The sequence below is a fragment of the Amblyomma mixtum genome, chromosome 4, assembly GCF_055824585.1.
Source record: "Amblyomma mixtum isolate Tamu chromosome 4, ASM5582458v1, whole genome shotgun sequence".
In the NCBI taxonomy this organism is placed as follows: domain Eukaryota; kingdom Metazoa; phylum Arthropoda; class Arachnida; order Ixodida; family Ixodidae; genus Amblyomma; species Amblyomma mixtum.
The window spans coordinates 159,745,220-159,887,889 of NC_143015.1; the positions used below are offsets into that span (position 1 = coordinate 159,745,220).

The following is a 142,670-nucleotide window of genomic DNA, read 5'->3' on the forward strand; positions in this document are numbered from 1 at the left end:
CGATCCATGTATCCCTTGCGCCCGCTAGGGTTGAAATGCGTACCACATATTTTGTGGTGTTTCGAAGGCTTCCACAGGCTAAATCGCCCTTGCGAACCTTGCCGATTTATCCTGCGCACCCATTCTAGCTTCAGCTTCTTGTCCTTGGGGAATACGTGGTATGAAATTTGATGTCCTTTCTCGTGTTGTTACTACAGCCGGGCACGCAGCACCTTTGACCGCCACCGCGATTCTAATCTGCAAACATGTCGAATGTCTAAAAAAATCCCCACATAATTGCAGAAAGACTAAGAGATAACCACCACAGCAGTGCGCTGCAACATTTACAACGCGCACGAGAAGACGCACAACGCCTGAACACGGCGGCACAACACAGCAACACGCTTGACAGCAGACGACGCGGGCGGCGACCGCTCCTTTCTCCCATCATGCTTTGCGCGGATCCGCTAGGGGATGGCGCGGCGCTGCAATTTGTGGAAATGGATGGATGGATGGATGGATGGATGGATGGATGGATGGATGGATGGATGGATGGATGGATGGATGGATGGATGGATGGATGGATGGATGGATGGATGGATGGATGGATGGATGGATGGATGGATGGATGGATGGATGGATGGATGGATGGATGGATGGATGGATGGATGGATGGATGGATGGATGGATGGATGGATGGATGGATGGATAGATAGGAGCGCCCCCTTTGAAACGGGGTGGTGGCAATTGCCATCATGCTCAGCTTTTCTTTATTTATTTTTTTTTGTTTACTGTGTTGGCAATTCTCATTAAGATTCTCCATCAACTTTGCCTACGGTTTCCTACTATTCTAACCTTATGCCACATCTCTGCTTTTCAGCCACCAATCCTCCAATCGCTTTTTGCTGACTTCCACTGCAGATTTATTTACATGACCATTGTTATCTTTAAAGGTCTATAGGTGCGGCGCCATCTAGTGGTGGATAACCGAATGTCCGCAGAGCGTAGGCGCCTTGCACACGTGACTCGCTACTGTATTCGTCGAAACTGCCTAGACACGCAAGCTGATCACGGCACCTGCGCTCTCCCGTGGGCTTCTTTTATGTGTCCCGTCCTTCGTGTAGTTTTTGTTAAGAAAAAGCTGAGCTCGTGAATCTCTATTTCCGTATCGCCGTATTTCACGCACATAGCCTTCTATTTTGAATAGCACCGTAGCAAGTTGCGCCGGCAGACCGAAAGGAAAGCATATGCGTCAGCAATGTGTCAGCTTTGTTAGCGGCAATCAAGCCGTGTTCATGTTCAGGATATCCTAAACCGTCTGTGTCCGTTCTCTTCTGTTGCCCTCTTTAGCATATTTGTGCGCTGACTTCCGGTTTCACTCTTGATATGAAATATGAACGCTCTTTCTTTACTTTTTACTACAGAACATTTCGAACGGCCAGGCTGCCCTTGTCGTCGGAGGACAGCTGAGTGAAAACCTTAGAAGCGACAGTGATCTTAGAGAACAGCAAGATATTTCTAGAAATTAAAACCGAAGGCGAAAAACACAAATGTCAAGAGTCTCAGCAATATATTGCCACGTATCATTGTAACGTCCGTTCGTTCGCGCAAGGCCGCACGAAAGGGGTGTTATCATTTTTGTTCGTGGCGCGAGAAGCGACCAGTCTAATCTCGATTGATCGCAGCCATGAAAGGCTGCATCTAGGTTTTTCCAGATTACTGTAGATGATCTTGTCCTGCTATCTGGAAGTTTCTTTGCCGGCTTTAAATTGAGCGATGCCGCGAGCGGCGGGCATTCGTAGTTCGACGATTGACGAGCACGCTTGTTACTTACGCCGCTACCGAGTGATTCAGTTGTTTTGCGGGCGCAAGTCAGCCCAAATAAAGAGCTTCGTTTGCAAGTCTTTCTGGTGTCTTCCTGACCGCTGGACTGCCGTTACTACAACGTGACATCTGGTGGAGGTGCTGGGTAGCCTTCCAGGTACCGGACAACCCCTGCAAGTCGTGGCGCCAGCCCTTTGAGTTATTCACCGGAAGACCTGACTCCAGTCTACCACGCAGCCTCTGGGGCCTCCAGCCATGACTTACGCCGCAGCAGTGCGCCGTCCTGTACCTCGCCGACGGGACCCAAGCCCCTATCGCCCTTAGCCAGCTGCGCTGGAGCGCCGCCCTCTCGCCCCAACTCGCCCGTCCTACGAGCGTCGTACACGGCCGAGGAAATGCGTCGAGTGGAGAACACCCGACCAGCGCCGCCCACAATGCTTCCACTGCGGAGAAGCCGGTCACATTCTCCGGTACTGCCCATACAGGAGAATGGGCATCCGAGGGTTCCCTTACGACGCCCCACGACCCCGACCTGGCCAGCGACCAGCCGAAAACGAGGATTTTTTGCGTCGGGAAGGATACTCATCGCCGAGCCGCCTATCGCGTTCTCCGTCGCCATCGTCACCGCGCTAAGTATCTCCTAGCCGAGGCTACGCAGTGCGTGGACGCTTCCCCAGCCCCCGAAGGTTAAACGGAATAACGCAGCCTCTGGAGGTGAGGTTGCTTCTGAGCGCAAGAACTAAGATCCTCCATCGACGAAAACAGAAGACCATGCCCCCTACGACGACGACGAACCCTACGAAGACGACGACCCCTACGAAGACGACGACCCCTACGAAGACGACGACCCCTACGAAGACGACGACCGTTACGAAGACGACGACCCCCACACGGCCAACAATGTCCGACGGACGTCCGGCTAAGATCCGTACGTCCGAATCCGGATCCGGACATCCGAAGGAAGATCGAAGCGCGTCCGAGAACGGACACCCGATTTAGGACATCCGTAGGACTTACTACGGCCTTCCTGGTTCGGATCAATTTTCAGATCCGTACAAAATTGAAAATTAACTTTTCCCGGCATTAAAAAGCGCTACAGTTTGTAAGTGGCCGCCGGAGAAGGTTACTGTGAGATAACAGCTTCACAGCGGGAACAAATGTTATCAGGGAGCGAATGAGTTCTGCGAACTCATTTGTATTGATATCATATCGCATGACGAAAACCAGTGCACGATTGAATAAAGAACATTATTCTACCGCCTATGTTTTGCAATAGTCAAAGCTCAGTTGTGAAACTGAACTACTGCGATCTCGATCAGCATCACGTACAGCTTTTGTCAAAAGTAACCAGGCTGCACGGTTTACTTCTCAGTCGTATAGTAAAGCTATTATGCCAGCCCTCGAGCTCCAAATCTCTGTATGGTGAGTAGAACCCCTGCCCCCACCTTCAAAGAAGTTTTTGATCTTTAGAGAAGACGCGAGGGGTCTATTATACGAATGAGAAGCAAACCATGCAGCCTGGTTACTTTTGACAAAGACTGTACATGGCCAGCTGTGGCCGGCTGACGTACGTGATGCCTATATGGGATTCTTCCTCAGAGGTGTTTGGGCACAGTTATTGAGTACATTTTTATATAATCGGTGTGTTCGCGAAGCAATTGTTGGTCAAGCAGATTCCTTCTGTTCCTGTAGCGAACACCCAACGCATCAACGCCACCGGCTCTGTCTCTGCCATGTTTGTTTTCATTTATCAGCCAGCCTTGCTTGGCTTGAATCTTGTCTTGACTAACAACAAAGCAAGACAAGCAATAAACAGCATAAAAATAAAAGATTTAGATAAAAAAATGTTGTCAAGAATTTAAAACGCAATATTACAATTTTGTAAACTTCAAGTGCTAAACAAATAATGACGACAACAAAAAGCCATACATTTAGCCACTATCTAGCCATAGCCGTAGCTTATGGCGCCTGGCCTGGCGGGTGACTCGAGTCTGGACCGTCCTTTGCCCACTTGCTTTGCTGACTGCTGACCGAAGCGATTGAATTTTTTGGCTGATTGAATTCTTTGGCTACCTTCTCAATCCAAAGCATCCAACGGCGTGGCAGTGAGTTGTGTGTTTTTTTAGTTATTCTCTGATACTATGAGGGTTGTCTTGTAATTTGCAGCCGCTGATTTTTCGTTAGTCTTTTGTGTGCAGTTTGTATGGTTCTTGCGCCAGTACACAAAGGAAACAGTAATTAGATAGGCTGGTTGTATTTATCCAACATGGCCAGCGATCGAAAGCGTTTGCATATTTTGGAAACGGCAACGAGACAAACGAAAGAGATTATGAACCTCCTTGGAGAACAAGAAGGCAGCTTGGCTAGCGTCGAAAATGTGGCACCAATGTCAGACGTCGTTGACAGCTCCTCTCACAAACGGCAGTGCAAATCCACATGTGCAGACGAGTTTCCCGTGGTGACGGAAGTGCGTGCTGATGCAAGTTTTATACTCGGCGAGAGTTTGACTGACACGTGGCGGACAGTGCCGAACCTGGCGGAGGACGTTCGCGGCAGTTCGCCAGTGACTGAACCGGCTTCTGACATCATCTGTTCTGCTGAGCCGATAGCGTGGTCGCAAGAGGACTTTTCACAACAGCTGCGAACCTGGGCAGTGACCCACAGGATTCATAGGGAGGCCTTGGGCGATCTGCTGAAGATTTTGAGGCAGCATGCTTGCTATTCTTCCCTCCCAGCCGATGCGCGCACGCTTCTGAAAACTCGATCCGAAGGACTGTGTTCGGAAATATCGGTTACAGATCTTTCGCCTGGTCAGTTTTGCCACTTTGGTCTTGAGAGGAATCTGTTGCATGCAGTCGGTTGCCTTCGTGAGTTGCCAGAAGCGTTGGTTCTGTCATTCAACATTGATGGATTGCCATTAACAAAAAGTTCTAATCTCCAGCTTTGGCTACTGCAGTGCATGATTGCAAATTGTGGCAAGCAGCTGCCATTTGTTGTGAGTGGTTTTTCTGGCCCCAGCAAGCCAGAATCTGCGAATGAATTTCTGGAGCCATTTGTTACAGAGCTGAAGGGGCTTCTTGAAAGTGGTCTCTGTATCAAAGGCCACAATGTTTCTGTTTGTCTGAAGGCTATCATTTGTAATGCACCAGCCCGTTCATTTATTTTGTACTCCAAAGGGCACAGTGGGTACAGTTGTTGTCCAAAATGTACTTGTGAGGGTTCATACAGAGCAGGGAAGGTAGTCCTATTGGATGGAAATTGTGCAGCACGAACAGACACCAGTTTTCGTGCACAAGAGGACTTCGATCACCACAGGGGCACATCTGTCCTCACTGAGCTCCCAATTGACATGGTGGGCGACTTCCCACTCGACTACATGCACGTTGTGCTTCTTGGGGTTGTTAAGAAGTTGCTGTTGCTCTGGGTTTCAGGGCCTCTAGAGGTTCGTGCTGGTCCACAAGAACGGAGGCTGATTAATGAAGCTAGCGAAGGGTTAAAAGACCACATTCCCCGAGAGTTTGCCAGGTCACCACGGTCACTGAGTGAAATTCACCGGTGGAAGGCAGCCGAGTTTCGCTTGTTTTTGTTTTATACTGGGCAACTTGTGTTGCGTGATGCTTTGAAACCCAAGCTCTACCAACACTTCCTAACCTTGCATGCTGGACTTTCTATACTGGCAAATAGTGAACTGTGTGGCCCACATGTTCAATATGCTGACGCCCTCCTCAGGAACTTTGTGTCTACTTTTGTAAAGCTGTATGGAGAAACTGAAATGTCCTTCAATGTGCATTGCCTCATCCATATGGCAGCAGACGTGAAAGCACATGGGGCAGTTGATGCATTCAGCGCGTTTGCATTCGAGAACAACATGCGCCATATCAAAAAAGACATTAGAAAGCATGAGAGGCCACTTCAGCAGTTGCGAAACAGGTTTGTTGAAAGGATACAGCTGCCAAAATGCATTCAAGAAGAGCCAAAAGTAATTGAGCTCACACAAGCACAAAATTCTGGGTTGTTGCCAGCACAGTGCAGACTGCCTGGGTATTGCATGGCAAAATGCAAGGATTTCATTCTTGCAACATCAACAGGTGACAACTGCATTATGGTGAATGGTCACATTGTTGTTGCACAGGCCTTTGCCCATCTCAAGGCATCCAGCGAAGTCTGTGTCGTAGGGCGAGAATTTCAGCATAAGGAAGATTTCTACACCGTTCCTTTTGAGTCATCAAGGATTGGGATATTTGTTGTCTCAGGACTTTCAAGAACGAGTCTGTGGACCCTGCAGAACCCCCGCAAGATGGTAATGCTTCCTCATGCTGGAAAATTTCTGGTTCTTCCAGAAATTCACACGTCCTAAACCACTTTTGTGCAGGCGTGGCTCCTTGCAAAGGGGTGAATTGGAAGGCACTGTAGTAGATTGCCGGTGTTCCTTAACATGCGCTGATATCAGTCACCATATGGGAGTTTTTACGCTAGCACTTTAGTGGCCATACCCAGCATTTAGTCATTGTGTGTTTATCTGAGGTCTGTTTTGTGGCATACTGCTCTTGTTCACCGGGTGGTGGGCAACCAGCCTAGGAGTATATATATGGTTTGGTTTGGTTTATTGGGGTTTAATGTTCCAAAGCGACTCAGGCTATGAGAGACGCCGTAGTGGAGGGCTCCGAAAATTTCGACCACCTGGGATTCTTTAGCGTGCACTGACATCGCACAGCATACGAGCCTCTGAATTTCGCCTCCATCAAAATTCCACCGCCGCGGCCGGGATCGAACCCGAGTCTTTCGAGTCAGCAGCCAAGTGCCATAACCACTGCGGCACCACGGCGGCTAAGATGTATATATATATGTATATATAGCTATAGCAACCTGCCCACCGTGTAAGGTGGCAGCTCAATTAATTGCAAGAGTCTACTTGTGAAAGGCAACCTGGGTCGCAACCCAACTGAAGCAAACCAAGTCCTACCGATAGCATCACCTGCCGCTGAAGGACATCGCTTCACTGCGACACCACTGCGCCAGGAGTGGCATGAAGACTGCCGGAGATCTATGAATGTAGAGAAGAAAATCTCCAATGTGGACATTAATCCATTGTTGCTATCTGAACAGCTGCTATTAGTGAACACTGGATCTGAACACCAGAACCTAAGTGAAAACCAAAGTGCTAGCGCACCTAACTCGCATTTGGCCTAACTGCGCAAATCAACCATCATTTCTGTATTCTGCCTTCTTCGAAATATGGTCGCTGTGGCCAGGACTGAATCCATGACCTCGGGATCAACAGCCGCATGCCAAAGCTACTGAGCCACTGCGGCGGGTACACAAGTGGCCCCTGTAGTCCTTTCAGTGCTCCATGAAGTTTGTGCTCTCAGAAAACTGCTCAAGTTCTGTGTTCTATACAACTAATTATATTTTGTAAACATTGATAAAAGACCATTTCAATTGTTCGCAGATGTATGCAATTGTCGGATTCCAGGGGTCAGCTCATCGAGGATTTTATTCTTTCAAATAGCATATGTTTAATGAACACAGGAAAAGCAACGTACTGCTGCCCCAGCTCTGGAAAAATGACCTGCCTAGATTTAGCGTTTGCATCACCATCGGTTTTTAATGATTTTATTTGGGATGTTTTAGACGACCCTCGGGGAAGTGATCACTTACCTACTGTTTTAAAGCTAACATCAGCTACATCCATCCTCCCTACGAAGCCACGGCGATGGAAAATTCACCTCGCCGATTGGGCACTTTTCAGAACGAAGGCCACACTAGAAAAAGAATATGCCGAAACCCTTACGATAGAAGAAATAAATGAAAACTTTTTGACATGCTTAACATCTGCAGCAATAGAAGCCATCCCACAAACGTCTGAAATTGCACGAAAAACACATAAAGTTTGGTGGTCAACTGAATGCTCATTGGCTAAAAAGCAGCAAAACAAGGCTTGGGGCAACCTTCGCAGATATCCCACTGCAGGAAACTTGCTCACCTTCAAAAGGGCTAGAGCCAAAGCACGATACATTAGACGGAACACAGAAAGGGCATCATGGCAACAGTACATATCCTCCATAAACAGCTCAATAACATCCAAGAAAATGTGGGAGCAGGTGCGGAAATTCACTGGAAATTTTACTCCATTCACATTTCCAATGCTAACAACACCCGGTACTCAAACAACATTAGAAGAACAGGCCAACATATTGGGTGAGCATTTTTTCACAGTTTCAAGCTCATCCAACTATACACAAACATTTCAAAAGCACAAAACAATAGTAGAAAAACAAAAACTTCCCTTTGGAACATGCATACACGAAAACTACAATCAGGTTATTACAATGCAGGAACTAAACGCAGTACTAACATCCGGTAAAATGACAGCACCAGGCCCAGACAATATACATTACGCCATGCTTGCTCACCTCTCTGAGACTGCCATAGAGGCTCTCCTAAAATTTTTCAATAAAATATGGATCAGTGGAGAAATTCCCCATGCATGGAAAGAAGCCATCATAGTACCCTTCCTAAAACCTGGCAAACCACCAACTAGTCCCACCAGTTACAGGCCAATAGCACTCACTAGCTGCATAGCAAAATCATTCGAAAGCATTCTAAACATCAGACTAACCTTCATCCTTCAGTCTCGGCAACTTTTAGATATACATCAATGCGGGTTTAAAAAGACATGTTCCACAACCGATCACCTTGTCCGCTTTGAGAACACAGTTCGGGAAGCGTTCATCCACAACCAACACTGTATCGGGGTCTTCTTCGACCTGGAGAAGGCTTACGATACCACGTGGAGGTTCGGTATCCTCCGTGACCTAGCGGACCTAGGTATCCGCGGCAGGATGCTGAGCTGTTTGAGCAACTTCCTGACCAATCGTACGTTCAGAGTCCGCCTAGGCGCAACCTTCTCCAAGACTTTTTACCAAGAAACTGGTGTACCCCAAGGGTGCATCCTCAGCACGACCTTATTTGTCATCAAAATGAACTCCATAGGAAAAGTAATCCCAAAATCCATCATGTACTCAGTTTACGTAGACGACCTCCAAATAGCATGCACGTCTTCCAGCATACCTACCTGTGAGCGGCAAATACAAATAACAATAAATAAACTGGCTACCTGGGCAGATAAAAACGGATTTAGATTTTCCCCTCAGAAAACAGTAGCGGTTCTGTTCTCTTTGAGACGAGGCCTACAGGCCGACCCCACACTATATTTAAACCAAACCCCATTACCGTTCAAACAAGAGCACAAATTTCTAGGGATAACTTTCGATAAAAAACTCACTTTCTTGCCACATATAAACAGCTTAAAGAAAAAAGCTTCCCAGGCCCTAAATGTGCTGAAAATACTATCAAGAAAATGCTGGGGGTCTGATAGAGCTTCCCTGTTACATATATATCGTTCTCTGGTTCGCTCTAAGTTAGACTATGGGTCCATAGTATATGGCTCAGCAAGACCGTCCTACATAAAACGACTCGATCCTGTCCACAATCTTGGTTTAAGGCTGTCTTCCGGTGCTTACAGAACTTCCCCGATAACAAGTCTGTATGTGGAAACTAATGAACCTTCCTTAGAAGATCGAAGAACTGCACTAACCTGTACATACATCCTCAAAATCCTTTCACAGCCCAAACATCTCTGTTACCCAATTGTCACGAAATGCCCATCCCGAATGCTCTTCAACAACAAGCCCCATGCGATTAAGCCGTTGCTCTTGCGCTTCGAAGAAAAATGTCAAACTCTGAACATACTAAATGAAATCAAAAATATTGCCCCAAGACACGAAGCACTACCACCGTGGTACACTCTCCCCACAGTGTGTGACGTCACACTAACACACCTCAGTAAAACCTGTACGCCACACGACTATATAATACAAGAATATTTAGCACTACAAGAAAAATACAGAAATTACGCGTCATTTTATACTGACGGGTCAAAAACTCATGCTCATGTAGGAAGCGCAGTAATACAAGGAAAAAATGAAAATGCAGTACGACTGCCCTCATGTGCTACAGTTTTCACCGCGGAGTGTTATGCCATTTGTGTTGCGGTACAGAAAATAGCAAATGAAAACATCAAAAAGAGCATCATTTATACAGATTCACTGAGCGTCCTTACAGCATTAAACTCCAAAAATGCCACGGAGCCACTGATTGGAAGCATCATACACAATATAGTAAAGGTCACAGCACAAAAACATGTTATAAAATTTTGCTGGGTTCCCAGTCACGTTGGCATTAGGGATAATGAGAGAGCCGACACGTGTGCTGCACAAGCCAGAGCCATGGAGGTGAAACATGTGGGTTTGCCTCCGAGGGATTACATGAAGTTAGTGCATAACAAACTAAGAGCCAAATGGCAAGCTTCTTGGGAGAATGAAAGAAACAACAAGCTGCATACTGTAAAGCCTATTTTGAAAGAATGGAAATCATGCCGTCATAAAGAACGTTTTATCGAAGTAATTTTATGTCGTTTACGCATAGGCCACACACACATGACCCATAACTTCTTATTAACAAAAAAAGACAGACCTGTGTGTGAAATGTGTGGAGAGGAGCTCACAGTGAATCACATTTTAATCTCTTGTTCACATCTCGAAGAACTTCGAAAAAAGTTTTTTACGGTATTTTACAATGAACACATTCCATTTCATCCCGCATTGCTTTTAGGCGAGCAAACACTCGTCGAGTTTTCACTTGTTTTTAAGTTTCTAAAGAAAGCCAATGTTTTAAGTTTAATATAATGTAACTTCTATACACTTAACATAACATCATCTAACCTTGTGTTTGGCGCATGATAGCCATAGTTGCTTATGCGCCATAAAACCCCATATAACATAACATAACATAACGTATGCAATTGTCGAATTTACGAGCTCCAATGAGATAGAGGTCGTATTAGCCTCATGGGTGAGAGGAAGCATATGTATGTGGCCAAAAGTTCCGGCACAAAAGGTGAAAGCCATGCTTTTGAAGAAGACACCATGCTTGTCTTCGCCACCATGGGAGCAATATGAAGTGGAAGTAAAAGGACTCTTCGGTGAGTATCTACTGTATCATCCATTTTGTGTAGTTCTCTGTCCTGGGTACTATTGTGGCGTATTAACTTGCAAGCTTTTTGTTATTTTTGTAGTGCTTGGTGTAATAAGCTGGACTTCGATCCTCCTAGGAGCAGTAACTCATTTTTCCTGTGTGTATAGATTCGTACGCCGAAGCAAGAAAAAAACTGAACAGGTGTCAGTACACATCAGATCTGGCAAGCGAGGCAGAGCCCTCCCAAAAGAGGAAGAGGGTGCCAACGGCCAGGTGGGTCGGCAGCAGCTCAGAAGACAGTTCTGATGCTTGCTTTCCCGACGTGCCACCGGACTTTCCTCAGGGTAAGGCTGCAAGTAGAACTTGGTTTTGTTACACATTAATCAGATGAATAAAAATTAGGCCTATATATTTTCATGTAAACTAATTTAAACCATAGTGCTAGTTTATACAGAAAGCCTTGCTTTTGGTCTCTACTGATGTGCAGCTCTTGCTACTCCTGGTGGAACTGCTCAAGAAAAGTTGGCTGGAAGCCAGTCTAGTGAATTTAGCTATTTTGGACAAATTAGAGCTCATATATATTTACTAAGTTTACTTGCTAACATGCAAATTTTAAATGGCACTCCAAATGCATGCCCGAGTTCAGTGCACCTAATGTTGTGAAATGCAGGTTTTCTTTGCTCTCATAATGGCTAATTGACAGGAGAAAAGAGCACAGTAAATGTATTCAACCATATGAGTACCTGCAGCATAGCAGTGTAAAGACCAAGTTTCCTTAGCAATGCCCTTTCTAATCAGTTAATTCAAAGAGCTCAAATATGCATCATATCATGTCTGTTCTAAGCAGCGGAACATCGGCCGAGGAAGAAAAGCAGGCAGGTATTTGACGAAAACTGTACCAGGCAAAACTCCCATGATGAGGACCGTCTCAGTAGGCCCACACAAGATGGTGGCATTGCTACAGGTGAGGTTCTGACAACTTTTTTCAGAATTTTAGCTTGCAGTATGCTATCTTATATAATGCAGGGCAGCCATCGAGTTCACTGTCTCCATGGGGGGAGAGACCTGTGCAGCACTCAGGTAATTGTCATTCTTGATGTTCTCGCAACTTTCGCATGTATGTGCAAGTAACTGTTGTGTTGTTGGCTAATGAATTTTTCTATGACTTCTGCAGCTCTTGCACAGCTCCATCCGCTGCAGGACAAACACCTCTTCCATTGGTCTCCACTTTGCCTTCTCCTGTGACAGTTGCTTTCACTCTTTTCCTGTGAATTTCTTATTGTAATGTGCACACCTCACCTTGTTCAACACTGCTATGGAGAAAAGGGTTGAAATCTTTGAAACCTACCCTAGCTAGGGGACTGTCAATTATCTGATTTCTGCATTACATGTCCTGGCCAAGTTCACTCTCTTGATTTCTGCTAAGTTACTTTTGTAACATGTGTTTAATACTGTAAAAACTTTTGCAGGCAATGCAGGGCAGCCAGCAGATAGGCTACGGCCATATCAAAGCGTGCCAGAGGAACACTCAGGTAATTGTCAGCCTTTCCTGTGTCCTAACTTTTGCATGTGCTGAAGAAACTGTTTCAGACATGTAAAAATTCAGGATTATTGTGTTGTTTACTAATAATCACATGTCATGTCAAGCAGGTCAGCCACATCATACTCCCCCGCCTGCATGGGAAGATAATCCAACGGAACACCCTGGTAATTACCTGCTCTCTTCCCTCTTTCGCATATATACAAGGTACTGCTGCTCAGGGCTTGCACTGAGTTACAGAAAAGAAAATGGTGTTACTTCGTAAATGTTAAGCTGCATATTGATTTCAGCAATTGATATTTCAGCACCAAGTCGCCCCAGTCGTCCTGTTTTGCAAGACAGTGGTAAGCTGAATGCTTTCGTTCATGTAAAATGGCTCCACAGGTAAACTAAATTAATAGTACAGGTAATAGTGCAGCCTTACCACTGTTTTGTGCTGTTTTTTTAGGCAGTGTTTCTGACGTAGTCTTAAGCATCAGTTGAATTTTTGCTCATCTCACAAAGAACACCAGCAGAAGCTTATTTTAAAGAAAGCATAAATTAGCAGTTGGTATGTGTGAGGAAGGTGAGGTATATAAACAAATGACATGGGTCATTTGTGTACAATATGATTCACACGGCCTATGAGTGGATAGGGGTTGCTGCAGCCAGCCTTCATCTTTTCTTTCTGTTCTGTTATAAATCTAGGGCAGTTGCCAGTTTTGGTAAGTAGGTATTACTCTGTGTTTTTGCCGTGATGCAATAGAGCATAAACATGGTTCTACAGTTGATGAGATGCCACCATCTTTGGGCTGCTGTTTGGGCTTACAAAGTGCAGAATGGCAGAGGAGCATAGCCAGGCTGTGTGCTTGGAATATAGAGATAAATAACATCATTCTTAATGTGTTTGTGGAATTTTGATTCAGAATTTCAGGCTCAGGTGCTGAGACTGCTGAATGTTATACGGCTGGGGGTACAGCATCTTGTGACAGCAATAGATGCCTTGGTGGCCTCCCGTGAGCCTGTTCGTGCCGTGGCAGCTCCAGTTCTGCAACAGCCGCTGGACACTGTGGTTGCACTTAACCACTTTGAAGATTCGCTGACTGCATCCAGTGCAGACGCTTTGGTGTGTCGTCTTCGTGAAGCTTTTTGGTGTTTACAGCTGTGCACAATGTTTAAAAAGCAGATAGATTTTCAGGCAGCTTTTAAATATGCTAGTTTATAAAGTTGGCTGGCATTACAGTCTTCGGGTTAGATATTGCAGGGGATATTAATGCTAAAGTTTTATTTTTGCATTTCCTGTTGCAGTTTTTATTTTAATACTGCCACCCTGGAAGTGAGCACGATCGCTTGATATGCAGTACCTGGCCCTATTGGCCTTTGAGGATCTGTTATCGTAATCAGTATAACCCATACCGTGTCATGAATAAACGAACTAATTTCCCCTCCCAGCTGATAATAAATTGATCTGCCTTCATACAGAGCATGTAGTTCGCATGGACGTTTAGGGCAGCCTGTTCTTTTTGTTGGTATAAATATACAAAATTTCTATCACTGTGCAACTTGGCTGCAGCACATTGTGTGCTGCAACTCATTAAGCGTGATATTATCTAAGCTTTCGGTGCTGTTGTGCTTGCCTTGCAACTTTGTGCTTTATATATGTCTCCTGTAATAACGAATGCAATGATGTGGTATACTGCAGGTTGCAGAACTGGGGCAGCTTGGAGGGAGGGATCCAGGCACCGCCACGAAGCGTATGCTAGCAAACCTTATGACGGACACGCTAGCATCCGAATACTCGTGGTTGGGAATGAAGGGGAAAAGAAAGTTTAGTGACCTACGGATCTGCGAGCTGATGTGCAGTGAGTTTGCATTATGATACACAGATTGTGCAGTTTCTAATTTTGCAATGTGTATTCAGTTTGCATTATTGTAGATAATCATGCACTTTTGAGTTCAGTCCAATGTTTCTAAGATCTTTACTTTTAGATGGCAGTGTTGCATCACATTCATTCTATATTGCAAAATACTCTTAATCCCATTCGTCATGATATTGGTTAAAAATGGACGGCTACTGCTGTCGCCCAGTAACTGTAACATATGTTACAGTTGATGGGAACTACTTTGTAATGCACAGGCAGCATATATAGTGTTCATTTAGCAAAATACCTTTTGATAGGCATTCAGACACGTGACAAAATACTTCATTTCTTTAGTGTGGTTAATGCCATCCTCTGCACTTTTTCTTTTCTTTCAGCTGCCGTAAGGAGGCGCTTCCCGGATTCGAGGGACGCTGTTGAGGCAGCAGCAAAATCCTGGCTAAGGCATGCTCCCGAGAGGACAACAAAGAGTGCATGTGCACGAATTGAATAAATGGTTTCATTTCACTTCCTGTCATTGCTTGATAAAAAACAGTGGCCTGCCGAGGCCCTGCGGTGAAAAGCATGCAAAAACCGCGCGGATTGGCCAGGTATGCATGCTGCTGTGAAATGTCCGAGAACTGTCCGTATATCCGTTCTCGGACGTCCGCCGGGTGAACTGTGGATGTTCTGCGGTCTTGCATCGGATGGTCCGTCGGACGTCCGAGGGGCGACTTCGGGCTAAAAACCGGATGACCGGCGGAGGTCCGAACGTCCGAATCAGGCGGACCGACGGACAACCGTCGGATGTCAAATGCCGTGTGGGCCGTTACGAAGACGACGACCCTTACGAAGACGACGACCCTTACGAAGACGACGACCCTTACGAAGACGACGACCGTTACGAAGACGACGACCCCTACGACGACGACGACCCCTACGACGACGACGACCCCTACGACGACGACGACCCCTACGACGACGACGACCCCTACGACGACGACGACCCCTACGACGACGACGACCCCTACGACGACGACGACCCCTACGACGACGACGACCCCTACGACGACGACGACCCCTACGACGACGAAGACCCATACGACGACAACAAATACGACGACAAAAACTACGACAAAAACTACGACGACACCGACGACGACGACACGGCCTGACTTGAAGCTTTTACCGCTGCCCTTACACCTTATTAGGAACGCTAAAGGACTCTAAGTTCTCGAAGCATTCTCCGTGTTTAATTTAATTTTAAAGCATCGAGACGATGCTTCTTTGGGAGGGGGGTAATGCCACGTATCATTGTAACGTCCGTTCGTTCGCGCAAGGCCGCACGAAAGGGGTGTTATCATTTTTGTTCGTGGCGCGAGAAGCGACCAGTCTAATCTCGATTGATCGCAGCCATGAAAGGCTGCATCTAGGTTTTTCCAGATTACTGTAGATGATCTTGTCCTGCTATCTGGAAGTTTCTTTGCCGGCTTTAAATTGAGCGATGCCGCGAGCGGCGGGCATTCGTAGTTCGACGATTGACGAGCACGCTTGTTACTTACGCCGCTACCGAGTGATTCAGTTGTTTTGCGGGCGCAAGTCAGCCCAAATAAAGAGCTTCGTTTGCAAGTCTTTCTGGTGTCTTCCTGACCGCTGGACTGCCGTTACTACAACGTGACAATATCATTTAAGGCAGGAAGCTAGGCTATAGTTGGTATGAAGTTCTCTCTCACCATTAAAGTCTGGATTGAGCCCCGGCCTCCTCGACAACGGAGCCTTTGTGCTGGTAGTCCCATGCGCCCCTGCAAAGATATCGAATTCGTTATGCAAGTGATTCGCAGAATCAATCATTCTATCTATCAATCAGTCAATCTGATTAGCTGTTGCCTCAAGTTACCAAACTCATTCGGTAACGGGGTATCCCTACCTATTCGCAACTTGTTTCGTTTCGGTCTCGCTCACTGACTAGGATGAAATGTGACGCGATTGTACGATACTTACACACGATGTGACGGCACATAAGGCTAGAAATGTGAGAGCCTCACTACGCAGCTTCGACAGTAAAGTGCAAAGTGAAATCATCGCTCAAGCTTTGTGTGCTGCCGCGACCATCGGTATCCCGGCCGACGGACAGACATACTGCGGAGGAAGACTTCTTCTGTAGTGCGCTTTTGACTGCAGGCAATAAATGTCATTTCTCTTTCTCTCCCTTCCACTGGTTCAAGAAGTTCACACTAAATGCTTCCTTATTTGAGATGGTCTGAACGCAGCAACACATGGAAGTACGAGCGAGTAGTGGCTCACACATTCCGATGGCCAAGTAGGCGACCAGGACGACCAGGAGGAATACCGTGAGGCAGACGCCGAAGACAGTCTGCAGCGGGAACGGGGTGGGCGGTTCCTCCTTCTCCTGGATGCGCTTGCTGCGCGAGAAAAAGAAGCCGTTGGCGGAGGTTGCCCCAAGTGCAGCTCTCCGGTCGAACCAATGAGATAGCGTGCTCACTAAAGGCCTAGACCCGATGTAAAAAAATTCAGGGGGCACTTTGACTGTTTAAAGTGCGTAGAGGCGAAAGCCTTTGGGGGCACCCGGCTGGCGCGACGGCAAAGGAGGCGACTGGCGTGCCCGCTTAAATTCAGTGGCGCGTTATGGTGGCGGTACCTACCGGCAAACGCATGCGCAGTAGGGAGACGCGACTCAATGACGTCATTAGCGGCACTGGCAACGTCCCCACAGGATGACGTCACACCCAATCTATAACTAATTAGTAGTCATTAATCAATAACTAATTAGACTAACTACTAATCCTTACTAATTAATTACTGACTGCTAATTAATTATTAATGACTACGCAATGCACTTAATGACCGAGACATGTGTATTCATGGTTACGATACAACACTGATGACGTCATCAGCTTTATTGATACCTATAGTCTGACAGAATTTTGGCCGACAGTATGAGCCATTAAAGGCTTTTGCCATAAAAAAAAATATTGAAGCAAGACTGACGTTCCCGTGTAGGCAGTTCCATTTCAGACGAGCTGATGAGCAGTGCGCTTCACAGACGTCTATTCAAATACGCACTGGATTATACTGTGCGAGTTATTCAGATCTCTGTTGGGCGCTTCAATATTACTCTACAATTCACGGTAAACTGTGCCAGGATTGCACGCGTCACGATATGGTTTCTTGCTTGAATCAGTGAATGGGGATGACATATAGGGAAGCCTATTAAGTCGGTTTTTTGGGTACCGAATATTTACTAGCTTCAGCATGTCTTAAACACTTCGTAGTTGAGGCAGTGTGAGCATTGGATGAAAAAAAACATGGCTTGTAGTGTGTAGTTTTAGTGAACCTAGAGTCAGGGTATAATACTGCTGGTTCCGAATTGAGCGTGTAATTCAGGGAAAATAATCATTCAGCTACGGATCGCTGTCTTCTGCTGTCCATACCCTTAAATGATTACTGAGAAGTGAGGCATTACCCCGTCTCTCCTTTCCTGGTTTGCTTTATGGGGGTTTAACGTCCCAAAGCGACTCAGGCTATGAGGGACACCGTAGTGCAGGGCTCCGGAAATTTCGACCACCTGGGGTTCTTTAACCTGCACTGACATTGCAGAGTACACGGGCCTCCTAATCTAGTATTTATACTTCAATCCTGGCTCCGAAGCTGCATTTCTAGCGTTTGCGTTCAGAGTGTATTCCGACTCCGGGACACTCACCGTATGACCATGAGGGAGTCCACCCTCGTCGCTCTCGGCCGGGCCACAAAAGCGAGCTGCGTGAAAGGATCGAGTTACAGGTCTCTCTTCTTAACAGTCCGTGTCTTTAAAGCGTTACAGGCTTCGTCAAATCGAATACGTTGAGAAGGAAGGCGCCGATCCGACGCTGCACAGCATGGTGCCGCGATCAGACTGCGCAGGATGGGGGGTATTCTGTAGCGGCGCGGTCCATTCGTGTCGCGACGTTTATAATGCTCATACGTGGCCTCCGTGATTCGGCTACCTGTCAGGATTTAGGCTGGTTTGGCAGACCTCACCATGATGCCCGATCTCGGAGGCCATGGCTTACACTCAACAGGCGCTGAAACTCCCATGAACCTTCTGTGCATGGTAGGGACGTCCATGGGAATTTCAATGCCCATTGGGTAGCGCCCGCACCTCTCATCTACTGAAGTCTGCACCGGTTTTTCGCTGTCGCATTAGTAGCAAAAGGTAATTTTCCCATGCTCAGGACACGACAGTCGAAGATCTGACGTACAGATTTCGTGCTATGTGCCTTCTGATGGGGATTAGTGTCGCGTCTTTTTACATGTATAATTCAATTAGTTGCAGTTCTGTACCGCTTCACCATTTCGCATGAATATTCGTTTTGTAGCGCACACAAATAAAAGGATTCCAAGATTCCAAGTGGATTCCAAGAGAAGGCAAGCGCAGCAGGGGGCGGCAGAAAATTAGGCGGCCGGATGAGATTAAGAAGTTTGCGGGGATACGGTGGCCGAAACTGGCAAAGGACAGGATTAATGCGAGAGACATGGGAGAGCCCTTTGCCCTGCAGTGGGCGTAGTCAGGCTGATGATGATGATGATGACTAGAGGGTAGCTTGCTCCTTTTTTACTCCCGTATAGGCGTATTCGTGTTTAGATCGCCGGGATAAGAGTGTATGCGCATACCGGGTTGAAGTCGAGCAGCGTGGCGACGATGCCCTTGCCCGCCGGTGCCCCCTTCTTCTTCCCGCCAGGCTCCTCGGCGGCGACCTGGCTCTGCTCGGCCGTCAGGCAGAAGGAGGCAGTCTTGGTCAGCTTCTCGCTCGCGTCCCGCTGCTGCGGCTTCTTCTTGCTGCCTTCCACCGCCATGCCCTGTTTGGTAATGCCGACAGTGCTGCGCGCAAAGCAGACAGACATCGCGATCATCCATCCGGTTATAACGCGCTGGATCGACGGACGTGTACTACACATCTTTCCAATAGACGTTCCCTGGGCGTCGCCACACTGCTTACTGGACCTATGTCTGAACCTGGTACTAGCGTAAGTGGCAGCGGGCGATCGTGCTTCGAAAAGTCCGGAGAGGTAGAGTTTGGACACCTGCCTCAAACCGACGTACAGTCTTTGTCATAAGTAACCAGGCTGCATGGTTTGCTTCTCCTTTGTATAGTAGAGCCCTCACGGCTTCCCTAACGATGAAAAAGTTCTTCGAAGGTGAGGACAGCGGTTCTCCTTACCATACAGAGATTTAGAGCTTGAGGGCTCTCATAATAGTTTATATATACGACTGAGATGCAAAACCATGCAGCCTGGTTACTTTTGACAAAGACTGTACATAAGACGCAATCCAACCAATGGCATCGCCTTGTTGTGCCGTTGAAGCCAGCCGTCCTGCATCAGCTTGAAGCCGTGGCAGGTCCAAGGGGACTGATCGCGACCTGCCCCTTTATGCCCCATGAGAGCAACCATCCAAGATCCGCTTGTGCCGACCTTCCCAGGTCACGTGACGACGCATGACGCATCGTGAAGGGCGTGTACTCGCGACAGAGTACGATAATTCTAATTTTTGCACCATGCGAAAAGTGGGAGTTTCGTAGTAAGACATACTACACCTAGGCTGACGCAAGGTTCCGATTAGAACATATTCGTACAGCTATCGGGGCAAAAGAGGTGACGTATCTCACCCCTGAGCCGCCTTGGGTGCACCAGTACCTGGGGAAGGAGGGCTAGCAGCGCTGGGCTGTTGGTGTTGCGCTGCGTCGGGCTTTATTGCAAGTCGCTGGACACGGGAGAACAGGGCCTGGCACCTGCGACGTCGGAGACCTGGGGCAGCGGCTGCTTGACAGAATGCGCAGGGCACCCCCAAGGACGTGCGCAGACGAGCTGATGATGATTATGATGATGTCCTCGGGCGCTCTGTGTCAGGTGCGCACGTTCGGCTCGGTCCCTCGTCTTCTTCAAGGCGCTACCTATCTGGTTTGGTTTATGGTGGTTTGTCCCTAAGCTACTCAGGCTATGTGGGACGCCGTAGTGAAGGGCGTCGGAAATTTCGACCACCTGGGGTTCTTTAACGTGCACTGACATCGCACAGTACACGGCCCGGGCCTCTAGAATTTCGCCTCCATCGAAATTCGGCCGCCGCGGCCGTGATCGAACCCCGGCCGGGAGCGGCCGGGAATAATTTCGACCTCCAGTATGGCACCTCTTTCTCTCTTTCTTCTTGCACTCCCACCACTCCCTTCGGCGCGGTTCAGGTGTCCGCCGAGATATGTGAGACAGATACTGTGCCATATTTCCTTTACTCAAAAAACAATTTACCAATTGTACTGCGCGACGTCAGAGCACGTTAAAGAACCCTAGGCGCCCTAGGTGGTCTAAATTTCCGGAGCCCTTCACTACGGCGTCCCTCATAGCAGGAGGAGTTGCTTTGGGCCTCCCCCCCTTTTTCAACTTATGCCTCATGGCAGACTTCTCGAATAAAAAAAAACCATAAATCAAACCAAACCAAACCTATTCTTCTCCGTCTTCGCTCTGCGTTTTTTTTTTTGTTTTTCACTCCAACTGTCATTTCCTACTTTAGGCAATGGCCAAACACAGCGCTCGGTTCATAAACGCGGCTGGCCACGCTGACAGAGCCCGTCCCCCTTCCCATAGTTCCGCTGTAGATCGGGTAAATGTGTAGAAGCAAACTTGTACTTCGTGGCGACTATAGTGGCGACGTTTGCGTCCCAATGTAGACCAGTGGGCTGTCCGAAACTCGTCTCCTTCGTTCCGCGAGGCATTCCAGCACCCCTGTGGGCCACACGGTCGTTTCTGAGCGATGCTGTGCTGACCGCAAAGGTGATTCACGTTCCCTATGTTGACGTCGCTGTAATGGCCTCTGTGCTCGTAGTCGTGTTTATCTTGTGGCACGAGCGTTGTTTTGACATTTCAAGTTGCCAAAATCTACGTAATGTCACGAAAGGTGTTTGGCGATCCACCTTGTTGCGTTCAAATGAACGTGATCGCTGGAATGCGTTGTCTGTGACCTAAACAAGGTTTACAACCCACAGGGGGGTTGTTTCGTGTTGCCCCTGCGTAAACCAGCGCTGACTTGATGCAAACACCTTCTCTGGGTCACTTATGGGTGTTATCCGTTACTGTGTCGAGAGCCTGCAAGATCCCAATATTTTTTGTATTTTCTTGCCGTTATACGACCTGCTAGCTTCCCATAATAAGACGCATTGAAATCAGTACGCGAGATCGCGGGATGCCAAGTTGCAAACATGTCGTGCGCTCATGTCGCGAAAGTGCCGCACACCGATCTTTCCGCCTTGAATATTAAACACTACTTTTGTAAGACGTCGGGAAAGATGCATTCCTAGCTGTCTTGAAAGTTTGGTATCATATGGCGTAACAAGCTATGCAGTAAGTTAGTAAATGCGCCTTGAAGGTGACGTTTCCTTGCGTCATATGCAGGATCTCCTGTGCCGATTGCATTCACATCTGTACCGGTGAAATCGGCCAAATTTCATGGCCGAAAGAACGTAAGTGCGGGGTCGCTGGAAGTAATCGTATTGCCAGTGCCGTGACGGATTACGTCTACTAGCGTAATCACCGCATCAAGCCAGACAATGCCGCCGCGAAGTGAAAGACCTTTATGGCGTAGATGTTGCTCGGATTGTTGCTATTCTAAACAGTGCTTAACTCTATCTACAAGACAGATGGAAATACACACCATGCATACTCGTAAGTATTGCTTCACATCCTGCATATTTAAAGCGACAAGAGACCGCCTCCATTTCGTTGTCAGCAGGGGGCCCGACCTGTTTGGGCCCTAAAACATCAATGTTGCTGTCGTGACAAGGCCAGCAACCATATTTCATTCCCTCTTCACTATGACAGATCAAGTTCACACTTGAGCAGCGGCCAGGCTATAATAATCTACCTAACTGGTTACATCATTCTTTGTGACGCTCATCATCGTGTTTCACTCTTTTTGTGCTAGTATTTGTGAGACTGTCAAATAATTATCCGTTAAAGAGACGCCTGTGTGCTATGTCAGCGTACTTCGAGAACAAAACACATAAAGAAACCCATTGCATGTGCTTAATATCTAGTACAAACAAAGCACAGGACCTGGGCTATCAAGATGCTCTGTACAGAATTTTGGGAGTCTAGACCTGTCATCGTGGCTCGGTGGTCAGGGTGTTCAAGCCAGGGGACCCAGGTTCGATGCTGACCTCAGCGGCCATGTTTCAGTGGAGGTGAAATGCAAAAGCACCTTTTTTTCTGTGCAATGTCAACACACATTAAAAGTACCCAGGTGATCTACATTAATCTGGAGTCCTACACTATAGTGTCTGTCATAGCCCATGTGCCACTTCGGGACATTAAACCTGACAATTCACAGTTTACTTCATTGAGAGTAACTGTGTGGAGAACAAACTGTTAATTCACTTGCCAGTTCTGATATAGCACTTCAAGCTGTTTCACGGGCGTTTTAGCCATTCTCGACCTTTTTGTGCCCTGTATGTTCTTGCAAGCCGTGAAAATTTAGCAAAAGTATGTTGATGGTTTTCTGTCACAGTGCCGTTTAACCCCTTCACCGTTTTGTTATGTCAACGAATTTCTTAACAAAACTGATTATTTTTTTTATTCCTGATTTCGATTAATATTGCAATAAAAACCATGCATTCGATCTTTAAAAAAATATTTGAAGCAAACATGAAGTCAAATTAGCATATTGAAGTTTATTATTCCTCGCAATACAGAAAACCAACTTCCTGCAGGTAATAAGCGATAAATATATTCAAGCAAGTCATCAGGTGAGCTTATAGTGGTCTAACCGGGAGCTGCGAAAAAAGGAAACCGAGGGGGTCGCGTAGGGATGTTGCTGACGTCGATCTACATCCACTGTCGTGCGCTCGCGATGTTGCATCAGAGCTGTCCTCTTCTTCATCGGAAGAGCTGATCAGTACAGCGTCATCACTATCGTCCTCGCTCCCTGAAACAATGTACACTTCAGTGTCTGAATCACCATCGTTTGAAGAAGGTGACGAGGAAGAAAAGCGTCTTTTCCGAGAAGACGGCTCAACAAAACACGCATCGCCTCCGCCGGATGCCATTTTTAAAACCCAGGTTGCCATACGAAAAAAATGTTTATGTGGTAGAAGAAAACGAAATTATCAGGTCAGTGCTGCCATCTGTCGACTAAAATGCCATCTAAGCCCCACACGAGCGCTGCTCGTCCGAAACGCTGAAAGGAAGAACCTATTCGGCGAGGACGAGCTACAGTCGTCCAAAACGGTTTGGGGACGGCTTGGCAAGGACGAGCGCAGCTCGTCCAAAACGGTCCAAAACGTGAAACTGGTTAAACTGGACCAGTGAACAGAGTTTCTCAGCCAGAATTGCTGTTTTGCCATTACAGTGCTCCCATGAGTTGGTTTGACACGGTGGGCATAGCCAACCTCGCCAAGTCTGCCCTCAACTCGGCCCAGAAACGGATTGACCGAGCGCTTGACATCCAGTCTGACGAGGCAGCTGGCTTCAGCCTGCCTAATGGTATGTTACCACAATGAATAGATCATAGTGACCACAGTTTCTAGTCTTTTAGCAAGCGTATTTGGTGCTATTTGACATAGTGGGTGTCACATGATCTCTGCCTTTATCTCCATACATGCATGTGAAAATAAAAGACAAAACAGAAAGGAGGTGAGGTTGCCAAACACTCCATAGTATATGCACCAAGGACACTAGTAAAGGCAATAATGCATCTAGCCTTGCCACTTGAGGGGAGGTTGTCAAGCACTTAATGACAGTGATAAGCGGCTGAAGATGGCATGCCTTTTCGACTTCACTGGAAGCATGTAGATGCGCATCCGGCATACCAGAAGCAGAGCCTGTTTTGTGTCATCTCATGTTATGAGGGTGGGACACCATCAGCATGCCATTTTATCTCTTTATGACCCACGATGCATTTGTTAAGAGGTAGCTTATTGTGGGAAGCTGTCATGGGTAGTTCTGTCTGGCAGTCCTCGATCTGTTTCCTGGGTTTCCACAAGGGTTCTGACAGATAATTTATATTCGGGGGGAGGGCATAATTATCACCTAGCCTTTAAACCTTGGTGTGTTTTCTTTTTCTTACAACTTACTGTGACTATTTCCTTCTTCTCCATCCATTTTGAGTTAACCTCCACTTGGTTTGCACTTTCTGAAAATTGATCACCACATGACTTTTTAAACACCAGAGCATCTTGGATCTCTGTGGTATCATCATGTACCTGGGTACATGAGAATGCTTCGCTAGGTGAGAGCATGCCTTATCGCTTCCCTGTCTTACATGCTGCAACTGCAGATATGATCTTTGTCACCGGTCGGGCAAAGTTCCAAACTACTTGCCTCTTTGCTATTACCTCTCAGATTTTCCTGGTGTTCATCCTTTTTAACACTAACCCTGCCATTCCCAAATGTTGAGGCCAAACCTTCTGCTTTGCCCGCACAGACACCGACTCCTTCTTCCTGTCGTTTGGCCTCGGCGATGAGCTGTCGAAATCCAAGACGCCGACATCCACCCAGCCAACACCGTCTCGCCGCCATGATGTGCAACCCGAGAGCCGGCCAGATGGTGCTGACACAGAGTCTTCTAAGCTGGCCTCAGGCTGGGAGTCATTCCTGGAAGCCACGTCTTCGGCTGTGGTCAAGCCTTTCACAGATGCCTCGGCCGTCCTCCTACAGCCGACCAAGGTCCCGCCACCGGCAAGTAGCGCAGGTCAGTCTAATAGAATCTATATTTTTTGCCGCAGCACTTACCTAGTGGTTTAAAGAGAGAAAAAAATTTTGGGTCACATGTTTTCTTATTTGCAATGGTGTGCAAGACATTTATTGGTATACATAGTTAACCTCATGATATTTGCCCATGACGGCTATATGATTTATAACTTACTTTCTTCTCATACAAAGAATTGAAAAGCTTTGTCACCTCACCATCGTGTCATGGCTCAGCATCTGTGATGTTTGGCTATTGAGCTTACTGTTGCAGCTGTGATGGCTACATTATAGTTGGAGGCAAAATGCAAACCACTCATATGGTGAGATTTTGGTGCGTGTTAAAGAACCCTAGGTAGTGGAAATTAATCCGGAGCCCCTCACTATTGTGCGCCTTATAGCCCGCAAACTTGCCCTGGCACAAGAAAGCCATCAGTCAAATCAACATAGCCTGATTATATTCGGTATCCCAGATATCTTGCAGCTTTTTCTATGTACATTGGTGCCCTACGCAAGAGAAGCATGATCCGATAACTGTCATATTGGTGTACAGGTGCCGTCAGAAGGAAATGGAAGGAAATATTAACGAAACAATTTAATCATTGCTCCCCCAATTCATGCATCCTTTAATGCACATGTGCAGCCTAATTGAGTCTGTGCTAATCGCACTGTGAGCCAACTAACATGGACCATTATGCTTTAGATTTAAAGAAATTAAATTTTTTGACAAAGTCGCCTTGCATTTACTTTTGACAGCGAGTGTACAAGGTCACTGAGCCACCTTAGGAAATAATGAGCATATTTAAAATTTATGAGCTGAATGGCGCATAACTAACGTGTGCTTTTTACGGATTTTTCTGTACAGTACATGTAAAGTGGGATGGGATGCTATAGATGGCGGTAATAGCACATTATTTCACCTTCATAATCATTTCATGCATGTTGCCAAATGGTGTCATCCCAAATGTGCACAGGAGGTTGAACAGGTTTTGCCATCTAGACAACATATACAGAACTAATTTGTACTAGTAGCGCCATCTGTAGCATTATGTCTCAGTAATTAACATGGAAACCCGAGTATGCGTGCATTTTTTTCATGGTGCTTTTTGCATGCTTGTCGTACAATGGTGAATGTGTTGTGGCTGCTCCCTGCAGGACTGTCACCGACCGGTGCTTCTGAAACGCCGGCGATAGCAGGGAGCGGAGGCAGGGACAGTCCACTGAGCATTGACTTGCCGATCTATCCACCTCTGGAGCAGTCCGCGGAGTCAGACGGGTCGACGGAAACGCTGCTCGGATCATCGTTTCCTGGGAGTTCATCTCCGCTGAGCCAGAGTCGAGAGTCGTTCTCCGACTGGCAGGGCACTGCCAAGGAACCAAAGGACGGAGGCGGTGTGATCATCCGCGAGCCGGAACACGCTTCCAGCTCGGGGTACCCCGCCGTGTCGCCTGCTCACGAGTCCAGCAGTCTTCTTCCAGAAATCAGCAGCTCTGCACCCAGTCGGGAGTCGTCTTCATCAGCAGTGGCTAGCAGGTCTTCATCTAGAGACGAGTTGACAGCAGATAAAAATGGTTCCGATGTCTCAGTTCTACACAAAGTGGAATTGTCGGACAGCTTTGTGGGGCAGGAATGTGAGGTGGTGCCCGACGCAAGCGACGAAACGGCACAGGCGTGCGAATCCGACTCGGGGCCAGACGGATTTCTCTCCCAAGACCTGTGGGTCGCTGTCGACGCTGCACTAGACACCGTTGAAAAGAAGGAAGATGATGCTGATGCTCAGGGCGCTGGTGGTGACTCCATAGCCGCCCCTGCGATGCTGATAGAGGGACCCAGTGAAGTCGCTGGTCTCACTGAAGTGAACCGGTTGGAGAGTGAGCCCAGTGATCGAGCAGACGGCGACGGTTCACCGGTGAAAGTGGAAGACCCCGCTGCCGCCACTGCCGCTGCAGTCAAGGAGGAGTGTGAAACGCAGTCAGTTGCCGGAAGTGCGCACTCGGCGGAGACGAGTTCGTCGGCTTCGTTTGTGCGGATATCGACGGAGGAGACGGAAGACTCACGCAAGTCCAGCAGTCCATCAGGTGACGAGGAAGGGGAGACGGTGTCCTCGTCGGACATCGAGATCATCTCATCGGTCAACGGTGGGTCCAGCATCGACCAGTTCAGTGCAGTGTCACCAGCGAGGCACCTGTGGACTATACAGTCGGACGCGCACGACGAGAAGCGCTCGGAGAGTCCGGAAGCGGCTGGAGAGACTGAGGATTCGCTAGGCCTCCCTCTCGGTGAGCCTCTTCTTGGTAAAAATTTATCACCAGGTCTGATTGGCTGTTCAGTTCATTCTGTCTCGCTTGCTTTGAGGTTTGTACAGTAGTTCTCGACTTTTCGTGTCTCTCGGTTGTGTAGTTGGGCGAGAGCAATACAGTCTTCAACCAGCTTTGACACTTATCATTGACTCCCGTGGAGTTCTATATGCCTTACACACAGACTTCTTTGTCAAAGAATGTTACACTTTGAAGCCTTCCAAGCAGAAAATGTAGTGCCAGACACAGTGAACTCTTGCTTGAATAAAGCTCAGCTTGAAAAATATTTCAGAATAATGAACTTTTCAACAATTCCTGTCAGTTTTATTTCAGTCTGGGATGCAGGTTTTGTTGTGTTGGATTTTGGGGCGCATAAGCATCTAAGGCTGTCATGCGCCAAGCTGTCTCATCAGCTGGATGCAGAAAGCAACATTTTGGTTTTGGGACGGCACAGTTTTGTGGCATTAACTCGATGACCTGTGCTCATCTAACAGGCCAAGCACTATTGTTCAGTACTCATACAGAATAACCAGTTTTTAGGGGAGAGTTCAGTAGAGCAGAACAACTGAAACGTGTGCTGTCAGTGTTCTAGGCGCTGGGCGGCCAATTCTTCACTAAGGCGCTCCTGGGCTCGTTTTTGCCAATACTTCATTTTGTTCTCAAAGGAGGTATGGGTGGGTAAATTAACAAAGAGATTTTGAGTAAGTAGGGAGAAACCTTGCCCATAAGAGCGCCACTTTCACCGGAGGTATGTCATGCATCCTGCAATAACTAGCACTTATATTTTTGACACTTTGTTTACACACATGCGCACGAACGTGCGCCACACACACACACACACACACACACACGCACACACACATCACAGGGGATCTTAATTTATTTATTTTCTGGCATTGATCAATTTAGAGTATTACTGAATATGTTATCGCTTAAAGCTAATTGATTAGGAAAGCAGAAGAAAACACAACCACATGCCGCCAGTGGGAACCGAACCCACGATCTCCGAATTACGCGTCCGGTGCTCTACCAACTGAGCTACGGCGGCAGCTGTTGAATCTTCTGCTTTCGGGGGTATTTATGCTTACAAGTGACCTAACCTTGAGAATGTTCATCAGCGCCACCCACGTTCATAAGCGGCGGACAAAGTACGTTCTGAGTTACCACTTATGTGACGTGGAATGTCATTGAACGACGAGGGTGAAAGCTGTGTGAGAACCGTCTATGCTTCCTATGGCCTCAGTTCTGGCAGCCTTGACATCATAGGAATCAAAAGAGGGTTCTCACACAGCTTCCACCCTCGTCATTTGATGACGTTCCACATGACACCAGCAGTAACCCAGGACATACTACGTCGGCCGCTTATGAACGTGGGTGGCGCTGATGAACACTCTCAAGGTTAGGTCACTTGTAAACATAAATACCCCCGAAAGCAGATTTGACAGCTGCCGCCGTAGCTCAGTTGGTAGAGCACCGGACGCGTAATTCAGAGGTCGAGGGTTCGGTTCCCACCGGTGCCATGTGGTTGTTTTTTCTTCTGCTTTTCTAATCAATTAGCTTTAAGCGATAACATATTCAGTAATATTCTAAATTGATCAACACCACAAAATAAATAAATTAATTAAAATCCCCTGTGTCCCTTGGTTTCTGTGGCTGTTGGCTTCTCCCATACTTATAATGAGCCCCTCATTCACCTTTCTTTATATATATATATGCACAACAAAGGCCCTGTGGCAATCTGAAAGCACCTCGCTGTTTCTTGTCTTATGCAGAGGGCGCCACCGGAGGTCTAGGAGATATGTCAGAAGTGGAGGACCTAAGAGCAGTGAGTGTGACCTTCACTGTGACTCGTTTGTTTTTGTTTTCTGTTGCAGCATTGCATCGCAAACATGCGCCCTGAAAGCCCATGCTATGGCATCATGCGTAGGTTGTGTTAAGTCATTCGCTGCCTTCATGGTTTCACTGGTCATGTACATTCTGGCAATATTCTGGTATATAATCTTCTCTCCTGATGAGTGGATTGCAACTTTTTTTTTTTCTGCGTTTGTAGGTGAACACCAATGTCAGAAGGAGAAATATGGAGTTGCCTCTGCTTTATTTTCTTTTTTCAGTTGTACAGATGAAGATTGGCTTGTGCTGCTACCTTTTGTAGCATTTGAGATCACCTTGTTGCCTCTGCATAGATTGCTACTCATGTTTTTGTTTTACATATGTATGCATGCATGCATACGTACAAACAAAAACATGAGTAGAAATCTATACTTCAGCCGCCGCGGTGGCTCAGTGGTAATGGTGCTTGGCTGCTGACCCGAAAGACGCGGGTTCAATCCCGGCCGCGGCGGCTGAATTTCTTTGGAGGAGAAATTCTAGAGGCCCGTGTACTGTGCGGTGTCAGTGCACGTTAAAGAACCCCAGGTGGTCGAAATTTCCAGAGCCCTCCACTACGGCGTCCCTCATAGCCTGAGTCGCTTTGGGACGTTAAACCCCATAAACCAAACCAGAAATCTATACTTCAATCAGTACTACTTCAGCAGTCAATACTTCTTCAGCAATCAATACTTCTCACACTGTTTGCACTACTCTCCCAGCATGCACCAGCCAACCTCCTCAGTCAGCTCTCTCCCCTCTCTCTTTTTCCCAGCGGCTGAACAAGCTGCAGAGTGTGCTGGACGCCCGGGAGCGTAAGGTCTTCCTCCTCAGCAAGGAGATGGCTGAGATGGCCGACAGCAACGCTGCCCTCCAGAGGTAGGGGACTCTCCGGCTCCCCAGTCTTTTCAGGGATTCTGTTGCCATTCTGTTGTCCCTTTCTCTCTTTCCCATTCATTCATTCATTCATTCATTCATTCATTCATTCATTCATTCATTCATTCATTCACTCATTCATAGTATCCTTATGTCCACCCAGGCTGAAACTATTAGTGTATATAAATAAGGGTATTCCGAATAATACTACAGTTGAGCCCACTTATGACGAACACTCAGTTATTACAAACAAAAGACGTCACGTGACCGTCACAGTTGACATCTGGGCTATGGCACTGAATCTCAGCCAGAACAAACATCCTTGGACATAAAATTTTGTTAAAGCGAACACACGGGCACCAGGAACTCAGATGATGTGGCACACTAAGAGGTCTTTGTCTTTCATCGTCATTGATACCGCTTTCACTTTTTGCGGGGAGACCGTTTCTTCTATCGGTTACACGAGAAAAGAGAGGAAAAAAAGTCCACAGCTGATTTTCAAAGTCACCTCGGTTTCTGTGGCCTTCTTGCCCCGATTTGCGAAACCGCCTCTTCCTTTCTCAGATAGTCTTCCTTTTCAAATGTGGCATCCTATGAACCTTTTCATGGCGGGTCATAAAAGAGAACTCATGCCTGAAAAAAACTGTGGCAAGAGACACTATCTCATCCTGTGCTGGAGCACATTCGCCGTTGTCGCGCAGTTTGCGTCCTAAAGGGGATGACCATTGCCCAGGTTTTCACTGAACAAATTTTGCTTTCAAGTGAATGGTTCTTGGGGGGGGGGGGCTTGATAATGTGACACTGGATATGTCTGATGTTTGTTTCCTTCCTTTGCAGTTTGAATTAACCAAGTCTTACTGTATTGCAGTGCGTTGCAGAAGTCTGAGCAGCAGAGGGTCAAGGACAATCAGGACACGTCTCGGCTGACGCAGGAGTTCACCCACCGCTTGGCCCGCCTCGAGACCAAGCTCATGGACACGGCCAGGGTGAGGGCTCATGCCATGGCCTCTTGACAAAGTGGGGACATTCAGGAAAGTAAGGAGTAGCTGGGACCATTCTTTGGCCAGAGATTGGTTCTCTGGAGGGAAGAGGTGTGTCATATCTACTACACGTGAAGCAATAACGTGTGCTGGACATCACTTTTTGATTGCTGTTCACACATGTTGAAAGCTGCGCCTATTGCTAACCTAAAAGGGAGTTTTGCAGCGGTCAGTACCTGTTACACTTATTGCACACACAAATCTTCGTTGAGCAAGTTTAATGCAACTGGCCATAAAATTCTGGAGAAACTCCCCCACCCCCCCCCCCCCCCCCCCCCCACCCCGCCCCCCCCCACCCTTGCACTTCAAGCAGCATTTGTGCTGTTTTGTAGAAACCGGTTACACCGGATCCTCTACTGGATAACTAGCATTACAGTCATAGTAGGGTAATAATTGAAAACCTCTTCATTCACCTGCTGACCAAAATGAATATATCATCCATGAGGGACATATGAGCCAGAGTGTGGGTGCTTTCAAGAATGTTTAGTGTGACACAATTTGAAGATGATCACTTTAGACTTAACCTACTTGATTTAAAGTGCTCTAATACAGTTTATTTTTGCAAGGAGGCTGAACAAAGTACACGAGCTTAGCTAGCCGCAAAGCTTCTCTATCTTTCACTGTCATTTTTGTTGGAACATAGGTGATCATCGCACCAGGGGAAGTTTATTGGTAAACGAAAGCAGAGGTTCTTCAGATCTCTTTAGGCTGTTGTCTTGGTAAGTTAGGGCAACAGCATTCGTCAAAATGGGGTCAAGATATTTTGAAATTGGTCTTTGTCAGTCTTAGGGCTGTTTTTGCTGTGGTTATGGGCCTGGCAGCTACCACACTTAGAAGGGATGATGGTTGTGGCAGCACAATTATTGCTGTGATTTCTCCACATCCTGAGGGAAAAGATTCAGAAATTCCGGAGCTTCTCCTGAGAGCAGAGTGAGCATGTATATTACCGCTCTTTTCTGGCAGGGGCTACCTTACAGGTACACCTCACTTTCTTTCCATAACCATTACAGAAGTGAAAACTAATATTTTACTAAGTATTTCTTGTTTGTGTTGTGCAAAGATTGATGGGCATTGCGAAGATTGATTCTTCTGGCAGGTAATGAAAATTACCTAGTCATCAAGACCTGCTACTGGTTCGACTGATTTATCTGTTATGAAAATGTTCATGCTTTATTTCTCTTCTTTTTCCATTTAGGAAAGGGATTCACTGAAGGGAAAACTGGAGGCTTTTCAACAAGATGCTGTGTCCAAGTGAGTGAATCCAGCTGTCAACACTCTCTCAACTTTTTTGCGGCAGGTCTGAGTTTTCTCACCACCATCTTCTAGCAGGGAAGGGAAACTAAAATGAAAGGCACCGATCACTCCGTGAGACATACAAACAATGAAAAGCAGGTTAGGGCCACTGTGCTCTATCACGTCGACTTATGGTAATTGAATCTGGTAATTCGAACTTTCGGTTAATTTAAACAAATCTCAAAATTTGGGTTGGCTGGCTGTATTTCCGATGCATTTTAAAGCTGCTTAATTCATACTGGCGGATTCTCGCTTAATTGAAAGCTTTTTGGGTTGCTGCAGCACTCTCGACATGCAAAAGAGTGGCGGCTGAGGTTGGATACATCAGGTTTGCGGTTCCGCACGAGCTGAACATTCAGTCCCTCCAATCGGTTAGTTCGGGCGCAGTCGAAAGTGGTGACATTTGTCGATCAGAGTCGCCTGTCGCTGCATAGCTTCGCTTTGCGAGCTTCGCTACCAGACCGTTACAACATCAGCTATCAGCTGCTCATAAAGGAGCCTAGGCCAGCGGCGCGCTGGTATGGATGCAGATTGGCGGGTCACTTGCATTTTTTCTTTTTTTTTCTTTTTAGGCGTCGCATTGTTCCAGTGCAAATACATGTTCCACTTGCTTCCCTGCATGTTGTCTTGTGGGCCGAAAATGCGCGATCGTCACGAGCTGCTAGTTGTGTGGAGGCTCAACGCTAGTGCACCGCATCTATGACGGAGGCCTCGGAAGGTGTTACTATATTCGAGCATCTCTGCTTTGATATACCTGACAATGGGCATGCAGTACACCATGACAAAATACCAGAAAACTGTTGTTGCTCAGTTTTCACTAAAAAAGCAGACGAAGATTGCTTTTTGCATCCGTTAAATTTTGTGCGGTGCAAAATTGTTTTTTGAAACATTTTTGTAGACATTTTATTATTAGAACTTTATATAATTCGGACATTTTTTCTAGTGCCTTCAGGTCCCAATTAATATGGTTTTATTCTATTAGGAGATCAACGCATTATTGCTAACTTTTTTTTAGACCATACAACCACTTTGAGAATGCTGGTTGAGTAAAGACTTCACTGTTTTTCACCCATATTTTATGTTATGCTAAAGCATTTAGCTACGTTTGCATAGTGAAATAGTTCTGAAATACTTTCTGTATGCACAGACATTTAGTCTTGGAGCATATTAAGGTGCACTTCTGATAATTCAACCAAAAATGTCTCGTCCCTTGAAGTTTGAATTAATGAGAGCCTGCTGTAGTGTGCTTGCAAGGATGGGGAGAAAAAGGCAGAAAAGGGCATGGTTTGCGATGTCATTCCCTCATGCACTGTACTGTTCAGTTAACCAGCATGGGAGGGTTTTCTCATGGCCGCTGTGTCTAGCACATATACTTGTGCTTTAAACCACTCCTATATTTCTGCCTAAAAAAAAAATTACAAGCGCTGTGCGACTGTATGGCTGATCTGGACACAAAATTATGATCAGTGCCTAGTATGTAGTATACTGGATCAGCAGCATCAGAAGTCAGCAGACAAAGATGAGAGATGCATGGACATTGGGTGACAAAGACGCAGCAAAATAAACTAGCGCGTGAAACTCGATCGCTGGAAAAGAAGGATGACAGATGAGCAGTGGTCCTGCTGTTGTCTTTTGTGCGTCTTTTCCTTTTGTCATGTTTTTTTGTGCCAGTTTCTTTTGGTTTGAAGTACCAGCTCAGCCATTCATTTGGGACAAAGACATGTTGTCTTGTATGCCTTGTTCTGATGTCCTACATCACTGCGTCATGCAGTCATTATTGAAATGTGGATGAAATGTGGAACTGGCCATAAGAGGGATTATGCTTGCAAATTAATGTAGGTGAGGAAAGGGTGGTTCTTGAAACTCTTTGCATTGGCTGTACTCATGTGTCTTTTTAAACATTTTTTTTTCTTTTTTCTCAGAGTCAGCATCTCCCAGATGGACGTCCTGCTCAAAGAAAAGGACGAGCAGATTGCTGAGCTCATGTCGGAAGGTGATTTTTCTGCTTGCATCATTCAGGCCAGTGTCAACAGGTTCACCAAGCACACCACTCGAAGATTTTGGACATTTCACCTTGTAGTTTAGAAATGTATGCCATGTTAAAAACTTAATATAAGCTTATTCCTAATTGTAAGTCCACGCGTCTTTTATCCTGGTTATTAGCTATTCCTGCAGTTCCTGCATTGTTCGAGCATCTCCCCGTTATGCACAGCCGCCACAGTTCACGAAACAATTTTTTCTGTTACAAGAGAGATGGTTACAAGAGACACTTGGTCATAAGAGACATTTGAAAGTGGTTTGGTTGGTTTTCCTATATTTGCCATGTTAACAACATCACATACAAGAGACAGGGTTGCAAGAGACGCTTGGTTACTAAGGGCAAATTTTTTTGGGTCCCTAAAGTAAATTCATCACTATTTAGAAGAGGCACAACCCAGGTATGCTCACGGAACGCGGCTGACATTGTACCAACTCGTATGCGCTGCACTTTTCATTCCTTTGCCTCAATTCGTGTCACACATCACATTGCTGCACCAAAATTGCCATATCGCAGACTGTGTGCCCTCTTAGAGAGATCGTGAACTTCCTCTTCAGCTGCTTCACGGTTACAGCCCTGACGATGTATTCAATGCGGATGAACTTATCTAATCCGACTCCTCAGTGTTTTTAGAATTTTTGGTTACAAGAGACCTTGGTTGTAAGAGACATCTTTCTCGGGTCCCTTGAGTGCCTCTTGTAACGAGGTTTTACTGTAGTTCCCGGTTGATTTCAGCAGTAAAACTTTGGGGTTGCGTAAAAAGATTAGGCATATAAGCAGATAGAGCAGTTATCAAAAGGAAAATTTTTGTGTCATTTTTGGAGAGATTTCAAAGCTGTGTTGTCTCCCCTGCAACCAAGAAAATGTCGTTGTTGGAAGCATTTCTCTGCTCTTGTAATCATTCGTGTTCATGTGTGCCTAGAAAGAGCAAATTAATTGAATTGAATGATCAGGTGCTGACCTGTTGCTGTGCATGTGTGCTCCTCGACCCCTGCAGGGGAGAAGCTCTCCAAGCAGCACCTGCAGCAGTCGACCATCATCAAGAAGCTGCGCGCCAAGGAGCGGGAGATGGAGAACCTCATCAAGACACACAAGTGGGCTTTCTCCTCTTGCCGTCTCCTCTCCTTCGAACTTTAATCTTTCAGGTTTCCTCTAGGCTTGTTGCCAAGGGTCCTCATGTACAGTGGTGAGCAGCCTTGTCTAGAGTGCTTGAGCAGTGCGCACTTGTTAACAAAAACCGAAATTAGAGAGCAGCCCCTCATTACAGGGCAAAGTTTTCGTGCCTGCTTTCTTTAAGAGGCTATCTGGCGTTACTTCCGTGCAAGCGTTGCAGCTGGACCCTAGAGGCTGCCACAAAATCTGGATTTGTTTGCAAGGAAGTGCACCGCCCGAGCGCTCTAGACAAGGCTGCTCACCACTGTACCTTGCTTACACTGGAACTCCCTTTGTTTAGAGGGGACGGTGAAAAATAGATGTGATTGTGTTCCAATTCACACTGGGAGAGCTGCCGCCGTGGTGGCTCAGTGGTTATGGCGCTCGGCTGCTGGTCCGAAAGACGCGGGTTTGATCCCGGCTGCGGCGGTCGAATTTCCATGGAGGCGAAATTTTATAGAGGCCCGTGTACTGTGCGATGTCAGTGCACGTTAAAGAACCCCCAGGTGGTCGAAATTTCCGGAGCCCTCCACTACGGCATCCCTCGTAGCCTTAGTTGCTTTGGGACATCGAACACTCATAAACTGTAAACCATAAATCATAAACTTTGGGACAGTTGGGGCATGGAGAGAGGTAGCTACAAGACATTATTTTGGACTTTTCAAGAGAATTAGGTCTTTATTGTTCAATAGCTCTCATTTATCCCACTCCTCCTGTGGGTTCTTAACCCCTTAGTGGAATTGGACGAGCCAGCTGTCGTTTCTGGCTTCTGCCGAGTTCAGCTCATCATGTGTTTTATGGGACTCTGTGTCTGGTTTAAGGGGAGTAGGGCTCATCAAAAGCATTTTTTTTTTTTTGGTTTGCCGACAGATGGCTGCACAGGTACTAAACAGTCAGTTTGGTACCGTTTGCGAAAAAAAGAAGTGTCCATTTTAGGGGACTAAGGAGGACCTTTATCCTTTATTTCAGATGCACATTATTTTAGGCAGACAGGGATGGGGAGAGCTGGTTTCGCCGATTAGCCTTTGATTCACGGAAAGCTCATTGAAGAGAGGCTGTAATGACACTTAGAAGCAGAAGCAGAGTTCAAGAAGCATTTATTCTGAGATTGTTGGAAAGTTGCGGCATTTTAAGGTGTCTTAACTTCACTTTTGCTACTCTGTGGTCTTGTTGTGAGAACAGATATTGAAATTCTTACAAGCTACTTTTGCCAGAGCATTTAAGGAGGCGAAATCAAGTTTTGCTGAATGCTGTGTTTTGCCATCAATGCATGCTTTAGACTTCTTTGAAAACAAAACTCACATAACAGTTCAACGGCTTTATGCACTGCGTAATTTAGGACATCAGCATCATCTGTTTAAACATCCTAGTCATCCAATTACCATCCTTATTGTTATAGATTTTTCACTCACTGTCTGAGCTGCAAAGCTCCAGAATTGTGAAAAAGGAAGTTATAGTATCTTTAACTCTGTCACTTGAGGCTTTTGCTTACTGACTGAGGGTTTGTCTGAGATAAATCTTGGCTTCCATCAGTTCTGTCATTTAGCTATGAAACCAAACCCGGATCTTGTAAACACATGTTGATAACAAGCTTTCCTTTTAATAGAAGCAGGATGAGATGGAAAAGGCCTTTTATCGCTTTCTTTGTTTACTGTCTGCAAGGAATGTTGCATAGTGCTTCTTGTATGGGTTCCTAATGCCTTCAGTGGTGATGCCTGTCTTGTTCACCTATTTCGTACCTGCCCATCAGGGAGCGCCTGGAAGAACAAAGCAAGGAGCTTGACCGGCTTCGGCGTTCCCTCAGCGCCAAGGATGAACAGGAGAAGAAACACATTGGTGAGCTTCGTTTTGCTTATTTATGCCATTCCACGTGAGATGTTGAAGCTAGCACTTCCGTTTTCACCGGCTTTATTCATGCCTGCAAAATATTGTGTAGGCTGTCCAAAGCGAAAGACTTGAAAAGTCTGCCAATCATACAGAGCGTAATTTGCCAACGTTGTGAGCTTTACAAATCAAGTGTCTGCAGCTGCAACTGTGTGAAAGCACCAGTGATTACAGTGTGTATCATTTATTGCGGTGTGTATCATGTATCATCAGCAGTTTGGCTTGAATGTTGGCTTCCATTGTTCATTCAGTGTTCTGACTCGTACCAGCTCATGTCAAAGCCAGGCACCTTTGACGAGCATAGTCAAGTTTAATTTTTTTTATCCTCCTTCATTGTGGGTTGCCATAGTGTGCCTGATTTTGCTGCCCAGAAAGTCTCAACAACCGCCTACTATAATCCACATGTGCTCATCATATTGTCGTCATTTCACTTGGAAGGAAGAAGAAGTAAGTCTTGGCTGCATGCTTGTGTGTTGCTTTTTCAGACACCATCAGGCACTTGACGTCATCAACGCAGAAGTTGGAGAGGGAGGCGACAACACTCCAGGTGAGGCTGTGCTTATCAGCTGTTTTTTCCCTCTCTCTCTCTGTGTTTTCACTGGTTAGCCTAACATATTGTGCACCTTTATCATTGGTGACTGAAAGTGAAGCTTCCTTGTTTATTTATTTATTTATTTCTTGCCTTCATCATGTTATTCATTTATGACCTTCTCACATCTGGAAGAGCACAAGTCCCTTACGAGCATGCAAGTTATTGCAAATTTGTGTGTGCATATGAAACTGGTGCTCGCTAAAAATACCGTGGTTAGGTGCGTCAGAATACTGAGCTTGTGTTGTAGGGGCATTAGAAATGAATCACCGAGAGCAAATGTTTGTGCGAAGAATTGTACGCTGCGACAACTTTCCCTGACAATGTAACCAAACGGAGCAGAAACACACCCTCTCTTCCTATGCGGCTGAATATAGTCCCCGTTTGGTGTTAAATAGTTTCCTCTTTTACCCCTGTCACACGGCATTCCTCAGAGGCCTTTCCAGAAAAGGCACCTCTTTTTCACCAAAGGAGAGAAAGCTCTAAGAAGCAGCCCAAAGGTCAAACAGTCATTGAGGCTTAGCATCCGCTTCTGTGCATGAGGTGGCTGAAGTAAGACTTAAAATTAAAGTAGTATATTCTTTTCGCTCGTTGAGCTCAGACATTTTTTTATTCTTTTATTTCTTCTTTAAAAGAAGTGCAGCAGCTGCTCTCACCAGTAGCAACAGGTTTTATGTGTTGCCTAGGCCACTAAAGCCACTTGATGTTGTTTCAACAGTTATACTGTCTTGAAATCTGGGCATAAGATATATAAACACCCATGCAAAAAGCAAAACCTGACAAACCTTCCATATTTTTTACAGATTTTTTGAAATATTGTTTTGACATTGGACAATAGTGCAATCGCAGGTTCTCGAAGGCCTTTGGGCTTCCAAAGGTCTTGGGACGGGCGCCTTTGCCTCCAAGGCCCTTAGCGGCACGGTGCAACTTTTCTGCTGTGTAGTTGCACTCCTTACGCCTTTGAACATAAGGATCTGACTTTCAAATTCCTTTGCGGTGTCCATGTGACAGGGGTACTAAACCATAGCAGATTGGCAATACTCATTATTGAGGGCATATTTTTATCATAACTTCACATGTTCAATGTTAGAAAGTCATGGCAAAAACAGTTTCATTGATTACAACAAATTGTTCAAGCACGTCCGGTGACAAAAAGCTTTCATAGATGGCACCACCTACACCAGCGACAGAGTGCGGAAACTGCGCAGCAGGCAATGAGCCAGGCACCTGTCCTGCATTGAACTATTTTAATTGTTTTGTCCCTGTAGCTTTCTCTCCATTGCCCAAACAAATTGTCGCCGAGTGCCATCAGAAATGACATTTGTGTCGTTTTCCTGTCACACTTCTGTCTGCATAGTTTTTAAAGACGTGCATAGATTTTTCAACTGCGCTTTTTTTAATGATGTTTAAAAACTAAATTTACTGTTTAAAAAAATTATTCTTTATTGCCATTACTGACTGGCAAAGGCAGACTGTGTGCTGCGAAAGGCCTCTGTTTTCTCTTCAACCTATTCTCCCTCTCATCACATTGTCTCAGTTGAGACTTAGTTCTTTCTCTCGCTATGAGCAGCTAGTCTACGCCTTTTCATGCAGGCCACAAAAAACATGCCAGCTATCCTATAAATTCCTCTGTACTCGGTATCGCTGTGCCTTGAGTTTTTTTTGTCTGGCATCCTCCTCCTGACTGTGTACTCTTGTTCTCTGTGCACTAGGAGTCCCTCAATGAAGTAAGCAGCAGACTGGCAGACACCACGGGCAAGCTTGATGCTGCCTACAGGTAGTGTACTTTACCCTGTTATGTTGTGTGGTGTCGTCTTGTGCTGTGTGGTACATGTTACTGCTCGTGAATACAGTACAGTGTCGTCAGTGCATTCCCCCCAGGCTGCATACATTACAAGCACACGTTTGTGCGGTGATTTTGACTAAATTGACATCTGGGCATCGATGAAATGAAAGATGAACTTTGCCTTCCTTCTTTTTTTTGTTGTATGTTGCTGGGACATTTTATGTAGAAACTTAGCACACCGTTTTGAAGAAGTGTTACGGATTTTACCGAGACAGCGTGCATAAAAAGTTGTGCTGAGTGGATGAGTAAGTTTCTGCACCTTATGCCCTTGAGTGTGGTCAAGCAGAACGGTTGTGCTACCTATATAGTATCATACCCGACACTTATGACACACTGTCCTTCACACCAAGTCTGGACCAGTGGTCGAAAACTGAAAATTGGCTTTTGAGGAAAGGAGATGGCGCATTAATTGTCTTACATCTCTGTCTTAAAACCACATCTGTCTTAAAACATAACGGCTGCCTTGTTTCTTAGTGTAAATGTGCATTGAAAGTGCCTGAGATGCCTCTATATTGAATCAAAGCCTGCTTGGCAGTACCATACACAGTAGGTGGCATTTGTTCATTATGTATGTGGTAAAATAAGTCTGACCTATGCATGCATTGTGTTGTACTTGGCTGCAGCTTAGCTTATCATGGAGATGGAGCCACATAAACAAATCTCTTGTGTTAAGTGCTCACTTATGAACATGGCCATTTTAAACACTATCTCAGCTTCATGAAGCTTAAAGAGCAACTTCAATATTTCTTCTGCCTACTCTGATTTTACTGAAAATTTCACCGTATTTTATCTAAAGTTTTCTGGTCCCTTGTGCGAAATTTCACAGCAGGCGATGTTTTATCGCTGAACGAATGAATTTTAAGATTTCTCATTTTTTTGGCCTCAATCGGGAGATTTCAATGGGCAGCCTTGTTTGGTTACATCACTCGATGTGCATGGCTGTTGATATTCACTCTGTGTTTGCTGAGAAACAGATTTTCGATAGTGGTATTGGTCATTACAGACAAATCATGACCGAAGCTCTTAGTTACAGTTGCCAGTTTGGCCAATCAACACACACGATAGGTTTTCTGAGAGTATCTATGACGTCAGTACATTGTTGCTTAGTTCAGACCAAATTTCGTTTTCGGTTTCCTGGCTTTTGCTCTTTTTAATTGCTTCTAGTTAGCATTCTGAAAAACAGCTTGTGCTGGAGCGATGGGATTGTAAGGAGTGAGATTTGATTATCAACTCAAAATGTTCAAAAAACCGCAGGAGTTGGCATTTAAACAATGAAAAACCGGGAAAATTTAGTCCCAAAAATGTGCTTATTTTGTGTTACTAGGAGGTATTTCATTCTTTTGCGCATGCTGTGCTGGGCTGGTCTGTTGAACACCTTTCGCATTGTGCGTGTCAGCTGCGTTGAGCTCGTTACAAGAAGGTCCCAGAAGTCATTTTTTTTATTTTACTTCTTTTTCTGTATTCACCACAGTCTTATATATATAGTGCAGTCCTTGTACACAACCTCTTAAATCGTGAATTTGCGTACCTTGTTTTTGTTGTTTTTTTTTTTACTCCTTTTGTGCTGCCTTGTTCCTCGTATGCATCTTTAGTGATGGTGAACAGAGGCAGTTGACAGTCAGCTTTTGTGCATGTGTCTCTTTTAGTCTCTTCGTCTCCTCATGACGCTGTTTCACTCATTATGTTCCACGTTCACATTTTGCAGCGAGATGGCGCTGTTGCAGCAAGCCAACGCAGAGTTTGAAAGGCAGGCTGAAGAAGCATCCTTGAGCGCAAAGATGGCTGCTGGCGAAGAGATCCGCAGGTGACCGCAATTTCTCACAGAGATACACTGTATGGTATATTTGTTCGTTCTTGTGGATGTTGGAGGGGATGGTCAAAGGGGAGCAGATTGATGGAGCCAGATTAACCTTTAAAGACCGTAATCAGTTTAAACCAATATAAGCCCCAAAGTCATGACATATACTAGTTGTAAGCACTTCAGTGATTTGCAGTCATGTTCCCATGACAATGTTTATTGTGTCATCTGTCAAGCTTTCACCACCTGCTGTGAACCTGCAGCAGTGCCTTTTCTTGCATGCATTTCAGGTCAGGGGCCTGTGTTTAAACTCTTTTTGTTTTGTGTGTTTTTGTGTTTTCTCTCTTTAGTACAGTCGACTCTCGATAAGGCCAACTTGAAAGGGCGACTGAAAATTTGTCCTGATCATGTGCAGTTCAAATTATTGCGAGCTTTTTTTTTACTACCCTTCATGTTCGTGATACAGATGCATGGACTGAAATAAACTGGAGGTTCGAATTAAGCAAGTTTTAATGAACGAGGGATTACACTGTGTGCTATAGTTATTCTTGCGGCAAGGTATTACGCATGGTAAACGATGATGCACCATGGCACTGATTGCCAACTCAGAACAAAGGTCCACACCTTGGCCATCTGTGAAATGAGGCCATGTTTGTAAACACAACAGCGAGATGTATTATGTCTAGAAGGCTGGTGTATGAGAGTTTGAGGAACTGGGGGGGGATGTGGAATCGCGTGGATGGCTGTGCAGGGCCATGGACCAGGCACGCTCGGAGGCGCTTGCGGAGAAGACGTCGCTGCTCCAGCGCATCGAGGAGCTGCAGCTTGCACTGGCCATGGCCGACCAGCGGAGCGAACGCCGCGAGGAGCTTCTCCATGCCAGCATCCGGGAACTGCAGCAGGTGAACGCTACTTCGTGGCCTTTTCTTGGTTCAAAGTGAATTCGAATCGAGTAGTAATTTTCTTCTAATAATTTCGAAGCAAATGTTTCGAATAGGTCTAACGCACAAATAGGTTGAACGGCACAGTAGGCATTTTAAAGTCACGTATTTTTCAAACACATAAGGCCATAACACTAAAAAAAAAAAAAAGAGAGAGAATGCATTGCATTTTATCACGCTCATTGAAGCTGCGTCGACATCCTGCAAAAGTGGCCATCAGAAATTGGGGAGTTGGCTTACATGTGGAGCCGACATATTTGTGGGATATGAGACCTATCAGTGACAACCCCGAGTGCTGGTCTTAATTGCAATTGGCTACAGCACCTGCAGACTGCCCGAACTCATTACATGTTAGCCGTCATTTGGCTTATGAAGCCGAAACTGAAATGATGCAAGAAAATATTCAGCTTTAAATTGTTTAACTGGTGTACGTAAATTTCATGTTGTGTGTCTCATGTATACCGTGGTCTATTGCGTCAGTCCAAAGAGAAAACATGCGTGCAAAATTTAGTGTCTGTACTCCTTAAACTTCATTCACGTTCATGTCTACTGTCTGCTTTGTGCTTGTCATTATGTGCAAAGCTGCAGCCCTGTTTTTTTTGCCTCCTGTTTCAGCAACTTCAAGAGGCAGAGGCACGGAACCAGGAGATCACACAGAACCTGTCCTCGGGTGAGTTGTCGACGGAGGACTTCTTTCTGCCTGTTCGTGTGTTTTCTTGAATAAAATATGTGATGTTGGACTTCTGTGCTGAACACGTTTGGAAGGGTGGGCCTAAGTGTAAGATCAACTGCCACTGGATTTCTTGACATGGGGCCTAGCTCCTCTGAGTCACTGGATCTGAAAAAAGCGCTAGGCTTTTTTCAAAAGAGAGAAGCATAGTAAAAGCTCTTACTTCTTAATGCCTACCTCTTTCAGCTTGGCAGAGGTTTATGTGCTTGTTCAAGTTACACAAATTCACTAATTCTTGTTCGGAGATCTCCGTAGTATTTCATTGTGTATTAATAAAATACAGTGGGATAGGTTGTTTGTTGTGTTTTGTTGCACATTATGGAACATAATGAGGCAACTGAGGCCATCAGGCGCCAAACGTACGGTTAATATGTCTGCATTGTGGAAAGAACTGGGATGTTTTTTAATGTATCACAGTTTGTTCAGATGTTTTGCTTCTTTTAAAAAGTTTTAAAGAACATGGAAATGGCAACTCTGGAAGGGCTCCGGAATAATTTCGACCACCTGGGGTTCTTACATGTGCACTGACGCCGCACAGTGCACGGGCTTATAAAATTTCGCCTCCATTGAAATTCGACCGTCGTGGTTCAAGCTACAAATATAGCACGAAATATATAATTTTTTTTTCCTATTCTTTGAGATTCCTAAAGCTCACTCATCCGCTAGGTTGGGAGAACAGTGTGAAGACGCCAACCACTCGATGACTTTGGGTCATTGAAGCAAGGTGCATGGCTCACACTAGCAAGAAAGAGTTGCTACTATGCGCAAAGAACGTGGCACAGGCCTTTGAAACTGAAGAGAAAGCAGCGGAAGAGGAGCTGTGAAAAGCAGGCAAGGGAAAAAGGGCGAACGGGCACAGAACTGTACAGGACTAAACACAAAGCATCGAGTCAAGAAATGGCAACACAGAAGCCTCTGCTGTGCGAAAGGGTTCCTGCGGAATGTTGCAGATTCTTTGTTCTCGGTTCGCAGAATTGAAAATTTTGTGGAGAATTAGAGGGGGGGGGGGGGGGGGGGTGCCTCAGTTGCAGATAAGGTAATGGTTAGAATTCTCTTGTTCCTCGCCTCCATGTGGTGAATGTCCTCCGTCATTGTTGCAGCAACGAGACCACTCCTCCGTCAAATCGAGAATCTCCAGTCAACGTTCAGCGTGCAGTCTGCCTCCTGGGAAAGGGTGGAGCGGAGTCTCACCGACCGACTCAGTAAGCTCTTTCCCTCCCTCCTGTTTTTGTTTTATGCCTTCCGAAACAATCACAATTGACTAGTGTGTGTCTAGAGTGATGAGGCACTGCATTGGCTTTGAGGGACACTGGGGACAGATTGAAGTTAGCCTGGATTGATCGCTTACCACTTTAATAAGGACGGAAAACTGGGCGAGTTGGCGGGGACTCATACTTTCAACTGCGCGAAAAAAGCACGGGCACGAGGTAGAAGGCACGACACGAGCGCAGACTATCAACTGAATTTTTATTTCGGGAATGAGGTGCTTATAAACGCTCAAAAAACCCAGGGCTCAGACGCATAGAAACAAACGCAACACATTCACGAACTTTGGCACATGCACTGTCAATTCATTCAACAAAACCACTTTCCTTTGTACAAAAACCAGCGCTTACGAACACGGACAGAGGACAAGGGAAACAGACTGACGGCGCGGAACTTACAACTGAATTTTTATTCATACGTACGCAGTCAATTTATGCATTTACACAGACATGCGCAAAGACATCTTGTCAAACCCGGATAGTGCACTGTTGCCACTCACAAGCGTAAAAATAGAGAAAACAAAAAACAGCAATCATCCATTCAAGGCACGTGTGTCATTACCTCACCCTCCCTACCCAGAATGAAGCAGGCTCATTTCCTTCCCTGACACGCTAATCGAGGATTTGCTTACGCATCCCTCGCCCTTCCTGTCAGGGAAGGAAATGAGCCTGCTTCATTCTGGGTAGGGAGGGTGAGGTAATGACACACGTGCCTTGAATGGATGATTGCTGTTTTTTGTTTTCTCTATTTTTACGCTTGTGAGTGGCAACAGTGTATCCGGGTTTGACAAGATGTCGTTGCGCATGTCTGTGTAAATGTATAAATTGACTGCGTACGTGTGAATAAAATTAAGTTGTAAGTTCAGCGCCGTCAGTCTGTTTCCCTTGTCCTCTGTCCGTGTTCGTAAGCACTGGTTTTTGTACGATGGATCACCACCAACTCGCCCAATCCTCAGTTCTTCCACTTTCCTTGTCTTTTTTTGTCATGCCCTAACGGAGTTGTCCTTTCAGCCTGACTAATTTTTTACCCGTCTTCTTTGTGGCAGATGAGTCACAGACGCATGCGACGCTGCTGGCTGAGCGGGAGCGGGCCCTCAGCGACAAGTGCGCCGACCTCCAGCTGCGGTTAACCACGCTCGAAACGCAGAACGCAGCGTTGCGTCGAGAGAAGCAAGAGCTGGCCTCCGAGTGCGAGACACTCCGGGACAAGCAGGGCAGCCTGGACGAGTTTGAACGCAGGTCAGAATCTGGCATGTTTCTTATTTATTTATTTATTTATTTATTTATTTATTTCATTACCCTGAGGGCCAGAGGGCATTACAGAGGGGAGTGGATTACACACGAAAGTGAAACAAAAAATACAGCTGTAAATACACTTAACGGTGCACGGAAGAGGATTCTGAACTTGTCTTTTTGCCGCGGGAACTCGATCTACACGTTCCTAGTATTCTTAGAAACTGCAACTTATTGCCCTGTGTGGCCGATTTCCCTAATTAAATCGAATTGACGTCCGGCTCCCGCCCTTTTTTTTTAATTCTGCCTCGTACGGTGGGCGGAGTCGACCAACGCGTGAAGTTCCTTTCAGCCAGCTCCGTGGAGGCTTTGCTTTCGCTTTATTTTTTTTTAGGTTTCCATGAATAAATACTGTCATTCGCAGATAATATAGCCGCAAAATAAGCCCGCAGAAATAAAAATACGCGCGGACTATTTGCTACTACGGACTACTATGTATTACTCCGCCGATGGCAGAGCGGCAAGCCGCCACGGGACTGGGTGAAAGGCACTCCACGCGTTCGTCGACTCCGCCCACCGTACGAGGCAGAACAGAATTTAAAAAAAAGGGCGGGAGCCGGCCGTTAATTCGATTTAATTTGGGAAATCGGCCACACAGGGCAATAAGTCGCAGTTTCTAAGAATGCTAGGAACGTGTAGATCGAGTTCCCGCGGCAAAAAGACAAGTTCAGATTCCTCTTCAGTGCACCTTTAATAATTAGACATAAATGAAGCTCACAGGAAAAAAAAAACGAATAAACAGGTTACGTCAAAACAAGTAAAAAGTTAGCAGCGCATATCGCAGAATGAAAACAACAAAAAAAAGCAACAGCATACAATAAAAACAAACGACAAGAGAAATCACGTTCAAAAGGCAGTAACATGCGCGCATATAAAACAAGTGGAACTACTGTAAAAAGAAAAAAAAAAAGATGACAGTGTTAAGCATTCTCGAGTTTATGACAGCAACAGGTTGGTTAAAGCAGATTTGAACATAGAATTATCAGAAATTTCGACGATAGATCTGGGAAGGTGATTCCAGCTTACTGACGTACTTGGGATGAATGAATTCTTATCTTGCTTCGAAAGACTGCATAATAACTTCTAGGCCTCCTCCTTTTCGTATTTGCAGTTTTTCACCAGCGGCACTCTAAATTTTATTTTTTCTAGTTTAAACTTTGAAAGGTGCGTAGCTCTCGTTACTGCTGGAATTTCGTTTTCAGGCTTGTGCGCTAATTTGTGCGGAGATTTTCATCAAAACCTGGGTCCAAGCCTCCTCAGAAATGGATCCACTTACACCGCACATACACACACATCGGCACAGTTTTATGGAATTTGAATTGTCGAATTGCCTGATTTCGTTTATTCGCCATTTAGTTTTTGCCTGCTTGGTTTCTTGGCTGTTGATAGTATGTGCATTTGTAACGTTGAATACCTTGTGACAATGGCATTGCGAGCTTCGTGCTTATGTTGTCAGGTTACATTGTGATGGAGTGAGAGATGTGTGAGACATCGAAACCACTACGCTGCTGCAGTGGAAGTGAAACTAAGACGACACACCTAAAAGCATGGCTATACTTTGTTTCAATGTGGGTCTAACTAGAGGGAGTCATCCGTTTTTGCAGAGTTCTAGTTTGACCCGAACTTTGTGACAGTGTTCAGTTTTTGTGGCTTGCAGGGAGAGCAGCCTGATGGCGACCAAGGCGAGACTCGAGCAGACCCTGAAGGCCCTCAGAGCTGACAAGGTGAGCTTGAAAAAATAAAAAAACTGTAAAGACGAAGACAAAACCACCTTTGCTTACCTTTGCTTGGTAAGTTGCTGAACTCAGCGAGCACTGCTGGGATGCGGGCTGAGCCTGCTAATCAACCGTCGGTCATGTTTATACTACTAGCAACATGCGAAAACAACTGCATATTGGTTGAACCCCCTAGCAGACTTAGATAAGCCAGGCTTGTTGTAAGTCAGCTGACATTTCTGACTCATGCCGAGCCTAGCTTGTTGCATGTTTTTTGACATTCTCTGTCTGGTTTATTACATACATTTTCATTTTCCTCATGTGTAGTGGAAAAACCTGCCTAACTAAGCAATGGCCCTAAACGCGTGGTGATAGCCAATGACCAGGCAGCCCTATGCTTTCTGGCGCATGTCGAGACGATGCTTAATTTAGTCATACCATTGTCTATTCGCACCTTCTGTCTTCGATGCACTCTAAATTTTCTTCTGTGACTAAGCATACTCTGACTGAACAGGCTGCGAGCTGTGGTTTGCATGTCACTAGCTGCTAAAACTGAATTTCAAAAAAATGAGTACAGCATACTTTTATCGTTTTTTTTTTGGGGGGGGGGGGGGGGGGGCTGAAACTGAAAACTCCAGTCTCTTGCAGGTGTGTAATGCAAACAGATTTCTCTCTGCCATGTTTGCTAGTTTCGTTAGAATTGTTACCACACCAATTAGCTCCAATCTAGGCTATCATCGGAGCTTGTGTGACAGTGATAACGGTTTGCATGCTTGCTTGGGCATTTTCGTGTTGATTAATGTGTGTCGTTTTCTTCCCAACGCCCTACCAGGACTCCTTGTCTGCGCAGCTAAGCTCTGTTCAGGAAGAGCTGTCCAGCGAGCAGCACAAGAGTGCTCTGCTCCAAGAACAGCTCCGAGCTGAGGTGAGGAACGGAAGGTTTCCTAAACGTTTGGTTCGCTCTAAAGTAAGCACCTGTGTGGAACAGTTTAGTGCAGTACAGTCAAGCCCACTTATAACAATATTCAAGTGCCATGGAAATACCATTGTTATATCCAATAATTGTTATAACAGGGTTGTGCTGTAAAAAAGAAAAGATGACAAACTTCACCGCATTTATTGGCAGTAAATACCCGGAGGGGTTTGATTGTTCTAATGCCTGTAAAAGCTCGTTAATTTGAACTTCAGGGAACCGGAACAATGTTCACCGTTCACCGATGACCAAAGCACCGCCATCACTGCACCACTGGGAGCTTTGCGCACCTCCACGTCAGAGGAATCAAGCCGTCTTTCCAGAAGATATTCTTATGGGAAATTCAAGAAGCATGCAGAGCTAAGGGTGCGGTGACAGCTGACATGAGAAAAACCACGCTGGCTGCATGCGCGCGCACTGCACTGACTGATTGGGGGTACGCACGGTGCGCGTAGCCAATGCAGCAATGCAGCAGCTCTCCTGACACAATGACGCCTGCCTCTTTTGCTTTCGTGGCGTTGCTGCGCCAGCTTAGTCCATTGGTCGGCCCCCCACGTGCGCGCTTTTGTGTTGTAAGCATGGTTTTGCTGGTGTGGTTGTAGCATTTCCTTCTTTTTTCTTTTCTATAATGGTTGACACTCAATTACCAGATTTAATTGTTATAACCAATAATGTGCCTTGACAGCATTGCTATAAGCAGTTTATTTTACTATAGAACACGTGGCAAAGCTGATGGTGCCATGACTGACCATTGTTATATCCAATATATTGTTATAACCAGTATTGTTATAAGTGGGCTTGACTGTATAACGATTTTTAACAGGCTATGTCTGCGTCATTTTGTTCTTGGTTGCATATTTTTTTGCCCTCTCTGGCTTGTACCTTTTAATGTTTTTATATACACTGAATAAGGCTTGAAAGGCAATTGAACTGTCTTGTGCAATGTTAAAGAAGTTTGCAGATCTCAATGTTTTGCATGCTCAATTATAAGCTACTTTGAAGAAGCTTGCTGTGCTTTACAGGTCTGGAAACACAATCATTATGTGTTACGTAGTTCTAGGCATCTAAGCACCCTTGGCACTTTTAAGTGAAACAACGAGTTGAGCGAGTTGGGACATACTTGAAGAAAACAGCGTAGCAACAGGGACGAGAGAGCCTGTCCCGTCTTCTCTCTTGTCCCTGTTGCTACGCTGTTTTCTTCAAGTACCTTTAACCCTTTGAGGGTCGAATTATTTTGAAGAAAACTTTCCCAGGTGGTCAAATTACTTTATTGCGGATCTTGAATCTACAAAATGTATATAATCGAGAACAAATAGTAGAAAAAAATTAGGAACAGTACTTTGGTGACAGCATCACTCACAACTGGAAAATGTTCAATAGAATAGAATAGCAACGGTGATAAGCAAGCTAAGAGCAGCACCAATAAAGATAGAAATCAACTTTCGCCGCCTCTGCAAAACAGTGCCCACAAAGAGAAAACACGTTTCGCGCGACTGCGATCCCGCGGTGGAATCGAAACCGCGTAGGCGCGTTGCCACAGAGGGCGAGAATACCTCGCGAGCAACGGTGATAAGCAAGCTAAGAGCAGCGCCAATAAAGATAGAAATCAACTTCGGCAGCCCCTGCAAGATAGTGCTGACAAAAAGAAAACTCAAATTTCGCGCGACTCCGTTGCGATCACGCGGTGAAACCAAAACTAAAAAAGGGGTGTTGCCGCAGTCTGTGCCGCCGCGCTAAAGCTAGACATAAGTTCTGCTTATCTCCGTAAGAAGGCAGCACAAAACTCAAACACTTCTTGTAAGTCCCAAGAGGTGGCAGCACCCCCCAGTGAGCTCGCATTGTTCTTTTGGCGCAAAATTTCAAACGGAAGATCGAAACCGTGCCCGTACGGCAAAGACCTTGTGGGACAGAAAACCGCCGCCGTACATATACAGCAAAAACCTTCAAAGGGTTAAATGACCTAATCTGCAGAGCCCAGCTATGTCATGTCAAGCCTGCTTTCAGGATTTGATTTGTAGCTTTGTGCTCAGTGAATCCTGTTGTAAGTGTAGCTCTTAATTATTTTGGAAAAACTTGTGTTTGAGTGAGTTTCACCCCCCTGTGGTGGGAACCCTCTGTGCCTTTTTTCCAGTGCTGTGCTCTAGATGTCTTTCTTACCTTTTGTTGATACATGCCCTGATTTGAAGCATGAAACTGTCTCGGTGTCCACACTGAGCTTCTCGAGGTTTCACACACCGATTAAATGCTCATTGCGTAGATGGCGTATAAAAAGGGGGGGCTGAATGAAAGGCATTGTCGCCAGATTAGTGGAACAACTTGCGTAAATGCCTAACACTGCCTGCTTTTTTTTCTCTTGCTCTTGTATCGCGTCTTCTAGCGAGAGAAGAGGCTAGAGAATTCAACCACGCCGTCACCGACTGCATCGCACTACAGTTCTGTCAGCGACACCTTCAACTGCAACCCAGTGAGTTGGATTCCTGCTTTGGTGAAAGTTCGCATGTGCAAACTGATCAACAGCTTTAAGTGATAGTGTTCTTATCGCTGTGCATATTGGTGGGAAATTTACCAGTGCAGTTAGGATCTGCCTTGGCAGGTCATCATTATTTTATTTATTGATACTGCGATCTTTTACTAGACCTTCGCAGGGTGGGAACACAATACAGAAATTCTGGAAACAACAAAACGACCTCAGGAACAAGCAAACAATACAAGAACAATTGATCTACAATTTAAGATCAAGAACACAATTGCAAAAAGTACAAACGAAACACAGAAATGTAGCGGTACAACATTATAAAAAAGTGAAAGGTGGCTTTCAAACCTTTTTAGTGAAGTTTGGGTTACTGCATCATTAGTTAGATTATTCCAGTCTGTAATCGTTCTGGGGAAAAAGGAGTACTTGAAGGTGTTAATTCATGCGTTTAATGATGTTACTGTAAAATCATGGCGTTGTCTTGTGTTGTACCACAAGACAACTAAAATCTGTGTATGGATGAATTTCTTGTGGAGTGCCTGGCTTTCAGCAAAAATTTTTCTATTTCTTGATGTATGTGCATAAAATTTTTTGAGCATATTAGAAATAATTGTATGACTACTCTCGCAAAATTTCACTTATATCTTCAAAAAATAGTTTCTTAATACTACAAATACATATTTTTCCTCGAACTATTGAGAGAAGGCTGCAGAGTGAAGAAAATAAGGCAGAAGGCTGGTTCAACATTCATTGCATTCCTACTGGAGTGCTACAGGTCAAGACACTCTTAAAATTCTTTTTTTTTTCACAAAGCACAAGTTATTAGTTTTGAATGTTTGCGATGCAGTGTCTGTTGACATATCTAGAGCAAGAAGAAAATTTCATACAAAAAATTATTTGAAATTCACAAGTTTAGAAAAAAAAAGAACAATATCTTGATCTGCACCGTGGTCCTAGGAATTCAACAAAACAAACGGGGGAAAAAATAAATAAAACAGTCGGCAAGAAACCTGCGCTGAAATGCGAGTATCTAGTAGAAAACTAATGAAGAAAAACGGCCATTGTTCAAGCATTTCTCTGCAGTGCAAAGCCGTTGTGGTTCACGAACCAATTTTTTAGAGAACTCAACATTGATGCTGAACTCAACATTGATGAATTCAACATTGATGCTTCGGGACAGCATGAGAAACGAGGTGTACAAATGGACACGACAATTATCAAGAAATAAATTATTAATAAGGGAGTAATTACTCATTGGCATCCACCCGAGCGCAGCCTTACGGCTACAAAGGAAAGCTATACAGCTTTCTCAGAAACTTCGTAGTTAAAGAAAAATTCGTCCTGGTCCGGGGTTCGAACCCAGGACCACCGCTACACCGGAGCAGTCGCTCTACCAATTGAGCTAACCAGGACGGCAAGCTTATGGTAGGGCGAGATCGAATTGATGAATAACTCGAAGTGGGAACAGTGTTGGTCAAATGTTTAGGGGAATCCCCCAAGGTGGTGTAGATTTGTAATAAGGGAGTTATTACTCAGGAGTTATTACAAATCTACTCCACCTTGGGGGATTCCCCTCAACATTTGACCAAATAAATTATTGGCCATTTTTTGGATTTCGGTTGGGATTTCAAAGCCACGTTTGCTGTGCCTTCTTTGCTGATTCGAGACTGTATGCGTTCACGCAGCTGCCAGACGACTTGAGCGTGGCGAACAGCGCATTCAGCGTTGCTGCAGCCAGCCGCCACACATCGCTGTACGAGAGCCTCCGTGGCATCGGCGGCAGCTCTCTCATCGAGTCACTCCAGGCACAGCTCAAGATGCGCGAAGGCGAAGTGGGTCAGTTGCAGGTGGGGAACGTGGCGCCATCTGCGGGCCGATTTCGGAGGCAGCAGTGTTTTCTTTTTTTGCTTGCCAGAGTGCTTGCTAGAATGTTTAGGGTTGAAAGAGCAGAGACAATTTGAGCTGCATAGTTATGCCTGGTGTAGAATACTATCAGAAGAGTGTAATGTGCGATAGTTCTGCTTTCTTTGGTTCCATTAAGAGGGTACAGACTGCCTTGTTTTGCAGTTAAGCAACATCACATCTGTGCAAGCTGGCCGTAAAATGTTCATCATGGTTCATAGCATCCATAACTCTGCGATTACCATAGCTGTGACCTATAGCTGAATGTTGTTCAAACATTGAAATGGGTCTGAATGACAATTTAGCTGTCAATTTGTTGCAGTTCAGCGTGATTATTTGATTTGCAAACCTCTTCATGCTTTTAGAGCATCCACAGCTCTCAAGCAAGTTAGCAGCAAGTCAGCTAGTTAGGTGGGCGGATGAGATTAAGAAGTTTGCTGGGATACGTGGTGGCCACAGCTGGCAAAGGACAGGGTTAACTGGAGAGACATGGGAGAGGCCTTTGCCCTGCAGTGGGCGTAGTCGGGCTGATGGTGATGATGATGATGATGATGGAGGTACCTCTTCGGGTCTTTTTTCTTGTCTGTGCATGCTGACTATTTTTGCTGCTGTTCTGGGATGTGGCAGCCTTCTTGGTGGGAGTATTACTGTGCTGTAGGCAAGAACAAAGCAGCTTGCCAGATCAGATCAGTTGAATTACTTGTATCTTCGAAATGGCAGTGTTCTCTGCAGTACATACGTCAACTGCCTCAGGAATTTTGCATTTTTTTTACCTTGCTTAGTGAAATGCTGCAGGAACAGTTTTGTCGGGTTCAGAGTTTAGCAGGTGCATGAGGTCTCACTACTCTCTAAAGTGGGTGGGGGCTGTGGCCAAAGGAACAGCTGTAAGTGCTCGGCTTGGAATTCGCGGACTTAGAAGATCCCAACGTCTGGGTTTCTTAGAGGACTTTCTGGGTTCCCCGAACTCCTAAGTCCTGGCATGCCTCACTCTTCACCTTTTGTGTGGTTAATTAATTTCTGGACTGCCCATACTGTAATGGCTTATAGCAGACCGCTTCAATACACGGCCTGTCATTATTAATTAAATTTGGATGTTTTTTCTTAAAGGGACAGTGAGGAGAGCTCTGTCAATATTTTTTTTTAAGCAAAATCCGATAGTTTGGCATTTCATGGCTTTGTTGCCACTTGGCCGGCAGCGAAAGATGCATTTATTTCTAAGACATTTGGATTCGAAGTTGAAAAAGTTTTCCCGCCGCTCTGATTCAAACTTAGGATTCTCCTATGACGATACAGGACTAAGTGACGTGCACATGACGTAACGCAGACTCCGTGATTTCTGGCGGCCAGCAGTGCGGCCTAGCAGCAGCCGAAAAGAAAGCTACCGCAGGCCGCACGCTGAAGGCATCTGTCGGCTATTGCGGCCGTCGCTACCGTCGCTTCGTTTACGTTTGCACCGGCGTTTTGCCAGCGTTACGATGGATCCCATTCTCGAAGTCGTCAACGAAGTTCTAGCAAACAGACACCTTTAGCATACCGTGTACCTTGTTTGCGCTAGCTGAATACCGGGAGCCCGCCTACTGCCGGGGAGCAGGTGCTGATTGGTCCCGATGCTTCAGGAGCGCGCGTAGCTGCCGGGCACGTGGCGCCATCTGGCGACGTCAAGGAGATTTGCGCATGCATTGTCTGCGCCTCAGTTATTCATGGCTTCTCGTGTTCTAGTGTTTCTAGAACCATTGGTTCCAGCAACACTGTTTTGTCCTATGATGTCACCACGCTTGTACTTGTGAGTTTGGCCTGTGGCGGCGATACCTGTATTTTGGTTCTTGATCTTTTCTACGTTACAAGAGCTTTGTTGTCAGTATGAGTGGCGTTTTTGTAATCGGGAGCTGGTATTCTGTCGATACAAACCAGCTTCAATTTCTCCTCAGTGTCCCTTTAATGGCTCTGGGCCTGCGTGCTTCTTGCATACATCCTAGGCAGAAAGGAAGGGAAGTCGAGGCATGCTGGGTACCTCAGCACCTTGTGGAAACCACTGTGGTTCCTCAAGGCTGCAGTATATTCAAGAACCTCTTCTCTTAGTGGGTGCCTGTGTGTTGTGTTCGGGTTTCTCTGGCAGGCCCAGATTGGCCAGCTGGAACGTTGCCGGGAGTCCCTGTCCCGTGAGTTGACGTCACTGTCGGCCAAGCAGGAACTGTGGGACCAGGAACACGAAGAGCTGCGCGACCTGAGGGTTCGCTTCGAGGCAAGTCAAGCCCACGGCACAGTTCGCGGGCTGGCGCACGCTAACACGCGCACCCTCAGAAAGCTGCTTCATTGCACTTATGTTTTAAGCATAGTATGGTGCTTGGATGCGGTCACGGGTTTGGGACAGGATCAACAAGGTAAAGCACGCCTGAAGCTCAAGACCTGTTGACTGTTGAAAGTATTTCACCAGGGTGTAACTGCTGTCTATCAAGTTCTTGTGATCAGTTGCTGAAAACCAGTCTCAGAACACAGTCTATTTGAGGCGTACTAACTCGCACAAGAATCTCCAATGTAGCAGATGCATCTATGGCAGGAATAATGGTTGTGCACCACGGCAAGTGTTTCAGGTTTTCTCGATCTTGCATGCCTTTTCTGTCACCTAGTTGAATTGTGTCTCAGGTGTTGTTAGTACACTCTTATGTCATCGCTGGGACAGTGTACAGGTTCTAGCAGCTCACATAGAGGGGGGACAGTTTCCTGGAGCAGCGTACCTTGCTTGCAGGACGTGAACCAGAAGTACAACACACTGCTCCAAATGTACGGTGAGAAGGTTGAGGAAGCGGAGGAGCTGCGCCTTGACCTGGAAGATGTCAAGTCCATGTACAAGGCTCAGGTAAGGCGTCGGCTGAGGCTGACAGCCGTGCTTCGCTTCCCTTCGTGGCAGTTTGGAGTGCCTTGTTGCATGCAATGTGGTGTAGCAGTAAGATGAGGTGTAAAAATTTAGCCTTCACTTTTTCAGACAGGGGTTAACTCCAGTGTTGGGGCTCTTTATTCATTTTTTTTTTTTTGTATAATAGCGAAGAAAATGCGGCAGCGGGGAAGTTGGGTGCTCATATGCAGTTTTGATAACTTAATCTAACCTAGAAATAGTTCTCAGAGGTCTGTGTTAAGCCTTAAGGGGGGACACTGGTCTTGAAAAGAAAATTTTATTAATTTAGTTATAGTTATTAAATTTTCAAGGCACATGTATTGTGCGCTGATTCTAGATATGTCATTTAATTTCGTGTAAAACAATTCTTTGAGAACTTGTGCACTTTTTATGCAAGTATTTTGCGAAGAGCTTTGAAGAAAATTTGCAGCAGGAAACTCGCTGAAATGCATGCCATTGGGTTCTCTTGACACCAAGGAATACAATAAGGGTAAAATTATCATCCTGGCTCACATAGAACTTGAGTAATAGGGTACTGAAGCTGCCACTTCAGAAACATTTTCCTTCACATTTCTGAAGCGACAACTTCCTAACTCTATAACTTAAGTTCTATGATAGGCAGGAAGACAATTTCACCCTTATTGTATTCCTTGGCATCAAGAGAACCCAATGGCACACATTTCAGCGAGTTTCCCGCAGCAAATTTCCATCAAAACTCTCCGCAAAATACTAGCATAAAAAGTGCATAACTGCTCAAAGAATTGTTTTACATGAAATTAAATGACATATTTAGAATCAGCACACAAAAATACATATTCCCTGAAGATTTCGTAACTGACTTCATTAATAAAAATTTTTTTTTCAAGGCCAGTGTCCCCCCTTAAAGGGACTGTCGACTGACTTATATTCATGATGAAGTTAGCGCCAAAAACGAGGACCAAAGTAGGAGAAAAGACAACACGAGCGCTTTTTCGCAACTAAAACTTTAATGGAAGAACACATGATATATACCCATCTCGTGAAGTAAATCAAAAGAAAACATATTGATAAACATCAAGAAAAACCTTAGAGGGCGATACATCTGAAGAGTGCTGGGTAACATAAATGGTGTAAAAACAGGAAACTTCATGGTTACAATCATGAAGAGTGAAACCCAAAAAACACAAAAGAAACAAAAAGGAGGGAAGGAATGGATATTAATTCCACGTGTGGTCCAGGTATGCTAGTTCCTTTCCTGTTAAAAGAAATTGACGGTGCGCTTTAGTTTTAGTTGCGAAGAAGCGTTTGTGTTGCGTCTTTTCTCCTACTTTGGTCCTCGTTTTTGGCGCTAACTTCGTCATCAATAAGATTCAACTTGCCCAACTTTCCACCTTACTACTGACTTATATTGACCATATTTTCTTTTGCACCAGTCAAAAGATCCTTCCCAAATAAATGAATAACTGGCTGTGGCACTAAGAAACATGGCCAGACAAATGTAAAACCTAATTTTTTCATATGATAGTCTCATTTGCTCATGGTATTCGGCACCTGCAAACCCCGATGTCATGGACACGACATATAGTTAGTATTGTAACTGTGTGCAACTCTTTGGACACTTTGACTGCTGTGCCACCTAGGCATTGTGTGGTGGCAATGAGTGTGGCGTTAAATGGGTTGCTTAGGTTTGCTTAAACCTACTGTTGTGAGCACTATGGTGGTTTTAAAAACGCAATCACTAGAATAAAACATCATATCAATCACATAAAATAGCAGCCTCTATTGCCGGCAGCGTAGTGGCAGTCTTCCTTTCTGCGAACAAGAGAGAGGATGAGAAAGCATTGTTAAATCATTCAAGAAGCAGGGACCAATTGCTAAAAAGAAGGAGAAAAACTGTCTAAAATTTCTTCCAGCAAAAGTAGCAAAAACGACGCTGATTGGAAGTTCGGTAAAAGTACTGCTGTATTTTTGCATGGGATCTTCAAGTGGTTATCCAGAATTGACTGTAAGGTGGTTTTGAAATTATTCACGAAAATGAATACGAAAGTCTGCGAACATGTATGTTCATTCTCGACCTAGTCAGCATGGTTGATGTGTCCAAACGATGAGGTACCAGTATGATTCAGAAGATGTGCAGGCGGTTGTAGGTTTTTTAGGCCACCTGAAAATCTTTCCAAAGGTTGAGCTGGAAAAAGTAATTTTATTACAGTTTATGATTCATAGTTGCAGAAAGCATCACTCTCAGCTCAGTTCCAGCCACCCTTAAGTAATTTAATTAATTTAGCTCTATCCTCTGTTTCAGATAAACGAGCTCATCAATGCCAAACAATAAGCTTTGCATCGTTGCCACCAGGGGCGCTACCGGACACTCACCATCGCAGGCGAAGGCGGTCGGTGTCTGCACGCATTCTGTCGTCCACTGGAGTGTATTAAAGTAGGAAAGCAAAAGCTGGGTGCAGGGCATGTACATAAACAAGGTGTGCATACAGCTATTGTGATTGTATAGAGCTGTGAAAGAGAATGTATAGCGCTATGAAAGGGAGGGAAGGTAATTTAGTTAACTCAGTAAATCCTGATCTTTCTGCAAATAAAGATGTTTTACCAGTGGTTGTTACAAACTGTTGTGTGGTGCTTGTGTGTGTTGAACCTGGGAAGGATGCCTGGAAATAAGTAGAAGTAGCTGTTTGGTGTTGCTTGTTGTAAAGGAAAAAATTATGTTTGCACAAAAGGTTTAGTCTTGCTCCTTTATGCATATGTAAAGTTATGTTGATCTCGGCGAAAACGTAGTCAGATTTAATGAGTTGTTTAGGGAAATGGTGTGGCCGCTATCATGCTAGAGGAATATCCCGGATTACATACTCGCAAAATGTTCCCAATTATTAGCTGATCTCATTGGAGTTATCAAAGTTTTCAAAACTCTCTGCATGATGGCTGAAGGCATTATTGTGGTTTAACACTTAGGTCTCATGGAGAACGCAGTCGCATGAAATGCAGGCTAGCGCTTTCACAACAGTGTTGTCTCATCACCAACGTTACTAGATTACTTGGTAACGGTGTCTCATGTGCAGGGTAGCCAACCGGAATCCTTTCTGGTTAACATCCCTGCCTTTTCCTCTCTCTGTATCCATCTATCTATCTATCGTTACCGCATTATTTTTTCTAAAAAAGCGCTCCTCTGGTATCGCTAACGACGACAGCGCTCCACACGCGCGTAGCGGCCAGCTTGCAGAATGCTGCCGTTTTCCTTTTGGCGCTCGAATACTTCAACTATCTCTACGCGCAGCGTCTAACGGACCATCTATTTCCAAAACTTGTAAGTTTTGGCATTGACAATCGGATGCCGGCGGAGCACGAACTCTTCGCGAAGCGAAAGCAACGACCGTCGCTGGACGATTGCCGAGGAGCAAGCGGTTGTTGTGCGTGCGTTCAAAGCACAACCCCGAGTTCAAAGCATGCCCACCGCTGCAAAACAACTTTGCCCGCGCTGTCCTCGCGGCCGTTGTTGAAGGGGCTGGCGAGGAGGGACGTCCGAGTGAGAGAACGCGCGCCGCCCTCGCCCTCATGGCGTATAAAAGGGGCCCAGGCGCCCTTTGAACACCGATAAGACCGGTTTGAGGCCGTCGAAGAGGTTCGTCGCGTGAAAGTTTCGCGGGGCCCGTAAGGTCTACGGAGAGGAGCTCACGCAGACGTTTTCTTCTGCGGTGCCAGTAGTCGATCGCTCTTACTTTGTTTTCTGCTGCGCCTATCGGTCGGTTGTCCAGAAGTTTCGTCCCGACCGTTCACGATGGCGTTGCGTGCCGTGTTCTGCCCCTTGTTGTGCCTGGTGGTGGTGGTCACGATTTCGCCGTGCCTCGGACTACACAACGGAGTGACCCGCTATCTACACTTCGAAGGTGAGCGCGCGCAGTGCTTGTATAATCGCCCCACCGGCCTGCTATCTCATGTCAGTGTGTGCCGGACTAATGCGGTATCTGATCGCTGCATCTGCGTGTGGTTTGGGAGGAATTGCTTCCTCATCGTAACACAGTGGGATTTTTTTTTTTTTTTTGGACGTGGCCTGCGAGCCTTCGCAGGAATTGCTGTCGCCAAATTTGTCGCTTTTCTTTTGTAGTATAGTTGGGAGGTCACTGCGCAGAGGTTTTCGATAAACGTAGACGGTTTGATGACTGACACTTCACATCCCTACAGATTTCGGCCTAGTGAAGGCTTGTTATTACTAGCGTTGAAAATTCATTCGTACATGTGAAAGCTCTATTTGACACACTCGGGATTCTTTCTTTCTTTTTTTTTTTTTCATTCTGATGAACAGGTGTGATTACAAAACACACATTATATCTGGCTTTGCTTTTGCAACATGAAAACGTGACAACAAAAGCAAGTGAAGTTCTGCAGTTTGTTCGTTTCGGTGTTAGTGCGATCTGGTTTTGTGCAGCCGGAGTACTTCTTTTTTTTATTTGAAACCAGCGATGAAGCTTCTCGCATGCGACTAAAACTGTTGTGCAAACGTACAACACCGCTGAAAAGTTTTCGGTGAAACTTTCCATCACTAAATACACCCAAGCAGGAGAAATCCGCGAATGCAGACGACGCCCTCCCGCGCGCTTGGCGGTTCGGTCCCATAGCAACAGCGCGGTGCCCGCCAGAAACGAAATCCGAAAACGAAACTTGCGCGTCAGCCTTACCGCTACTTCCTTGCATTGAATTAGGAATAAGCACGGACAAAGCGTTGGGCCCGAGTCAATGAGGCGTGCAAATCGTGACGCGATTTCGCACTTGAGAGCCCCCCCTTCCTCCCTGCAGTAAACCGCGCCGGCCGTTTGTGACACCCCCCCCCCCCCCTACTTTTCTCGGCCCAGTTTCGTAGTTGGCCAATTTCCTCTCCACAAGATGATCGAGTGCCGCCGAACTTTCTCACGGTGCATTTTGCTGCCTTCCACAGCGGAACAGGAAAAAGTAAAGTTTAGTGAGAGGAAGTTGTTTTGTGCTGACTCTGCGGTTCCTGTCGGAAGTGTTACTTCCGCTCTGCTATGCAGGAGAGGGGCTGATCTGTTCGATGCATCGGTGTTGGTGTTCAGGTCGCTGTCACTGAGAGACTTGCGCGCATATATTAAGGCCAAAACCTTCAATGGCTCATACTGTCGTCCGTTAACAAAGCGTGTCACACGCGTGTTAACTCGGGAAATAATTAAGAAAACCAATGGTTGCTTCACGTAGAGGATGAAAAAATGAACCTAGAAGCCAAGTTTGGTGACTGCAGATTAATTAATTAATTATAGGCAAAAATGTCGGAATACCGCGGACGACGATATAGCCACGGGAACGGTGTGACGTCACATCTACCGGAAGTCGTCATGGCATAGTGCCGTCGGCTTTCGCCTCTCAACACTTCAGTTGCCAAAGTGTCCTCGCCATTTTTACCCGTGTGCTCTTTCACTTTGCTGCCTTTTTTTTTTCTGTGCTCGGTGTTTGTACGTTTGGGTAGCCTCTACAGCGTTCATATTCTTTAGGTGGAAAACCGTGAACGAGCGCCCCTGTTTGTTTGTTTTGAGTTTGTTTACGTACGCAAGACTTTGCAGGTTCAGATTTCTTGCCCCTCGTAGCTTTTAACGTCTGATAAGATCAACACCGGGACCTATAATCCGCCTTCAAGTCCTTACACATCCAGTGTACAGCGTACAGAACTTTTGAGGAATTGAAAACAGTTACCGAGTCGTGTTGCACTGCTGAACCTGAAAGGAAGGGCGCAGAGGCTTATTGGTTGCCCCGGCAACTTCCTGAAGCGCTGCTGTTATCGGATGTTGCCTTGGAAAAGCTTTCATAGTGACTGAAGAAAGGACGCTATTCCTCTTTATACAGCGAGCCAAAGAATTCAGGGGGCCCTTTGACGATCTAAAGTAGAGCTGTGCACGGGCCGCAAATTTCAGCCCGCGCCCGGCCCGAGCCCTACATTACTGACGGAGGCTCGGCCCGGCACTGAAGAAACCTAAGCCCTCCCGGGCCTGGCCCGAGTTAAGGCCCGGCCCTACCTGCAAAACTGAAATTGAAGCGACGATGAAACAGAAAGAGATAATTTAAGGAAAATCAGTTTATTTCAATGTTTTTAAAATGCTCGGCTCTCATGGTCTAGATGAAAATTGGTGAGTATATGCAAACACGGCGCATGTAGAGAGTTATCACTCCAAGGTATTCTGTAAAAACAACAAATCGTCCATTGATGACGGCTTGAGGCAAGTGCGGCGCTCCTGCAGATTAGTTTCGAACCTTGCAACAGTAGGGCGGCTGGAGCCACGCAGGAGCAATCGCGATCGCGAAGCCCGGCCGGCCCATTCGAGACAAAAATACCGTGGCCCGTGCCCGGCCCGGGCCCGGGTGAATAGACTTCCGCAAGGCCCGGGCCCGGCCCGCGGGCCGGGTACGGGCTTTCGGGCCGGCCCGAGCCCGTGCACAGCTCTAATCTAAAGTGCACGAGGCGAAAGCCTTTCCACCAACGAGACGACGCCCGTAGGCACACACGAGGCGACTTGGATTGGTTAATCATGACTAAGTAGTCATTACTAGTTAGTCGTTATTGGTTAATGACTAACTAGTCTTGATAGTCATCGACTAGTTAGTCGACTAGTCATGTTTGATTAATGACTAACTAGTAATGATTTGGTAAATAAATGATTAACTAGTCATGACTGGTTAATGACTAGTTAGTCATGACTTGTGACTAGTAATGACTAGTTACAGCTTTCACTTCAGATGTAACAGATGGACGGACAGCGTCGTGGCCGCGAGTGTGAGCGCCTAAAGGCTTTCCCTTAAAATGATGGCTTGGCGTTGCTTTCTGAGCACGGATGTCAACTGTTGTTAGCAGCCAGTCTTTACCGAGTACCGCTCATGTCGAAACACTTAAACCTGCCAGGCTTCGGCGACAGTGTGCTTTCGGACGTTGCCTTTCGCGTGCTTGCGACAAAAACCTGCATGATGAAAGAACTTGCGCGGTACGAATTGCAACCTTTTGCACTACCCCTTCCAAGGTTCAACAAAATCATTTTCGAGCGGGAGACCTTTTATGCACGCAATTTTTTTCATATACTGTAAGATTTCACCATACCAGTCAAAATATCCTCAGATCACCCAACAGCAGTCTTGATTTTTTTTTTTCTATTAAGGTTCTTGCTATCGTCAAAACCGTTCCCCATTGGTTTTCTATGGGAGTATTTACTGATCGATGAAAACACTTTGAAAGCAAGATTTTACTACATATCTGAAGAATGGACGATTGTCTTCAATATTTCCGTAGAAGTATCTAACAATTCTAAAATTTTTTACCGAAATTGCTGGACATGAAGGCGTCATGCGTCTTCATGTCATGGCGAGAAAAGTGCAGTAAAATGGGGTTACAGTGATGTGGCGCTCTCAGCGTTATTAAAAATTTAGATATTTGTATGTATACATGCATCTCTCTACATACGCTTACAGTTTTGTATGTGTCTATAGCATAGTTTCGGTTTTGGGAGAAGGAGGTATAAGAGATCCCAAAGGTCAATTGTCAGCAATAGAAATTGGCACAAAGCGGGTGACGTCCTATCACGCATTAATCCGGTGCGGCGTGTCTACAAGTAATGTACGTTTCGCTGGACGCCGTTGAGTACTCGTTTGCGTTAAGAAATAGAGTTCAGTAAAGACAGGAGCGCTCTTGTCCTGTCCGTTCTTCCTGTGTTCTGCGTGTTTTTCTGTGCGCCGTTTTTAGATGCGTTAAGAAAATCGCAAACTGTAAGGTTTCACGTTGCAAAGACTACGAGAGGCGCCGGGCGTAGTGGAAGACTCCGGATTAATTTCAACTAGCTGGCGGATCTAGTTTTGACGTGCGTTGACAGCGCACGGGTGTCTTTTCCGTTTCTCCTCTATCGACACTCGGCTGGGATCGAACCCAGGTCCTTCGGCTCAGTAACCGAGCACCGTGATCACTGAGCCACCGCGGCGGGTTTGGATGAATCGAAGTTCCGCCACTCAGGGTAACCACCATTTTTCGATCGGGAAACGCTACATTTGGGTACAAAGATTGCATAGACCTTCGCTATGGACATGAAGCTTATAATTTCTACCTTTGTGTAGCAGTTCGGTATCTTGCAGCAGTTCGCTGATCGAATTGTTGGCCTATGAGGGCTGGAAATGCTGTCTCCAAGAAATAGTCTATTGCATCGGCGCAACACTAGATGGCGTGTCACAGCGCATGCGCAGAATAATAACATACCTGGGGTTATCGTTCTGCGCATGCTCATTGGCTATCCGCGTTTTCCTAATCTCTCTAACCCAGGGGTTCTCAAACTGGGTTCCAAGGAACACAGGGGTTCCGCGGGCTGTCTTCCTGTGTTCCGCGAGAACCCTCGCTTGCCCTGACCCGGCAGCTGATATGGGACTGGCTCTGAGTGCTACTGAGCCGCGCTTTGACTTGCTCTCAAAAGGGAAGCAGTACCACCCATCACATTAGTATTTGTATTAATCGGTGCAATAAACATTTAACTTTTGCAACTCTCTCTTTGCAAAAATGCACTCGACAACATTGCTGGTAAGTGAAAGCGGGGGGGGGGGGGGGGGGGGGGGGGGGGGGGTTCCCTGGAACTTATTGAAGGCTTTTGGGTTCCTCCAAGCAAAAAAAGTTTGAGAACCCCTGCTCTAACCGATAGGGTCCCCCTATTCCGAAGCTCTACATTGAGTCTCTGACACATAATTGCGTTTTGGTGTCTCCGCCTGACCAACAGGCGTTTCGGGCGACCTCTGCAAAACGCATTAGGCGAATGAGCGCGGTGAATGTTCCAACCCGCCGCCGACACGAACCCCTTATCGGGGCAACGGCCGGGCGGACCGAACTACCTTGAGAGCGCTTTGCTGGACCTCTCGAGCGCCGTCTGGCGGCCGGGAGGTGGTCTGTTTTCCAAGAACCAGACCCGGCCGCGCGCTGCGCTGAGATTTACAGCACCAACAAGAACAAGAAGGCCCCGAAAAAGACCATACGCGTACAGACAGACAGGTCGACTTTGGTCGTCTGCTTCTTCGGCTTTATTGCGCCGTGTTTTTGTTTTTTTGCCCGCAAAGCAGAAGGAGCGCGCGGCTCCTTCTTTTCTGTTTGTTTTCAAATTTACGCGACGCATATATGTTCTGCCGCTGTACTTGTTTAGACTCGCCAATCGGCAGCGAGGCCTTGCCGGCTTTACGAGACGGCAGTGATATCGAGAGTGCTTGGGTTCACGTCGCCGTAAAAGGCTGCACTTATCCCGTTTATCTCCCGAGGCTTGTGTCGGGGGTCTGTTCAGCCGACTGTGCTGGGCAGTTAATTTATTCGTGGGCAGACCTCCGCCTACGTGCCGCTGAAAAACCGTGCACGTTTGTGGCTGGTGATATGAGAAAATGCTTTGGTATTGGCTGGAGCTTCGACTGCATTCTAGACACGAATAAGCCAGTGTGGGAGTAAGGTCCCGCCGCTGAGGCTCAGTGGTTACGGCGTTCGGCTGCTGCCCCGAAAGACGCGCGTCCGGGGCTGCCGAATTTCGATGGAGGCGAAATTCTAGACGCCCGTGTTACTGTCCGATAAGAGTGCACGTTAAAGAACCCCAGGTGGTCGAAATTTCCGGAGCCCTTCACTACGGCGTCCCTCATAGCCTGAGTCGCTTTGGGACGTTAAACACCAGTAAACCGATTGATCCCCCTGTGCCAAAAATAACCGATCAACGGGGTTTACTTCATAGCCTCTTTGTGGAGCCCCCATACGGCGCTCCTACTGGCCAAACTATCCCGAAAGGTGGGGATAAGGGTTCTCCTTACCTTGAGAATAACGGCCTGAGGGGCGAGTCGGTGCATGATGAAATGAACGCTGGCGCAACAAGGACACTTAACAAGAAAGGGACGCCACATGCGCACACTACCAACTGTTTATTACACGTAAAGGTGGCGTATTTAAATATACAGCTCAAGCGTGAGACTCGTTGCATTATCGCTCCGAACCCAACACGTGTCCTTGTTGCGCTGGCGCGTTCATTTCTCCATACCTTACACACATTTAGAGCTTAAGGGCTTCCATAAATCTCCCCTGACCGATTTTGAAAGAAACCCCGTAGATTGATTACTTTCGATACAAAACGCAGTACGTGTGTCGTTCCAGTACAGAAGGAGAAAGCTTAGGAAGATTGATTAGGGGAGCAGGAATCTCTGCATTAGGCCTTCATGGTTGTTATCTGTTATCTGCATAGCTGGGCTGTTGTTGCGATGGATGACGCGTTCTTTCCAGCGACAGCAGCAGCCGGCGTGGCCACCGAAGTGTGGGTTTTTTTGTAATCGTTACTTGAAGTGTGCGTGTGGCGATAAGCTGGCGATAAGTGGCGCCGAGAAGAGCGTCCATTACGAGAATGCGCGCACCGTTCCTTGCTACAGCGTTGGCCCTGCAACGAATTATGCTGACGTTCTGGTGAAGCCCGGTGTGAGCGAGCTATAGGTTATCGAGCGTGGCCTTTTCCGCGTCGCCCAGATAAGATTCCCCTCCTCCGGAGCTCGTTTCCAGGGGGAACCGCGTGGATGGCACTCAAAAGGAGGGACGCGCGCGCTATCTGCTGTGCCGATATCGTCACTCCTGCTCGTCACGCGTTTGCTGGGACCACAAAACGCTCGGGGGCTGTGTGCCGTGCTCGGGGTGGCTTTCCTCAAGAAGGCCGGCCCTTCTATCGACCAAGCTGGGGCTTTGTCGCTCCGGCTTTGCTCTCCGCATTTTTTATAAGGCGAAAGAAGCCTCACAGAAGGTTGTCAGCAGAGGTGTCACGCTTTTCTAGTCAGACCAGAAAAAATGCTGAGGCTAAACTTGGTTAAGCCTGGAGAATGCGAAGCATCATCGTGTCGCGTAATTTGGAGGCGCACAACCACAGCGACGGCGCGAGGTGGGCCCCCGTTTCTCCACTGCCGTGACGTCATCGTGTCACGTGGTGTGACGTCATGTATCGCGTTATTTGGAGGCGCACAACCACAGCGACGGCGCGAGGTGGGCCCCCGTTTCTCCACTGTCGTGACGTCATCGTGTCACGTGGTGTGACGTCATGTATCACGTGATTTGGAGGCGCACAACCACGGTGAAGGGCTGAAGTGGTAGCTAAAGTAGTATGCTTCGCATAAAAAAAAAAACCTTTGTGCACGATGGGATGCGAACCACCATCCTTCCGTTCAGCAGCCGAGCGTGCTAATGGCTACGCTACTTCCTGCCAACGCTTACGTAGTTCTCCTTGGCTTGGACGCTGGAGAGTGTTTGCAGAAAGGCGTCGAATCAGACGGATGCCTCCCGCCCGAACGCCCTCCAGTGTCTCCAGCATTTAAGATTCACAAGCAGTTGCGTACTTAACATCATAACCACACATCAGTGACGCAAGCAGCAACACCGCGCTAAAGGCTTTCGCCTCACCGCACTTTAGGTCAACAAAAATTAGCTTTGGTGTCGCACAGTTCGGTAACTCCCGTATGCCAGGCGGGGGCACGGATCGAGTTTCATGCGTGAAAGCCTCTGGCTTGGTGGTTGTGCTATACTGCCGGGTCGCGTCATGCGGCGAAATCGGTGAAGGCTCCAGCGCTGACGTCCTTGCTCGGGTGCGATACACAAAGGTTCGCGGTCGACTTTGGTGGAGAGGGCAACGGGGCCGGCGAAGGTGATGACCGCAGCGATGGCAAGACGAAGTCTTCCAAGAATTGGGGAAGCTTCTTCTACGTTCCAGCAGATAGAAAGGATCTATGGAGAATTATAACTGGTGTCCTGCCCGGTTTCCCCATTGCTGCGAGAGGGAACGCTGTCCCTCGCCAGAGGCTTGCTGTCATATGGGCGAGGGGTAAAAAGCAGTTTATCTATGGCTGCTCTGAACACCCCCATCGTGACCCCCGCGCTTCGTGTGGTTGCACAAAAGAAGCGGTGGGCACCGGTCTGTAAGGGGCGGCTTTTCACGCTTGGGTCCGTTTGCGGGCACTCCGGCCATTTCTCGAGGCGGCCGCCGGTATGCATAGAGCACTATGACAGGTGGTGTTTGGGGTGGCGACGTTTATTCGAAGGGAAGAAAAGAAAGTTAGAAGAGGTGCTGGCCTCCGTAACAGCCTTGCTCGGAGTTGGCTCCTTGGTGGTGGTGGTGAAAAGCATTTATAATGCAATAAATATTATATTTACAGAGAGGTGATTGGGGTAGGCCCTATTGGCCCTTTCCCCTAACAATACTAGGTGGAGTCCCTATTCCGGGGCCCCATTGGCAAGCAACGCCGCCCGCGTCCGGTGAACCAAGGCCTTTTGGGTCTTTAGGTCCTGGCTCCTTGGCAGCGGTCGGCCGGGAGTAGGGCGAACGAATAGTAGATAAGTGCGTGCGTGCGTGCGTGCGTGTGTGTGTGTGTGTGTGTGTGTGTGTGTGTGTGTGTGTGTGTGTGTGTGTGTGTGTGTGTGTGTGTGTGTGTGTGTGTGTGTGTGTGTGTGTGTGTGTGTGTGTGTGTGTGTGTGTGTGAGAGAGAGAGAGAGATGAATACGGAGTGGGAACGGTGTAGTTTTCTGGATACCAGGTCATCTTTGCTTCGCAGCCCTAGAATTTATTGATGTCTGCCGGTGTGGAATAGCGCAGGCAAAGCGACGACGTGGAGCTGGATACATCAGAAATGGCGCCGTGTTGTGGTTAGCGCCTAGCTTTACGCTCCACGCACTGCAAAGACTACATGCTGTTATGTCAATCATATGAGTACGATTTGTGTAAGCAGGCAACGGAAAAAAAAAAAATGTGTGCTTAATAAACGGCTTCCTTCGTCCGTGCACGACCTCTCGCATTCAACGCAAGCCTGAATATGCTAAGATTCCTCTAAGGACATTCTAAGGACACTCTTTGGAGATTCTAAGGACACTCTTTGCTGGAGATTCTAAGGACACTCTTTGCTGGTGTCTCCTCACAGATTTTTTTTATAATTACTATTGTGACTTGACTCTGACGACGCGGGCAGCGCGGCTTCCGCCGACGCCTGCGCGCACTCCGTGGTGATCCTCGTCGCGCCCTGGATCTCCGAGCCCTCGCAAGTGGGCAATTTCCACCGCTGGCGACCGGGAATTCGCCCCGAAGGTTGCGCTCCTCCGGTATCTGGTGCGTGCGTGGTGACGCCCATGTGTTTCTCGTCAGCGCCCGCGGCAGCTCGCTCCTCGTATATCTTGCCGCATTTGAGCGAACTTAATCGCGTGCCCCCTCCCCCTTGTAAATACCTTCTTTTTATGTATATGCTTACCGTCTATTGGGCTGTCACTAAGCACTCTCCTTAAGAATGTCCGCCCGCCGCGGTGGCGCAGTGGTTAGGGCGCTCGGCTACTGAGCCGGAGTGCCCGGGTGCGAACCCGACCGCGGCGGCCCCGTTTCGAGGGAGGTGGAACGCAAAAAGGCGCCCGTGGGCTGTACGATGGCAGTGCACCTTAAAGATCCCCAGGTGGTCGAAATTATTCCGGAGCCCTCCACTAAGGCGCCTCTTTCTCTCTTTCAATTCCACCTTCCTCCCTTCCCTCACGGCGCAGTTGAGGTGTCCACCGAGAAGTGAGACAGTTACCACGCCCTTCAATCCCTGATAACCAATCATTTTTTTTGCGCTTCGCCTCCATCGATGCGCGGCCTCCGCGACCGGGATTTAACCGAGTCCATCGGCTCATGCCCCGCCGCGGTGGCTCAGTGGTTACGGCGCTCGGCTGCTGACCCGAAAGACGCGGGTTCGATCCCGGCCGCGGCGGCTGAATTTCTTGAAGGCGAAATTCTAGAGGCCCGTGTGCTGTGCGATGTCAGTGCACGTTAAAGAACCCCAGGTGGTCGAAATTTCCGGAGCCCTTCACTACGGCGTCCCTCATAGCCTGAGTCGCTTTGGGACGTTAAACCCCAATAAACCAAACCAAACCAAACCATCATGCATGAGTGCCTGTCGAGTCTTATTATTGGAGAGAAAAAGCGGGTTTTGTTTGTTTATACTATCAGCTCATGAAATGGGCGTTACAGGAGTGGATTACCGCTTTAAGCAAAACGCAGCACACACAAACACACAAAGAGCAAAGCGCTGAGGCAGCGCAAGAGTACCGAGCGTTAGCAATATCGAACGAATGTTGCGTCATTAGCCATCTGCGCTATATCCGGTACAAATTTTTCGTTATATCCGGATATGTGCTTTTTGATTCCAACGTATACAGCGCAAGAAGACAAATTGTTTGACACCACTTCGAACGTCCTACGTCAGTTAGTTTGGCCGCAATGGACGTGTGAAGTTTAAAAAAGTCACGGTTTGGGGAACCGAAAGTCGTGGGTGCGAATCCCTGTGATATGCTACGCTTTGATTCGAGTAATCTTATGCTCCGTAACGCGCTGAATCAGTTGGTGCAACTCTGAACATTCTACGCCAATTATGTGGTCCGCAATCTGTGTACCAATAATACCACCCAGTGGTCCCATTTCAATGGCCTTGTGTTTTGTACTAACGCGACCTTGAGTATGTGAGAATTCGAACTACCGCTCGTGGCACGGCGATACAGCACGATGGTGGTGTCGTCTCTAGTGGCGCCAGTCCGCTAGAGCAACAGTCTACACGTGTAGCTCATTCCCACGCCTCCGGCGCCCGTGCTGCGTACGATGTTGAACTTGGACCTTGCGATGTTTGCGTGAGACAATCCAGACAACCCCTCGTGTGTTCACGCGGCAGGCGAATTCTTTCCATCTCCTCCTCTTCCCTTTTCACCCTCGCGCGCTGGCGGGCCGCAGCAGCTCACTTTACACACAGGGAACAAGCAGTCATACCGCAGGGATGTCTCGTTTCGGGCTTCCATTGCAAGGGCCTGAAACATCCATTCAAAAGTGGCGTACATGCGGTGAACGAAGACAAAAAGTTTTATACTACTACCTACCCGGATTTATTTATTTATCTGATGTGACTAGAAAGGTTAATTAGGCTAATTGGTTAGGTAAGCAATTAACTAAACTCAGTCGCACTTACTTGGAGCATCACTCTACGATCTCTTTAATTGGTTGCATGGTTACTAGCCAAAGTACAATTGGCCCCGTTTGAAATTCGCGCACTGTGACGTCACGACCATTTCGAGCAATTGAAAAGCGTGTCATTTCTGTCGACAACTCCTGCTTACAGCGATGAGGCATTAAAGGCTTCCGCCTTAAAATACACTCATTTCTTGCATCGATTCACAGAGAGAGAGAGAAATCAGGTAAATTGACTTTACCAGCCGTTCAGAGCTACTGACTTAATTTAACGGATTAAATTTTTTTTTTCACCAAAGCTTTTGGAAGGAAGGCGGGTCTGGTCCTCTACTCTCTTCCTCGGTGTTTAAAAAACACATTTTCCTCCAAAAAGGGGACTCAACTCCGCTTTTGTCGAGTTCGCGTAAACTTCCGCAGTGTCTGCGTTCGTCGAAAGCCGGAATCTTTCTTGGAACTGGGTTATGCTCCAAAAAGAGATTGCGTCACTGAAACTACCTCCATGTTTGTCTTATGCCCGCAGTAAGGTGGCTAGAATGGTCCTATAATGCACGAAACTTGGCTAGTTAGTGACTGGTTAGCGTACGTTGCGTCTTTCTGCCTCTTGTCCCTTGTCCGTTATGAGCCCTAGAGAAAACGCATTTCGGGAACGGTCCTGCCTGCGGCGTCGCTTTGCCGCTGGAGGTCGCTGCTGGCGGTGGTGATAATGGAGAAAAACTTATTTTTATGAAGTGTGGCTGTGGGACTGGTTCTCGGGGCAGGGTGCTTGTGTCGCTTCCAGAGAGCCTTCACGTGTTTTTTTATTATTTTTTAGTGCGAAAGCTCTACTTCTCTATCAAGGTTGAAAAATCCGAGGTATGTGTGAAGCCTCACCCTTTGACGGAGCGCCAGCGGCGGAGGCAAGCTTGCGCAGCTGTTTTGTCAATACGCGAAAAATTTTCAATCCCCCCAACACCTCCCTGGCGGCTGGTCTGAAACAAACATGACGTGTGGGGCCGGCACAGGTAAACGCGGCTCGCTATAGCATTGCTTTAACTCGATGGCTAGGACGTGTTCGAGCTCGACGGCACACCGCTACCGCTAAGCACAAACCGCGGCTTTCAATTTTTGATAGGCTTAAAAATGGATGTGTGTTGCGAGGAAAAGAATGGCGGCAGTAACTGTCGGATTGGGGTGAGGGAGGAGGGTGTGAGCGAAGGGAGAGAGACAGTGGTGCCGTAGTGGAGGGCATCGGACGAATTTCAACAGCCTGGTGGTGTCGGTAACGTTCGCTGGCATCACACAGCACACGGGCGACTATATTAAGGCGAAAGCCTTTAATGCCCAATCGTTGTCGACAGAAGGTTGTCAGCAGAGGTGCCACGCTTTTCGGTTGGTCGAAATGGTTATGCCGTCAGAGTGCGCGGATTCGCAGTAATGAGGTGACCCACGGAAATGCAAAAAAATTAAGAAACATAAAAAGATAAAAAGTAAAAAAGTATATAAACAAAAATTGAAAAAAAATATATAGAGAGAGGGAAAATAAATATAAACAAAAATAAGAAGTAGAAAAATAAAAAATAAAAATAATTTTTTTAATGAAAAAAACAAAGAAAACAATGATGTCGAACAGTGCGCCAGTAAAAGCTTTTGCCTTGCAGCGCTTTAGAGAGCCAAAGGGCCCCCTGAGTTTTTTCGCGTTTCGACTTCAACGAGATGCTGCCGCCGTGGTCGTGGTATTCGAACCCACGACCTCAGGCTCAGCAATCGCTAGTAAATGTGTCGGTACAGTTCAAACGAGGAAGTGTCAGCGCCTCCTTTCCACGCGTGTTCTCAGCAGAGCAATAAGCAGGCGTTTTGACTTCTGCGTTGCCAGGGCCAGCGCCTGCGTGTGAATAAGCCCCTGAGCGTGGAGTTATCTGCTCATAACCGGGGTAACGGGCTTCTGAGGGACGCGTACGTCGTGGATGTTATCGCTCCTTGAGCCGTCTTCTGCATTCATGCGATGCGTTCTGCTTGCTACAACTCGAGAGAGCAAAATAAAACACCAATCTCGCGTATATCGCGTGTAGGTTACCACATGCGTACAAACACTCGCCGAGGTTTGCGTTGTGAAACGCCTCGCGTGTTATCTTCCGCTGTCCATGAGGCCACTTGAACGGCCGGTCAGGGCGCTCACGTGACGCGAGCAGCGAATCGATCACGTGCTTCACAGAAAGGGCGTCCTCGTTTGCTTGTGACGTCACAGAAACTGTGCTGACGCGTACGCAAGTTTTATGCCGGCTACGTTCGAAACTCCTCGTCCCCTGTTCCTGGAGTACGCGTCGAAACTCGGAAGCCTAGTGCAGGGAAGTGCGAGTTAGGAACTGGAACTTGCACACCTTGTGATAGAGAGAGCGTTTCATTTTTAGTCACAGAAATGAAGTACAAAGTAATAGTGTAAGCTATAAACTATCATTTAATATTCAGAAATACGCTTGAACGAGGTACCCGCCTTGGTAGGAAACAGCCTCAAAAGCGGTGCTCTTTAGCCTACATGGCATCGTCATTACATCCTAGTCGAAATTAAGAGGAAGAAATTGGCTTGGGCATGGCGTGTAATGCGGAGGCAAGGTAACCGCTGGTCCGTAAGGGTAACGGAGTGGATTCCAAGATAGGGCAAGCGTAGCAGAGGCCGGCAGAGAGGATGAGGTTAAGAAGTTTGCAGGGATACGTTGGCCGCAGCTGGCAAAGGACAGGGTTAACTAGAGAGACATGGGAGAGGCCTTTGCCCTGCATTAGGCGCAGTTAGGCTGATGATGATTTGAATTTGTTACCCTTTTGTTAGTCTTATCTGACTTTTTGTATGCTTAATTATTTGCTCTTTCATTTAAAAAAGATGCATGACTGCTGAACACCCCCCCCCCCTTATGTAATGCCCCTAACGGGACATTTAAGGCTAGTAAATGATGATGATTAAAATACAGTGTCGAATAAAACGAGACACCCGCCCCGCCGCGGTGGCTCAGTGGTTACGGCGCTTGGCTGCTGACCCGAAAGACGCGGGTTCGATCCCGGCCGCGGCGGCCGAATTTCGATGAAGGCGAAATTCTAGAGGCCCGTGTGCTGTGCGGTGTCAGTGCACGTTGAAGAACCCCAGGTGGTCGAAATTTCCGGAGCCCTTCACTACGGCGTCCCTCATAGCCTGAGCTGCTTCGGGACGTTAAACCTTAATAAACCAAACCAAACGAAATGAGACACCCTGTACGTAAGATTCCGCGTGGCAGCATCAATAAGTGACTGATGCAACTACGTTAACTGGATGCCGATGTATGCCGGAGCACGGTGTCGTAACTACCGTGTTGCTCAGTTCACTTGACTCTTCAATGGACCCCATGACCCTCGTCCGGTGCTGTTTTCTTAGCGCAGGGCACTCGCACGTGTTTCTCAACCGCCCTCTTCCACGCTGTCACGCGACCCTGGTTACGCAAAACCTGCGCATCTCCCTTGACCGCTCTGGTGAGTCGGGTGGCGCGAGAACGCGTGTAGCAGCCCGTATGCTGAACGCAGGTGGCGCGGTCCTGTGGCGCCACGTTCCTCTCTCCACCTCCTCTCCAGTTCTCTCTCCGCCACCCGTTCGAGCAACAACTTTGGTTTCGCTCGTCGCCAGGTGTATACGTCATGCTGACTCGAAGTTGCGCGCATCGCTAGGCAAGCAGAGGTTCGCCGAGACCGCGTTCCGTGCTGCCAGCGACCTCTGTGCTTTCTTTTAAGGAGGGGGAGAGGAGAGAGGGGGGAGGCAAGCGGTACTGTAAACTGACCCCACCCCCCTGCCTTCCGTTCCGGAGTCCCTGACCCGAGCTGGAGAGCTGTGTTTCGAAAACAAGTGTTGCAATCCGTCTAAAGTGAACCGACATGCATCGCGATGTCGATTGGCACTCCAGTACCAGTGGATTAGGTAGTCAATGGCGAACACCCAAGTGCAGCCATACGGCTGCGAAGGAATGCTGCTGGGACATTGCTTTCGAACTGCGCAGCCGCGCTCTTTTTGTTAACTTTTAAAATAAGGCGCTACATTGGCACACACAAAAAGGAAGACAAGCACAGGCGCGCGCGCGCGCGTGTGTGTGCGTGTGCGTGTGCGTGTGCGTGTGCGTGTGTGTGTGTGTGTGTGTGTGTGTGTGTGTGTGTGTGTGTGTGTGTGTGTGTGTGTGTGTGTGTGTGTGTCAATGGAGCTGCTCTCAGGTGACTACTGTTCCGTGAAACACACTCCGCCTTGGAATGAATGAATGAATGAATGAATGAATGAATGAATGAATGAATGAATGAATGAATGAATGAATGAATGAATGTTTACAACATTCGTATACAGTGCGATCAGTGCTTTCTCAGTAAAAACTTTTTGCTTTGTAGAGGGCTTGACGAGCTAGGTGGGAAGAAACCCTAGTCCGGGGTCCCTGCGTCTGCTGCGGTGATACAGACCCGGTTGATCAGTCTACGTTTATCTTCCAGGTGATCGCTAGACAGTACAGCCCGCCACTACTCCGTTGTGAAGTTTGGTATGTGAGTGACTGCCGTTATATGTTGCCAGTCTCATGTTTTATGATCAAGGCTTGGTCGATACTGGCACCAAGGGTAGGTGTTCCGGTACTGGGACTTGTACTAACTTCTTTTTTGTGTAGACGTAACAATCTCGCTAGAAACTGTGCGTGGTTAGTGCGCTGCCTGAGCGTTTTTGCGTGAGTACTGATGTGATTTTTTCATTGTTCCAAGATCTTTCTTCAGGAAAAGTTTTCACAGTGGCTCATCATTCGGTTCGTTCCTTTGCTTAACTTTTTTTTTTCTATTTCCTGTTTTCGCGCAAACGGAAGTCAAGACTGAACAGAAAAACGCGCGGGAACCAAAAAAAAAAAAATTACGTTCACAAGAGGCTCGCGCGTCTGGACCTAAATTGATGCAGAGGGTACTGGTAGCGTGTCATTGATTTCAATTACTGTACCACACGATTATTATTAATGAAAATCATAAGTGGGATATAAAGCAGTGGTCTTGGCTAAATATTTATTATGCTAAAAAAAAAGGTTCGAATGATGTTCAAATCAAGACCTTTCCGCAAAGCGGAAGAGTGCGCCATTTGCCGAGGCCAGCGAAATAAATTTATTTTGATGAGCGCGGCGCAGCTATCAGTCAGAACGTGTAACCGGTGCTCGACTTTTCTGCGCATGCGCATATAGCATCGGGCAAGCGCTGCAGACCTAAACAATGGGCGAACTTTCTATTTAGCATTCTTGATTAAGACACACTGCAGTATCCCGGCAGCTGTGGGGATTGAGAATCCCAGGTAGTCGAAGTTAATCCTCAGCCCGCCAGTGCGGTCGATTGAATGCTTAACTATTAGTGCTCTAAGGGACGGAGGAGACAGCACAGTTGCAAATGACAGACATTATTCCCATACTAACAATTACACCACGCCGTGCCGCATGGCCCATAGTATTGCTTTTACGCGTAACAACTTGTTAAACGACATTAAACAATTAAATTTGAAAGGAGTGGGCAGTCGTTCAGGCTTCACTGCACTGCACTCAAACAGCGAGGTGAAGCACGGTTTGCACGGCTTCCGAGGCAGTTCCCCCCCCCCCCCCCCCCCCCCCCCCCCCCCCCCCCCCCCCACCTGTCCTACGTGCTCTTAAGGCCGATTCACACGACGGACCGTTCGTCCGCGGCCCGCGCACTACGTGTGCATACGTCAGCACTTTGAGGGGCGCGCTGTCGGCCGCCATCCATCCATGCATCTAGCGCGCCTCTCAAAGTGCTGACGTATGCACACGTACTGCGCGGGCCGCGGACGAACGGTCCGTCGTGTGAATCGGCCTTTATGCACCCGCCGTGCTACGGTACGGTTCCCCGGGGGGTTCAGGGTGACCGGGCAACGCGCGCGCACTCGTTAACAGTTGTGAACTCGCCCCGGCAGAGATTATCCAATCAAATCCCCCCCACATCTTACCCTGCTCTGTGCTACCTCGCTTGCACTTGGCTCTGCGTGCGTACGCCGCTGTTTTCACGTCCACGGCGCGGTGTGACGTAATAATTGACTTCCAGGGAGCTCCCCTCAATGCCCGAGGCGGCCGGTGGTTTCTCGCCCTCTCGGAGAGTGGTACGAGAGTTCGGGGCGATTAAGCTCCGTCGATGCCTCCTCCTATAAAACGATGCAGCGTATGTAGACTTGTAGGCTCTGGGGTTGACGGCGCGGTGTCCTTGCATAATGTATGCATCCGAGCGTATCTTGTGGTTTCGGGTACAAAACTGGGCTTGACACGCTTTGGGCGTGTAATGCTTCGTGCTCTGCTGCGTGTGCCGTCTTGCCCGTTATATGTCCGCTCGTCTGCTCACTACTGGAAGCAGACGATTGCGCGAAAGAACAGTCGTCTGCTTGCGTTGCTGGTTCCTTTTGGGCTCGGGTAAACTCTTGATTGAAGATTACAATGCAATGACGAAAGGAACGAATTGGACGAGACGCAGCATCGTTCCTTTCGTCTGTATTATTTAGCTGTAGCCTTTAAATGAACATGCACCGATTCAGTAACATGTCAAAAGGTTCAAACAAAACTTTATGTACAGTTCCTTCGGTGCGGAAGGGGACAAAGTTTGAGCATTCAGTTAATGATTACTCCATAATTACGCGTAACAAGCGCACATATTTTGGTGCGATAGCACTTATAGTGGCAATTCGCTCAGGGAGAGCTGTCGAAAGAGTACTGTGGTACAACATACGTAGAATAGGGGACTGCGGTCAACCTTCTGTAGCGCTGCAGCAGAGGTTGGGCAAGAAATGGAAGGAAATGGGCCTTTGTTACCATGCCAGCAAATACAGGGTGCTTAAAATTTTCTGCTGCGTAAATTAGACTGAACCCGCACCGACTCTCAAATTCCTCCCTTCACCCCTCCGCACCCCTAGCCCGAAGAACGAACAGCCACTCACCATGGAACGGCGACAAAGGCCGCTCTCCCCCCCCCCCCCCCCCCCCTTTTCATGCCTATCCCCCGCTGCATGTAGCACGCGACCATCCAAAGTTTTCATTCCCACGAAGAATGTGACAGTGTCGTCTGCGTTCGAGACCTTTTGGTTGGAAAACAAGCCTTGCGGAGAAGCTGACTTGCAGATTTCCGCAAATGGTCAACTGGGGGACTTGTACTTGCATAGCTACCGTGACAAAGCACGCCTGTGGCGCAGTGCTAGACCAGCAGGTCGCAATAGCAAAAGAAGTGTCCGATTTTTCCTTCGCATTGGCGAAGACCATCAGGAAACAAGAACAAAAACACCCTACACGCTCCTGCTGCTGTCTTACGATCGTCTGCTGTAGCGGGTGCCTGCAGCCCCTGCGAGCAGTTCTCTCATGTTCACTTCGCGCAGTCGTCTGCTTCTGTTGCTAATGTCTGCTGCCGGTTTCTTGTGTTCTTGTGTAGTTGCAACCTCCCCAGAGCTGCACCGTTCTAGTGGCTCCAGGGAGGTCCCAGCGAGTCGGCCTGTCGCCGCGCAGCCTCGCTATCGCGAGCTTGGATCTGCTCCGGCAATAAGCGCTGCGCCCAACGGCCGCTTTGGGGCCCTCACTGTTATACTATAACAAGTCTGTTGGCGCAATGGCACCGACTCGGCAGTAATCGTTTTCAGGAACTTCCTGAGTGGGCTGGCTCTCTGCTCCTGCTTGGTAATCGCGTTACTTTCAGTTATTGCCCCCCGTGTCCGGGCCGACCTGTTCGGCTTGTGCTGTCAGGAGTCAGTAGATCGCCGCGGTTCATCGAACCCGTTCAACGACTCGGTCGCCGCCGCCGCCGACCAGAGTCGTATTATCGCTTGGCTATCTTGTATATTTGAAACATTGCGTTGTCTCTTCGCCTCTATTTTTCTTCTCTAGTCCCGTATCGTCACGTATGATGATGTGTATTTGTTGCTGGGCTCCATAATGGATGTGCGCGGAGCTGAAAAAAAAAATAAAATGCAAAATGGCTTGAGTCCTGTGGGTACGGTACGGTGCGACACAGTACGGAAAGGTGCGGCACGGTACAGCACGATATGGCATGGCACGGTACGGCACAGTACGGAAAGGTACGGCACGATATGGCATGACACGGTACGGCACAGTACGTAAAGGTGCGGCACGATGTGGCATGGAACGGTACGGAAATGCGCGGCACGGTACAGCACGATATGGCATGGCACAGTATGTAAAGGTGCGGCACGGTACAGCACGATATGGCACAGTACGGCACAGTATGTAAAGGTGCGGCACGGTACAGCACGATATGGCATGGCACAGTACGGAAATGCGGCACGGTACAGCACGATATGGCATGTCACAGTACGTAAAGGCGCGGCACGGTACAGCACGATATGGCATGGCACGGTACGGCACAGTACGGAAATGCGCGGCACGGTACAGCACGATATGGCATGGCACGGTACGGCACAGTACGTAAAGGTGCGGCACGGTACAGCACGATATGGCATGGCACAGTACGGAAATGCGGCACGGTACAGCACGATATGGCATGGCACAGTACGTAAAGGTGCGGCACGGTACAGCACGATATGGCATGGCACGATACGGTACAGTACGGAAATGCGCGGCACGGTACAGCACGATATGGCATGGCACGGTACGGCACAGTACGTAAAGGTGCGGCATGGTACAGCACGATATGGCATGGCACAGTACGGAAATGCGGCACGGTCCAGCACGATATGGCATGGCACAGTACGTAAAGGTGCGGCACGGTACAGCACGATATGGCATGGCACGATACGGCACAGTACGGAAATGCGCGGCACGGTACAGCACGATATGGCATGGCACGGTACGGCACAGTACGTAAAGGTGCGGCACGGTACAGCACGATATGGCATGGCACAGTACGGAAATGCGGCACGGTCCAGCACGATATGGCATGGCACAGTACGTAAAGGTGCGGCACGGTACAGCACGATATGGCATGGCACGATACGGCACAGTACGGAAATGCGCGGCACGGTACAGCACGATATGGCATGGCACGGTACGGCACAGTACGTAAAGGTGCGGCATGGTACAGCACGATATGGCATGACATGGTACGGCACAGTACGTAAAGGTGCGGCACGGTAGAGCACGATATGGCATGGCACGGTACGTCACAGTACGGAAAGGTGCGGCACGGTACAGCACGATATTGCATGTTACGGTATGGCATGGCATGGTATGGTATAGAGCGGTATGGCAGGTATGGTATGGTGCGCGCGCTTTAATGTCCCGAGGATGCATGGGCCTTGAACGACGCCGTATTGGAGGCCTCCGTATTTATTTCGACTACCTGAGACTTTCTAATGCACACTGCCATCGCAGAGTACGCAGCCATTTTGCATCTCACGACCATCGAAATGCGCGGCCTCAGTGGCCGGGTCTCGTTCCCGCGACCTTGGGATCAGCAGCCGAACGCCACAGCCTCTGAGGCACCACGGCAGGTTGTCGCTCGCCTTTATCCTGGTGCCATTCGCTTAGCATATGATGCAATGCAGTCTCCTATACTTATTAGGTCAGGTAGATTACTACACTAGCCTATCCAGTATTCTTTCTCCTCCTCCGTCAAGTTATGAGGAAAGTTAAACTTGAACAACCGCTGGCGCGCTGTTCCGGAGCTTGCAACCGCCCCCGAGACAGCTGCCATCTTCTAACGACCCTCTTGATTTCAAGGTTAACCAATACGGTTCATGTGCTTTGCACAGGTGGTGTCTCGTGTAGGTCCCCGTCGCAGCTATACCTAAACCGCTACTACAGAGTCTGAACGGCCGCGCATGCTGAATAACGATTGTTTTGTTAGTTTATTATCGTATAAAAATGGTCTATATACAGTATATAGACATCTTATAGACTCTGTTGCCTTCCTATAGGTATTTATTTTTGTCTATTCATAGTCTATAGACTATCTGTAGAAAATAGTCTGCTAAAAGTGTATGGCCATAAATGTATAGATTGTCTATAGGATTTGTATTGCCTAGACTACTCCTTATGATTTGTCAATAGAGAGTCGATAGACTTTATGGATAGAAGTCTATAGACAGTCTACAAACTGTCTAAAATTTTTTGTAAGGGTTGTATTCTAAATTCGTTTCAAATGTGAATTCGCACTGCAATTTATACTGTGACCACGGCTGCCTAGCACGCGCTCCCAGGCACTTTTCAAGCTGTCATAAAACAGCGTTTTCGCGTGGCGGTCTTCAACCTCGAGCTGAAAAAAAGATAACAATAATTTGTTTTTTTTTGTTAATGGTTTTGAGGAAATTAAATGCGCGGCTACTCCGGCTGAACTGCCGCGTGTACAGTGACAGTAGAGAGGCTGAAAAAAGCTTACTTGTGTGTATTGAAATCTGTGGATTAAGCATCGGAGTTATCCCATTATCACCTCAATCACTTAAATATCCCAGCGTTACATAATTGCAGATATCAGCGGCATGGATATCGTGGTGAACGCACGTGTGCATTTGTTTTGGATTTTGGAATGCCTACTAGTGCGACCTCAAAGGCAATGTTACGCACGATTGCTATTAAACAAACGCAAAAATGTTTGTTCGGAAGTTTGCGCAAGAATCTTTTCAAATACTGTTTTCGAACGAGACACATTCTAAATTGTCTATTTCTGAAGAAGCGCGAGCTGAACGTCTACATGGCGAATGACATCGATTTCATCATTATCTTGACTACGCTTGTACTGCAGGGCAAAGGCCTCTCCCATATATCTCCAATTAACCCTGTCCTTGGCCAGCTGCGGCCCCCTGTCCCCGCACACCTCTTAATCTCATCCGCCTACCTAACTTTCTGCCGTCCCCTGCTACGTTTCCCTTCTCTTGGAATCCACTCCGTTACCCTTAAATGACCAGCGGTTATCTTGCCTTCGCATTACATGCCCTGCACAAGCCCATTTCTTCCTCTTGATTTCTACCAGGATGTCATTAACCCGCGTTTGTTCCCTCACCCACTCCGCCCTCTTCATGTCTCTTCCTGGTGCCATTAGCTTACCATATGGCGCAATACAGCCTCCTATATATTCGGTTCCAGAGGGCGGGACTGTGCCTGCGTTGAATTAGGTTAGTGAGAAGTCAGCGCCGTGTCCTCTTTCATTTCTTTCTCGCAGCGTCTTTATGCGTCCCGATTCCCAAAGTGGCCGAGCTCATCGGGCACCATAGTAGAAGAGGCAGCTGTTCAGTGACGTCAGTAACGGATTCCGCTGACTAGCAATGTGCGAGAGCGTCGAGTGCCTGCAGGGAGAAGTGCGGGGCGATAATGGTTTTTTTTTTCTTTTTTTGCCGGAGTGCTTATCTGGGTATCGGGACACGTGAGGAGTCAGCTCGACCAGCACGCTTGCTTATTCGAGGTCGCTTGAATGAAATGCGGAAAGTTCTACCTGCTCAAAGATTCTGGCTTGTGGAGCATAGTAAATTTTATAGATGGTTCTTTCCTTTCGTCGGAGGGGCTCATGCAGGCCTCTCTCCAAACGTGGTCATTCGGCCGTGATGGAAGTGGAGACGATCGATGAATGGAAAAGATGATGAAAACGAGACGAGGAAATGTATCTGCAGAAATATACGAGGGCAAAGTTACATAGGCAAAGTAACACAGATGAATTGAGCACACTGTAAATTAAAAGAAGAATTCTCACACAGGGAAAACACTCTACGTGACCTTACTTACCGACCGAAGGTCTCGGTTAAAGCCTAGGTACTTGTAGAAGTACGCGCCAAGCAGTGAAGCTCGCCCACATTCACCCTCCGCGCTCAGAATTCCTCGACGACGAAAACTTATCACAAGAAAGAAATTATGAGCTCTAGAATTTCGGTACGTGGATTGTTTGATGCAGTCAAACATTAAAAAGCTGATTTCGTTTACTGTTGCGATTAGGCAGCGGAGCGATAATGTTTCAAGGCCCGCCCTAGACTTCGCTATCCGATGAAATTTTAATATACAGTAGCCACAGCCCTGGAAGGCTGGGCACAACCTCGAGCCCCGGGCTTCGTAAAAAAAAAAAGAAACATAGAAATAAAGCGTTCAGGACACCCTTTCCACGTGAACTCCTCGCCCTCTCTGCGCGATCTCTCCCCTTTCGCCGCCGCACCCGCGTGTCGCTTCTCCAAGGATGACGAGTTCTATGTAAACGACGGGGCGAGTTATTCGCTGACTCATCGCGGAAGTGTCGAATGGCAGAGGCCGTAAACGAGCCCCGCGACGCTTCGGTGCAGGCGTGAATGCCAGCAAACGAAAGGGCCCTTCGCGAAACTCGAGGCGGCCTCGCATATTTCCGCGAAAGAGGTATACGCTGGCCGCTGGCATGCTTTGTCGGTGTCCCGTCGGACGTCCGCGGTCAGCAGTGCTATTAGGAGTCGGCCCTCATAGCGACGCTGCTAGGCGGGCAGTGACTTCCAGGCTTTTGTGTATTACACGTTTACAAGGTGCCTGCGCATTTCTTGCTGGCCCAAAAGACGCGGGTTCGATCCTGGCCGTGGCGCCGAATTTCGATGGCGGCGAAATTCTAGAGGCCCGTGTACTGCGCGATGTCAGTGCACGTTGGAGAACCCCAGGAGGTCTAAATTTCCGGAGCCCTTCACTAAGGCGTCCCTCATAGCCTCAGTCGCTTTGCGACATTAAACTCCGTAAACCAAACCAAACCAAACCGAAGGCGCGCAGTAACCTCACGTTACTGCAATTAAAATAAACTAATGCGGCCATAATGAAGTGTGCCCTTACTAGCAGGTTCTTTCAGGTGAAACAGGTTCTAGCGGAGTGGAGCAAGTTCTACCTGCTACACTCTTTTCAGGTGCGCCTGGGAAAAGCGTTGCCGCTGAGCTCGCCTCTAGATCCGGAAAATTAAAGCAAAAAATCTAAATCATGGCTGCTTGTTTATTTCTAATAGTGTAAATAATAACTCTACTGGCCTTCAGGGTACAGGTGCGGACGTAAGTAAACGGAACGCGCTATTCTAAGTGCAGCCATATGTCTTCCCTAACAGAAATGAAGAGTTAGTGTTTGGTGTTATTGTTTTATGGGGTTTTAACGCCCCAAAGCGACTGAGGCCATTATGAGGGACGCCGTAGTGAAGGGTTCCGGAAATTTCGACCACCTGGGGTTATTTGACGTGCACTGACATCGCACAGTACGGGGGCCTCTAGAATTTCGCCTTCATCGAAATGCTACCGTCGCGGCCGGGATCGAACCCGCGTCTTTCGGGTCAGCAGTCGATCCACTGAGCCTGCGTGGCGGCGCAGCTCGTATGAGGAACATTTCACGAGAATGATACTCTAGGGTCGTTACGCAATCAAACGTTCATTCCTGCCCTCACTTATTTCATCCTCTTCTGACGCTGGTGACAGAGCAGAGTATTCCTCCTTGCGCCCCCTGACATTTCACGCAGATGATGGATGAGGCGCCGTTACTGATCTTCCGCGTGTCCCTGGCTTCTCCGCGGGACATATTTCATCCCCTGTAGAGATAGCGAAATCACCGGAGAGCACGCAGAGACAGAGGCGTAGATGGGCCCACCTTATCGGCCTCCTTATCCGTAGTGACAACCACACGAGCAGCTCTGCCAGCTCGAGTTCGCCACTCCGGGTGCATACTACTCGAACACAAGTTGGGGCCCGTTGCTTCAGGCATCGCGCAGTTTTTAGAAGCAGGAAATACTCGGGTTCAACCCCAGAAATTGCGAGAGCTTCGAGTGATGGATTATCTCAACCCGAAACCATTGTTTCATTACCTGAACTGCAGCTGATGATGAATGCAGTTCAGCCTCGTTATAACGAAGTTGAAGGGGCTCGGCGATTGCTTCGTTATATCCGTAGCTTCGTTATAGCTCTTGTTGGCCGAGCTTCCAAGGGGAACAGTCATTACTACGTTATATCCATTATTTCGTTATATACAGTTTGCTTATAACGAAGCAGAATAGTCATTCCTTCGTTATATCCATTATTTCGTTATATACAGTTTAGTTATAACGAGGTTATAACGTTATAACGAAGGGGAAAAGTCATTGCTTCGTTAAATCTATTATTTCGTTATACACAGTTTCGTTATAACGAGGTTAGACTGCATATTATAATGGTAACGGCGTGTGGTGGTTACTAGTGCTAGGGTCTCTTTCTGAACGTGAACCGTTATTCCCGAGTACACAAAAGCCGGTCTGAAATCTCACGGTTATCTAGAATTGTATGCAGTTTCGAACATCGATTACCTGCTTGAAACACGCATTTATGTCTCTACAGCAGCGGCCATTATAATACGGGGCACACTTCGCCGCTCAAACTTTCTACCACGTCATATGTGGCGGCAATTTTTCACCTACGCCTTGCGCATGCAATGGCCTCTGTGCGTTTGCGTACAACGGGAGAAAACTTTCGCCTATTCTATGCCGCGGAATGTGCGAGGAATTAAAGTTCAAACGCCGAGGAGTGATCCGTATCATTCTGGCCGCACCTATACACTATGTGTCATGCTTAGAGGGAACACGACACCGCGTGGCCGTCGCGGTTCGCGAAGAGCAGCCGCCGACAATCGGCGGCAGAGGCGCATGCGCAATAAGTACCGCCGGCTTGGCATGCTTTACCTACAGGCCCGTCCTACATTCAAATCCTCCAGTCTGATCGAAACCTCAAAAGGAAAAAAAAAAACGTCTCAGGTCCCCTTTCACATTTCTATGGTCAAAGTGCTGCACAGGTAACGTATTCAGTTTCATTTTGCTATTGATTTTTTTTTCTTGATATTTGTGTTTTTGAAGATTTTTTTCGCTGTTGGCCTCACAAAATAATAATACAATTCGCTGGTCCTAATTATGCTGAAAGTGCATTACATTTTTCTTAAAATATCGAACTGTTCCTGCAATGTAGGCAGCACTGGTGAAGAAATACTGGAAATTTGTAACATTTATCGCGTGTTGTAGTTTCTTGAGCATATACCTAGTGAAAGGTACGCTCGGTAATGTGTACACATGTCCTATGCCACAGCCGCCGCGGTGGCTCAGTGGTTATGGTGCTCGGCTGCTGACCCGAAAGACGCGGGTTCGATCCCGGTCGCGGCGGCTAGAATTTCTTTGGAGGAGAAATTCTAGAGGCCCGTGTACTGTGCGATGTCAGTGCACGTTAAAGAACCCCAGGTGGTCGAAATTTCCGGAGCCCTCCACTACGGCGTCTCTCATAGCCTTAGTCGCTTTGGGACGTTAAACCCCATAAACCAACCTAAATCAACATGTCCTATGCCGAGATAAAATTGAAAACTGGTTTTTGAAGAAAAGAAAACGGCGCATTATCTGTTTCACATATATCTCGGTGGACACCCGAACCGCACAGCAAGATGAGTGAAAGAAGAAAGAGGTGCTGTAGTGGAGGGCTCCGGAATAATTTCGGTTGGTTGGTTCATAGTTGATTCATGGGGTTTAACGTCCCAAAGCGACTAAGGCTATGAGAGACGCCGTAGTGGAGGGCTCCAGAAATTTCGACCACCTGGGCTTCTTTTACGCGCACTGACATCGCACAGTACACGGGCCTCTAGAATTTCTCCTCCAAAGAAATTCAACCGCCACAGCCGGGATCGAACCCGCGTCTTTCGGGTCAGCAGCCGAGCACCATAACCACTCAGCCACCGCGGCGGCGGAATAATTTCGGCCACCTGGGGATTTTTAACGTGCACTGACATCGCACAGCACACGGGCACCTCTTGCGCTTCGCCTCCATCGAAACGCGGCCACCGCGGCCGGGTTGATCTATCATCGCCCTTCCTTCGCGGTGTTTTAACGGGATTCATTTGTTTTTACCGTCTACTTCCTTGTCCTATTGTCGCGTTGTTTCGATATCCTATAGACGTCATGCCATCCGGCCCAACTTGGCGCGCATTCGAAGGGCGGCAACAGGGCTTTGATGGCGGCCGTACACGGAAAACGGATCCTGATCTGTTGCTTCCCCTTGCAAGAAATGGCGCGACCACAGTGCAAGGATATCGGCAGAGGCGGACTTCCGTCGTACGAGGACCCTGCACGGCCGTTGCGGAAGCCGTCTGAAGGATCTGAATGCTAGATGCTCCCCGACGCATATTTTAGCTTCGATCGCTCAGACAGCAATTTTCTGCGCCGCTCATGCATTGAGCAGAAACGCTTCGAGAAGCGTTCGTGAAAGCTTGGTTTGTTGGGGTTTAACATCCCAAAGCGACTGATGCTATGAGAGACGCCGTAGTGGAGGGCTCCGGAAATTTCGACCACCTGGGGTTCTTTAACGTGCACTGACATCGCACAGCACACGGGCCTCTAGAATTTCGCCTTCATCGAAATTCAGCCGCCGCAGCCGGGATCGAACCCGCGTCTTTCGGGTCAGTAGCCGAGCGCCGTAACCACTGAGCCACCGCGGCGGGGCCGTTCGTGAAAGCGTGTTGCGTTCGAAATATGCGCGACAGAAGCTAGTTTTATTAGGGCTGGCTGGTTTTACAGCACGCCGTTCTTTTTTCTTTTACGCCAAAAAAAAAAAAAAGATGCCGCCACCATCTGGAAGGCGTTTAAGTAACGAGGGTTAGCTGTTTGCTTTACTAGAATTGATATGGTTGTTTCTACAATGCTATTGTAGATGGCGCTACAAGTCTCAGTGCGAGATGTGCTGTTTTCTAGTTGCTGCCACAGGTGGCGCTGTGATCTCAGGGTGGTAGCAGACCCCACGAAATCTCCAAACGTGATGAGTAGTTGCTGCCACAGATGACACTGTGATCTTAGGGTGGTAGCAGACCACACGAAACCACGAAACGTGATGAGTGAGAGCTAACACTCTGTGAGGGAGGATGTCCTGGCGCTGACTGGGGCACATGGTCTTCGATACGCAGCGCAGCCTATAGTGCCACGGCTGACGCTCATTATCCTCACCTTAGTGCCTCCAGCTTTCGAAAGGCCTTGTATTGCAACGGAATACTACATAGCATTGAAAGGAATTGTAGTGAAAAATGTAACGCCTTACGTTGTATTACAGTGCAACATATTGAAAGGTATTGAAGCAAACATCCACGATATGAAGACAACGCATGGGGTAGGAAGGCTGACAGCATTGGTTTCTGTGTGCACATATTCTCTCATCATTTTTATTGCCGCCGTGCTATGCCATCAGTCTTGATCACGCTCTGTAGCACAGCCTTTTACTAAAGGGAGCACACTTTTTCAACTGAAAAGTTTACGTCTCAGCTCGAACCCTCATGCGTTACAAGCACGTACAAGCGTTTAGTAAATGGTTTCGGCTGGCATCGTTGCCATTTCATATTTCATTGTGCTGAGTGATTACGGATCACAAAACTGCCCGGACGAAATTCTGCGGTCGCATCTCATAACCTTGCAGTGCGATTCAATATAGTATTGTCACGTAAGCGCGACACATCGCCGTTTGAGTTTGCTATCTGTTTGGATGGGCAGCCTGAGCATTGGGATCCACACTTCGAGAAAGAGGACACATAGCTGTCCTGCCGGTACCAACTGCCAGTACCGGCAAACACGCCATTGTGCACTATTTTTCTTGCAGCGAAGTGTCTTGTCTTTCTGTACGTCCGGGTCCCAATGTTCAAGCTGGCCCACCCAAACGAAATCGCACCAGCTTTCCCGGAAACGGGATTCTGCTGGTATTCAGGTGACGTCACGGCCGCCATTTTGTGCGTAGCTTCAGCAGCGCTAGCTGGAGGAGGTAACGATAAGCCGTTTAGATATGCCTGCAGCCTTTCGCCGTGGTTCGTGCTCCACAACTGTGACCTCGGTGCATTCTGACTGTACGATGAACTTATCAATTAGCCCAGATCTTCATACCACTGCGTAACAACGCTTCAGTAAAAATCTCCGTGGTTCCGAGGGCCGCGAATCGCTTCACCGCCCGTCGAGCCAGACGTTGTGTTGTCGCAGAGAGACATCGCCAAGTGACGTGTTTTGAACGCGGCTCTGATGCCAAACCTCCTGGCACTTCGCTATCGCCGGACCTTGGCCGTCTGGCGTGGTTCCTTTTCGTGCAGCATAACACCGGCTAAATATAGCGGGCGCTTCTTCGTCGGCCGATCGGGCGGACGGTGACCGGCCAGCGCGATAATCCACGCTGTATTAAGGCGAAATCCTGTAATGCCTCATCGTTGTCGACAGACGGTTGTCAGCAGAGGTGTCACGCTTTTCGGTTGGTCGAAGTGGTTATGACTTCAGAGTGCGCGGATTCGCAGTAATGAGGTCACCCATGGATGCCTGACGCCCCCTTTTGGAGCAGACGACAACTAGTAAAATAGTTGTCGTCCGCTCCGACAGGGGGCGACAGGCATCCGTGGGTGACCACATTACATACCTCATTACTGCGAACAGAGCCATGGATACAACCGAACTCATAGAAGCAGAGAGCGCAAGAGGGAGAGTCGTGCTAAAGGAGCATAGTCGGCAGTCAAAGTGAGTAGTTGTAATGTGTATTCAAAGTGTGTAGTCAAATAAAACACTAGTACAGCACAAGCAGCCTCGCAGTCAATGCCAAACAGTGCGCCAGGAAACGCTTTCGCCTTGCAGCACTTTAGAGAGCCCAAGTGCCCCCTGAATTTTTTCAACGCATATGTGTGTTGGTATTCCTTCATCATCATCATTTATTTTACCCTTAAAGGCCTTTGTTGAGGCATTACATAAGGGGAGGGGGGGACAAAGCAAATGCAACTGAGAATAATACGTTAATACAACAAAACATAATGAAATACAATAAAATGAAAAACGATACATCACAATACAACGTTGGTCAATAATGAAGGGCGCAAGACTAAATTAGGCGGTAACAACAACAACAACAACAAGAAAAAGAATAAGTGTAACTGGGTGAAGTTTGAGAAGTATCTTTTATTCAGTACAGTGATTAATTGATACCTCTCGAAATTTAGTAGCGTCGCGCTCGTTAACAATGTAGTCGGGTAGCATGGTTCCAATTTTCTATTGCAGTTGGAAGAAAAGATTTATTAAATGCTAAGGTCGATCCATGTATACGTTGAATGCTGAGGAGGTTAAACAGCCGGCGCGATGTTCTGATGGGAGCTAGTAATAATGTGTCACGAAGATCAGGAAAATTGTAATATAACTTATGAAAGAGGCAGAGTCGTGCGATTTTCCGTCGGAGCTCTAGTGGCGGGATGTTAAGTGAAGATTTAATACTGGTGATACTGCTGTGTCTATTGTAATTTGAGGATATAAAACGGGCTGCTCGGTTTTGAACGGCTTCTAAGGTGTTAATTAAGTATGCTTGGTGAGGATTCCATATATCCGCTGCATAATCAAGTATGGTACGGGTGAATGTTTCGTATGCTAATTTTCGAACAGAAGGAGGGGCTAGGTACAGGGATCTTCGGATGAGGCCAAGTGATTTTGATGCTCTAGATGCTAGATATAAGATGTGTTCCGACCAGGTTAATTTGCTAGAGATAGTGATTCCAAGGTACCGATAAGATTGGACTTGGGTTACCGTGTTTGACAGGAGTGAATATGCAGATCTTATGTTGGAACGTTTTCGCGATACTTGCATGAATTGGCACTTTGAGACATTCAGCGGCATAAGCCAGTCGGAACACCACCGTTCTATTATGTGTAAGTCATTCTGAAGCGATAGTTGATCCCTGTTAGTGACAATGCGACGATAAAGGATGCAATCATCCGCAAAAAGCCGAATAGTGGATGAAACACCGGAAGGAAGGTCATTAATGAAGATTAGAAAAAGAAGTGGGCCAAGAACGGAATCTTGGGGAACGCCAGAGATAACGTTAGTAGTGCCTGAAGGATGATTGTCGATTACTGTGTATTGGGAGCGACCTGCTAAAAAGCAATGTATCCATGATAAAACGAGAGGATCAATGGACAGTCCGGAGAGTTTAGACATGAGGCGAAGATGGGGCCCGCGATCGAAGGCTTTAGAAAAATCTAAAAAGATAATGTCAGTTTGGAATGAAGAGTCCATATTTAAGTGGAGGTCAGTGGTAAATTCAAATAGCTGAGTTTCACACGAAAGACCGGAACGAAAACCATGCTGCTTAGTAAAAAAGAAATTGTGCTGATCGAGGTGTGATGCGATATGTGAATATATGACGTGCTCTAGAAGCTTACAGGCAATGCATGTAAGAGAGATTGGGCGATAACTGGAGGGATCTGATCTGTTACCTGCTTTAAACACCGGCACAACTTTGCTTATTTTCCAATCTTTCGGAAGCAAACCCGTAGACAATGACTGCTCGAAAATGATGTGCGGTGAAGAGGAAGGTGCTGTTAGCTGCGGTAACACGAGTTCTGTACGGCGGATCGTCAGCAGTGCGACTCGAGGAATTTACTGCAGTCAAAGCCACGTTATTAATACCTCGACGCAGTTTGCATAAATTTGGCCGTAAAGAACTGTCGCTTTTCCGCAGAACTGCAACTTTGGGGAAATTCGTACAATGGAAGGCAGCTTGCGTATGCGGGCATGACTTGAAAGGCTGGGGCTGTCATAAAATAGTTCTGAAAACGCATCCTCAAAGATGTGTCATAGAAGGAAGGAAGGGAAAACTTTATTTTACTCTAGTCCATTTTCCTGCGGTTTGATGTGTCATAGATACGGCATGCCAAGGCTAAGCCATGCAGATCGCGGCATTAACAGTGGGGTGTTGCAAATTGTAGCGCCATCTCTTGTATTTTTACCACACTTATCAAACGACCCTCGTATAGCATCTGTTCTTTGAAGCATGTTCAACGCACATGACAGGGCGGCTTCTCGGGCTGAGGGAGGAGGAGGGAAGGGGGCAAGCAATTTGTATGTCTGTTTTTGTGCATTTATTGCCTGCTTACACCTGTCGTGTTCGCTTTTGCAGATTACCTTCGGCATATGGACTCTGATCAGCAGGCCATAATCACGGAGGATGCGCCCTCTGACGGCAACAGTGGCAGTCCTACGGAGCGAAGCATTACGACGACTCCCTCCACGACTACCAGTAAGTGCACATGCAGACTGCACAGCTTATACTTTCTGTCGTCTGCAATTTTCGAAAGCTATGTTGGGCACCGAATAACTTTGCGCAGGGTAACTTGAAAATCTTGCCAAACCGCCGCGGTTAGGAGGACGCGGGACCGAATCCTGGTGGCAGGCCGCATTTCGGTGGAGGCCGTTATTCGCCGCGGTGACTCAGTGGTTTGGGCGCTCGGAAACTGAGCCGGAGTTCCCGGGTTTGAACCCGACCGCGGCAGCCGCGTTTCGATGGAGGCGAAACGCAAACGTGGGCTGCGCGATGTCAGTGCACGTTAAGGATCCCCAGGTGGTTGAAATTATTCCGGAGACCTCCTCTACGGCACCTCTTTCTTCTTTCACTCCTTCGTCCTTCCCTTAGGACGCGGTTCCGGCGTCCGCCGGCATGCGAGACAATCACTGCGTCATTTCCTTTTCTCAAAAACCAATTTCCCATTCCCATACGCTAGCAGTCTTAAGCCCTACCCCAATGGACACTTTCGAGGCGTACGGGCGGAGCGCCTACGCGCACGGGCGTACGCTGGAGCCTGTCTGCGCATGCGCGAGGCGCGACGCCCGAGCAGGCGCGAGCGGGGCGCAGATATCTGTGCATGTCAGATATCGGCGCCTGCGTACGGGCGCTAACGCGCGCGTCGGAAGCGGGGTCCGGTTGACAACAATCGGAGGACCGCGGGGCTCTCGAGGACTCATTCTTCATAGCTTCGTGTCCCCCGAACTTTTCTTCGCGGTTTAATTCGTCCTTTCAGCGCCCCCCAACCATGTTTTGTTCACGGCTTGACATTCTTTCAGTCGGTTCGGGAGGGGGAGCGAGCCAGCACCAGGAGCATGGAGGTGAATGCCACTTTTCGACGCCCGTCGCGGCGCGTGCTGGGCGCGCAGGCGCTTCGCGTGTACGCCTGGGAAGTGTCCATCGAGGTGGGGCTTTATGCGTCGCTGCCGAATTTGTTTTTCACTTCGCGCATGCATGCAAACCTGTCGCCAGTTGCATTTAATCCGTAGCTATTTCCTCGCCCTGCCATCTGCGTTCGCGAGCTTTCTCAGCAGACACGTGACTTTCGTTGACATATCCCGTGAGATCCCGCCTTTGTTCTCTCCCTGTCGTCTTGAGGTCGTTGTCATCGCTCTTGTAGTCAACATTTCGTTTCTTACCTACAATTTTTCGCTCCCCGTTCGGAAGACTTATTGTTGCGACAAACTCTTGACGGCTTTGTTTACGAAGACTGATCGTTGAACGTTCTTGCTCGCAGTTTGTTTCTTCACACCCGTACAATCATTTCTGCGGTTCACGCTTGAACTGTCTATGCGGGCGGCCTTCATTAGCATTTTCTTTTTTTCTCACGCACCGCCCTGACGTGTTTGAAAACAGAGGTACTTCGCCCCCCCCCCCCCTCACCCCTCACTGTTTTTTTCCGGTTTGTGGGACTTAGCACTGGTAATCGCGCTTCGCTGACATCCTTCGTCGGCGTTTTGAAACCTCAGCCGCCTGTCACTCGTCTTGGCATCCATCTTTCAACCGTCTTCCGAGACGAGGGTCGTCGGCGAGGTTTGAAGGCAACTGACCCAGCCAAGGACCGATAACGAACCTTGCACTTGATGTATACGCCTGTCACTCGTGGGGTGGTAGGATCCGCAAGCAGACGACACAAACGGAAGCAGGAGACACAAAACAGCCCTCGACCGGAAGTGACGAAGTGAACCGTATGGGGGTCTATTCTTGTAGTAACGCTCAAAGGGCTAGAAGCAGTTGTCGCTCTCTAGCACCAGCGTGCCAGCCCTAGCAGTCAGAGCTGTGACCCCCAACCCGCGGTGCGGTAGGTCGCAACCACGGCGGGTTCGGGCCAGAGGGGACAAACACGAGTATGCTACTCGGAGGAGCGTTTATTGCTCCCGAGCAATACAGTGCAGCAGCAACAATACAACCGCCGTAACGAGCGAGGATGTTCCGCTCGCGTACGGGGGTGGAAAACACAAAGGGCAGAACGCACGCAAAAATGTGGGGGAAGTAGGTTCCGCTCACCTCGCGTGGTTCCTCGCTCACGGCCCGCGGCGGTCAAGTCACACACGGTGGCCGGGCGATAAGGGCAGCGGTCTCCGTGGCAGATCTCTGATCCGTGCGTGTGCACGGCTCCCGCCAGAAGACGAGCGAGCCTCGGGAGAATCGCGCCTTCTTCCCGGGCTGTGGAGAGGAGGTCTCTCCGTTGTGAAAGGGGAAAGAGGGAAAGTCCCTGCAGCGGCGTCGCGGCGGGGCGAGAAAGGAAGCGGGGGCGGCGTGAGTGCCCTCCCTCGCAAACCTTCCGAACGGCGCGCGCATAGCATCGCGTGATAGTTACGCGCGGCCGTTACAATGGGGCAGGGGATTCATGTGTATCCCCACATCCCCCCCTCCTTAAAACTGCCCTACGGCCAAGAAGAGACCGCGTTCACAAAAAGGGTATACCGAGTGGGGCCGGCGAAACGCCGTTTAACTTTAAAACCAATTAAGAAAAGATTCAGCTCACAGCCAGCAGTGCCGTCGTCGAAGGCCGTGGACGCCAGGGCAGGAAGGTAGTGTAGACGACCGCTATGGACGACTGTGGAGCCCAGGGTTTAAGGGGGTCGATGACCGCAGGTCCCGTGAGTCGGCCAGGGCAGCTTTGCCGGGACGCGCGGGCGGCAGGCAGGCTCAGGGCAATTACGCACCGTGTCGTAGCGTACGGCAGGCCCCCGCTCAGCTGGATGAACCGCTTGCTCTTGGCTCGCCCTCTTTTCCTCTCGTTGGGGGTGGTGACAAAGGCGCGCCGACCCATTTTCCCTCTGCCGCAGAGGACTTGCGAGGCGGGCCCAGCGGGGCACCAAGCTTCTCTTGCGGGCGAAGCCCGCTGCCGCGGGGACGCGGGGAACTCCAAGGCGGCTTCTCTGCTGCAGGTTTCGCCATGGTAGACACAGGCCCCGGTTTCCCCGAATTCCCGCTCGCTCGTCCCGCGGCCGACCGGAAGCTGTTCTTCTTCTGTGCAACTCGGTGGTGACAGCGGGCTCTTAACTCCGGAATGCGGCCGCCTTCCAAACGGCCTGGCTCTTGGTGCTCGAAGCCGCAACGGTCGTTGCGGCGTCCGCTGGCTCTCCTCCGGGCACGCTGTGAAGGCTGGCCTGCGGCTGCAAGGCTATCTTTTCTTTCTAGTTACATTACCAATTTACACATTTTTTTTTTTTTTTGAGCTAGTCTAACCCCGCTCGGTCTTTTCCGACGAGAAAGCGTGTGCTTGCTCCGGAAGCCGTGGTGCGAAATATGGAAGGGGTGTTCCGTCCATATTAAGCAGGAGAAATTACTCCCTGCGCGTTGGTCAGAGTTGTTTCTGCCGTGGGCGCAAGTTGTAACGAGGCGCCGGGCTCTGTTGTCGAGCCTTGCGTCTCGGTGCGGCTGCCTGCTGGCGGGGGAGGGTGTTCTCCACAAGCCACTCGTTCCCTTTGGCACACGTCGCACGAGCGGGCGTAGCGTATCGCATCCCGCTTCATGCCAGGCCAGGTAGCGAGGCGGCACAACTTGAGGTAAGTCTTAGGGCCACTCGCATGCCCAGCGATGCACGTGTCATGAAAGTAGCGTAAAAGTGCTCCTCTGAACGTGCGTGGAATCACCACCTTGAAGGACTCGTGTGTATCCTTCTTGGAGGGGATATATCTCAGCAGGATGCCATCGGAGTCGAGCAGATAGGAATCCATCGCGCTCACAGCATTACCAGCTGTGTTCGAGCGCCCCGCACGGACAACAATACCAGTTGCCTCCATGTGCGCCGCGGCCGCGCCGCCCGGCTCCCTGAGCCCGTCGAACACTTTTCGACAAAATGGATCCTCCCGCTGTGCCTCCAACAGCTCCCTTCTGCTGAAAACGCTCACCACTGAACTGACGCCTTCCAAGTGGTTCACGCTTTCGCCCTGGGAAGGCGGGGTGTCCCTTCCTCTGGGGCGTTGTGTGAGCTGCGCGGCAGTCGCGCTGCTCTGGCTGTCGGGCGCGGCGGAGTGGGCAGTGTTGTTACTTCCCAAGCCGTCAACGGGCGCGCGCGAAAGTGCGTCCGCCACCACGTTGTTCTTGCCCCTCCTGTAGCGCACGGTAAAGTCGTAACGCTGGAGGAGTAGCGCCCATCGCGCTAGGCGTCCGGACGGCTCGCCTAGGCGTCTCAGCCAAGTGAGTGCCGTGACCAGGATGTTGCTGCTGAGAAGCCGTATTGGACAACCACAGCAGGGACTGGATGTCAATCCCGCTCGCCGCCATGGCTAGTCTGTGTGTCGGCAGTCGCTCACACAGACACTCGGTTTTTCACACCTCTGGCCCCACGTTGGGCGCCAAGAATATGGGGGTCTATTCTTGTAGTAACGCTCAAAGGGCTAGAAGCAGTTGTCGCTCTCTAGCACCAGCGTGCCAGCCCTAGCAGTCAGAGCTGTGACCCCCAACCCGCGGTGCGGTAGGTCGCAACCACGGCGGGTTCGGGCCAGAGGGGACAAACACGAGTATGCTACTCGGAGGAGCGTTTATTGCTCCCGAGCAATACAGTGCAGCAGCAACAATACAACCGCCGTAACGAGCGAGGATGTTCCGCTCGCGTACGGGGGTGGAAAACACAAAGGGCAGAACGCACGCAAAAAATGTGGGGGAAGTAGGTTCCGCTCACCTCGCGTGGTTCCTCGCTCACGGCCCGCGGCGGTCAAGTCACACACGGTGGCCGGGCGATAAGGGCAGCGGTCTCCGTGGCAGATCTCCGATCCGTGCGTGTGCACGGCTCCCGCCAGAAGACAAGCGAGCCTCGGGAGAAACGCGTCTCCTTCCCTGGCTGTGGAGAGGAGGTCTCTCCGTTGTGAAAGGGGAAAGAGGGAAAGTCCCTGCAGCGACGTCGCGGCGGGGCGAGAAAGGAAGCGGGGGCGGCGTGAGTGCCCTCCCTCGCAAACCTTCCGAACGGCGCGCGCATAGCATCGCGTGATAGTTACGCGCGGCCGTTACAATGGGGCAGGGGATTCATGTGTATCCCCACAACCGTGACGACTTGTCCTTGCGTCCGTCGCTTGACGCAGGCGCTGAGGCGGGGAGGGGGTGGGGGGACTGGATAAACTTGTCCAATGAATGTTCTACCACCACCTTGTGTGCGGTAGGCGCAAGCAAAAACCATTGACCGTCACGTAATCGGCGTGTTCGAGTGCAGTAGGGCATCTGGTTATTAATGCGTGAGCATTATATTGCTCTGTGGCGTCAGCAAAAGTGTCCGCAATTTTGTCCGCACCATTACGTCGTTCTCTGAAGGCAAATGTGTGAAAGTATGACTGTGACAGATAGTGTGTGGTAAAATGCTGCCGTGGGAAAAATTTTTGTTGATTAGGCATAATTGGTTAATTAATTAAACGCGAAAAACTGGAGAAATACACTTAGACGTCAAAATAGCAATGGGCGTCAGAACAGCCACTGCCGTCGATATAGTATCTGGACTTTTTGCTTTCGCATTGCTCGGGTCGCCGCAGTGATCTCAGTTTTATGCGAAGCATACTACTTTAGCTACCACTTCAGCCCTTCACCGTGGTTATGCGCCTCCAAATCACGTGATACATGACGTCACACCACGTGACACGATGACGTCACGACAGTAGATAAACGGGTGCCCACCTCGCGCCGTCGCTGTGGTTGTGCGCCTCCAAATCACGTGATACATGACGTCGCACCACGTGACACGATGACGTCACGACAGTGGAGAAACGGGCGCCCACCTGGCGCCGTCGCTGTGGTTGTACGCCTCCAAATCACGTGACACGATGATGCCACACCACGTGACACGATGACGTCACGGCAGTGGAGAAACGGGGGCCCACCTCGCGCCGTCGCTGTGGTTGCGCGCCTCCAAATCACGTGATACATGACGTCACACCACGTGACACGATGACGTCACGACAGTGGAGAAACGGGGGCCCACCTCGCGCCGTCGCTGTGGTTGTGCGCCTCCAAATCACGTGACACGATGACGTCACGACAGTGGAGAAACGGGGGCCCACCTCGCGCCGTCGCTGTGGTTGTGCGCCTCCAAATTACGCGACACGATGATGCTTCGCATTCTCCAGGCTTAACCAAGTTAAGCCTCAGCCAGTTTTTTTAAAGGTTCCCTGCAATGCCTTTTGAGCGCAGTGAATAAACTCGCCTAATCGCTAGACAGTGTTCTCATGAACATCCGAGCCAAATAATACATTGTACCACGCAGTAGAGAACCCGCATTTGCGCTCGAAAGTTTGCGAGCCCTGTCGGGCGACTCTTTCAAACTCGAACCCTCCTCCGTGTCCCATTCCCATACGCAGGCAGTCTTAAGAAACGGCCGGGTAAGAAATGGATATTGGTTAGTTTCGCTCAGAGGTAACTCAACTACCATGGCCGACCTTTGAGCATGCAAAAATTAACGAGAAGGGACAGAAGGTAAAGAGGCGCGAAGGCTCTGAAATTCAGATTTTGACTTCAGGTGGCTTAGCTTCTACTAAACGCATGTAAAAAAATCCCTGCTGGAGGATATTTGTGTAGCGGCGTTCTTTAACATTCCAAGCGTGCCTCAACTTTCAAAGCGGTAGCTTTAGGGCTGCCATTTAGCAGAAAAGGCAGCGTCGGCGTTGTTTCGAGAAGCCTGCGTCATATCCATAGGCAGTCTGTACCCGCCAGGAGAAATCTTGAAATTATGAAACAGAAGTTGGAGGAAGCATAAGCTTAGTTTTTAAGAGTGGAACGCTACAGCGTGTTGCAGCGCTGCCAGGGAGTCCAGGGAACGCCATCGCCCGTTTGGCGCGACGCCTTGCCCGTTGGAAACAGCTTCGAACGCGACGCATTTTTTAGAAAGGAAATGTCGCAGTAATTGTCGCACATCTCGGTGGGCACCCGAACCGCACCGTAAGGGTAGCGATACAGGAGGGGGTGAAAGAGAGAAAGAGGTTCCGTAATTAGGGAAATGAAAATTGCTTTTTTTTAGGAAATGACGCAGTAATTGTCTCGCATATCGGTGGGCCAGCGCAGCCCCCGATTATACGTTGCCGGTTCGAATTCCTGCCGCAAGCTAGGCTCTAACCTTAGTAAGTTTATGTTGCACGAAACGCTGACTCGTACGACACCATCCGGAACATTCTGCGGCAAACGGTTGACTTGATACGACTTTTGCCGACGCGCGGTCTCGACAACGACTACTACTATACTACTGCACCGAACCGACGGCTTTTCGACCGAATGAGCCGTATACGCTGTCGCTTCAAAGTTGAGTTTATTTCCAAGTTCCCGAAGGCGGAAGAACACAAGGTACAAAATGGCACAAGCATGAGATCAACAAACGAAAAAAGGAATACATGCAGAGTGCACACGCACCAGACAGTAGCGTTCAGGGTATACGAAGGCCGCAGTCACCACATGAACTTGGAGCCAGTCCGTCGCAGTTCTTCTCTCTGCATTTCCCAGTAGACTCCGAGGGGGCGGTGGAAACTGTGCCTTATCCTTCGGCGGTGAGATTTCGGTCAAGCTGATCTACTTGCGTGGACCTCCGGACGGCTCCGCTATATCGATATCCTCGGCGAATCCATCTGGTCGAGGGGGAATGCCGCCTTCCACCATGGTAGAGTTCAATGGCCCAACCGGCACCGCGACAGGTTCGCCCTCTTTTCCAGCAGCGGTTCCTTCGTCGAAGGATAGCTCCAGCGGAGATGGGCACATTCCTGTGGTTTCCAACAGTCCAGGAGCTTCCGAGGAACGCAGGCTGCACCGAAGGTCCTCTATCTCTGTATCCCTGCCGCCCCCCAACCTCCAGGCAGAGAAAACGGAGATGGCTCGCAGAACGTGGCATAGGATTCTCCGCCAGCATGGATTTGGACGTGCTGGGCGAAATCAACGATGGAAGCTGAGCAACGGTCGTCGGACGAGGCGCTGCAGGGCACATTGCCGGATGGAGGCGCCCTTGCCTATCTCTTGTCGCGGGTCTGCGCTTCGTGGCAGGGTCCTCCAAATCTGGTCCAGGACGGAAGCTGTTTGGATCCGCGTTCTCTGCCGAGAAGGCCACGAGCAAACGGGTGGCGTGACCGCGATCTTTGTCGTCGTGTTCGCCCACCAGAGGCGCATCGGCATGTACTACCTTGCTGCCCTCTGGCGGCGAACAGCGAGTCCCTTGGCGATGGGGTACAATGAGTGAATCGTCGTGGCTTGGCGTCTGTAACGACGACTGCGTTCCGGACACTGGACAGGCAGCGCGCCCACCCTGCCACCCTGGCAGGTGGCAGTTAATGGTTGATCGCGAGATTTCGCTCACCCAATGAACGCTGCGGCCTGTTGTTGCAAGGCCGCGTGTCTGCCAAAACGTGGTCAGAGCGCTAACGCATACAGCCCACATCCCTCTCCCACCACCCCACGTACCTCAAAGCGCGATTCAGGCGTCCACTGACTAAGGGAGCCAGTTATGAGCCCTTACTTTCCTTAAAATAATCGGAGTCTAAAACGTTGTCAACGCCAACGCCAATGAACACAATGAACGCCGATGCCGCGTTTCTGCCGCAACGTTGTCAATGCCAACGCATGCAGCGCGTATCTGTCACTACCGCCACATAGCTTAAAGCACGACTGAGGTGTCCGTTGTTCCAACGGGGCCAGTGATGCGCCTTTTTTGGTTTGCTTTATCTAAAGGTCAGGGGTTCTTTAACGTGCACTGACATCGCACAGCACACGGGACTCTAGAATTTCGCCTTCATCGAAATTTGGCCACCGCGGCCGGGATCGAAGCATTTCTGGGCGTCTTACGGCGTCGGGTCCTACTCAATGTCGTCGAAGGTGGCACCTCTATGCTAGCACGTTCGGCGAGATTCGACCTGCGTATACAAGGGGCGACGCCTGCAGCTTTTTGAAGCTTTTATGCGAAGCATACTAGCCGCACAACCGAGCTCTTCCTTGCTGCGACGCGCGCGGCCGCGTAGCTACCACTTGACCTACATCGGCGCACCACGTGATATGACGTCACAACAGCTGTGAAAGCTGAGGCTCAACTCGTGCTTAGGCTTAGAAAAACTTTATTATATCAGATAATCAGGACGGCGGCCTCGCCATCCCGTCCTTGTCAGACGGTCGAGATCCCCTGGGACCGGGCGGCTTCGAAGGCATATCTGATGGTCTCTTTGTTCTTGGAGGTCCTGGCTGCGTAGCAAAACCTCCCATCACTCCTTGCAATTCACTAAAGGTGTGGATTGGGCGCATGGCCACATCATGTGGGCTAAGGTGGCTTGTTCTCCACAGGCCCTACATTTCCCGTCATTGAAGCCGGCCATGAACCTACTCAGCGTGGCTGGATTCGGAAAAGTGCCCACCTGCAACTGCCGCCATGCTACTTCCTCCTTCTTGCTCAGCTTCTTGTGCGGTGCGGAGTATTCTCTTCGACTAAGCATGTAGAACTGTGTGATATCGCGGAAAGAGTATAACCGCTCGTTTTTTGAAATGTGTCCATCCTCGGACGGAGTCGGTGAGATCGGCCGGAAGGTCAGTCCTCGGGCGAGCTCGTGGGCTCCCTCATTGCCTTGAAGGGTTTGGTGCGCAGGCGTCCAAAGCAAGAGGATTGGACTCTCAATTTTTCCGTTCGACAGTATGCGTGCTGCCGCTGCTGATATTCTGCCTAAATCAAAATTGCGTATCGCTTCCTTAGAGTCGCTGATGACCACCTTTATGTCTTTTTGTGTGAGCGCGAGCGCGATGGCTGCCTCTTCTGCCGTAGTGACCGTAGCTCTTCTGATTGTGCAGCTGCTTACTAAACGGGCGCCCTCCTTTGCGACCACCGCTACCTTCGCTGTTCGTCCGTGGTACTCCGTCGCATCAGTATACACGACGTCCTGGCGCCCTGCATATTTGCGATGCAACATTTCTGCCCTGTCTTTCCTGCGTGCCTTATGAAAATCGGGATGCATATTCCGTGGCATAGGGGGGATTATTATTTTCTGCCTCACTTCAGCAGGAATTCCCACCTCAAGTTCTTTTGTCTGCGTGGGAGAGTATCCCAGCTGCCTTAGGATATACCTACCCGTCTTCGTGGTCGTTAATCGATTAAACTGCGCAGTGAGCGCAGCTTCTATAAGCTCGTCTACGGTATTTGATACTCCTAAGGCCTGCAGTTTTTTTGTCGGAGCCCATTGCTGAAGTCCCATAGCTACCTTGATACTTTTTCGTATGATTAATTCTAAGCCCTTACGGTCGGAGACGGTGAGTTTTAGATACGGCACAGCCAATACAATCCTGCTTATTACAAAGGCTTGTAGTAGCCTAAGCAGATTGGCCTCCTTTACGCCTGCCTGCTTGTTGGCGACTCGTCGAATAAGCCTACTGGTGTGCTGCGCGCTACGTTGGATTCTTTCCAATGCTTGGGAGTTACATCTTGTCGACTGCACGTATAGCCCCAGTATGCGCATGCAGTCCACCCGTGGGATTGCCTGTCCACCTACCTTAACAGTGATGTTCGGATTTTCCTTCTTTTTCCGGGCTTGTGCCGTCATCACAAGGATTTCTGATTTTTCAGCAGAGCACCGAAGTCCCTTACTTTGCAAGTAGTCTTGTGCGCTCGCTTGCGGACGTGCGGCCTCCACCGGCGGCCTAACTCCCGCTCCTTCCGCTAGGGGCGCTGACGTCACAACAGCTGTGAAAGCTGGGGCTCAGCTCGTGCGCTCGCTTGCGGACGCGCAGCCTCCACCGGTGGCCTAACTCCCACTCCTTCCGCTAGGGGCGCTGACGTCACAACAGCTGTGAAAGCTGGGGCTCAACTCGTGCGCTCGCTTGCGGACGCGCAGCCTCCGCCGGCGGTATGCTTCGCATCCTAGGCTTAACCATAAGCTAAGCCAGGCCATTTTTCACTATGATTGATAAAGACAAGGTCACCGTGCCTGGAGATTTCACATTCACTTGACCTTTGATTTGATTTATTTGATTTGATTTATTAGGGTTTAACGTCCCAAAGCGACTCAGGCTATGAGGGACGCCGTAGTGAAGGGCTCCGGAAATTTCGACCACCTGGGGATCTTTAACGTGCACTGACATCGCACAGTACATGGGCCTCTAGAATTTCGCCTCCATCGAAATTAAACCGCCGCAGCCGGGATCGAACCCGTGTCTTTTGGGTCAGCAGCCGAGCACCGTAACCACTGATGGAGGCGAAATTCTAGAGGCCCGTGTACTGTGCGATGTCAGTGCACGTTAAAGAACCCCAGGTGATTGAAATTTCCGGAGCCCTTCACTACGGCGTCTCTCATAGCCTGAGTCCCATCGGGACGTTAAACCCCATAAACCAAACCAAACTATGTACTGGTTCCGAAAAGATTCGTTCTGGCGAAACGAAAGGGGCGGTCTCGGTGCACATCTGAGTCGCACCATAAGGGAACGAAAGAAAGGAGACTGCAAAGAAGGAAAGAGGCACCGCAGTGGATCAAGAATAATAATAATGATAATAATTCGTTATGAGGAGAGGAATAAAGCAGGGATATTTTTATGCCGAAGCGACAGGTGGCGTTTAGCGCACCGTTACCGTTCTCTTCTTCGACTGGTGCGATGTCAGTGCATGTTAAAGATCCCCGGGTGGTCGAACCCTCCACCCTTCTTCCGGAGCCCTCCACTACGGCACCCGGAGCAGTCCGAGGTAAGCTCGGGAGTAACTCGGGCAAGCTTGGGTAAGTTCGGAGGAGCATGCCGTACGCTCGTACGTACTATGTAAGGTGACAAAATTCTTGGTCAGTGTTAGTGAGCGTATAAGTAAAAATGAAATGAGTTGAGGAAAGGAAATGACGCAGTGACTAACTCACGTACCTCGGTGAACAACCGAATCGTGGCGTTGAGAAAAGGGATAAAGGAGGAAGTGAAAGAAGAAAGAGGTGTCCTACTGGAGGGCTCCGGAATAATTTCAGCCATCTAGGGACCTTTAATGTGCACTGACATCGCGCAACACACGGGCGCCTTTTATTGTGAAAGCAATATTGTTAGCACTTTCCTGCCGTCGGTAGAGGTCGTTCCTTCGCTCCGGCGCAGCTGCGGCGCACTACCACGTGACAGCGTGACGTCACGACCAGAGTAGAGCAGGGGCCCCAACTCGTCTCTTCGGCCGTAGTCGTTCCTTCGCTCGGCGCGGCGGCTACCACGTGACGGCCTCCTCGGCCCGCCGCGTGAGGCGGCCCGAGGATTAATTAATTAATTAATGCAATTATTTAGTTTAATTAATCTATTAATTTAATTACTTAAAGAAAAAAGAAGACTAATAAAAACGAAGATTGCAGTATACAGCCAAGAAGAAAATGCAGAGCATTGTGGTGATTCGAGACGGCGACATCGTGGCTCAGCGACGTGAAGAACAAGAGATAAGAGTTGGCGAGTTCGAGGCTGCTACGCGTGAATTCGAGAAACGAAACTAGCGGCAGAACCAAGCGCAGCCAGGTGTTACTGCTTTCGCAATCAGCCAGGCTTAACCAAGCTAAGCCTTCAGCCAATTTTTTGCCTTTCGCTTCCACCGAAACGCGGCCGCTGCGGTCGGGTTCGAACCCGGGTGCTCCGGCTCGGTTGACTATAGCGCCTTAACCTTAAATCTTTGTGCTAGTTTGCCTTCCGCAGTATAGTTTTTGCCGAGTGCCGTGCTTTATTTTCAAACACGTAGTTTGTATACATACTCCAAGCTCGCAATGTTTTGGCGTGGGGGGGAAAAATGAAACGGGAAGCTTCGGCGACGTACGGAAGAGGATCTTCCTAGTGGAGCACTTATCGGCCGCCACGTGCCCTTGCCCCCGCGGGAGAAAAATCTCGCATCTGTGCTGCGCGGAAGGGGTACACGAAAACATGTTTACGCGCAAAGCGGAGCGAGGCCCCCTTGGAGCGACGGCCGCGTCTCGCAAAACTCGCGTGTTCTACATCCTTCCGCGGACCGAAACAAGCCAGTCCGATGACTGCGCGGAATTCTGGCTCTATGCCCGCGAGTTATTCACTGTAACTCAGCGGCGAGGAGTGGTGAAAACACTACTGAAGTATTTCTGATTTATTGGGGTTTAACGTCCCAAAGCGACTCAGGCTATGAGGCACGCCGTAGTGGAGGGCTCCGGAAATTTCGACCACCTGGGGTTCTTTAACGTGCACTGACATCGCACGGTACATGGGCCTCTAGAATGTCGCCTCCATCGAAATTCAGCCGCCGCGGCCGGGAGTGAACCCGCGTCTTTAGGGCCAGCAGCCGAGCGCCGTAACCACTGAGCCACCGCAGTATTAGTGCTATAGCATTTGAGCTGCCACGCCAAAAATTGGAGGGGGCACCTAAGCTCCGCCTTAAGGGTATGAAGCGATAGCGTAATGAGTCGGCTCCCGCATACACAGGAGTTCATTCTCTACTTTACGTTCATAGAGCCGCCGCGGTGGCTCAGTGGTTATGGTGCTCGGCTGCTGACCCGAAAGCCGCGGGTTCGATCCCGGCCGCGGCGGTTGAATTTCTTTGGAGGAGAAATTCTAGAGGCCCGTGTACTGTGCGATGTCGGTGCACGTTAAAGAACCCCTGGTGGTCGAAATTTCCGGAGCCCTCCACTACGGCGTCTCTCATAGCCTGAGTCACTTTGGGACGTTAAACCACATAAACCAAACCGTTCATAGATCCCAAGCTAGGAGTCCTCGTACCACTCCTTGAGCAGTGGTGACGCGATGCGCCACTGCCCTGCGATGGCAGGTGCTCCCAGCGGTGGGCCTTGTGCTGCCCAGGTTGCACTTCCCGAGCGACCAATCATTAAAACTGTCACCTGCCACGGTGGGCAGTTTGCTCACTCTCCGGTGGGCAGGTTGTGATGACGCCGCAAAGTCACGCGACCTATGTTGCTCCCTGGAGACCACCTGCCAGGGCCATGCCCGTGATTTTTTCGCTCACATTGATGACATCGAATTTTCGTGAGAATGGGGCCTTTAACGATATATCGAGTTAAAACCCTGCCGACGTACGATATCACGAATTTTTTTATGCGTCGAGACGGCGATGACATCAGAGGTGTCAGGTGACCTCAAAGGACCAACCGCAGATCACCACCCTCTGGAAGCAAATTAAAACCACCAAAAGCAAGGTGGATTACCCGCCGCGGTGACTAAGCGGTTAGGGCGCGCGTCTACCGAGCCGGAGTACCTGGGTTCGAACCCGGCTACGGCGGCCACGTTTCGTTGGAGGCGGAACGCTAAAGGCGCCTGTCTCCTGTGCGATGTCAGTGCACGTTGAAGATCCCCAGGCGGTCGAAATTATTCCGGAGCCATCCACTACGACACCTCTTTCTCTCTTTCTTCTTTCACTCCCACCTCCCCTCCCTCACGGCGTGGTTGAGTTGTCCGCCGAGAAGTGAGACAGTTACTGCATGCATGAGTTGTCACTTTCTAGAGTGTTCTAGTACTTTCTATTGGATTATCATGTGTGATTATACTACTGGGACTCACTGATCCACCTTAATCCCCCCAACGATTCAATATCCTTAGGCTGCCCAGGAGTGACAAGTGACACCCAGTTGTAACACCTGGTTAGAAACGGGCTAAATATGAGCACGGGCGGTTGCACTTATGAGGTTGCATTCTGTTTTCCTGCCTTCCTGGTTGCCTCAACTCTGGCAGGTGCTTCCGCAGCCCGCGAATCGTGACGCTCGGGTGTTGTAGAAAAGTGTTTTGCCCTTACGAAGGAAAAGTGCTCGAGCCTGTTGACTGGCACCCACGTTGACACTCTCACTGCCATGTTAGTACACTCTAAACACGAATACGTCTATAAAGGAGTAAAAAGGGGGTAACTTGTCCTCTGCCCACTGCGCTAGAGGACAGCTTACTCCCTTTTTAGTCCTTTTTGTTTAGAGAGTAGAAAGAAAAGGTGTATAGATAGATGAGAAGAGGAACCAGTGACCTTTAACGCTTGCTTTTTCGTTCTCGTTGCTTCTCGCAGGCTGGGAGAACCAGCGGGACATCACGTGTTGCATGCTGGGCCAGATCGCCGGCGACAAGGGCTACCACTGCTTCGCCAAGTTCTACGCTGCGCGGTTGCGGATGAGGAACCGGAACCGGGCTCACAACCGGAAGATGGGCTTCTACGGCCGCAACCGGATCCCGGACTACGGACACCGGATGATGCGCACCTTTGAGCAGTGCGTAGTCGGCGACCACGGCGTACTCTTCCACAAGTGCTGCCACCGGGTAGCCCTCGAACGCCGGGACCGGGTGCGTTACGACACGTACGCGTCGGCTGCCGCGTCGTCTGCTAGACAACCGCAGTCGTCTGCGAGCGACCAGGGAGAGCCGTCTGCTTCGGAGCAGGGCGAACGCGAGCACAACCGCTACCACAGCCACCACCACCGCCAGCACAGAACGCAAGAGGAAGCGTCCGCAGGCGAAGACTTGGAAGCGACGACCACGACCACGGAGAGGCCTAACCACCAGCGGATTCACCGCCACCGTGATTCTGACGGGGGCAGCACGGCAGACGCGGAGAGCAGACGGTAGAAAATGAAGGGGTTCTTTCGTCTGGACGATTGGTGGTGTACTGTCCAGTGTGTTTCTGTCATACCAGTTGCGAAGTTAGATTGCAAAATTCGTGAATCTCCTGTGGCCAGAGTTCCATAAGCTAGCAGACATACACGTCCGCTGCAAGCATCTATCGGCGGCACGTCCTACAACATTAAAACAGTCCCGCACAGTTGACTCTGCTGCCACAGGTGATCGCCAGATTTCCGTACTTTGGCCCAAACATAATGAAGGATTTTGATTCGATGATCCCCCGGGGGGGTTTTCGCGACGGGTATGATCATATAGCTGTCGGTATTGTGAGAGGTACAAGTAGCCTCTATCAACGGTTGCTCGGCTTACCGGTTACCGGAGCCGATGTTTTTTTGCAATTTGAATTTGTTCTCTAGTTTTTTCGCACTGTCGAATCCACATCAGGGTCCATGCTGGTAGTGTGGGGCTGATGGCGGGAGCAGCAGTTGGAAATAACGCGTGTAATGCGGGGGTTCATGCTTGCCCAGAGGTGCAAGAGCCCCCCCGGCCCCAATGCCAAGGGACCTGCAAGTCTTGTTCGGTGTCAGTGGAGTTTGAAACTTTCTTGTCACCATCATGATCCATCCTTGCTATTCACTGTTGCAGTTCGTGTCGATTAAGACATCACGTAACTGGGGAGCTGGCGATGTTCTTTACTAATTTCACACATTACTATGAAAAAGATAGAAGCCCTGTATAAGTAGGTTAAAGTGTTGTTAAGAGGGGGCGAAATCACCCAAAGAGCATTGTCTGCTGTTGAGCTTCAAGTGTGTGTTGCAGTCACAAGGGGTTCCATGTCAAGACTGCGTTGTGCAGGATAGGATGCGCCACTATCATGATCCTGGCGCAACAGGACGATAATGGTTGAGGTCGAAGGCAGTGCCCTTGAGTTTTGGTAGTCAGCATCTGTCCAGGCCCCACTAACCTCTTTCCCAAACCAAATTTGGGGTGTGTGCTTGTGTGCCGTGAATGCTATTCACTTTTCTGTGCTCAATGAGCAATCAACAAACTCTACGGACCATCCGAACTTTACTGTGCTAAGAAAAAAAAAACATTCTGACCGTATGCTGTCTCGCTGTAATGTGGATGTGGTTAAGCCTAACGTAACAGGCATTAGGTTACACAAAATGAGTCACATATTTCTCTTGCGTGTATAGCTGTGAACTCAAAATATTCCACGTATAAACAACATGCTTAAAGTGGAACTGTGAAACATTTGTTTCATGACTGAAATTTTCTTTTATCGGTTTCACATTAATGTCCTATTTCTGTTTTAAAAATAAGAACGTTTGCTTCTGTTCACAGTGCAATTGATCATAACAAGTCTATGAGACTGCACCCAGTGTTGCTGTGTTTGTGATGCAAAGAGCACCCCTACTGCAACATCAGTTCTAGTAAGCGCTATAACTCTGTTTCCATAAACAGACTTCACTTTTATCTGCTTGGCACAGCTTCCAGGCATGAGAAATGCTGTCAGCGGTGCAGCAAGCGTCTTTCGCTGCTGTTATAGCATTTTGTTTTATAGGTTTGTGTATTCTGTAGATAGCTCACGCGTACGTGTTGGCATTTGTTTTGAAGCGCTAGTTGTCGAAGAAAAAGTACTTGGTTCTTTGTTTCTTGTATCATTTCCTGTTACAAAAGTTTTTATGTAAACTTGCATGAGCTCCGCGAAACTTACTTATAATTTAATGGAAGTGTCGCAAGCGTGTGTTTTTTGGTTCCGTGTTCGAGACAGTTGTATTCAGGCTATTTGTGCATGAAAATTAGTTCTTCTATGTTACGATCATCAAGAATACATCTTTTCTTCATTTCATTTTCTCACATATATATGCACTTTATTGTTGTTGTTTTTCTTAATACCTCCCAACTTGTAATGTAAAGAGGTCCCTCTAATATGAAAGGCAACGACTTGTTTACACAAACAAACGAATCTTTTGGCTATCATTACTAAGACTGAAAATTACTTTTGAATATTATACGCTACGAGGAAAACTAGTTGTAAAACAAGAAAAAGTATGCTTTTCATGCATAATTAATGAGTAATAATTAAATGAATGCTCAGACTTTGTTCTCTTTCATATTGGAGGACCTTGTACCGCTTTGACTTGTAGGAATCTTATGCAGACTATTATCATTCATTTAAATGTTGCCATACGTGCGGCTGCATTTCAGATGCGTAGATTTTCGGTATTCCGGTCCGCGCACTTTGAAGTGCTAATTTACAGATATCCTATCCACATTATGTTATCCTCCCCACACATGCTTTCGGGGATACGCATTTATCTTTCCGTACATCTTACAACATAGGAGCCAAAGCACTCGACCAGCCTACTGACCTTATGACGTTGAATACTCTTACACCTACGTATGAGGTTCATGGCTATACTGTATACACATGCCGCTTAGCGCTACCGCCAGCCGCCAGTGAGCATGCGCAGATGTCCTGTCGGGGTCGCCCTGTCGGGGTCGCTTGCGCATGCGCTGCTGGCGACTGGCGGTAGCACTATGCTGAGGCTCTGTATTCACAGCACCCTGTTGACGCTTAAGGACACGTTAAATTCTCGCTTAGAAAGAGCAGGTATAAGCGTGAGGCCGCCGTCGGTGAAACTTTTCATCTTTTGTCGCTTATCCTCACGTATTTTTTTTAGCCCTTCCAGTGTTTCCGAATTAAACAAAGTGTTGTGCGCTTGCGTGTTGAGGCGTCTCATGCACGAGACGGAAAGGCGCCCTTAAGCTGTGAAAAGCGCACAACTTTGTACACACGCATCTAGTCTTCGTTGCTGGAGAAATAGGACTAGAAGAATTCCGGCACGCTTAATGGCGACGTGAAACAAAAAAAAAATGCGATGTGCGCTGTTTCCTTGTCTTCGAAACAGAATCGGCGCTTATGAGTAACCATAGAGGGAGTGACCACCCTGTATTATGTGGCAGTGGTGTTCTACTATAGTCGGATACAACTTAAGTCTGCAGTGAAGCTCCGCCCACATTCAGCCTCCGCGCACAGAATTCCTCCACGACGAAAAAATAGTCCGCTGCTTAAACGTTTCTGGTTGCGTAAACAAGAAGCTTATCACAGGGAAAAAATTATGGGCTCTAGAATTTTGATGCATGAATTATTTTGTATAGTCAAACATTAAAAAGCTGATTTCTTTTACAGTTGCGATTGGCCAGCGGAGTAATACAAGACGCCGCGGACCACCGCCCAGTGTTAGCGACTGCTGTTTTTTTAAGTTGTATCTTACTATATACGCGAACAGAGCCTATACCGCAGTTTCAACAGACGCGCCCTGTCAGTCCGCTGCCGAACTTTGTGCCTATTCTCTGGCACAGTGCCTTACGCGAGTCCTGTATTCCGTTTTCCAGAAACGATCTGTGTTTGATTTTAGCAGCCGATGTCCATGACACGGCGCCTTTCGCACTTTCCCACAACTCAAAACCTGTCCTCCGTTTTCCCACGGCGCGTGCCTCAAGCGCGGCAGTCGTCCTGCTTACAAAGGCCCTTCCCTGTCACCATTGCCCATGGCAACCCTGCGCTCTCAACTAGCTAACTCGAATGGGCGGTGTTTTGTGCAACTCCTCGCTCTGGCTGCTTAATGACGTCATGGTGACCCAATAGATCAGCTTTAATAAAGGGAGGAGGCCTTACTTATGCCCCCCGTTTGTTACTTATGCCCCCCGCGGAGAGCCTACACACTCCAAAAACGAATACGCCTGTATGAGAGTAAAAAGGGATTAAGCTGCCTTCTATCACACTCCCTTTTTTAATAGCGAGTGTGCTATAGGACAGCTTAGCCCCTTTTTACTCTTTTCTGTTTAGAGTGTTATTAACTTGGCGGCGATGTTCACGGCGGATGTTTTAAGTGTATACCCATATTCACGGGCGTCGTTCAACGCCCGTTAGGCGTGGAGACAGCCGTATATACGCTCTAAACACGAAAGGAGTAGAAAGGGAGTAAGTTGTCCTCTAGCGCGCACCCTTTTAGGGGCAGGGTATGCTACCCTAGCCCTGGGGTAGATTTCCGTCCCTAGATACACGGAATACTTACGGTTGGCAACGGAAACAAAGTCCCCCTTCAAAGCATGCCAAGATCGGGCAGTTACGAAGATTTCAACCGAAATTTCAGCCTCCTCCATTTGCTAGCCTCAAGAACTCAAGTGCCGCGCTTCAAAACTTCTTCCCATTGCTAACTGCATCAAGTTATTATGGTCTGCAGTGGGAATACGGCTACGTCGCCAAGAATGAGCATTCCGTATATTTAGTGATCGAAATCTGCTTCGGAACTTGGGCAGCATACCCTGCTCCTAAAATGGAGAGCGTTACAGGACAGATTACTCCCTTTTTACTCCCAAATAGGCGTACTCCTGTCTAGAGCCCACTATGCTGCTGTGTCTCTGGCACAGTTGCCTTTTTTATTCCCACTAAGTGCCTTCCCGGTAACCAAAGAAACTTTTTCAACGTTGAACAAGCCCGCACAAGGCTCATTCGTTTTCCTTCGATACTTACTCATTCCATCTGTCATTCATACATTCATTCATTCATTTACTTCTGAAAAAAATAAGACCATGTCTTCCACGTAAAGCTTCGACAGCCATGACCGCGTGCGAAGCCTCTTTCCTCAGTGGAAGATGTCAGACGCGCCAACTACAGCGCGCTCTAATACACGCCCCTCTCAGCCGGTAGTTCGGTACAAAACAGGCATGGTGTCTAACCGCGTTACATTGCTGGGCGGTGCGCGTGTAGCAGACTGCATTTTTCACAAGTTGTGGTGCCCTCTAGGGAGTGGCGAAAATTCGTCTGCTACTGGTTGAAAACAAGCGCTCGTGGGAGAGACAGGCGCCATCTAGTTACACGAGGAGTCAGCTGCCCCTGCGAAGTGTCAAGTGCGTGCTTGACAGCTGCCGCCATCTGTCGCATGCGCCTTTCACTAACACGACCTGCGCATGCGCGATAGGAGCTGGCGGTTTTCAACCGGGTGAGCTGGAGGGGAGGAGGCCCTGTGAAAAAGGCGGATTGGAGCCTGGCTGTAATTTGATGCAAATTCATTTTCGCGGGAAAGGGGCTGTCAGCCGTGCTGTTCTCAAACTGGCTTTCCACTCACTTGATGGTTGGCTGTCTGCAGTCGTGTTCAATATTTGTTGAGGCGCCTCAACTTACTGTTAAAGTACTCACGTGACATTGCAGTGCGAGGCGCCTGCGGTTCACTTAATGAAACTTAAGTACAAGTTGCTTGCGCTATTTTTGGGTGTGTGCACCGCAGTAGATGTGCCCGTTTGTACGCAAATTATATGAATATATTATATTGCTTGTTGTGTGTTTATGTTCACGAGTGCGAAAGAGTAGAGATTTTTTTGTCACGATGTAATAAAAGTTGTGCCAGTCAGAAACACTCTCACTGTGTTCTTTTGAAACGCATAGCTCCTGCGCGCCTTTGGAATGCGGGCGCATGAGATATGTGTTTCTCTTAATCAGTGTTCTCGGTTCCGATTTTTTATTTCCAAATGGTACCGGCGAATTTCACGAACAGCATAATAAGAATACTGAGCCATTGAGGAATTGATAATGCCGGTGCAGATTGTAGCCGATGTAGTCCAATGATTCATTTATGGCTCTCTTTAATTGAAATTTTCGTCAATCAATCAGTCCATTTTGCTCCAGCAATCCAGTCCAGCAATCCAGCAGTCCAGCAATCAATCGATCCATTTTTCTCTCACAAAGACAACAGAGTTGTGGGTAAGAGGACTGGAAGAAATCCGCAGAACAGCAGTTTGTCAAAGCTGTTACCACCTGACATGCAAATGAAGAATCTTGTTGCAGCAGTGCTGTAATACAGGTTACGAAGGGCGACATTATCAGGAATTTAAAAGCGTTGGAACAGAACCACTTATTTTACCGGCCAGGAGGCGTGCTCCGATCAGCGTTGGGTAATTATCGATTACCTGACTGTCTCTTGGCAGCGACTTGTCCAACGTTGCAGACGCGCAGCCCTCGGCTTCAATAGAGCGCCTGGCATTGGCTGATAAATCTGCCATCAATATTCAGATCATGAGAACCACTGTGCTTTTGTCTGGCTCAGTAGAGATCCCTTACAAAAATTTCTATATACTTTCTATAGACAAACCCTAAAGAACAGTCTATAGGCAATACAAATCCTATAGACAATCTATAGATTTATGGCCATGCACTTTTAGTAGACCTTTGCTATAGCCAGTCTGCAGACTATGAACAGACGAAAACACCAATAGGAAGGCAATAAAGTCTATAAGAAGTCTATATAGACTCTCTAAAGACCATTTTTATAATGGATCAATAAACAATGAAGGAAATAAGAACCCCAGACTTTCTGCCTTCCCCGGGGCAAAGAAATGAATACTTGTGCCGCTATACCGCAATCCGCCCCGTAACCCACTTTCTCGGTTGGTTCCATCCCTGCACCTTTAGACCCGGGCTATATGACCAAAGCGAGTGTATTCAGATTGGCCTGGATAATAACACGCCATTGCATTCATCCAGTTGGTCAGAGGCTGACCACGCCATCACGCAGCAGTGACGTCACTGAATGCTGCTTTACTGTGGACACCGACGACGCAAGATGCGCAAAGCGTGCTTGGTACGGCTGTCGATACACAAAGGAGATTCTACAAATCTTGGCCGTAAGTTGGGAACAACTCAAGCCGGTAACGTGAATATAGTACTTCAAAGTAACAGTCGAACCGCGTTATAACGAAATGGTTTCTAGCGAAATAATGTATATAACGAAGGAATGACGATTCCCCTTGGAAGCTCGGTCAGCACGGGCTATGATGAGTTACGGCTACAGTCAAAGCTCGTTATAACGAAACAATGGCTATAGCGAAGGAATGGCGATTCCTCTTGGAAGCTCGGTCGACACGGGCTATAATGACGTTGCGGCTAAAGTCAAACTTCGTTATAACGAAATAATGTATATAACGAAGGAATGATGATTCCCCTTGGAAGCTCGGTCAGCACGTGCTATGATGAAGTTACGGCTACAGTCAAAGCTCATTATAACGAAACAATGGGTATAGCTACGATTCCTCTTGGAAGCTCGGTCAACACGGGCTATGACGAAGTTACGGCTACAGTCAAACCTCGTTATACCGAAATAACGTACATAACGAAGGAATGACGATTCCCTTTGGAAGCTCGATTAACAAAGGCTATGACGAAGTTACCGCCATGTATTGCCAAAATTTGTATATCTGCTCAGAAACCCTGAAGTCAGGAGCTTCTCTCTTTTGTCCTCAGGAAGCGCTGTGTCGGGCCACGTCTCCGCACGAGCGTCGTTCCCGAAGCAGATCTGCCCAGTTGACCTTGCCGCTCTACCGAGGACCCAATTGAACGCAGCCTTCCCCGTTAGCGGCGAGCGATTTGCGAGAGAGGACGGCTGCCGGGCGGGGATAATTGCTTCCTGCGGCGCCAAGCCGTCTCGGCGTGCCAGCCGTCTCTGCGGTGAAAGGCGTCACTTAAGAGAGCGCGCTCGTATCTATATATACACTCACGCGCTCGCGCGTTCTCGCTGCAAGTTGCATTGCAACCCTGCCGTGCGACAAACACGTTTCTTACCGGCCGCAGCCATCGGAGATGACTGCTTTCGCGGTCACGTATAGAAGGCCGAGCTGCTTCGATGGAGTCCAGCTGGAAAGACCCGTTCACGCTTTGCGGGTTTCGCGGAAACGCTGCAGGGAAACTTGCTATCCTCTACGCAACCCTCTTGTGCTAGTCTCCTTGAAATAACGCAATCGCCGAGAATCTGGTAGCCTTATAGAGCTGGCTTACTGGCAAAGGCAGCGTACCAGACGCACGCGAGACGTGCACTGTTATTATAGTCTTTTTAAGGCGAAAGCCTTTAATGCCTCATACTGTCGTTAGCAGACGCGTCGGCAGCCGTGTCGACAGACGCGTCGGCAGATTCGTCCGCCTTTCCGCGTCACTGCTTAAAAGGCTCAGGGTTCCAGCATGAATAAAGGCGCATATAGTGAATGCATGGGCTTCATAAATAAAATAAAAGGAGTAAAGTAAAGTAAAGAAAAGGAAAATAAAGATAAAATAAAATAAACAAAAATAAAACCGAAATAAAAATAAGATGTGAAAATCAAAATAAAAAACCATAAAATTAAGAAAAGGAGCAAAAAGTAAATAAGAAACAAAATATGGAAAATAAAAAAGTAAATAAAAACAAACAGTGGCCAGGAAACGCTTTCGCCTTACAGCACTTCAGAGAGCCAAAGTGCCCCCTGAATTTTTTACTGGGTTCCCAGCTGAGACACGGTCGAGAAGCTTGCAGTTAGTATGCGAAGGACTGACACGTGCAGAGCTACCAACACTTCGAGCTTATCTCTCTTCGACTGATGCAGACTCACGACGGAGACGCAGTTTCTAACGTAAGACAAGCTGCGCACACTCTGAAGAGAAAGGAGTTAAAAGGGAGTAAGCTGTCCTCTAGCGCACTCCTTTTCATAAATGAGAATGATCTAGAGGACAGTTTACTCCCTTCTTACTGCCGTATAGGTGTATTGGTGTTTGCAGTGCGCAAAAGCATGGTATGAGTTCTGATGCCGCTCTACATCGTACAGTACGTGGCATAATATCCTGACGCCGCTATACATCATACACTACAAGGCATATGTCCTGAGGCCGCTGTACATCATACACTACAAGGCATATGTCCTGAGGCCGCTGTACATCGCACACTACAAGGCATATGTCCTGAGGCCGCTATACATCATACACTACAAGGCATATGTCCTGAGGCCGCTGTACATCGTACACTACAAGGCATATGTCCTGACGCCGCTATACATCATACACTACAAGGCATATGTCCTGAGGCCGCTGTACATCGCACACTACAAGGCATATGTCCTGACGCCGCTATACATCATACACTACAAGGCATATGTCCTGAGGCCGCTGTACATCATACACTACAAGGCATATGTCCTGAGGCCGCTGTACATCGCACACTACAAGGCATATGTCCTGAGGCCGCTGTACATCGTACACTACAAGGCATATGTCCTGAGGCCGCTGCACATCGCACACTACAAGGATATGTCCTGAGGCCGCTGTACATCGTACACTACAAGGCATATGTCCTGAGGCCGCTGTACATCGTACACTACAAGGCATATGTCCTGAGGCCGCTATACATCGTACACTACAAGGCATATGTCCTGAGGCCGCTATACATCGCACACTACAAGGATATGTCCTGAGGCCGCTGTACATCGCACATTACAAGGTATATGTCCTGAGGCCGCTGTACATCGTACACTACAAGGCATATGTCCTGAGGCCGCTGTACATCGTACACTACAAGGCATATGTCCTGAGGCCGCTGTACATCGTACACTACAAGGCATATGTCCTGAGGCCGCTGTACATCGCACACTACAAGGCATATGTCCTGAGGCTGCTGTACATCGTACACTACAAGGCACTCCTCAGGCCGCTGTGCATCGTACACTACAAGGCATATGTCCTGAGGCCGCTGTACATCGTACACTACAAGGCATAAGTTAATTTCGAATGATCGATGGTGTTGGATGATCGCTCAGATCGATGGTGTTGATCTTGATGTCTTCTAATGGTTCGATGATCCGGCGACACGTTGCGGAACTGGACAACTTCTTCGGGACTATGTAGTTTATTGCACAAGCGTTCACCAGCGACTCCTCTCCGAAACCCCCTTTCGCGCCAAAAAAACCGCCCTTAAATCCCCTCGCCCAGCATTCTGGGGACCCTTTCTGCAACCAATAGGAAATGCGCTTGTCAGAGCCAATCAGGAGAATTTTGTTCAAACTTAGGGAGCCAATAGCACGCCAGTGCCCACTGGTTTGTTGTTTTCGCGAGCACCGCGCGAATTCCGTGAAGACGTTACGCATTTCCGCTTGGTTACAGCACCGACATACACCAACACACAAAACACCGACGGGAGCACAGGGAAGACAAACACTCCGTCCAAACCGCGCGCACTGCCCTGGTCGCGCTCCCCCCTTCGCTGCTCGCCTCCGGAGACATCCGGTCCGTCATGCGCTGTGCTGTCGAAACCAATAAATTTACACGCGGCCCCCTTCAAAACCCCAGGGGTCCGCGCATCGGCTGCGTCTTGCGGCCCGAACGCGGCCTTACGAGGCCGGGCCTCCTCACTGTCGGTTAACCGTAGTTGCCGCCATCTGCCGCGTTTGTCTCAAAACAAACCCATTTCATCGGCGCCGGGATGGCGGCCGCTCGAGGAGACCCGACAAACAGCCAACACATACAAAACCAAGGGGGCCACGCTACCAGCTTCGGGGTGCGCTTGCTATGGGTCCCTGAGCCGCAACCCGGCAGCTCAACTGCATATGTCCTGAGGCTGCTGTACATCGCACACTACAAGGCATATGTCCTGAGGCTGCTGTACATCGTACACTACAAGGCATATGTCCTGAGGCCCCTGTGCATCGTACACTACAAGGCATATGTCCTGAGGCTGCTGTACATCGTACATTACAAGGCATATGTCCTGCGGCCGCTGTACATCGCACACTACAAGGCATATGTCCTGAGGCTGCTGTACATCGTACATTGCAAGGCATATGCCCTGACGCCGCTTTTCATTGTTTACAGGACAAAGTATGCTCCCCGTGCCCGTTACAAGCATAACAGGGTGCGTTTTTTACGGAAATGCCTCTGCGCAACACGTGATCGCATTATCCGTGACCTTCTGAAGGAACAGCGACAGCAGTACTTTCGCGCGCGCACACATCACACGGGAAGACTTGGTCCGGGAGAGCGCAGCTACAGTGTTTCGTTTGGGACCGTCGTCATATACCGCCGAGTTGCAAGAAATGAGGACCAATGCTCATGTCAGAAGCTTGGTTGTTTAAAGCCGTTTTTAAAACAGCAGCTGAACCGAATGTCCCCGAGGGGGTAGTATGTGCGTGCTGATGATGCCTGCACTTAGAAGCAGGGTGTCGAACCGGAATTTTTTCGGGTTCGGTTCAGGTTCGGGTTCAAACCTTTCGGGTTCAGTTCCGGGTTCGGCTCCAGAGCGACATTCCGTTCCGGTTCGAACCGGTTCGGACCATACTGAACCGGTTCAAACGGGTTCAAACGGGTTCAGGACGAAAAAAAAAATTTTAGAAGTAGATGGGTTTTAATGAAGATGCTATGCTGTTTACTTTTTTCTGGCGCATTGACGTATAAAATAAAACGCAAAAATTTGTGTAATGGCAGATGTTCTCACTTTACCGACCTAGTTTATTGCCCGTGGAAAAAAGACGTATTTACGGCAAGAACCACAAAATGAAATGAAATCGATATTAATGTATATCGGCTGTGTACGCTATAATCCGTCTTATTAGGTATAAGGCGAAAAGCCGCTGTATTTTGCATCTACAATACCCTCCAGCTTGAGCAGTTTCGGAGACCCCGTCGCGCGAGTAATTAGTCACCCTCAAGCTGGAGTCAGATGGGAATTCCTCGTATACGCAGTGCCCTTACGCGTACGCCGACATGACCGCCGCACGCGGCTTCTACGTTCCAGCGTACTAGTGAGAAACGAAGCCGTTATGTGTCAGCACCTGTATACAGACAGACACCTTTCCGTCGCCCTGAAACAGACACGCAGTCACCCCCCACCCCCTTTCCTACATGGCACGAGAATATGCGAGAACCCTTCAACCGCCCATCCCCCACCCAACGAGAGCGTCTTGGGACCACTGGCTCTCCTTATCCAGAGCTTACCAAACATATTTTATTCAAATCACCTCTTCCATACCGTCTTTGTGACTCGCGTTATATATCTCGAGCCCCTATAGCTCAGTATCTTCAAAAACAAAGCTAATCGTGGCTTCTCGCTAGTGCAGGGACAAATTTCAACTTTAGCTTATTATGATGACGTCGACCTCTTTTGTTCTGATAAACAGAGTGCGATAAAAAAAACACACACTCTTGGATGGGTTGAGAAGGCTTCTTTTCAGCACGGATGCAAATTGGTACCATTTTCGTTGGGATGTTGCGTTGCATCATTCTTGCAAATGCAGCATTCTGCTTGGAGGAAGGTATACTTGCACTACATAGAATTTTAGTAACTTTTTCTGGGGCTCTATCAAGGAGAGCCTGTGCGTCTACAGATTTTTTGGGCCCTTGATAGAGTCTGGTGAATCAGCCGTGCACCATTTGTCCACTATCTTGTTTCACTGCATTTATTTTCAAATCTACAAAACAACCCCTTTCTGGCCACTGTGCTCAATAGGTGACTAAGTGCTCGTCTGTATTTTGTGGACGTGGTCGTGAGAGAACCGTATGCTGACACATTCGATTTTCTCGCTATTCGCTTTTCTTTCGGATACCTGTACGACCTCTCTACAAGGCAAATGACTAAGGTTGCGATCGGTCATTACTTCCTCTACCCATATATCTGCAGCCTTAACTAGCCCTTTTGATGCCAGTGTATTAAAACGAATTCAGCGGATGTAGTCGAGCCTACTTATAACGGCTGCAGATATACCCTTGCTTATTACGAACGGGTACGGTGCTACCGTCAAAATATGCATAGGGCAATGGCAATTCGTCGCATATACAACCAAAAACTTTGGCCGCACCACTCGGTTATAGCGAACGAGGAGGCGGAGAGCCCCTTCAGAGGGACGAGGAGCTGAACACGTACCAAGATATTCTTAGCCATTACAGATTAGGAACACAGACACTACCTGCAGGATGCAAGGGCCTCAGCAAAAAGGAAGAGGTGATATGGAGAAAGCTACAGGCGGGAGTTTTTCCGAACCCACTCGCACTAAGCAGACGGCATCCGGCGATCCAAGACCCCAGGTGTGAACAGTGTAATGAAATAGCAGACATGATCCACATGGTGTGGACATGCCCTAGCCACAACGAACCAGACAGGAATATAGAGTCCTGGGAGGCTTTAATGGCCAGCCAGAGAGAAGAAGAACAAAAAGAAGTCATCCGTCTGGCCCTGGACACCGCTGAATCCCAAGGGATCCCAGCCTGCTGAAAGGGGAGGAAGATGACGGCGGTCAAGACTCGTCTTTTTCGCCCTCTGATTCCTTGACGGGTGCAAATAAAGTTATTTCATCATCATCAGGAGGCGCCTTAATCTACTCCCGGAGTTGAAGAGGTTGTGCTTCCAGTAAGCGCGGAGATGAGAGGTTGAGGTGTCCATCGATAAGTGAGACTGTTACCGCGCAATTTCTTTTCCTGAAAATCCACCACCACAACGTTGTTGGGTCGTTGCACTAATGTTTCTTAAATTTGTGGTAAATGACGCAAAGAACGGGAAGGTATTCTCAATTGGTGTTTAAAGTACTATGCGCAACAAATTTTATTACTTTTTTTTCTTCTTTCAAATGATGCACTAGATAATAGAATACCTGGATCACCGTACGGTGTTCGCCTACGGCCGCTGAATAATTTAGAAAAGAATTTATTCTCCCATGCTGTTTCTGTCTCGGTTTCATCAACCGAACGACGCTGTAACGTGTAGTTGAACTTTAGGCCACGTGAGGCGGGGAAAAACTGTGATATTAACGCCTATACGTTCTTTTGACTCACTACTGCAGGCAGTTAAACCAGCGCGATTCATAGGCTAGAATTACAACAAACTACATATTGTTAGTTATATTGCCGTTATTTTCGTACCTTAATTCAACTACACGTCAGAGCCATCGCTCTGTTGATAAAACCAAAACAGTGTCAAGCAGAAATTTAAATATAATTTATTTGCTGATCGTAGGCGAATACCGAGGTGCTCCATGTGTACCAATGTCGAAAGCATCGTTTAAAAGAAGAAAACACGCAAGCAAAAAATTGGTGTCTATATGCCTTCACTTAGTTAGATCAGTGCTAACAATTTGATTAAAACCATACGCAAACATGTCAAGGGGGAGGAGTAATAACTCAAGATTCCATGTAAACCTGACATACAATGTCTGTTTATGTTTGTCTGTTTTACAAAATCTACTATTAATAAGGGAGTAATTACTCATTGGCATCCACCCAAGCGCAGCCATACGGCTACAAAGGAAAGCTATACAGCTTTCTCAGAAACTTCGTAGTTAAGGAAAAATTCGTCCTGGTCCGGGGTTCGAACCCGGGACCACCGCTTCACCGGAGCAGCCGCTCTACCAATTGAGCTAACCGGGACGGCAAGCTTATGGTAGGGCGAGAGCGAATTGATCAGTAACTCCAAGTGGGAAGTGTGTTGGTCAAATGTTTAGGGGAATCCCCCAAGGTGGAGTAGATTTGTAATAAGGGAGCAATTACTCATTGGCATCCACCCAAGCGCAGCCATACGGCTACAAAGGAAAGCTATACAGCTTTCTCAGAAACTTCGTAGTTAAAGAAAAATTCGTCCTGGTCCGGGGTTCGAACCCGGGACCGTAACTCGAAGTGGGAAGTGTGTTTGACCAACACACTTCCCACTTCGAGTTACTGATCAATTCGCTCTCGCCCTACCATAAGCTTGCCGTCCCGGTGTCCCGGTTAGCGCAATTGGTAGAGCAACTGCTCCGGTGAAGCGGTGGTCCCGGGTTCGAACCCCGGACCAGGACGAATTTTTCTTTAACTACGAAGTTTCTGAGAAAGCTGTATAGCTTTCCTTTGTAGCCGTATGGCTGCGCTTGGGTGGATGCCAATGAGTAATTACTCCCTTATTACAAATCTACTCCACCTTGGGGGATTCCCCTAAACATTTGACCAAAATCTACTATTATAACCCTCATCTCAGAGACTCGCTACTTCTGCCGCCTCAGTATATTTCTTCCCTCAGCGACCATCAGTTCAAGGTTGAAGTGCCAAGCAGTCGCACCAACTTTCATTTCGCCTCATTCATTCCCAAAGACAGCTGAGGAATGGAACCATCCTCCAGCTTCCATCGCATGCGTTACAAACTGTCGAGTTACTTAAGAATGTTAGCGATTAATTCTGCTGTACCAATATTAATATTGTATATTTCTTATTAATACCCACTCCTCTCTGTATTGCTTCGGCCTTGCGAATAAATATATAAATAAATAAATACTTCAGAATTGGTGCCAATACATTACACAAGCGTCAATTAGGTTTCTCCCCAGACACCAGACTTCATTCAATTTTGTTGTGGCATATACTGGGGGCCATTTTCGCACTTTCTAGCGCAGACAACTTCGGATGGATAGACCTACGCGCTAGACTATCTCATTTTGTCTAAAAAAAAAGCGCGCTGGGTTGCAAAAAAGTGGGGCTGAACCGAGTCCCGAACCGGTTCGGAGCGGTTCCTTTGAATCGTTCCGGTTCGGGTTCAGTTCCAAGATGGCGAAAAAAATAGGGGTTCGGTTCGGCTCCGGTTCCGGGTGAAAATTCGGGTTCGGTTCCGGTTTCGGGTTCAGGTTCGGTTCCGGTTCGACACCCTGCTTTGAAGGCACATCGACTGTTTGCAGGCTTTTTTATTTATTTTGTTTATTTATTTGTTAATACTGTCAGCCGTATACACCTGTTAAAGGGTGGATGCAGACAAATAAACTCAACAAGTGCATGCAGCCACAAGTATAGAATTTATACAAAGATATGGATCAACCAACTCGAAAACGACAGCAATCATGACGCAGTCGTCTTGCTACGCAGATACAGGCACGAGTGCATCATATAGGAGCAGTAATCACAACATTGTGTTCGGTTTCAGAGCACAGAGAATCGGAACTGTAGGTAAAGGACATAATGGAATGTCAAAATATGCAAAGGGTTTCAGTAGACTTAAGTAACGGGACAAGCAAATTTCAAATTGCAGTAGATTGTCTACTGTAAAAGGTGCTGAGGCAAGGCATTCCATGCAGCTATTGTTCTGGGGAAGAAGGAAAATATAAAGGAGCTCTAGAAACGTCACCACAGGTATGTTCACGTTCGCATTGCTTCGGTCAGGGCTTTTGGACTGGAACTCGTAGGTTGAGATTCACGCACCTATCAATAGCTCGCATATATTACCGGGCTAAACCGATTTTCATTACCGATTAAGAGCAAGGTCTCGTTTATTTTTTGTTCGAACTTCAACAAACGTTCACTGAGGTACATTTTTGCACTATAGCTAACGGCTTTCTGTAAATCTGGATGATTCGCATCTGTGCGCTGGCCTGAAAACTCGTCCGCATAGGGTCAGAGCCCAATTTTGTACGCGCCATACACTGCACCGTGAGCTACTGGGGATAGCATTTTATCAGTGCAAACGATAATGTATGGCGAGTATGTTAAGAACTTCAGTTTACCGGTGCGCTTGTTCTATTTCGGTTAGAAACTTGCACAGCTAAAATGTGCCGGTCCTCGAACAACTGATTAGCACACCTTCGAACTTTAGTCAAGGAAAGCTAGGCGAGTCTAAATCAAGCCAGCCGAGCTGAACATTTCTCCAGCTGTGTCTCGTGAATCTCTGTTCGAGTCCTAGGAGAAAATCTTGCCTCTTTTCATCAGGCCCACGCCTACCTTTGCAGCCCTCCCTACTGGAAGCTTTCAGAGGACGAGTTCCGTAATTCCATACGTTTACGTAAGAAATTTTATGGAGTTAGTATGGACTGAATGGAAGCCCGTATGGAATCTTACGGACTCCATATGAAGTCAAGTACATTATATAGAAGTAGTATAGAAATTATTTAGAATGTTTATGGACTCCGTACAGACAAGATATAGATATCCTTATATTTTTCTATATCTTATGGACTCCATATCCCCATAATTACATACGTGCCGCCCATATGAGGCGTTTCAGTAGGGCTGGTACTTTCGGGGGACTATCAGCTATACCTCGTTGCCGAATGAATCTTGCATGCGTATGTTTCGAGAAATCTGTCCGTATAAAGCGCTTACAATAATAACACATTTCAATCAATCCATCGAAATGTCGGTTCCGCGGCAGGCATTCGTATTGGCGACCTCGTTTTCAGGCTGAGTAGCAGAACTCGTTGGCCATTTCACAAGCGTACTAGGGTAACTTAATCTTGCTTGGCTTTGAGACAGTAGAGACAAGAGATGGTGCGGAGACAAGCCTCGGAGGCGTTCTGTCCCAATCGCTAAGTGAAACCGGCCGCTTCTGCAGGAAGCGGCAAACGAGGCGCGTCTCAGACGTTGCGCAAAATCCTCGCCATGAACATCTCGCGTCAGGACCGAAATGGCCCTTGTGCACATGCTTCGCCGGGAGCAGCGTCATTAGGCGCGGCGACGACAGTCAGCCTGGTTGTACGCGCGGGGAGTCATATGCAGGCGGACAGAATCGCTTCTTGGAAGCCGAGGCCCGTGTCTGGTTACGTCCTTGCGTCCCGCGTGCTCCTTGTCACCCGAGGGCGGAGAGGGAAACGAGCCCGGTGAGAATGCAGCGGCTATCACGTGCACGTCGCGTGCTTCAGAGCTCTTCGCGCCTCGCATCTCTGAAGCGTCGCACGAAAGGGGGTAAAAAGGGAGTAAGGTGTCTTTAGATCACTATCTTCTATAAAATGGAGTACTCTTGAACACAACTTGTTCACTTTTTACTCCCATATAGGCGTATTGTGTTTAGAGGGACGCATGGTACGTGACAAAGACAGAAGCAGGGACGTGGACATGCGCTTGCGGCGACGTGTCCACTCCTGTGTTAGCACTGCGCTGTACAGTCGCGCTCCTAGCTATCCTATAACATCCTAGCTGAAATCTAGAAGAAAAAAAATGGAGGGGACACATAAGCTGCGCCTTAAACGTACGACGGGATAGCTTTAATGGATTAATGCCCATATATGCGCAACTGATAATGCTCGAGTTAACATTCATAGATCATTGGGAGTAATCCTACCCCTCCTGGCGCAGTGGTGTAGTGGTTAAGCGATGCGCCACTGCCCTGCGATGGCAGGTGCTCCCAGCGGTGGTATACTTGTGTGATCCAAGTTGCTCTTCTCGGGCTACCTCTCCTGATTATAACCATTAATTTAATTGCCACCTGTCATAGTGCGCAGTTCACTCACATTTCGGTGGACAGGCTGGGATGGCGCCTCAAGGTTACGTGTCCTATAAGTAGTCCACCTGTCTCTTAGATTGCTTCTCTGGGTATTTTTCGTGGATTTTTCGCTCACGGTCAGCGACGCCGACGGATTTTCTGTGACACGAGTTAATAAATTTCAATACTGTGGTCACTGCAAAATGGAGAGATGTGAGCTCAGTGCGACATGAGCTTGCAAGAACCAGTGTTAGACCGGTGGTGCAGATACGGTTTGCACTTAGCTGCCGATGTAAAGGGTTGATCTCCATGCAGTTTGCATGGGCGGATGATTCAACTGCTATAGACCAGAATCCAGAGCCGCTCCTGGGCGCGGCCATTTTCCGCCGACTGGTGCGCCGCGGTGCGGGCGTTTCTTTGGGGACTGCGGGGCTGCGGCAGCTCCGCGGCCGCGCCTGCATATAGCCGCGCTTCGGGCGCTAAAAAAACATTGCCGAGCATACTTCCGCAGCGTGGCTGTGTTGCAGGAAGTATTCACGTTATCAAAGGGAGCACATTGAGGCGTTTTAATGACATTTAGTTTGACATTCACGTTAATTTTGCTGGCGCTTAGAACGCGGTCGTGCTTATATCGCTACCGTCTTGGTGCTCCACTGCAAAAAAAAAAAAAAATCTTTGTTCAATATCAAGTATTAGGTGTGCGGCTAGCATGCAGTTCCAATTCCAATGCACTCTTAATCCTTCGGCCATAAAATACCACCCGCAAACAGGGCTTTCTTGTCGCATGCGTGGTGCGCCAGTTTATCAACAAATTACCGCTGTGAGCTTAACTGAGTCGCAACGCCAGCAAAAAACAAAATTTGTCATGGTTTATGCAACCTGGTGCATAAAAACGTACTTTTGCTCAAATTATCAAAGCTTGAATAGATATTAGCAGCGAATCCAGCTTTCACGAATTCTGAGGTCCGAAGTCGCGTTCATTTTATTCGGTGGGTCTCGCCGCGTTTGACAGCGTTGCGTAGGCGTTTGGCTAAGTGTGAATGAATGTGTTAAAACCGCGCATATTTTCCTATGATTAAGGTAGATAGCAAAAGCAGAAAGACACTACGGTAAACCCTTTACCCCCCTGTTCCCTATGACATGCGTGCGGAAAGAGCAACTGAAATCGGTAGCGGTCGTGCTTACAATCCTGTGCATGAAATGTGTTCAATGGGAACTAGAGCAAGCTCAGCGCAAGGAGGTGATCGAAAAGATGCGCTTCGTCGGGACAACCTTCAGTCTGCAGCTCGCCTATCCAGTTACTATAACACTGATTCAAATCAATAAATCCACATTCCTGCGCCAAAAATTATCATAGATGCTAGCGCACGTAAAAGACGGCATCAAACGACACGCCAGCGCAGAAATCTGCTTAGAAGTGCCGGTTTCCAGTCCGTACGCTACCTGGCCGACTACTCCGCGGGAAAAATCCTTGCTGTTTGCAATACTATTCCAGAATTTCCCTGAGCAGCGCCGCCGCACCAGCGGCTCGGTGGAGCAGCGTCGCCGCTGCGGTGCCAGCGTTTAGAATTCTGAGCCAGCAGAATATCATCATTGAAGAACGTAGCGCCAACAACGAGACACAGAAAAGGTGAAGACAGGACACGAGCGCTAATCATCAATATCAATATTATCATGGTGGGCACAAACAACGAGACAGACGCGCACTGCCTCGCCGCACTTACTCACATCCAATTGAACGGAAAAAAACTCGCAGATGTCACGTTAACGACTAGCTGCGGGCAAGATAACCGCAGTACTGTCTGGTAGGGGGAAAATGTGAGTAGTGACGCACAGCACACACCCTCATACGTTAGCTGATGGAGCACAACAACGGCAGAAGCGAACACGTAAACATGCATTCTACGCGCGGCGCCGGCGCGACCCGCAGTCCATCGGTCCGCGCGCGCCGATAGATGACGACTGGTGTCAAGAGTAGGGGCGCGCCAGCAGCCTGCGTGTGAGGGTAAAAGAATCTGGTCTATAAAGCACCAACCGCACTATGGCCACCGTCGGTGCGTTGGGGGGAACATTGACCGCAATTGCCATCACCATTATAACCATGTCCATGCAGGTGCAGGGTCTACCCCATATCCGTCCAATTAACCCTGTCCTGCGCCAGTTGCGACGATCGAGCTTATCCCCGCAAATTTCCTAATCTCGTCCGCCCACCTAACTCTCTTCCGTCCCATCTTACACTTACGTCCCATCTTACACTTACACTCACTTCCTTGCACTTAGGGGACCACCGCTTATCTCCCGTTTGCATTACGTGTCTGGTCCACGTCCCTTTATTAACACCATTTATTAACGCATTTCGATGGGGTTGAAATGCGAAGCCGCGCCGGTTAGCTGTGCGATGTTAGAACGCCATTGGAGAACTCTGGGTAATAGAAACTAATTATCGCAAACTCTAAACACGAATTAGCCTCTATGGGAGTGAAAAGGGGGCGAGCTGTCCTTCAAGGGACTTCCTTTTACCAGCAGGGTACGATCCCCTACTCCTGGGTAGATTTTTATCACTAAATCACCGTGTAAGACTGTTTAGAGGGGGGGTGGGGGGCACAGCATGGGCGACGCACTGGATGCAACTGACCAGATAAAGTACAAGCCACGCTCCTCCGAAACGGGCCGCTTATTGCAGCGTCAGCGTCAATGTAGCGGTGAAACTTCACCGGAAGAAAAAAAAAACATGCATGAACGGTGCCGTTGCGATAGCAGCCAGTTGATATCTCACGGCGCATTTCTGCCCCGCAATCCTTTCGCGTGGCCTGTATTTTCTCTGTCGTCATCAGCAGCATCGCGGTAATCGTTTAAGCAAGTTGGGTGCGATTTTGCTCCAGCGGCGAAGTAGTCAACGGTAAGCTGCTGCAATGGACCGCAAGCACTTCGCTGAAAACTGCAACTTTGGCTACGCAAGCTGCAAACAAAAGGTAAGCTTATTTAATGTTCGGTCTGACGAGAAGCGGTTAAAAGCATGGACAGAAGACTTGCTAGCTGCGGCCACCGTATCCGCGCAAACTTCTTGATCTCATAGCCGACCTAACTTTCTGCCGTCCCCTGCTACGCTTGCCTTCTCTTGGAATCCACTTCATTACCCTTGAGGACCAGCGGTTATCTTGCCTTCGCATTGCATGCCGTGCCCACGCCCATTTCTTCCTCTTGATTTCGACTATGATGTTATTAACCCGCGTTTGTTCCCTCACCCACTCTGCCCGGTTCCGGTCTCTTAACGTTACACCTATCATGTTTCTTTCCATAGCTTGCTGTTTGCAGCAAGCATTTAGCGAAAGAAATGATGATTGACTGATAAAAGATACTGCGCTGAATATCGTGGTCATATGTTGCTTGTCATTCCAAAGTGAACCGCGCTGGCAGAAGAGGCCGCACCTCGCAAATGCTGCAGTGATTTAATTAAGTAATAAAGTAACAAGCGAACTAGAAAGCAAAAAGGAGTGGAAGTTAAGCGGGTGAACGAGTGAGCGAGCAAACTAACGTGTCAACGACAAAGAACAAACGAAACGAGCGATGCTAACGCAGCTGGCTAGGCAAGGATGGCAGCAATTCAGCAACGCGCTGAACGGCACCCTCAGCACGGCCAGGACGTGGCAGATCCTCAGGTCCCTCATGGACCCGAGCAAGAACAAATCAGAAAGCGGCAAATCGATTCAGAGGCTGGTGCACCAGTACACGGGCACGGACGAACAGCTACTCGAGGAAGTCCGGGTCAAATGCTACGGCAGAGACCAGGTCGAAAGCTACCAAGAAGAGTACCAGGGCGAAGAGAATCCAACCATGGATCGGCCCATAACGAGAGAGGAAGTCGTCGAGGCGATCAGGTCGGCAACAAAAAACACAGCAGCGGGGGCGGACAGAATCAAGAACTCGCTCATAAGAAACCTCAGCGATTGAGCCATAGATCAGCTCACAGCCTACTTCAACAAGCTCTGGCAAGAAGGAACAGTGCCGGCCGAGTGGAAACACGCGGTAGTGGTAATGATCCCGAAGCCAGGCAAGAAACTCCAGGTCGAGAACCTCAGGCCGATCTCCCTCACGTCGTGCCTGGGCAAGATGTACGAGAAAGTAATCACAAAAAGGATCCAGTCGCACCTAGAGAAGAACCAACTGTACCCAGACAGCATGTACGGGTTCAGAGCCCACCTGTCTACGCAGGACGTACTACTCCAACTCAAGGAGGAAGTACTCGAGAAAATGCCGAGAAGTGGCGAAAACGTTGTCATGGCCCTCGACATAAAGGGAGCCTTCGACAACGTGAGCCACGCCGCCATCATGGAAGGCATCAACAACACCAACTGCGGGGGAAGAACCCACGACTACATCAGGGCCTTCCTGAGCGACAGAACAGCGACCGTGGGACTAGGCGAGCTGAGAAGCGACGTCTTCACCACGCCTTGCAAAGGAACACCCCAAGGCTCCGTGATATCGCCCGTCCTGTTCAATATGGCGATGATCGGGCTAGCAAGACGACTCAAGGAAATCCCGGGCATCCAACACGCGATATATGCCGACGACATCACGGTGTGGGTCACCCAAGGATCGTTAGGGGAGAAGCAAGACAGACTACAAGAAGCTGCGACCTGCGTAGAGACCTACGTCTGGGAGAGAGGCCTCAGATGTTCGACGGAGAAGTCGGAAATCATCAGGATCGGAAGAAATCCTACCAAAGCCTCGCTGGAAGTAGTTCTAGAGGGGCAACTGATCCAAGAACAGAACATGGTACGAATCCTAGGCATGTGGCTGCAGAGCAGCCGAAAATGCAGCCATACCATCAGCCTGTTGAGAAGAGCCGCGGAGCAGGTTGGCAGAATGATCAGTAGAGTCTCTCAGAGAAGGTACGGGATGAAAGAAGAAGATACCCTCAAACTCGTCAACAGCCTAATCGTTAGCAGAGTTATGTACTCCTTGCCCTACCACGCAACAACAAAGGCGGAGCGAGAGCAAGCCGACTGTATTCTCAGGAAGGCATACAAGATTGCTCTACACCTGCCCAGAAACGCATCAAACGAGAAGCTACTCCAACTCGGAATCAGCAATACCTTCGATGAGCTTGCCGAGGCTCAATTGGGGGCACAACTCATCAGACTCAGAGGCTCCTCTACGGGAAGGGCGCTCCTGAGAAGGTTGGGTCGGAACACGTGCGGACTCATAGACAGATACGCGGACGTACCGGACGACCTTAGAAACACCTTTAATGTAGGACCCCTGCCTAAAAACATGGATCCTAACCTACACGAGGACAGACGAATAGCAAGGGCCGAGCAGATAGAAAGGAGGCTAGGCCGATCAGAGAACACAGTCTTTACGGACGCCTCCATGTACGTACATGCAGGGAAGCGCTTAGCCGCTACGGTGGTAGTTAATAGCACAGGAGACATGGCCACATGCGCCTCAGTGGAGGTCGTGGGCATAACGGAGGCCGAGGAAATTGCCGTCGCGCTGGCGGTAGAAGAAGGCTATAGGAAAGGCCGATCCCTAAACATCTTAACAGACTCGAAAGACACGTGTAAAAACTATACGAAGGGCAGAATTAGCGGCATGGCCCTCAGGATAATCAGTGGGGCAGCAGCCTCTGCTGAGAAGGCACCCATACAACACATAATCAGGGTCCCAGGCCACGCAGGCGTAGCGGGGAACGAAACAGCAGACAGCCTAGCTCGAGGGCTTACATACCGAGCAGGCATGTCAGATGTTCTGGAGCTTCAGCTACTAGCATGCGCGGGGGGATACACAGAGACATTACAACTATACAGGGGGACTAGATTCAAGTACCCACCACCACACAAAGCCCTCACGAGGGAGGAAGCAGTCGGCTGGCGTAGGCTACAAACAAACTCCTTCCCCAACTTGTACATCTATAACAAGATGTCACCAACACAATACAGAGCAAACTGCCCCTGGTGCGGCGACACACCCACACTATACCACATCACATGGGAGTGCGAACGAAATAAAGCATTCCACCAACACGAATTCCCGAGTGCGGAGCAATGGGAGAGCCGGCTCACCAGCAGCGAGCTCGCGGCCCAAAGGGCCTTAGTGCGGCACGCTACTGATGCAGCGCGACTCAGTGGAGCCCTGGACTAGGGGCCCAACCTTGCTGAAGAGAAGCCTCAAGTCGCCGGCGCCACGAAAGACGACGGAGGCTTCGAATCCGCGAATCTCTTAAAAGATCTAAATAAAAGTTTTCTACTACTACTACTACTCGTGCAGCAGGTTAAAATTACGTGCCAAAAATTTATTTCCTTCTACGCCTGTAAGCTTGCACTAAGCCACTAGTTGCTTCATAAAACAGCGGTTAGTAATGAACCTGTACAAAAATAAGGAGGCAAAAATTGTTTTCTTCCCAAGATACCCAGAGTTTCCGAGAAAATGGTCTTTAAAAAAAATTCAGGGGGGCACTTTGTTGACCCTAAAGTGCGGTGAAAGCCATTTGCGCGGTGTTGCTGCTTGTGTCACTGATGTGTGGTTAAGATGTCAATTAAGTACATAATTGTTTGTGAATCTTAAATGCTGGAGACACTGGAGGGCGTTTGGGAGGCATCCGTCTGATTTGACGCCTTTCTGCAAACACTCTCCAGCGTCCTAGACAAGCAGAACTACACATGCGTTGGCAGGAAGTAGCGTATAGCCATTAGCACGCTCGGCTGCGGAACGGAAGGATGGTATGACTATAGAAAAAGCGTGACACCTCTGCTGACAGTCTTCTGCAGACAACCTTCTGCTGTCGACCTTCTGTCGACAACCTTCTGCAGACAATGATGAGGCATTAAAGGCTTTCGCTTCAAAAGGCGCCTTAAAAGAGCCTTAAAAGGCACAGAAAAGCATTTCCGGCCAATATGTCACAGGCCGCTGAGCGAACTACCATCTCGTTGGGCTTAGAGGAGGGGACTTTATCTGAGACCGGCTCGGGCCGCTGTGTCCCCGCACATATATATCTCGCACCGCGCACTAAATATACGGAATACTTAATCTTGGCAACGGAGGCTTAGAACCACCGCAAAGCATAATATCTCGATGTAATTATAGTCGCATACAACTCGAGAACGCAGCGGTTTTTCCCCGGCAAAGGGTCCCCTGGTGTCTGCCCGATTCTCATGACCCAGCTAGTGTGACAAAGCAGGGAGTGGTAGATGAAAGGGGATAATTCCTTCCCCCTATGGTTGGGGATAGACCCCTCTCTACATTGTGGCGTCGCTCCCTGCATGCATTTCACTAGCAGGGTCATTAAAATCGGCCGAAGCCATTGCCTGTAAGTAGGTCCTTTGATGGGGAAAAACCGCCCGTTCTTGAGTTGTATCGGACTATAGCAAAGACGGAAGGCTTCTAGACGCGAAACCGGATCTCCTGAGGTTGGTAATTAGAGGAGATTGAAACCGCGGTTGGAACCCACGTATATGTTAGAGCTTGCAGTGTTCTGAAAAGGGAATCTGTTTCCGTTGCCAACCATAAGTATTCCGTATATTTAGTGGTGGAATTCTGCCCCAGGAATTGGGCAGAATACTCTGCCCAAAAAATGGGGTGCGCTAGGGGACTTTCCTCTCTTGTTACTCCCCTATAAGCTAATTCAGGTTCAGAGTGTAGTCCGCGTGCAGCTTCAGACCGTTGAGGGCCACATTCCATGCCATCTTTCCCTGTATGGCTTCGGAGCATCCGCGATCTTTGTACGCGTTCCAGTACCTGGTGACGTGTTTGCTGCGTAGACATTGCACCAGAAGGCAATCCTTCCTTTCGAGCCGTCCCAGACAGACGACGTAATCGCACGAAGGCGGTTCGAGCATCGATGTCGGTCGCCGCCCAGGTCGTTGCGGCTGCGTCACGCAAGAGCCATTCCCAAGGCCATTTCCGGTTCACCCGCCCATAGCGCAGTCGTCCATTGTTTCGACGAAGAGAACCGTTGGTGGCCTGCAGCCTTTCATGTGATGGTGCAAGGTCCTGAATGGTACTCGCGCAATATTCTCGCCGACCGCTGCAAAGATGTGAACGATCCGTTTTTCTTCACGAGGCGTGGCGGTCTTCCATCAGATGAGCTTACTTCGCATGCTGCATTCCTCTTTGGACGAAAGAATCAATTTCTTCAATTTCAAACTTTTGCTACAGTTAGCTTGTTTTAGCCAGCCATACTTTTGTTGGCCCGAACATTTTCCCTCTCTTGCTCTTAGCGACAGATAACAGGAAAGACAGGAAGAACGAAGTCAGGGCTGCGCTATGTATTACCTGCTTTACCCCAGCAAAGGTTCGTTTCACCTTTTATCGCTCAGCCGTTTCGATGTGTGGACCAGAGATTAATTTAGGCCCATTATTCCCTAAATACACCGTGACGCCACGCTCTCTTTCACAGTTTTTTTTTTTCGGGCCTTGACGTCCCCTCCTCCCTTCGTAACTGTGTCATTGTTCGCCTCACAAAACTCTCCCAGGCTTCCTTCAACGACTCCTACCCCCCCCCCCCCCACACACACACACACACACACACACCCTCGACCCCTGGAACTTCACGAACCCCAGAATACTATAGATTTGAACCCTGTGGGGTGTCGATGTATGCCTGGTCGTCGGCAAGGGCTGCGCTGCGGGTTCTTCATTCCACATGTGCAGGTACTTTTAAAACTATAGATATACGAGGCCACATACGCACACCTCCGTCACTGCCTCTATACTCGGCACAGGTGCTTCTGGTGGTTCAGAGGCGGCGCCGAGAATAGTGACTGCAGCTCAGCTGCTGTGGCGCCCTCGTATCGTCGCCTATGTCCTCGCCATATTGGACGGTCCAGCGGTGTGAAGCCGCACATTGTCAGTTTGTCACGCAAGTCCGAGGCCACGGCACTCATTTCGTGCAGCATGTGTCTGAACACAGTAGCAGCCAGAGTAACAAGGAGCTAGATTCGCTGTTCTAATTCTTCCCACGCGTTGCGTTGAAGAAATGATAGGGCTTGTTGCGTTTTGCGTTAGCGCTGAAGTGGAGCTTATGCTTAAAGGGCCACTGACCAGGGTCCGGACATTTTTGAAAAACAAGCCCACTGCATAGATGAGGCATCGAAGATAACCTCTGCAAAATACTAGAGCCATGCGCGCCCCGAAAAGCTGCGAAAATTCAAATCAAAGCCCGTTCGTTCTTTCCTTCCTTCAAAAACGGGCCCGGCCCACTACTCTGCACCCCGCTGACGTCAAGGGGGGCTACTTTCGCTAAAGGCACTCCATTGGTGCATCGTTCTGACTGACGGGAGAAGGTTGGGCGTAGCCTTGGCGTCGCGTCGTCTGCACAACGCTTTCCGCAGCGCCTTCTGTTCTGGCTCATGCCTACAAACCCGCATGAAGGAACAAAAAAAAAAAAAAAAACTGCGGAGGGAGCGTGCGGCGACAGCCTTGAACCCTAGCCATAAAAAGTAAAAAAACAGTAAAACTGAGGGAGTTGGCTCCCCCCCCCCCCCCCCCCCCCCCCGCCGTGATCCCGTCACGAGACGCTCTGCGTGCGCGCTCCCTTCTCAGTTTCTTTTCTTCTACGCGAGCCCCCAAAACAAGGTTTTAATTAGTAGTGCAGCCGAGCCTTTCCCTCGCTCGCCCACTTTACCGCTCCGCACACATACCGCTTATCTTTCGTGCGTCTTGCGTACGCCTTGACTCCAATGAATGACATATGCTTTGGAGCGGAGAAAAGACACAAACACACAGAACACAAACACGCATGGAGAAAAGCAAACGGGCGGTTGCCGGGTCCGCGCTTCGCCGTGTGTTTCGAACACAACCGACTTCCGCCCCTCCGCTCGTGAAACGGTGGGGAGGCCTAAAAGAAAATGAAAAGGTGGCTCGTTAACTGGGAATGACAAACAGATGTATGAAAGGATGCGCTCGCTAACAAGTCTAGGTGGTCGAGCCGATCGCGCCTCTCGATCGTTCAGTGTGCGGAGAAAATGCAAAAACCAAGAAAAGAATTCTATTGAAGGCGGGGCCATGACGTCGCCCTGTGACGCACTCCACAGACACCACGCCTCCGGCTTACACCGGAGAACGAAGGGGTGATTTTGCCTTGCCGAGCCTACTCGACGAGGAGCGGGAGAGAAAAATTTCGAGGAGGGAATGGAAGGAGAGGAGGCTCGCTCAAAGTGAGGTAGAGAGTGTCTGCTGGCCGCGGGTGGGCAGGGGGCCTTTAAGGGAGTATCAAACACCGCTAAATTTGTGCGGGGGTAAAAAGTTTGATCGCCGCAGCCTGTTCTGTGTTATTCTGTCCGTTAATGTTCCTTCACGGCGGAAAAGCGCAATGCCTAAGGTCTCTACGCGGCAAGAGCAGTTGGTAAATGACGGTCCCCCAGACGCGGGACAATTGCTAGGACGGGCTAATGGATGACAGACATCAACGTCAACTCAAGACTCGTAACTCTCGACTCTCGCCTCCGGCGTCAGAGCTGGGCGCTTTGGAACCCAATCAGTGGCCCCTTGAGACCGACACGGGAATAGCATTTGTTTTCTTTGCTCACGTCTCCTGGGTGTTCCTGGATAAGATCTCTGTCCCTCGTTCGTCAAGTGACTGAGCACTTCAGTCAGTCTTGGCTCTGTTTTACGCGTGTTGCACTTTTCCCGAGGAGGTGAATCCTCAGTGCTCCCAAGACGGCGCCCCCTCTCTGCCGAGCGCGCATTCCGTGGGAAGCTCGCCGAGGAACGCGAGCCCCGAAGCCGCTCGTCACCCGAGACGATATCCACCAGCGCGCGAGGTCGTCGCCCGCTCGACGCTGCCGCCGATGAGGGCGCTGGGTCCCTCGGCTCGAGAAAGTGCCTCTACGATACGCGTGCACGCTCCTTGTTTTCTCTGCTGCGGTACGCGCTGGAGCTTTCCGTGCCGGCAGTAGCGCCAGAACTCGCACCCTGACCAGCGTGTACAGGGACAAAGACTTCAAGGACCAGAACGCTGAAAGGGGTTGGACTCAGTGGATTATACCTCTCCACGTCGATGACAGATAAAAATTACCGGGGCCACTTAAGGAACTTACTTGAGAGTAATGCATCATTATCACCATGATGATGATGATTGATGATGATTTCAATGCGAAATTCGAAAGCACTGAAATCGGTCAAACGTTTAGGGGAATCCCCAAGGTGGAGTAGATTCGTAATAAGGCAGTAATTACTCATTGGCGTCCACCCGAGCGCAGCCATACGGCCACAAAGGAAAGCTGTACTGTAGAAAGCTGTATAGAAAACTGCATAGCTTTCCTCCCTGCATTGTCACGGTAGCAGGTTCATGAGAAGCGGCCGACGCCATTGGCTGGAAGGGGCTCCCTTGAACGGGTAAAATCCGCTTCGTTCTTTAATTGTATCGGACTTTAGGACTGTCAACTGCACCAACTGAAAAGACTAGAACAGAATTGGAACAGCACCGGAATATAATTAGAACGGAAGTGAATAGAATTGGAAGTATAATTTCAATGCAATAAGGGAGTATTTACTCATTGGCATCTATACAGTCAAAGCTATACAGTTTTCTATACAGCTTTCTACAGTACAGCTTTCCTTTGTAGCCGTACGGCTGTGCTCGGGTGGATGCCAATGAGTAAATACTCCCTTAATGCGTTGAAATTATACTTCCAATTCTATTCACTTCCGTTCTAATTATATTCCGATGCTGTTCTAATTCTGTTCTAGTCTTTTCAGTTGGTGCAGTTGATAGGCCTAAAGTCGGATACAACTCAAGAATGAAGTGGCTTTTCCCCGCTCAAGAAACCCCCTTCCAGCCAATGGCGTCGGCCGATTCTCATGACCCAACTAGCGTGACAATGCAAAGGGTGTCCGAGAAAAGGGGATAGTCCTCTCTGCATTGTCGCACGGCTCCCTGTATTGTCACGCCAACAGGGTCGTGAGAATCGGCCGACGCCATTGGCTAGAATGGTGCCTTGCCTCTTCGTTCTCGAGTTGTATCCGACTACTGTACTGATTATTATTGGTTAGCATTTTGTATTTTCCTGCCTTTGATGACGTCATGCCGCTTCGGCCCATTGCCAGTTTCGTAACGCCGCTTTGCCGCCGCGGTGGCTCAGTGGTTATGGTGCTCGGCTGCTGACCCGAAAGGCGGAGGTTCGATCCCGGCCGCGGCGGCCGAATTTCGATGGAGGCGAAATTCTAGAGGCCCGTGTGCTGCACGATGTCAGTGCACGTTAAAGAACTCCAGTTGGTCGAAATTTCCGGAGCCCTCCACTACAGCGTCCCTCATAGCCCGAGTCGCTTTCGGACGTTAAACCTCATAAACCAACCAGCCACTTTGTGTGGCGACGCCGGGTTTTCGTGTCGATGAGCCATCTAATGATTCGGCATTAATAATAATAGTCTGAGCCCACTCGGATTCCTGCGCGAGATTAGCCTCTGCGACTACTAAGCAGCCTCAACATGCGCAATATGGCAAGTCTCGGAGAAAAAAAAGAAGCAAATCCTGGCGAGCAAAAGGAACACACGCATGAAGGAGTGGGAGGCGCTGTGTTGGAGTAACTGAAGTAGCGTGGTAACCCGACGCAGCATCCGAGCGGAAAAACCGCGTCTCATTATCGTTGCTTTCCTTTCGGTGGATAAGTCGATGCTTTCCTTCGCCAGAGTCCTTCAACTGAAGGACTCAACTAAAGGACTCTAGCATTTGACTCGGTAATATCGGGCTTTGCTTTCTTTCCTGCAAACACCTTGTGGGTACGCGCAACTTATAAAGGGTGAAACGTTATAACAACATAGGCCAAGTGGCTACGTTTGCCAGCAGTTCGAATTACGCTCAGGACTATGGTGTGGCAAGTACAGGTGGTCAGTAGGTGGTAAGGCTTTTTTTTTCTGTGTACCGTTCGGAATGATAACTTGGGAATCGCTGCGGGGAGAAAGCGAAACAGTTTAAATGAAGGCAGCTAGGCAGTGCCCTGTTGGCTTCCCAACAGGTGGGAACCGGGATAAAGGCAACAAAAAAGAAAGGGGAAAGGATTGAAAAATCAGTCAGAATCGCAGCATTGTCATTTCGTCCGCAATAGCAGAGCATGCCACAGGAAAGAGAGAGAGGAACTACAAAAGGTGGAGAGGAGGATGAAGCAGCAGGGCTGAGTCCTCATTCCAGGACTCCGCTCTTTTTGGCGGCGTCCTTGAACGTGCTCATCAGCTGAAGTCTGCAGGAAACTAAGACTTGGCTTTGTGTTTGGCTTCACCGCCGCCTCCGGACAGCCGTGATTTTCGGACGAAGTTTGCCTGCATTGAGATAGTGAGAACTAAAAGTATATCAGGATTAAGAAAACTAAGGTGGCACTTTGGCAGCCTAAAGTGCGCTAGGCGAAAGCCTTTGTCGCGCTACTTCGACTGCCAATGACTGCCTATATTTGTTACGGCTGCACCGCTTGGGAGCCATCTTCCTCCACTAGCTGCCGCGCACCGACTGACGACGGAGCAGCGCTGGACAGCTCCACCTGTCGATGAAGATGACGTCACCTTTTGGCAGCTGCGCTCGTCGATGAGTCACCCCAGGCGCCGGATGTAACGCCAGACGGACGGACGGGAGAATGAGCCATTACAGGCTTCCGCATTAATGCGTAAAACATGCACATCACTTGAAGAAATATTTTCAGTTGTCGTAACGGCGTATGTTCCGGAGTTCCCCGAATGTTCCCCTGTTCCGGAGTCCCTGCTGTTAACACTGTTTTCAGCTGGTTTAGGTAATGCTCTATTTCCCTCACCTCTTTTTAGTGCCCTCTTCTGCGTCCTCTCCAGTACGGCGCCTCTCTCCGTCTCATTTCTTTTAGGAGGGCACGGGTTCAATTCCGACTGCGGCGGACGCGTTTAGAAGGAGGCGAAACGCAAAATGCCCTTCCTTGGGGGCTGCGCGATGGCAGTGAACGTTAAGATCCCCAGGCGGTCGAAATTATTCCGGAGCCCACCACTGCGACGCCGCTTTCTTTCTCCTTGCACTCCAACCTACCTCCCTTCCCATACGGCATGCTTGAGGTATCCACCGAGAAATAAGACGGCTACTTCCCCCCCCCCCCCCCCCCCCGAAAAAAAAACAATCACCAGGTGCGGTCCGCACACCCCGCGATCCCCCGCACTCGTCTCTGGTCTCAGGACGAAGCCGAAGAAGCTCGCACTGTTTTGACTTGTTACTACAGCTTTTCTTCAAACATGCGTGTGCGTAAAAAAAAATATATTCCCTAGGGAACAGATTTGCCGTTTATTCGAACGTTGTTCCTGTTTCACGCTTTTGAGAAATTTCCGAATTCACGGAAGTTCTCGCATTCTCCGTCACCTTTATAAAATCGGGTTTCAACCGTATCAGGCTCACTCTCATTTCCCTCAAGCTTTCCCGATTTAGTTTAGTCATTCGAAATAGCGCACAGAACTTGCTTGGTTTCTTGCGAATGCGAATGATAAAATGCGAATGATAAAACTTGTAGAAAGGGCAGAGTCTGGCTATTTTTCGACGGGATTCAAGGCTGGGGAGGTTGGCTTTTGTTTTCAATGCTGTTACGCTAGTATGATATGAGTAATCAGAATATACGAATCTTATCGCGCGGCTCCGGACATACTCAAGGGTTTTGGCTAGACAAGATACAGCTTATGTTTCCGCAATTTTTAAAGACCACTCCCAACAGTCCGCATGTCCACTTAGTTTGCATTCAAATACGTTTTTCTCGCGCGCTGCTGTCCGATGTTGCACCCCAGCGCCTTCCGATGAGTCCACGCTTGCACGCCGGTGGCGCCATCTGTTCGTCTATCAACGAAGCTGCGCAAAGGCGGCTGCAAGCAATTCGCTGTACTCATAAGTTGTACTTAGCGCGAATCGTCAACAGCGGCAGCATTACATAAAGTGGTGGAACGGAGACTTTTCTGTCCACCTCTTTACCACTGAGAACGTTATTCAGGCGGATTTGGCTGTGGTCACCTCCATATCGCTGAGAACGTTATTCAGGCGTATTGTGCTGTGGTCACTTTCGGGAGCTGTGGGGTGTCCTTTGCAAAAATGTCCTTAGACATTCTACAGGCACTCGATGGACAGTGTACTGATATTTTTCTAAAGCGTGGGTTCTGCCAGTTATCAGCAGCCCTTGACCACGAATACAACTTGCAGCGTTATTATGGACGTGTGGTTGACGTGTGGTTGAGACCGCGGTGTAAGAAATTCTTACACCGTGGTTGAGACGTATGGTTGACGTCTCTAACCTCCGACAGCACAAAGCTTCCTGTGCCTAAGAACTTGTTATTTTGCTGTTCGTGGCTGAGTTGTACTTTTCTCGTTTCATTTCTTGAGTATAGTATGTATACCGGCTGATATCGTGACCGAAGCCCTTTCGTTTTGTTAGCAGGCAGCTATATAGTTAGGGCCAAGCCAAACACGAGGCGAGCTGACTCTCAGCGCGCTTGAGAGCGCGACTGTCACGGCACTGTTCACGAATGCTTCACGTGGCGATTAAGCTTTAAGGGTTTTTGCTTTCAGAAAGGATAAAAGTGACCATGAGAAAAAAAATGGCTTTGGAGAAAAATCAACGGCACAGTATCTGCTTTACATCTCGGTAGACACCTCAATCGTGCCTTAAGGGAAGGAATCAAGGAGGAAGTGAAAGAAGAAAGAACGATGTGCCGTAATGGAGGGGTCTTGAATAATTTCAACCACCGGAGGATCTTTAACATGCACTGACGTCAGAGAGCACATGGGCGATTTTTGGATTTCGCCTCCTTAAAAAGGGAGTAATAAAGAAGTAAACTGAATTATAAAGTGGAGTGTGCTATAGCACATCTCACTCCCTTTTTACTCCCATATATATGCGTATTCGTGTTTAGCATAGAGTTAATGTGTTTAGAGTGTGGGTACTCCGGCTAACTATGAGGTGTTAAACTCTTATGTATATCCACATACTGCACTTCCTGATTGTACCACCTGCTCTCTGTGGTGCGGTGTCCTATGTTCCAAGGAAACCAGATAGATGAATGGCGATGTGACCTTCTATGTTCCATAAAGTGGACTCACACCACTGGCCTGCGGACCACCACTAACCAGGCGTCACGTGAGGTCCCACTTCCGCTCTATAACTCCATGTATAACTCACAGGGTTACACATAAAGTTGTCAAAAAACGCACTAAGCGGTATGCGACACTAAGTCAGTGTATTGAATATATGAGTGTCATGTAATACATATGGGAAAATTACCATTAATGACTGTAACGACAGCGTGTACACATATTTCAGTAGATGAGAGGTGCGAAAACTACGTATGAGCCTTGGCGTCCGAGATCGGCCATCAAGACACGGTTTCGTAATGCTGCCTGAGCATTGGCGCGTCGCCCAATCTCGGAGGCCATGCACTAGCATTATGAACGCCGCCACACGTGAGGATCCCGTCACGACATTGGACCCTCCATCTCCCGCAGTACAGCCGGCCAAATCTTTAGCTAGCGTGCGCGACGGCTGCTTTTTTCTGCGCTTTGCGACAAAGCAAACTTGCGGAAAGCTCAATATTAAGCACGGGCTTAGTAGCCCGTGCTTAGATTTGATATTTTCGCACGTTTGCTCCGTCATAAGCTGCAGGAGCAAGAAAAGCGCGGCTGTCAAGCATGCCAGCTAAAGATTCGGCCGGCTGTACAATCGCGACATCACGGGGTGTGTGGCGTCGAAGTGGACCCTGTTTTAAGGCGTTCTGCTACACCCCAGTGGGCACTGGAATTCTCTTGAACGTCTTATGGACGTTTAGGATGTCCATGGGACGTCCCAGGGAATTTCAGTGCCCATTGGGCACTGAGCGAAAACCTGTCTCGCGTGCATGCGTGCGTGGCGCGCATGTTTGCGCGAGTGTGTGTTGACACTCGATGGTGCCCATAAAAGATGGCGTCCTCATGCAACTTGGCATGTGGTGGTAAGATAAACGATTGGTTCGCACAATTCCCGCCGGCGACAGCACCTGCCATACGGAACAGCCTGAATAGCTCAAGTCAAATTCCACCGCTGGGAGCACCTGCCATCGCAGGGCAGTGGCGCATCGCTTAACCGCGCTGCATAACTGAGCAGGGAATGGTATGAGGACTCTTTCAGGGATCTATGAATGTAAAGTAGAGAATGACCAGTTCTGCATATATGGAACTTAATACACTGTGCTATCGCGTCATACCCTCACCGCACTTTAGGTCAACAAAGTGTTCCCCTAAATTTTTTCTTATCCTAAATTCGCACTGATAAGCACACATTAGGTTCAGCAGTTGGTCCCGTCGTTTGAGACCTACCCGTGAAAGATGCGCTCATAAATAGTCCAGGTGAGCCCTTGTTCATCACTAGACCCTTGGACGACCTGGTTGATCCCTGGCCGGAACCTCGGGTATGGGAGGCAGCTGAACCTGGGGGAAGGGGAGGGGAACACCCGCGGTTCTCACGTGGCCCAGGTTGGCTGCCGTTGGGATGGCGGG

General features: G+C 48.5%; 4 protein-coding genes across 9 annotated transcripts; 3 read left to right on the plus strand and 1 right to left on the minus strand.

The window, feature by feature from the left end:
• The first annotated feature begins 3,744 nt into the window (after positions 1 to 3,744).
• On the plus strand, positions 3,745 to 14,745 carry LOC149348995 (uncharacterized). Of its 5 annotated transcripts, none has more exons than XM_089541089.1 (10): positions 3,745 to 10,846; positions 11,007 to 11,183; positions 11,684 to 11,803; positions 11,866 to 11,919; positions 12,309 to 12,371; positions 12,487 to 12,546; positions 12,685 to 12,723; positions 13,285 to 13,484; positions 14,061 to 14,220; positions 14,616 to 14,745. In XM_089541089.1, the coding sequence occupies exons 1-10, from the start codon at positions 10,735 to 10,737 to the stop codon at positions 14,729 to 14,731; spliced, it is 1,101 nt and encodes a 366-aa protein (XP_089397215.1). In that variant the 5' UTR covers positions 3,745 to 10,734; the 3' UTR covers positions 14,732 to 14,745. The 5 variants fall into 5 exon arrangements, with proteins under 5 accessions (XP_089397215.1, XP_089397217.1, XP_089397216.1 ...); XM_089541091.1 differs by having other exon boundaries at positions 12,490 to 12,546; XM_089541090.1 differs by having other exon boundaries at positions 11,687 to 11,803.
• Positions 14,746 to 15,900: 1,155 nt separating this feature from the next.
• Positions 15,901 to 19,078, minus strand: LOC149348996 (uncharacterized). Its single transcript, XM_089541881.1, has 4 exons — positions 18,889 to 19,078; positions 17,939 to 17,994; positions 16,522 to 16,640; positions 15,901 to 16,019 (listed from the first exon to the last, which is right to left on the minus strand). Exons 1-4 carry the CDS (start codon positions 19,069 to 19,071, stop codon positions 15,901 to 15,903), a joined length of 477 nt encoding a protein of 158 aa, XP_089398007.1. The 5' UTR covers positions 19,072 to 19,078.
• Positions 19,079 to 20,851: 1,773 nt separating this feature from the next.
• Positions 20,852 to 58,399, plus strand: LOC149348997 (TATA element modulatory factor-like). 2 transcript variants are annotated; one of them, XM_089541095.1, is made up of 26 exons: positions 20,852 to 21,039; positions 21,658 to 21,725; positions 23,609 to 23,742; positions 24,683 to 24,949; positions 26,101 to 27,225; positions 29,016 to 29,068; positions 29,885 to 29,988; positions 30,854 to 30,971; positions 32,221 to 32,276; positions 34,241 to 34,311; positions 35,354 to 35,450; positions 37,259 to 37,344; positions 37,878 to 37,939; positions 39,694 to 39,758; positions 41,533 to 41,631; positions 42,377 to 42,527; positions 43,182 to 43,236; positions 44,397 to 44,498; positions 45,608 to 45,800; positions 47,512 to 47,578; positions 48,402 to 48,494; positions 50,920 to 51,006; positions 52,701 to 52,862; positions 55,034 to 55,159; positions 55,664 to 55,774; positions 58,092 to 58,399. In XM_089541095.1, exons 2-26 carry the CDS (start codon positions 21,712 to 21,714, stop codon positions 58,119 to 58,121), a joined length of 3,528 nt encoding a protein of 1,175 aa, XP_089397221.1. In that variant the 5' UTR covers positions 20,852 to 21,039; positions 21,658 to 21,711; the 3' UTR covers positions 58,122 to 58,399. The 2 variants fall into 2 exon arrangements, with proteins under 2 accessions (XP_089397221.1, XP_089397222.1); XM_089541096.1 differs by lacking the exon at positions 21,658 to 21,725.
• Positions 58,400 to 59,141: 742 nt separating this feature from the next.
• LOC149348998 (uncharacterized) lies at positions 59,142 to 112,649 on the plus strand. Its single transcript, XM_089541100.1, has 3 exons — positions 59,142 to 59,682; positions 91,608 to 91,727; positions 106,678 to 112,649. The coding sequence occupies exons 1-3, from the start codon at positions 59,574 to 59,576 to the stop codon at positions 107,229 to 107,231; spliced, it is 783 nt and encodes a 260-aa protein (XP_089397226.1). The 5' UTR covers positions 59,142 to 59,573; the 3' UTR covers positions 107,232 to 112,649.
• The last annotated feature ends 30,021 nt before the right edge of the window (positions 112,650 to 142,670 follow it).

What these genes read in the sequence shown, in the direction of transcription:
- LOC149348995 (XM_089541089.1), top strand. Translation starts at nt 10,735, where the DNA reads ATGTGGCCAAAAGTTCCGGCACAAAAGGTGAAAGCCATGCTTTTGAAG. An exon ending in GCCACCGGACTTTCCTCAGG is followed by an intron (nt 11,184 to 11,683) that starts GTAAGGCTGCAA and finishes GTCTGTTCTAAG; the next exon opens with CAGCGGAACATCGGCCGAGG. An exon ending in TCCTGTTTTGCAAGACAGTG is followed by an intron (nt 12,724 to 13,284) that starts GTAAGCTGAATG and finishes ATTTTGATTCAG; the next exon opens with AATTTCAGGCTCAGGTGCTG.
- LOC149348996 (XM_089541881.1), bottom strand. Translation starts at nt 19,071, where the DNA reads ATGGCGGTGGAAGGCAGCAAGAAGAAGCCGCAGCAGCGGGACGCGAGC. An exon ending in CGCTGCTCGACTTCAACCCG is followed by an intron (nt 17,995 to 18,888) that starts GTATGCGCATAC and finishes CCTTTCACGCAG; the next exon opens with CTCGCTTTTGTGGCCCGGCC. An exon ending in GACTCCCTCATGGTCATACG is followed by an intron (nt 16,641 to 17,938) that starts GTGAGTGTCCCG and finishes TTTCTCGCGCAG; the next exon opens with CAAGCGCATCCAGGAGAAGG.
- LOC149348998 (XM_089541100.1), top strand. Translation starts at nt 59,574, where the DNA reads ATGGCGTTGCGTGCCGTGTTCTGCCCCTTGTTGTGCCTGGTGGTGGTG. An exon ending in CCGCTATCTACACTTCGAAG is followed by an intron (nt 59,683 to 91,607) that starts GTGAGCGCGCGC and finishes TCGCTTTTGCAG; the next exon opens with ATTACCTTCGGCATATGGAC. An exon ending in GACTCCCTCCACGACTACCA is followed by an intron (nt 91,728 to 106,677) that starts GTAAGTGCACAT and finishes TGCTTCTCGCAG; the next exon opens with GCTGGGAGAACCAGCGGGAC.
- LOC149348997 (XM_089541095.1), top strand. An exon ending in AACCTCATCAAGACACACAA is followed by an intron (nt 35,451 to 37,258) that starts GTGGGCTTTCTC and finishes CCTGCCCATCAG; the next exon opens with GGAGCGCCTGGAAGAACAAA. An exon ending in GGGAGGCGACAACACTCCAG is followed by an intron (nt 37,940 to 39,693) that starts GTGAGGCTGTGC and finishes TCTGTGCACTAG; the next exon opens with GAGTCCCTCAATGAAGTAAG.